This window comes from Pristis pectinata, chromosome 27, assembly GCF_009764475.1.
Source record: "Pristis pectinata isolate sPriPec2 chromosome 27, sPriPec2.1.pri, whole genome shotgun sequence".
NCBI classification, from domain to species: Eukaryota; Metazoa; Chordata; class Chondrichthyes; order Rhinopristiformes; family Pristidae; genus Pristis; species Pristis pectinata.
In genome coordinates this window covers 19537719-19641050 of record NC_067431.1, presented here as the reverse complement: position 1 = coordinate 19641050, position 103332 = coordinate 19537719, and the positions used below count along the sequence as shown (strand labels likewise).

General features: G+C 40.2%; 3 protein-coding genes across 4 annotated transcripts; 2 read left to right on the top strand and 1 right to left on the bottom strand.

Moving 5' to 3' along the window:
- Positions 1-24451: 24451 nt before the first annotated feature.
- LOC127583589 (interleukin-18-like) lies at positions 24452-36207 on the top strand. Its single transcript, XM_052039711.1, has 4 exons — positions 24452-24464; positions 28162-28314; positions 34116-34273; positions 36004-36207. Exons 1-4 carry the CDS (start codon positions 24452-24454, stop codon positions 36205-36207), a joined length of 528 nt encoding a protein of 175 aa, XP_051895671.1.
- Positions 36208-39926: 3719 nt separating this feature from the next.
- LOC127583642 (coatomer subunit delta) lies at positions 39927-73475 on the bottom strand. The gene is made up of 10 exons (XM_052039832.1): positions 73311-73475; positions 58125-58388; positions 55232-55411; positions 51992-52194; positions 49910-50068; positions 45525-45690; positions 43745-43892; positions 42240-42348; positions 41504-41708; positions 39927-40571 (listed from the first exon to the last, which is right to left on the bottom strand). The coding sequence occupies exons 1-10, from the start codon at positions 73311-73313 to the stop codon at positions 40482-40484; spliced, it is 1527 nt and encodes a 508-aa protein (XP_051895792.1). The 5' UTR covers positions 73314-73475; the 3' UTR covers positions 39927-40481.
- A 5937-nt stretch (positions 73476-79412) lies between these two features.
- On the top strand, positions 79413-101576 carry LOC127583643 (succinate dehydrogenase [ubiquinone] cytochrome b small subunit B, mitochondrial-like). 2 transcript variants are annotated; one of them, XM_052039834.1, is made up of 4 exons: positions 79413-79520; positions 81947-82057; positions 95816-95960; positions 98077-101576. In XM_052039834.1, exons 1-4 carry the CDS (start codon positions 79472-79474, stop codon positions 98240-98242), a joined length of 471 nt encoding a protein of 156 aa, XP_051895794.1. In that variant the 5' UTR covers positions 79413-79471; the 3' UTR covers positions 98243-101576. The 2 variants fall into 2 exon arrangements, with proteins under 2 accessions (XP_051895794.1, XP_051895795.1); XM_052039835.1 differs by lacking the exon at positions 79413-79520 and adding an exon at positions 81433-81578.
- Positions 101577-103332: the final 1756 nt, after the last annotated feature.

Sequence of the window (103332 nt, the reverse complement as noted above, 5' to 3'; positions counted from 1 at the left end):
TTGTCTCAAGTTGAGGATCACAGGTACCAGTTTGTGTTGTATATCACGACAGAGGGGTTCCAGGTCGGGCTAAACTCAATTCAGTAGGTCCTTTTGGGGGTTCTTCAGGGGATTTTGGGGCTCTAGGCCTCTGAATAGCTACCCCGCTGGCACCCCTGACCTGTTGCAGTTGCTAACTGCTCCCACCACTGAAAGAGGCCCAGCATTTCACCAAATCATTCATGCCCTGTTTCATTATGTTCATACATCTGTTTCCATCATGAGTGGTCATACAAAAAAATGGATGTAGGTGCTTGTTTTCGAGTTTCCTGTAATGAGACTGTAAATGGGCTGAAGCAACAAACAATCTGCTAGAAGAACTCAGTGGGTCAAGCAGATTCTGTGGGAGGAAAGGAATTGTTGACATCCAGTACTGATTCAGGGTTTCGACCCGAAACAGCAATAATTCCTTTCCTCCCGCAGATGCTGCTAGACCCACTGAGTTCTTCCAGCAGATTGTTTGTTGCTCCAGATTGCAGCATCTGCAGTCTCTTGTGTCTTCTCTGTCAGTGGGCTGCCTGGGTCCTCTGCTCTGCCTGCTTTCTCTCTGGTTCCCTATGACTAGCAATGGATTGCTGCTCTCTGGTCCAGTTCCTGACATGTTCTGAACCTTCAGTTGCATTTTACAAGACAAATGCTGAATTTCAATCACATTACACAATTGCTTCTTAGGAAACAGGAATGATTGAAATCCTGGCCGCTCATTCAAATTTTATAGGATGAAGCACTGAAATTGAATCAAACATAAGCTTTCCAAAAGAACTCAAAATCCATATGTCAAAGGTCCTGAGCGATATCTTTTAACCTTTTAAGAAAAACATTCTTGTTAAGAAAAGCAATATTTGAGATTATCCCCATTTGTTGCAAACTATTTAAAAGGCATTTGGACAGTTACATGGATAGGAAAGATTTAGAGGGATATGGGCCAAATGCAGGCAAGTGGGACTAACTCAGTTTGCCAACTTTGTCAGCATGGATGAGTTGGGCTGAAGGGCCTGTTTCCATGCTGTGTAGCTCTATGACTCTATCACCCAAAATATAGACTTCAAATTTCCAATTAAAATATATACTAATCATTAATTTCCCAAATTCTCTCCAAAATGTGGGAATCTCATAAATGGAATTTGAAACACATTTCTAACTCCTTAACTAGGATTACACATGACCAGTGGGGAATTTAGGCCTTTCTCTTTCTCATATCAAATCCAAAGGAGAGGAAAGAAATACAAGAATACAAATTTAAAACAGGGATGTGAAAGAACAAAATCCATACTTGCACTTTCCTTCACAAAATCTTTGCAAGTAACTGAAAGAAGTTCATTCCTACAGTGAAAAACCTTAACACAAATTCCAGAAGTAAAGAAAAGGAAGAGATGGGTAGGGCCTGCAGAACTCCAACGTTCACACAGCTTCTTAAAAAGCCACTGTCTCTCAAAATATAAAGGGACCTGCAAATTTATTTGACATTAAATAACAGCATCTCTCCTTTGGTCACGTCCTATGCCCTGGTGCAAAGGATTAATACTGAAATATCCTCCCAACCCAGATTTAACAAATTTCTAACAGCCTTTTCACTCACTCACTCATGCACTTTCTCTCTCTCCACATCAAAATGAACTGACAGGTTGTCACATCTCACGCAACATTTTAAAACTTAAAACCATTCACATTTTAAAACAGTTCCAAAAACAACTTATTCTCCAGGGTTAAACAGTTTAAAAGAAAACAACCTAAAATGCAATCATACAAATTTTAAGGAAACTTCATAAATCTTCCACTTTAATTCTGTAAAACCAAGGAAGTTATTAATCATACACAAGCATTCAGACATTAACATATCAACCAAAATTCCAACAAGATTTCTCATATTCCAAACTGATCTATGCTAGGAGTCGGATTATATATTCCTGAGCAATATGTCTTACTTTACAATAATTAAAATGTCTCCTTTCAGGATCGTCCTTTATTCACACCCTTGCTTCCATGTATGTCTGGGATATGTGCGTGGAGGTTCAGTTCTTTTTGCAAAGCGTCAGGCCCCAATAATGTACCTGGCAGGGTACTGAAGATCTGTGCCAACCAACTGGCTGGAGTGTTCAAGGACATCTTCAACCTCTCACTGCTGCAGTTGGAGGTTCCCACCTGCTTCAAAAGTGTATCAATCATACCGGTGCTAAAGAAGAGCCCACGGCTATCGCCCGGTAGCACTCACATCTATTGTGATGAAGTGCTTTGAGAGGTTGGTATGCTTGGTCCTTGCCTGAGCAAGGACCTGAACCTGCTGAAATTTGCCTACTGCCACAACAGGTCGACAACAGATGCAATCTCACTGGCTCTTCACTCGGCTTTGGAGCACCCAGACAACAGCAAGACATACGTCAGGCTGCTGTTTATCAATTGCAGCTCGGCGTTCAACACTATCATCCCCTCAGTACTAATCAACAAGCTCCAAAACCTGGGCATCTGTACTTCCCTCTGCAACTGGATTCTTGACTTCCTTATCAGGAGACCACAGTGAGTGTGGATCGGTAATAACATCTCCTCACTGACAATCAACACGCACCTCAAGGATGCATGCTTAGCCCACTGCTCTACTCTCTCTACACTCATGACTGTATGGCTAGGCACAGCTCAAATGCCGTCTATAACTTCGCTGATGACAACACCGTTGTTGGCAGAATCTCAAATGATGATTAGAAGCCGTACAAGAGTGAGATAGATAGCCTGGTTGAGTGGTGTCGCAACAACAACCTTGCAAGACCATGGAATTGATTGTGGACTTCAGGAAGGGGAAGTCAGGAGAACACACACCAGTCCTCGTCGACGGGTCAGTGGTGGAAAGGGTGAGCAGCTTCAAGTTCCTGGGCATCAACATCTCAGAGGATCTATCCTGGGCCCAACACAATGATGCAATCATGAAGAAGGTGCGCGAGCGGCTCTACTTCATTAGGAGTTTGAGGAGATTTTGTATGTCACCAAAGATTCTTGCAAATTTCTACAGATATACAGTGGAGAGCATTCTGACTGGTTGCATCACTGCCTGGAACAGAGGCTCCAATGCACTCAGCTAGCTCCATCAAGGGCAGAACCCTCCCCACCATCAAGGACATCTTCAAGAGGTGGTGCCTCAAGAAGGTGGCATCCATCATTAAGGACACTCACCATTCGGGACATGCCCTCTTCTCATTACTACCATTGGGGAGGAGGCACAGGAGCCTGAAGCCCACATTCACTGTTTAGGAACAGCTTCTTCCCCTCTGCCATCAGATTTCTGAATGGTCCATGAACCCATGAACACTACCTTGGAATTCCTCTTTCATATTATTTATTTATTTTGTAACATAGTGATTTTTGTCTTGTATTGTACCACTGCCACAAAACAACAAATTTCACGACATATGTCAGTGATAATAAACCTGATTCTGATTCTATACTTTCTATTTGGCTCAAAGGATGCCTCTTAATAGTGGTTACTGCTACTGCAGCCACTTCTCGACCTCTCGTTCCTCTCCTCCAGTCTGCCTCCCCAGCCCATGCAACTGTCATGGAGTAGGTGGTTCCCACTGTTATCCCCAAGCCCAAGACCTCCTGGTGAGCTGAACTCAGGCCTTCCTTGTGCATATTTGAGAGGTCGGTATCATCCTGTCTCAGATTTTCCGCCCCTGAGTATTCATCATGGGCCCAATATTTTCATTCAGCTACATCCATAGTGATCTCTTCGACCTTCTAAACAAATGACATTATCATCCTCCAATTACTCTCACCTCCCCCCAATCATTGTCTCACCTCTCCTCATTACTGACATTCCCACTAGATATCCACATACCATCCTGTACCCCCTGGGGCATGACTGTCCCACAAGTTCCTCAGGCATTTAGCTTCAACCAAAACACGTGTATCATTGGGGTGCATCTGCGAATTTCAATCATCTCTTCTAACTTATGCTAGAACTCAGCATTGCCACATACAACTCTACGTGAGGGCAGCTCAAACAGAATACTCTGCTTCTACCCTCGGTGAAGGGTTTATGGATGGTGGTGATGAGTGTGAGTGGCTGGCTGGGGTCATCAGAGTTCTAAGCCTGCCATTGCCTGGTCTCAATACACCCCATTTCTATAGACAGTGCTGGGTATAACTCAGCTGATGCATTCGCACTTACCAACTCCCTCCCCAATCTATCTCATCACCTTCCTCTTCAGCCGTTCCCATGGCTGCTACCCACTTCCTGTGCCCTTTGCGATCTATCTCTCAGTCTGCCCATGTCCCTGTCTAATTCTTCTACAGTTCTAGTTGCTCTGTCAGATCCTCAGCACATCCCTCCCTGTAGTTACTCCAGCTGTTCCTCATATCTATCCAATTCTGCTTGTACACTGTCTAACTGTTCTCTGTACTTGTCCCTTTCCTTCTGTAGCTCTTGTATTTGTGCACTTTGGTCCTCTTACTGTGCCTGACACCCATTGCCTGACACACATTCCCTCCTGCTAATTCACATGGCATAAGATGACCACTGCTTCATCTCCCTGATTCTTTGATTTCCTTTTGCACCACTGCAAATGTTCCTCTGGGCTCCAGGTCTTAACCCACCAGCTTTATCCATTCCCCATTCAACCTTATCCAGTGTATGGAATATGTACTCTGTGAGTTCTTCCCTTTGTACAACTGAGCTCATGCTGTATTTCCTTTCATGTAGAATCTTAAACATTCCTGCACTATTGTCCCTCCTGGGCCATGATTCAAAACTTTTCTTTTACTGCCACAAACACACTGCTTTGAAGGTGTCCCTCCACCACCACCCCCCGTTCCTCTCCCCTCCCTGCCAGCATCCCAAATGGTGAGTAAACATAACTTGTGACCCAGCACCATCTGATAATTGGTCCCTTTCTCATATACACAAACACACTCATACACTTTACATCTACCTTTCCAGCTCTCTGCTTTATTCTTATTCATACACCATGACCCATGGTCATTGGCCCAAACAGATCTAACTATTACATGCTACACTTGAAAATATGCACTTCCTTAGATTGATAGGGTCACTGGTCATGCAATGATTCATGGATGTATCCCACACGAGCCCCTTGAATGAGACACACTGAGATTGGAGTTGATGTATCCAGTCTACTGCAATTCGCCTACCGCCGAAACAGATCTATGGCAGACACTATCTCCCTGGCCCTACACTCACCTCTGGAGCATCTGGACAGTAAAGACACCTATGTTAGACTCTTGTTTATTGACTGTAGTTCCACTTTCAATACTACAATTCCAAGCAAACATCACCAAACTCTGAGACCTGTGACTCAACACCTCCCTTTGCAACTGGATCCTTGATTTCCTGACCAACAGAATGCAATCAGTGAAGATAGGCAGCAACACCTTTGGCTTGATTATTCTCAACACTGGTGCCCCACAAGGCTGCATTCTCAGCCCCCTACTTTACTCCCTGTGCATTCAGGTCTGTGTGGCCAGATTCTGATCTAAATCCATGTACAAGTTTGCAGATGATATCACCATAGTGGGCCGTATCTCAAATAACGATGAGTCAGAGTACAGGAAGGAGAACAAGAGCTTAGTGATGTGATGTCATGACCACAACCATTCCCCCCATGTCAGCAAAAGATCTGGTCATTGATTTCAGGAAGTGGGACGGTGCACACGCACCTGTCTACATCAACGGTGCTGAGGTCGAGAGGGTTGAGAGCTTCGTTCATAGGAGAGACCATCACCAATGGTCTGTCCTGGTCAAATCACATAGCTGCCACGGTCAAGAAAGCTCCTCTTCTTCCTCAGGAGGCTAAAGAAATTTGGTGTGTCCCCTTTGACACTCACCAATTTTTATTGATACCATAGAAAGCATCCTATCTGGATGCATCACGGCTTGGTATGGCAACTGCTCTGACGGGACCGCAAGAAACTGCAGAGAATTGTGGACACAGCCCAGCACATCACAGAAACCAGCTCCCCTCCATGGACTCTGTCTATACTTCTCACTGCCTCTGTAAAGCAGCCTGCATAATCGAGGACACCACCCACCTGGGTCATTCTCTCTTCTCCCCTCTCCCACTGGGCAGAAGATACAAAAGCCTGAAAGCACATACCACCAGGCTCAAGGACAGCTTCTGTCCCGCTGTTATAAGACTACTGAACGGTTCCCTAGTACGATAAGGTGGACTCCTGACCTCACAATCTACCTTATTATGACCTTGCACCTAATGGTCTACCCACACTGCACTTTCTCTGGAACTGTAACACTTTATTCTGTATTCTGTTGTTGTTTTTACCCTGTACTACCTCAATGCACTGTGTAATGAATTGACCTGCATGAACAGTATGCAAGACAAGTTTTTCACTATACCTCGGTACAAGTGACAATAATAAACCAATTCCAATTCTTTATTCCACAAGGTGGAAGAATCTCCCTGAACATAAGGTACAGCAAGTTTTCATTCTCTTTAAGCATAAAGATAACAGGAGGTGATTAAATATAATTTCTGCAATTACAATTGCATTTCGATATTTTGGGTGTTGACAAATTGTTCTGTAGAATTACATATTCACAATGGGAACACATCTTAACTATCAAGATCATCAAATAACTTTGTTAGGACCAGGCCATTCACAAAGATGGTCCAAAAGCTTCTGAGCACAATACCCCAGACACTCAAAATTAGTATTGAGAGGGGTGACTTTCTGGGTACACAAACACCCTAAATATTGATTGTCAGAACAAATATGCCTATGACCATGTTTGATGTGATAAGTGGAAAAATAACTAGTCTTGATCTCTGTCACAATGGTGCAAAATAGCTGAAGATATCTGATACCTGGTCTGATGTAGGCCCATAAACATTGTATGTACATTGTCTATTGTCTGTACATTTGACCAATGGAGATAAGATTGTCTCAAGTTCATTTCAGTTTCAGAAGCATATCTCTTAATTGGCTTCCCACAGTGAGCCAGTAGCCCCATGGGCTTCAGACAGAGTTGTTCTTTTAATTTCAAAATTCATTACTGTGTAAGTTACGGTTAAACTAGAAGATGGTCATTGTTTGCATTCATGGTTACTATATCTGACAATTTATATTTCCTGACTATAACTGCTTCCCCTAAGTTGGAGGATAAAAGTAGGGACAGTTCCGTAAATACTCTCAGACCAGCACCGCTATTTGAATGTTCAGAGTGGTTCTACCATTTGGGATGAGCTCTGATTGTAAATATGTTATTCTGCAAAAGTTACCTGTTTACATTCAAAATGTTAAAGGTAAGTAGGTAATTACAGCCATTGAACCTGGTGTTAGTTATTTATTGTTGTTTTTGTGTTTAAAAAGTATAAGACATCACTGTACTGTTGAGTGTGGGGTTGGGGGTGAGGAGAAATAGATTCTCCAGAAGATCTGCTGTGTTGAATAAATACGTTTCATATGTCCCAGCTGCAGTCTCCGTGTGGTATAGTTCACAGTCACACATGGAGCAGGTTTGACAGATGAATTGAACTACTCATGCTCCTATTTCTTATATTCACCTGGCTGTCTTAACTAATCTGTGGAACTGGAGTCTCGCCAGCCTACCTATGTTTACAACAGGCTGATGACTGAACTACTGCTGGCTGTTCAGGCGGCCAGAATAGGGGTTTTTAGGTGAATGACTTAGGAACCAAAACACCTTATTCTGTGGTGAAATTCCTACACTGGAAGTTGAGGGAAAGGGAATCAAATCTAGACGGCACAGGTTTAAGGTGAGAGGCGAAAGGTTTAAAAGGGACCTGAGGGACAACTTCTTCACGCAGAGGGTGGTGAGCATATGGAATGAGTTGTCAGAGGAAGTAATTGAGGCAGGTACAATGACAACATTTAAAAGACACTTGGATAGGTCCATGGATAGAAAAGGCTTAGAGGGATATGGGCCAAACATGGGCAAATTGGTGTTTTAACAGCATGGATGAGTTGGGCCAAAGGGCCTGTTTCCATGCTGTATTACTGTATGAATCATACTCTATCATGGTAATCTTAATGCAACAACTGACAATAATTTAAAGTCATAGAGTACTACACCACAGAAACAGGTCCTTCGGCTCATCTGGTCCATGCCGACTTGATCTTCTGCCTAGTCCCATCTACCTGCACCCAGACCATATCCCTCCAAACCCCTCCCCTTCATGTACCCATCCAAACTTCTCTTAAATGTTACAATTGAACCCGCATCTACCACTTCCACTGACAGCTCGTTCCACATTTGCACCATCCTCTGAGTGAAGTACTTCCCCCTCAGATTCCCCTTAAATATTTCACCTTTCTTTTCTTTTTCAATATTTTTATTAATTCCAAATAGAAAATACAAAGTACATGAAACAAAAGAAAAGACAAAATGTTACAAAATAATATTTCACCTTTCACCCTAATCCTATGTCCTTTAGTTCTAGTCTCACCCAACCTGAGGGGGAAAAGCCTGCATGCATTCACCCCTCATAATTTTGTATACCTCTATAAGATCTCCCCTCGTTCTCCTGCGCTCCAGGGAATAAAATCCTAACCTATTCAACCTTTCCCTATCACTCAGGTCCTCAAGTCCCGGCAACATCTTTGTAAATTTTCTCTGCACTCTTTTAAGCTTATTGATATCTTTCCTGTAGGTAGGTAACTAGAACCGCACACAATACTCTAAATTTGGCCTCACCAACGTCTTGTACAATTTCAACATAACATCCCAACTCCTGCACCCAATGCCCAGATTTATGAAGGCTAAAGTGCCAAAAGCTCTCTTTATGACCCTATCTACATGTGACACCACTTTCAAGGAACTGTGGATCTGTATTCCCAGGTCCCTTTGTTCTACCGCACACCTCAGTGCCCTGCCATTCACTGTGCAAGTCTTGTCCTGGTTTGCCCTCCCAAAGTGAATCACCTCACACTTGTCTACATTAAGTTCCATCTGCCATTTTGCAGCCCATTTACCTTGCTGGTCAAGATCACGCTGCAAGCTTTGATAGTCTTCCTCGCTGTCCACTATGCCCCCAATCTTGGTGTCATCTGCAAATTTGCTGATCCAATTTACCACATTATCATCTAAATCATTAACATAGATGATAAACAACAACGGACCCAGCACCGATTCCTGCTGTACACCACTAGTCACAGGTCTCCAGTCAGAGAGACAACCATCAACCACCACTCTCTGGTTTCTCCCGCTAAGCCAACGTTGAATCCAATTGACTACTTCATCCTGAATGTCAAGTGACTTAACCTTCTGGACCAGCCTCCCATGTGGGACTTTGTCAAAGGCCTTGCTAAAGTCCATGTAGACAACATCCACTGCCTTTCCTTCATCAACCTTCTTGGTAACCTCCTCGAAAAACTCTATAAGGTTGGTTAGACATGACCTGCCACGCACAAAGCCATGTTGACTATCTCTAATCAGGCCCTGTCTATCCAAATACTTATATATCCTGTCCCCTAGAATACCTTACAATAACTTACCCACGACTGACATCAGGCTCACTATTCTTTCACTTCTCAGCTTATTTTTAGAGCCTTTCTTGAATAATGGAACAACATTAGCTATCCTGTAGTCCTCTGGCACCTCACCCGTGGCTATGAATGTTTTAAATATCTTTGCCAGGCCCCATGCAATTTCTGCACCTCTCCCTCTCTATGACCCTCCCCCCTTTCCTTCTCTCCCTGCTCCCTGTCCTCCACCACAGCCACCACCTCTCCACACCTGCCCTCAAGCCCTGAAAAGTAATCATTCACAATTTTTGAAATAAAAACAGGAAATTCTGGAAGGCGAGGCGCAATCTGTGAACAGACTGACGAAGGAATGATGCAATGTTGTTGGTGGAAACCATGTTGTCCTCCCGAGAGGTGGTGGCTGTGGTGGAGGACAGGGAGCAGGGAGAGGAAGAAAAGGGGGAGGGTCATAGAGAGGGAGAGGTGCAGAAATTGCATGGGCCCTGGCAGAGATATTTAAAACATGGGGGAGACATTACTTGGAGGTGGAGGTGGCAGGGAGTCGCCGCAGAGTCTGTGGAGGGGAAGGGGTGTGTTGACCTGATACCAGAGACTGGGTTCTGGAGCACCGGACAGGTTGGTCTCCTTGATCCTCACTCCCTGCCGGTCCCATCTCCGGGAGGTTGGGAGTTTATCTCAGTTACGAGTCTGGGATAGTTTCATGTTACAGCGCAGACACCAAGTCCCCTCTCCACACCTTCGCTGGGAATACATTCATGGGGAAACCTTATCCTTTCTTCTGGACTGCAGATGAAACCCAGTGGCTGAGAATCTGCTCCGGTTCCACTCCGGGTCTGTAATCAGCATCAGGAGCGGGGCTCAGGAGCTGAGGGGCAGAAACCCCATTGGCAACAGGTTGGCGCTGAACAGGTCCCATTGAATCCCCAATGAGCCTGGAAATAAAACCGGTGTAAATATGAATGTGGGGAGAGTAAATAAACAGTTCATGTTATGTTCATGCCATGTTGAAGAAAGCTTCTTCTCCGTACAGAATAACAGAATGATTACAGCACAGAAGCAGGCCACTCAGCCCATCGAATCCGTTCCGCTCCATGTAAGAGCATCCCCGCTGGTCCCACTCTCCTGACCTCTCCCCACAGCCCTGCAAATTCTTTCCATGTAGATACTTACCCAAATCTCTCATACAGTTAAATCTCACCAAGCAGTGCATTCCAGGCCTCTGACCACCCGCTGCCAGGAAGATGTTTTTTCCTCCTGTCGCTTTTGGTTCATTTGCAAATCTCCTTCATTCTATGACCCCCTAATTCTTCAACCCTCCCATCCCTTATCGCATTGAGAATCTCAGCAGTGCTCACTGACTACAACATGGAAGGCCATTTGGCCCCTTGAGCCCATGCCAGTCCCCGGCAGGGCAATCACATGACCGGCCTCCAGAAGTTACCAAAGGGTTCCGTTTTTGCAGACGTCCAGGAGTCGATCTTCTCCATAAGTCGGAAAATACAGAAAATCATTGGATACGATAACCATACTTCCACAATATTGTACTCAATGGTGTTGATGAGGGACAATTTATATGAACATTTATTCATTGTCTTCTCCTGCCCAGTTACAATGGTGCAGAATCAACATATCCCACACTCCATAGCTCGATTCCATGGTTTTGATGTATCAGACGATGCTACATTGTTTATAGAGTATCCTTTCACAAGTAACAATAGAAGCAACTGCTTGTCAGTTTCCAAAGTAAGTCTCTTAAGTGACCTCCCACAGTGAAACTGATTTGCCACTGACATCTTCTATAAACCCAAGGACCCCCAAAGCTACCTGGACCATACCTCCTCCCATCCTGCCTCCCTTTTACTCAATATCTGTATCTACACTGCATCTGTTCTCAAGATGAGACCTTCTGCTCTGAGCCTACTCCCCTTCTTCCAGAGGTGTCTCTTCCACACCCAAACATTATATTGTGGGTAATGTGGTGGACCTTCCAGGGGCAATGAAGTGGTTGTTAAATTCTGACTGTTCCGCACCTGTCTGGGTTATGGGCAATCTCTTGCAAAATGACCTTCATGTCCGCAATTAAAACATTTCCATGTATTCATTGGAGGGGAAATATAGGCATTCCAACCGTGTCCTCTACCACCCCCTCTAAGGGGTTGCGCTGTCAAGGATAGGGTCCTGTCTCCCCTCACTCAATGTTCTGTTATAACATGACTTTCTATAATGAGAGGTTTTGTAGGAATGTAATTACCACACTAGAGCAGAACTACCTGTACTTTGTCATTAGAATTTCAATAAGGTCACTTCTCATTCTTCTAAATTCCAATGAGTGTCGGCTCAACCTATTCAATCTTTTCTCATAAGATAATCCCTCAGTCTTGGGAATCAATCAAATGAATTTTCCATGAACCAATTGTAGTCTCATCTATATCCTGTGCAGTTGCCACTAAATTTGAATGTTATTGTACTACAAAAATGTCAGTTATATTTACTTCCTAACCACTTAGCTCACTGTATGCTCTCACCGTGTTTCATGTAGATGACACCCAGAACCCTCTGTGCAGAGGCATTCTGCAGTCTCTCTGCGTTTAAACAATAACCTGCTTTCCTATCCTTCCCACCGAAGTAGATAACCTATGAGCCCACTTGCTCAAACTATTTTTATCTCTGCAAGTTCTTTGTGTCCTCACAATTTGCTTTCTCACCTTTTTTTTGTCACCAGATTTGGTCACAATGTACTTGACTTCAGCTCTACTTCATTAGGTGTTTGAGGAGATTTGGTATGTCACCAAAGACTCTTCGAAATTTCTATAGATGTATGGTGGAGAGCATTCTGACTGGTTGCATCACAGCCTGGCATGGAGCCTCCAATGCACAGTATCACAAGAGGCCGCAGAGGGTTGTAGACTCAGCCAGCTCCATCACAGGCACAACCGTCCCCACCATCAAGGGCATCTTCAAGAGGCAGTGCCTCAAGATGGCGGCATCCACCATTAAGGACCCTCACCACCCGGGACATGCCCTCTTCTCGTTACTACCATCAGGGAGGAGGTACAGGAGCCTGAAGATCCACACTCAATGATTCAGGAACAACTTTCTCTCCCCCACCATCAGATTTCTGAACAATCCATGAACCCATGAACACTACCTTATTATTCCTTTTTTTCTTGCACTATTTATTTATTTTTGTAATTTATAGATTTTTATGTCTTGCACTGTACTGCTGCTGCAAAACAACAAATTTCACATCATATGTCAGTGATAATAAATCTGATTCTTCTAAGTCATTCATATAGATTGCAAATAGTCGCTGCTCCAGTACTGATCCCTGAACCACCCCACTGGTTGGAGCTTGCCACCCTGAAAGTGACCCAATTATCCCGAATCAATGTTCTTGTTAGTTAGCCATGCTAATATATTACCCCCAGTGCAACAAGTTCTTACCTTATACTGTGGGGCCTTTTGAATTCCTTTTGGAAATCCAAATACACCACATCTACAGGGCCCATTTGTGCATCTTGTGCGCTAGTTTCTCAAATAACTAATATATTAGTCATTAGGGATATCTCATTGTTTCAGTAAGGTCACTTCTCATTCTTCTAAATTCCAGTGGGTGTTGGCTCAATCTTTTCTCATAAAACAATCTCTAAATCTCAGGAATGGATTAAATGGATTTTCTCTGAACTATCTCCAATATAGGGATAACCTTCATCTATCCCATTGTTATAAGATTCTTGACCAGTCCTCTTGTATGACAAAGGATCTCACAATGTACCTCATCGTGGCCCTTGCACCTTATTTTTCTACCTGCACTGCACTTTCTCTGTAACTGTAACAATATATTCCACATTCTGTTACTGCTTTTCCCTTTGTACTACCTCAATGAATTTATGTTCTGTATGGATGGCGTGCAAAACAAAGCTTTTCACTGTATTTCGGTACAATAATACGTGACAATAGTAAACCAATTACCAATTGTGATCTCATCCACACCCTGTGCAGCAAGATTCATTATTTATAAAACCACAATGATTCTCCTTCTGTTATGTCTTGTTACTCTTTCTTTAATAGTGGATTCCAGCATTTTCCCAATGAAAGATGTTAAGCCAATTGACTTAGTTTCCTGCTTCCAGCACACTTCCATTCTTGAATAGAAGTGTTACCCTTGTGGTTTCCCAATCCAATGGGACTCTTCTCGAATCTAAGGAAATTTGGAAGATCATGACCAGTTATCAATCTGCTTTGTAAAATCTACATTGGGAATTTCCTGTCTCATACTTTAAGGGACCAAATTCTACTCTAGCTACTCTTTGTTTTCTAAGTACTTCTAATGACGGTCACAGTCTGCTTTTATATTTCTTGCCAGCTTACAATCATAACCTATTTCTTCTCCCTGTTTTTTAACCATTCTTTGCTGGTTTCTGTGATTCTCCCAGTGATCACAGTGGTACTGCAGTTGTGGATGCTGCTGCCTCACAGTCTCAGCTCCTCGGGTTCAGTTCTTGTCTCTGGTGCTGACTGTGTGGAGTTTGCACATTCTCCCTATGATCATGTAGATTTCTCCCAGTAACTTTGGTTTCCCCAGCATCCTAAAGATGAGCAGGCTGGTAGGTTAATTGTAAATTGCCCCTCGTGGTAGTGAATGGTAGAACCTTGGTGGGGAGGGGGGGGAAGCGGTAGAACTGATGGGAATGTGGAAGGAATAGGTTACAGGAAAATTAGTGGGGGGGTGGAATGGGATTTCTCAGTGAGCTGGTATGGATTCTATGGGCTGAACTGGCCTCCTGAGGACATTTGGATATGGTAATCTTCTGGTCAACCACTAATCTTTGCAATGTTATGTGCTTTTATCTTTCTATTTGATACATACTTAATTTCTCACTGGAACATACCTTTGTTAAGATTAATGAAAGTCTCCTTAAATGCCACTGTTTACTTACCCTCATTTTTGATGTATTTTGATTGCTCAGCTGTGGCTTCACACATCTGTAATTACCCCAAGTTAAGCATAAGACATTAGTTTCAGATCCAAGTTCTTTATTCTGAAATTGAATATGAAGTTCTTTCATGTTGTGTTTGCACTTCTAATATCTCTTGTTTCTGCATTGTCAGATATCTCCCAAACAAAATTTATATGAACAAACGAAATAAAATGTGGGATGGAATGGTTGCCTGCAAACAGTAACCTCAGCTGTAATACTGTGTCTGATTCTGGCACCATAACTTGTTCGATAGGATAAGGACAGTGTAAAGCTTCACTTGAAGGACACCAGGGAAAAAAGTACTTAAGGAGAGACAAATGAACCTCAGATTGTTTCCCTTAGAGCAAAAGGAAGATTCAACAAAGGCAACCAAAATGGTGAAGGGTAACAGTTAACCCTGGCAGAAGAGTTGGTGTCACAGCAAAGTCCTCCAAACTTCAAATATAACTCTCAATTAAATGACCAGATGCCTTCATGACATTGGCCAAGAAAGAAATATTGGACAGCCTGCCGGAAATATTTGCTTCCTCATTTCCAAATGGAGCATTGGATTTACTTTACGTACACTTAAGATTTTTAAGATTTCTTCATTAGTCACATGTACATCGAAACACACAGTGAAATACATCTTTTGCGTAGAGTGTTCTGGGGGCAGCCCACAAGTGTTGCCATGCTTCCGGTGCCAACATATCATGCCCACAACTTCCTAACCCGTACATCTTTGGAATGTAGGAGGAAACCGGAGCATCCAGAGGAAACCCACACAGACATGGGGAGAACGTACAAATTCCTTACAGACAGCAGCCAGAATTGAACCTGGGTCGCTGGCGCTGTAATAGTGTCACGCTAACCGCTACACTACCGTGCTGCCCTTAAGAAGTTAGATGGGATATTTAATAAATCTTCTGTAAGTTCTAACAATGCAGCAGTTCCTGAAAGCCTGGATCATGAGTTGAAATCTTTCCCAGTGATCCACAGTCAGTTTTACTTTGTCTTCATTTTTCAGGGTTTAAATCATTATAGGAGTAAACAGCTTATGGAATCTTGTCACCAATTTTAAAGGTTAGCTAATTCAGTTTTAATTAAACCTTCCAGCATTTTCTGTTTTCATTTCAGATTTCCAGCATCTTCCATCTTTTCATTTTTACCCCTACCTATTACCTCATCAGACAGGAGGGATCCTATCCTCACCTCCAGTAACAACTAGGAATGGCTCAGGATTTATCTGTGGGGACTTTTTGAACAACTCTTTTAACCCTATGATCTTTAGTTATCCCCTTGTTCATGGGTAATCAAGCTTTCAAACACTTCCAGCAACATTCTCATCTACTTTTATTCCCTTCTTTAACGTCCTTAATGAATGATACATTTCTGACCAAGAGGCTACTTGACTCTTCCTTTACCTCCCACCATTGTAGTCTTGGAAGTCTTTCACAAGCAACTGGAAATCCAATAATTTGTGTTTCATTCATGTGGAGTTCAATGAAACAGTTTTCTCCATCAGTCTGATAAGTTCCTAAATAACAACTTAAGCAGAAACTGAGCATTTTTGTTCCTTAATTAAACTGCATAATGTAAAAAGCACATCTGTAGTTAAATACAACCCTGCAACATTAGGAATGAGTGTAAATTTCTCATGTCTATTCCACCCTTCAATAAGGTCATGAATGACCTGATTGTAAACTCAACTTCACATTCCCGTCAACCCTCAGTAACTTTTCACCCTCTTACCAATGAAATATCTATTCATCTCTGCCATAGAAATATTGAAGGGATCTTTGTCTGCTGTCCTTTGAGGAAGATCTTCTGAGAGAAAAAAAATCAGCTCCTCTTTGTCTTAAAGAGGAGAGTCCCTTATTTTCAAACAATGGACTCTCCCAGATTCTCCCACAAGAAGAAACTTCCTTGGGGTTTCAATCAAATTCCCTCTTTATAAACTTCAGATGTATTGCTGTCTGACCCACTGAATTCCTCCAGCATTTTGTGTGTTACTCCAGCAGACCCAAGTCTGACCTGTCCAAACTTTATTCATAAGACAACCTGTACACTCACCAAGTATTAATTGAGTAAATGAAATTCAAAAAACACAGATGTTGGAAAAATGAACTAAAAATAGAAATTGTTGGAAACAGTCATCAGATCAATCAGTGTCTGTGGAAAGAGAAACAGAGTTAGCATTTCAGGTCAAAGACAAAGATAGTGTGTGCCACTTGACATGGCAACATACTAACATTCTCTTTCCACACATGCTGCCTGACCTGCCGAGTGTTTCCAACATTTCCATTTTTTATTTGTCAAGTGCATTTACATCCAGTGTATTTACATCCTTCCTTCAATATGAAGACCAATATTGTACATGGTACTCCAGCTTTGATCTCCCTAATGCCTATATATCTGAAATATAACATCCCTGCATTTATATTAAGTTCCTCCAGCAATAAGCAATTATATTCTGTAAGCTCTCCAACTTTCTTGCTGCACCATTATTCTAGGATTTGTGGATCATGGACGAGCACACCCAGATCCCTCTGCACCTCAGTGCCCTGCAGTCTCTCAGCATTTAGATAATGTACTTCCTTTTACTTTCCCTCCCAAACAGGGATATTATCCCCACATTATACTGGATTTGCCATATCTTTTGCCCATTCATTTAACCTATCTCTATCCCCCTGTGAGTGTTGTGACTTTAAACGAGCCACAAGGAGACCAAAGCTGTAGATGTAACAGGTTTTATTCAGCACAAGCATACACACAAGGGGAGACGTTGTGGTGCAATCCCTTTGAACTAAATCAACTTTTTATACATTTTTATCCCTTGATCTATGTCACAATGGTGTAAAATATCTTGGTACTTCAAGATGTCTAATGTCTCTTCTTAGACCTTCATCTATTTATCACACTATTCATATATTCATCTATTTACAGTTGTGGCTGAAGTTTCAGTGTAATCCAATTAACTCAGTGTGGCGACTCACCGTCTAGTCGGGCGAACCGGCTCGGCAGTCGGGTCGCGCGGTGTCGGAGCGACGAGGCCCAAGATGGCGGCGGGCCTTGTCTTTCCGAGCGACGGGGAGAACCCGCGCGCGGGAAAGTCCTGATGACGTAGGACTTACGTCATTGCCGGTTTTTTTGGGCGGGAGTTTTCTCCCTTAAAGGGCCCGCGCAAGGCGGGAAAATAAACCAGTTCTGTTTGGCAATCCTCCGAGTGAGTCTTGTTTTATTCCGCGGTAGCAACCGCTACATCAGTCCTATTTTCCATACATTTGACCAATGCATATAAGAATATCTCATTATAATGTAAGTTCTCAAAGCATATGCTTTAAGAGAGTTACCATTGAATTACAGATGGTGAGTCATAAGGTTTAAACTGAGAACAATGTTGCCAGTGGCTGCTCAGCAGTTTTGCAGAAGTCAGCAGCAGCATCTGTGGTACTGCATACTTTGGTGCACTCCACGTCTTTTCAGGCAACTCACGTAATCTCACATGGCCACCTTCTGACTACTTCTCTCTTCCTGGTTCCCTACAGTCAGCAATTAATTGCAACTGTTTGGCTCAGCTCTTGATCTGAACTGAACTCCTCATTTGCATTTTACAAGACAAATGTTGATTTTCAGTCACATTATTCTTTGACACTTTGGAGACAAGATAATTCTGGCAGTTCATTCACATTTCACAACACTGTAATTAAGTCAAAACAAGTTTTCCAAAACAACTCTGCAATGTCAAAATCAGTAAGTCAAAAATCCTTTACAATAACCTTATGGGGAACTAAAAACATTCTAGCTAAGAAAAGCAACAGCTGAGATTACCACAACTTTGCCAAACTACCTCCAAAAATACTGAATATAGGAAATACCAAATATAAATAGCAAAAATACAAAAATATCAAAGACCAAGTTCCCAATTTAAAGAGACAATAATCACCTCTTTCCCAAAATGCCAAATTCTCTCAAAAATGAGAAAATCTCAAATCCACCAATAGAGTTATATATACATGTAGTACAGTAGCCTGGACTCTAGATGCACAGATTCAAAAAATTAAGCAAAGGAAAAAATAGGGGCCCAGACAACTCACACATCCATATAGCTTTCTTAAAGAGACATTACCTCTTAAAACATTAGTTATTTATTTCACAGTAAGTAACGGAATCCCTCCCTTGGTCATTCCTAATTTCCTTGGAACATGGCATTAATATTCAAACATCTTCTCAGCACAGATTTAATGAACATGATTTAACATTTCAGGTCAAAGACCTTTCATCAGAAAAGAGAATGTGATGTATTTATGGAGACCTTTTGAAAAACTCTTTCCAGCCCACGATCTTCAGTTGCCTTTTCACAGTTTAAAATACAAGCTTATAGATATAGAGGAGACTTTTAAACTTTAAGAGTTTAAAATAAAGGAATGCTGGAAGTTAGTAGTCACGAACAAACATTCAAACTTTTCTGGATCAACCAAATGTCCAAGCTTCCAAGATTCCTCAGACTCTAATCCCTGATCCAATGTAGGACTCAGATTACAAGGCCTAATGTTCTACGGTCCCAGGGAATGTGCTGCATTTTACAACTAAAACACTTCCTTCCTGGAATTTCAGAACTTTGCTTCCACTTATGACTGGGATATGCGTGTGGAGGTTTTGACTCTCCTATGCTTTCTGCCTTGCTTGATGGGTGGCTGTACACAATGGCTACACCTGCTGTAGCTACCATGCAACTGCTCTTCTCTCCCTTCCAGTCTATCTGCCCAGCCCATGGAGTAGGTGTATCCCACTGCTACCTCCAAACGCAAGACCTCTTGGTGGGCCTTCCTTGAGCATTTTCAGGAAGACTGGATCATCCCTCACTGGATTGTCCACCCCCAACTATTCCTCATCATAGGCCCAATAGTGAGGCTCCACGTCAGCCTCATCGGTTTAAGACACTATCGTTCCCTAATTACTCTCATTTCCTCCCAGCCACCATCTCACTTCCCTCTGAAAGCTCTCTCCTCATTCCCACAAATTGTCCATGTACCATCCGCACTCCTGGGCCATTCTTTCCCATGTATTTCTTGAGCATTTAAATTTAACCAAAATGTGTGAGTCTTTCAAGTGCATCTGTTTAACTTCAATCATCTCCTCTGCATTGTCACACACAATTCTGAGTGACGACACCTAGCTCAGTGGAAAGGGTTGATAGACAGTGGTAAAGAGTGAGTGGCTGACTGGAGCCTGCCTTTGTCTAACCTCAATAAATACAGCGGTCTCTTTCAAGTACTTCCTATATTAATATCAAAAACATCTCTCTAAGTTCTCTCCTCTGTGCCACTGAGCTCATGATACCTGTTCTTTTTAATTTATTTTTTACTTACAGCGTGGTAACAGTCCCTTCCGGCCCAACGAGTCCGCGCCGCCCATTTTAAACCCATGTTAACCTACCGGTACGTCTTTGGAATGTGGGAGGAAACCGGAGCACCCGGAGGAAACCCACGCAGACACGGGAGAACATACAAACTCCTTACAGACAGCGACGGGAATCGAACCCCGATCGCTGGCGCTGTAATAGCGTCGCGCTAACCGCTACGCTACTGTGCCACCCCCAAAAAATTGAAAATGAACTTGTCAAACTCCTGATATGAAGAGACACTGGAAATCTGAAAATACTGCAAATTCTCAGAAGGCAAGGCAGCATTCATTAAAAAATTAACCATTTCCCTTTTGCCAATGCAATCCTCCTGTTAAGGATTTTCAGCATTTTATTTAACTTGCTCTTGATTCAATTTCTCTCCCACCCGAGCTGTGTTCCCAAGTATGTAGAGTGTTAAATCTTCCTGCAGTAATGTCCCTCTTGGGCCTTGACTCAAAAGTTCTCTTTTACACACACACAAAGCACGAACATTTATAAACAAATGCACTGCTCAGAAGATCTCCCTCACAATCATATATGCTACTTCTGGCATCCCAAAGAGTCCCTCAACACCACCAGGTGTAAACAGTGGCCACGGCACACTAACACAGATGCCCACCCGCAGTTGCCTGAATGAGTTTACAAGCCCACATACCACAACCATTGAACTTGTCACACCAGACTACTTGGTGCTAACTGGTAGTTGGTCTCTCACACCTACATGCAGACACAATTACACTTTACATCAACCTCTCCAGCTCTCCACTCTCTTATTGAAATGTTGAGCCCAAACAGATCAAATAATGGGATACTGCACAAAGATACTCAACACCCTGTTCTGCTGGGGTCGCTGGCCACTTAATGGGTCACAGACATGATCTGCAGACTGAGCCAATAGTTGTGACTTTGAGTGAGTCACATGGAGACCAGAGCTGTAGGTGTAACAGGTCGAAACTCAGCACAAGCAGACACGCAGCGAATCTCCTAACTTCAAAGTACATCGAGTTTTTTTTATATCCTTTAAGCTCAGAGATAATTGCAGGTGATTAAATATGATTTCAATTCTTAGACTTGCATGGTTTACTTCAAAATTTTGGATGTGGACAAACAATTCCATAGAATTACACAATGGGAGTATGTCTTAATGACAAGACCAACTCCGAATAGTCAAACATCTTTGTTGAAATCATGAATGCATACCGAGTCAAACATCAACTGCTGGAAGATCATCAACTCAATGAAAGGTGTGTTTTGGTCTGCTTGAAAACTCTTGGTCTTCCAGTACAATGAGACTTCTGTAACTGAATGCTGTTGACTGGCACATCCCAGGCTGCGGAATTACGTGTTGAGAGATGCACTAAAACTTGGTGCAGCCACCGCAATGGCACTGCGGAGAGAGACCACAGTCTGGGGACCACAGGCCAAGCTGAACCTCCTTGACCGCCTGAGAATTTAAAGGCACTGGCATGCTTTCCTTATGATTGCAGGGCCCAGGACAGGTCATCTGATATGTTAACACCCAGGAATTTAAAGCTGCTGACTCTCCACTGCTGATCCCCCAACGTAGACTGGCACATGTTCATCCTCCTTCTCCTTCCTGAAGTCAACAATCAGTTCTTTCGTTTTCCTGACGTAACAGCTTCTCAAGTATTTTGCATGTGTATTGTTTAAAGAGGAAACATGACCATCTCTGATTTATTGTAAATAGAATGTTTTGGTTTGATGGCACAATGAATGGTTGATTTGTTGATGCTATGAATGTAAGGAAAGACATGTGCTGATTGAAATCTATTTCCTGTATATATTTTTATGAATAAAGCTTAGGTTGACATTTCAAAAATTCTAAAAGCTCCTGAGAATAAAACCCAGATACCTAAATCATTCTTCTTTTACCACAGTATTGTAAAAAGTGTCTCCAAGTATTTAGAGACAGACTAAAAATAACAGTGACCTGTCAGTTGGTTATGTGGCAATGTGGCTTTTCTGGAAGCTCTGGCAGTCTATGTAACAAAAATGAAAATACAGTAAAACCAATTACTGTCTGGTAATCCTGATAGTCTGGAACCTGAGTCACAAGCTAATGGTTGCTGCACTCCCTCTGCACTCAGTTGAGCCCCAGTTCCTGCATTCCCTTTCAACTTACTTAGTTCACTAGAAAAATTATTATATTGTAAACATCAAAAAGTGAATTAGTAGAGTTTTGAGGTATGAATAGAAATAACACCCAATAGTCTGGAAAACGTGTCACCACCAAAATCCTGAGCATGCTGGATTATCAGATTTTTACTGTATCTTGGTATTTCAAGACATCTAATGCTTACTTTCAATGCCTACCTGTTCAAACTCAGAGTCTAGTTTATTGTCAGATGCACAAGTACATGCATGCGCAGGAGCAATGAAAAACTTATTTGCAGCAGCATCACAGGAACATAGCATCAAAAGAGCAGCATCTATGGTGTAGCTGTGGCTGGGGTTTGGATCAAGTTCAATTAACATAGCCATAGTATCCAAACTTTGGCCAATGCATACTGGAATGTCTCATGGTCATGTCAGTTTCCAAACCATATCTCTTAAGTGGCATAGCTCTGTGAGCTGATATTCTGCTTCCTTCGCATAACAACCCTGTTTCTTCAGGCAGTTGTTGTTGTAATTTCAAAAAGCATTACTACCTGTAGGATACATGTGAAAATTTTGCAGGATACAGTCTGAATTAATGGCTACAATACCTTACACTTTTATACTACTGTTCCCTGATTGTAGCCTCCTTCTGTCTTCTTCCCAACTTAGCTTCCTACCTATCTCTGTGTCATCAATAAATTTTACAACCAAATCTTTCCTGTCTTCAACAAAAACAGAAGACTGGAAGAACTCATTGTGTCGAACAGCATCTGTGGAAGCAAAAGATATATGCCGATGTTTCACATTGAGAACCTGCATCAGGACTGAGAGGGAACAGGAAAGATTGCCAGTATATGGCAGTATGAGAGGGGATGGTGAGGGGGTAGGAGCTGGTAAGCGATGGGTAGGACCAGATGGGAAGGGAATAATGGAAGCAGGGGAAGTGATGAGGTGATGCATAAGTCCCCGGATAATGGGGGGAAAGCATACCCAACATTGCCCAATAGTGTCCTGATGGTGATCTTTGTGTGTGGCTGCATTAAATAGAATCAAAATATGCAAACACCAAGCGTCACTACATGTTGAGATTCTACCTGTACCTGGTGTTGTGAAGGATGAGCCTCATCTCATTGCTGTGCAATGTTCCAGTCAGATGGACATTGCCACACTACCTGTCCTTTGTGGAAAAGTTCTTTCACCCTTGACCAGAAGCTCATCAGGCAGTGGTCAGCACAGAATGTCCTGCAAGCCCTGCAGGAAAAGGACGAGGTGGATCCTGTGGGATGGCTTCCCAAGCAGTCTGTCAAAACCATATGGCAGAATGCCTCATCACCAGAGCTCACCAGCAAGGACCAAGACCTTGCTTGGGTGGCAGTGAGAGGGGCCATCCCCTTCAGATCCTTCCTGTGCTGTGGGTGTCTTGCCCAAAGTGCACACTGCCATTAGCATGGCTGCGATGAGGATGGGATGATTGCCCACCACTTTGTGGACCATGCATTTGCAAAGAAGGTCTAGAAAAGGATGTAAGCGTCCTTTTCATGGTTCATCCCAGAGAGCTGTATGACAGAGGATTCTCTGATCTGCAGGCTGTTCCCAGGGATGCATACCAAGACAGACATCAAGTGTTGCTGGAAGATCATTAACTTGGTGAAAGACGTATTTTGGTCTTTCCAAAACTTGTAGTCTTCCAGTACAACAAGATGTCCATAAGGGAACGCTGCTGACTGGCACATTCCAGGCTGCAGGAGTACGTGCTGAGGGATGAAAGGAAGCTTGGTGCAGCGAATACAGTAGTGTGGTGGGGAAGGAACACAGCGTAAGGTCCTTCTACCACTAGTCACTGAGGTGCTGGGTCCTGTGTAGAAGTTTCTCAAACACTTGAAGTTTGCATCACCCCACACAGTGGCAATGGTGCTCTACATGATGTCTGAACACTACCAATGTATAGAACCAATAACACTGTGAATGTATGGACTGACAGACACTAGGAACGTAAAGAAAGCCACGCTCTGATTTTTTTGTATTGCTTTGTAGTTTATTAAAGATTATTTTTGAAATAAAAACCAAACTGGTAAATTCAATATTCATACCATTGGGTTGCAAGCATGAATATGAGATGTAGTCCTTACAATTTGCGATTTCCAATGGTTTTTCCCCCCAGATCCCAACATCTTCAGCCTAGTTTGTCTTCCCTTCAATGATTTTGTTAACAAATGTAAAAGTTCAGCAATATTCTGCTGGTCATAACTCTGCATCTGTTCACAAACCACATTTGCCCTTTTCACCTCAGCAGTAAAAAGAAACCACCTTACCAAATTTTTCGAGCGTCCTTGATTGCTTCGAAAAAGGAAAAGAGAACTCAAAACTAAACGAGGCGGGACTAACTGCAATTTCAAAACCAACCCGGCACATGTCAAAGCAGTCACTACTGACCAGAGAAGTAATAGGTACAGCAACGATGTCGTTATGGGGTGAGTTCGAATTAAATTTCTTGACTTTATTAATTTCTTTAAGTATTTCTCGGGGACTAGAAACGTGAGCATTGCCGTCATTTCCAACGGGACAGAATTACTGCGAATGAATCCGAGAAAGCATTTCCCACCTGACTGGGGGGGAAGTGGGAAACGCTCGACTGCACGGAACGAATCCCTGAGGGTGGGCTGCGGGGGACAGTGACAGGCTGCGAATTGATGACAAGTCAGGCTGCCGTTTCGCTTCAAACGTGCGGCTTTATGGTTTGTTTCAAGAATGCATCACCAATTCTGATCACAGCTGTAGAACAAAGTACGCATCGTTCATTCTTTAAAGAACCCAGCAGTTTTGCGGAAGATCTTATTAGCAATGCTGATTCACAAAACTTCTTAAGTCCAGGAAGGAAATAAGCCCTTGTGTGTTAAACATCCTACTGGAGCGCAACATTCACAGCGTAGCTCGGAGATTTTCAAGCGGGGTCGAAAGCTGCGAGAAGAGGGTCTCATTAAAGTCCGCGAGTCCTTTACAATATTTAATGGTCCCCCCCCCTCCTCTCTCCCCCCTTTCCTTTCCCGCGGTGCCTCCGCCTGATCCCGTGCCTGTCCCTCCCTCGACATCGTCTCTTCCCACATGTTCTTCTCTCTCCTCTTCTCCATTTGTCCACTCGCCCGCATCTGATCTCCTGCTCTCAGCTTTCCGGTCTTCTCCTCACGTCAGCTTGCACGTTCTCTCTGTATTCCTGCTGTCTATCGATCCCTTCTCTATAGATTTTTTTCCGATCCCACTCCCCTCACTCCACCCCCTCCCCTCCACACTAACCTCCTCCCTTCTACCCTAACCTCCTCCCTACCCCTCCCTCCCTCCCCTCACCCCTCCACAACCTCTCCACCCATACCCCTCGCTATCCCCTCCCCACCCCTTGTCTCTTCTCCCTCCCCTCCTCCCCCTCTGAACCCATTTCCCATCCCAACGCCCTCCAAACTCCCTCCTCTCCCCACCCCTCAACTCCCCTCTGCCATCCCTCCCTCCCCTCCCCACACTCTCTCCCCATCCCCTCCCCCCTCATCCCCCTCCCCCTCCAAATGCCACCCCTCCCCACTCCCTTACCCCTCACCCCTATCCCCCCTCTCCCTCATCAACACCCTCTCCCTCTCTCCCCGCTCCCCTTCCCCCCACTCCCCCCTCCCCATCCCCTCCCCCAACATCCCCCTCCCCCTCCAACTGGGACCCCTCCCCACTCCCCACTCCCTTACCCCTCACCCCTATCCCCCTCTCTCATCAACACCCTCTCCCTCCTCTCCCCCATCTCCCCCCACCCTCCCGACCCCCTCCCCCACTCCCCCTCTCCCCCTCCCCTCCCCTCCCTCCTCCCCTCCCTACTCCCCCTCCTGCCCCTCCCCCTCCCCCTCTCCCTCCCCCCTTCTCTCCCTTCCCCCCTCTCTCTCCCTTCCCCCCCCCTCCAATGACATCCTTAGATGGGAAAATGCTGCACCCTGATGCCCCACTGGTATAACGTCTTTGGGAGGAACAAAATTCAAAACGGATTTTAAAAAGGGAAACTGCGTGTTTGAGGCCGTCTGTCAGCCAAGATATGGGTTAGCAGATAAGCAGAAGAGACTTGATAAAGTACAATGCATGAACTTTCTTTTCTGCAAAATTTGGATATTAGACCAAAAGTAGAGTTGGTTGTGTCTGAATTTCCCTGTGTGTGAGAGAGGAGGAGAGTCTATCCCACTGCCTGAACATCTCCCCCCTGCCTCCCACCCATGTCCTCCACTTCCCTCCCAGCTCTGTTTTTCCCGTAGCTCACCACAGACCTCTGCCCTCCCACAGCCTGCTCTGAAGGACTCACTCGCACAGACTTCTTCCCCCTCAGCTCCCTCCACTTCGCTCCCCCTCAGACCTGTGCCCCTCCTACTCCTCCACCCCAGGCCCCTCTTCCTCTCCCCCTCCCACAGATCCAGAGACCCCCCCCACAGCCATTTCCACAGAACTCCCTCCCATTCTCCTATCGTCCCAACCTCTCCAATCCCATAGACTCACCTCTCATTGACCTGTCCTACAGACACCCCTCCCCCTCACTGACACTCCCAGTTGCCCTCTCAGTTCCCCCTTCTATAGACACTCTCCACCTCTTATCCCTCTCTCTTCCCCTCCTACAGACACTCCTCTTTCACCTCCCTCTTCCTTCCCCTCCCTCCCATTGACACCATTCCCCTCCTTCCCCTCCCCTCCCTTCCCACAGACCCCACCCCCTCAATTGTCCCCTTCCCTCCTCTCCTACCTACCACTCCGCCTCACTTCCCTTCCCATCCATCTCACATCCCCTCCCAAAGGACCCCTCCCATTCCCCCTCACCTCCCCTACCCTCCCAGAGACCCCATCTTTACCTCCACTTCCACAGACCACTCTCCCCTCCTTTTACCCTTTACACCCCCACCTCTCTGCCCACAATCAGGTCCAAACTCCAGGCCTTAGCTCCCTATAACACAGCTGCCTCTATTCCCCACTGTGTATTTGGCTCCATTCCTGGCCATACACCAGTGCCACATCTGCCCACCTTCTAGCCACCTGCCAGTCTCGGTTCCTGTGGAAGCCACACGCAGAGTCCTTGGGAGACGTTGGTATTGGTATTGGTATTGGTTTATTATTGTCACTTGTACCAAGGTACAGTGAAAAACTTTTGCATACCAATTGTACAGGTCAATTCATTACAAAGTGCAGTTACATTGAGTCAGTACAAAGTGCATTGAGGTAGTACAGGTAAAAACAATAACAGTATAAAGTGTCACAGCTACAGAGGAAGTGCAGTGCAATAAGGTGCAAGGTCACAACAAGGTAGATCGTGAGGTCATAGTCCATCTCGTTGTATAAGGGAACCGTTCAATAGTCTTATCACAGTGAGGTAGAAGCTGTCCTTAAGTCTGGTGGTACGTGCCCTCAGCCACATTAGTTCTGAGAGAAGGAATTATTGCTTGAATGTATATGAACAAACCAGACTTGAGAATGAATCATCTGCAGCAAAGCATTTCGATTGCTTAGTCATAAATCTGGAGAATAGAATTTTCCTGAGGAAAAAACAAGCAACGTTTCTTTAGGTTTTTGTGCCATGGCTTAATCCACAGATCCGGAGACCTTCCTGGCCACTTCCACAGAACTCCCTCCCACACTCTCCCATCATCCTGAAAAAGAAAACAAGCAATGTTTCTTTAGGTCTTTGTCATGGTTTAATACACAATACAGAAGATTACATATGTTTCTCCCCCAGTGAGGCACCTTATTGGGAATAATACCCTTGCATGAACAGATGACTAGATTGTGCAAGTGATCCAGATTCTAGCAGTTCTCAGGAGCGCAGGAGAAGGTTTCTCAGACAGATTCAATGCCCATTCTCTATTTTATCCCCCCTGTTACTGCATTTGCATGACTAACATTGAGCCACTCACCACCATCATCCTGAGACCGACTAATTAAAGGTAATATCTTGACTCATGCAGTTACGGAGACACAAGAGATTCTGCAGATGCTGGACTCTGGAGCAACACACACAAAGTGCTGGAGGAACTCAGCAGGTCAGGCAGCATCTATGACACACAAAATTTTGTGTGTGTTGCTCCATGCAGTTAAGGGCTTGTTTTCCTGATATTGACCACAACTAATGCTAGGTCTTGTCATTGTTTTGTCTTTTCTTACTAGGGGATGAGACTGATTGCTTCAGGATGTATAGCAAAAGAAACCACTTGCTGATTATCAAAAATATAAATGATGAGATTCTCAAAGTTCATATTGATGGAAGGACAGGACCTGTGGCAGTCTTTGAACATTATCTATCTCCTCAATCAGAAACAGGTTTGTATAACCTCTTATCATATTTAAACCAGTTGAATATGAACTCGCTCTGTAGAATGAAACAGAAGGAAGCCTTTTTGGACATCCTACCAGTGCCAGCTATTTAGAACATAAAACAGTGCAGCACAGGAACAGGCCCTTCGGCCCACAATGTTATGCCAAACTAATTAAGCTAATGACACCTAATCCCTTTTGGTCCATTCCCTCCATTCTCTGCATATTCATGTGCCTAGCTAAGAGCCTCTTCAGCACCTGTTGTATCTGCCTCCACTACCACCCCTGGCAACGCATTCCAGGCACCCACCACTCTCCGTGTAAAAAAAACTTGCCCTGCACATCTCCTTTGAAATTATCCACTCTCATGCCCTCTGCATGCCCTCTGGTATTAGACATTTCGACACTGGGAATAAGGTACAGGCTGTCTATCTAGGCCTCTCATTAACATAATTTTATAAAGTATTTTGGAAAGATCTATCCAATTAGTCCAACTTCACTTTTCTTTTCTGATGATACCAAAAATGAAAAAAATCAAGCATTTATCGAATTTCATTTTGAAAGTTATTACTGCATCTGACTGCAACTTTCTTTCAGGCAAAGACTTCCAAATCACATTGGGGTATAAGAACACTTCTCCTCAAGTGTTCTTTTGTTTTGACTGTGTTGCCAATTAAATACAATACACGATAAAAACACACCAGATAGTGACGTTACCTAACAGTTAACTTCTTTATTAATCACGATAGATTCAAATAATTCAAAGGTTAACCATGTGGTTTCAAACAATCACTTAACTCTTTAGTTTCATACCCACTACCTGTATTCAGATATTATCCACTCTTGCTGAGCCTGACCGGGGTTTGATCCTGGTGAGTTCTCTGAGGTCATCTTCTTCAGTGGTTGGTCTCTGGAGTCATTGCTGCTGGTCATCTTGTAAGGCAACCTTTTATACATTTCTTCACATACCTCCCAAACATTGCTTAATTCTTTATTGCCTTTATACTGCCTTAATTCTGATCCTTATCCGTACGAGTATGTGTTTCTTTAACTTCTTCAAATTGCTGCTGGTACTATCCTACAATTATTTTAACCATTTGTTTCCTAAGTTTATCAGAATGGTTATTTGAGCTTTGCAATCTGCCATATGTCCTTTTCCACAGGACGTCAGGTCCCAAACACCATTAGCTACTTATCCCGTAAGCTCACAGTGAGCTGTTTACAATGGGATAGTCCGCAGGGCTGTAAAGCTCTCTCAGTTAGCTCTGTTCTCAATTGAGACTGACCAGGCATCGATTACATGACCTTCCTTCACTGTTCCCCTTTGTTCTCTGGCTTCCAACATCTCTTCCTAGGCAGCAGAGTATCCTCCCAAAGTCTGGTTGCTACAATTGTATCCCTCAGACCCCATCAGCTGATTGCAGTGTCCATCTCTATATCCAACTTACCTTTATGTAGTTTGAATGTACTGAATCATGTGAGATTTTAACTAAATTATTATCTTCACCATGGACATTCCTTGTAATCAACCAACATCCTATAGCCACAGTCTGAACCAAAATCATTCACAGAGGAACCAAAGGAATCAAAAATCCTTCATTGATTTCAGTTCCCCTTTTCACTTCATCCTCTCTTGCCTCTGTTACCTCTCACAACCCTGTAATTCTTTTGTAATCTCATGACCTTCCCATTCCTGAGCCAACCAAGAGGCAACACAAAGGGTGGTGAAGAAGGCATATGGCATTATTCCCTTCATAGGTTGGGACATAGAATACAAGACTTGGGATGCTATGTTGCGATTTTACAAAACTCCGTCAGGCTGCACTTATCAGAGTACTGTGTGAATTTCTTGTCACACTGTGTGGTTGTGATTTCACTGGAGAGAATGCAGAGGAAATTCATCACAAGATTGCCTAGATTGGAGGACTTTATTTATGGGGAAGGATTAGGTAGGCTGGGTATGTTTTCCCTGCAGTGAAGGCAGTGATGCGTGATATGATAGAAGTGTATACGAATATAAGAGACGTAGGATATATAGTCAAAACCTTTTTCCCATGATAAAGGGTAACAAAAACAAGAGGGCATAGGTTTAAAGTGAGAGGAAGGAATTTTAAAGTGGATCGGAAAGTTGTTACACAGGTGGTTGATATCTGGAACGTGCTGCCAGAGGGGGTGGTGGAATCAAATCCAATTACTGCTTTTAAAGGCATTTAGACAGACACTTCAATAGGCAAGGCACAGAAGGGTACCGTCCTAATGCGGCTAATGGGATGAGTGTAGAAGGACAAAAAGGTCAGCACAGACATGGTGAGCAGAAGGGGCTGTTTCTGAGCCACACAATCTATGACTCAATATCACAGGTTCCCACTAGTCTTGCAGAGAGGGAAGTCTGTTAATATTTGTGAACTTCTAGTTAAAAGGATTGGCAGTCACTTCTGGTTTCCTGGGATTCACTTTTTACAATATGTAACAGAGCTCTGCATTTAGATAACTGCACACCTGCCCAGTAGAGTACAACAAAAACAACAAACGAAAGTAATTTCAGAGAGAAAAGTACTTGCCTTCAGCAGAGCAGCATTGCAGCAAGTGGAGGCAGCGTATTGCTTGATAGACTCTGGAGCTTCATGTGGTCAGGGTGCCAGGTTTGATGTTTATTCTGATCATGGTAGGATTTTTACTTCAAGACCAAATTTGTTCATGGCATGTGACATGTTTTAAGATGGAAGATCTTGAAAAGGTAGTTTAGGCAGTCACTTTACATGCATAGGGCTTCTTTTGGGAAAACCAATGATGACAATGACATGCTGTCACTCAGAATATATCTTTTCTCTCTGAAATACTGTTTATTCTCTGTTATCATAGCCTTGTACTCTACGCCCATCCCTATCCATAACCTCTACCAGTCTTAAAATTCATCAGCAGCTCTGCATTCATACTTAATTCCTGCATCCCTTGATTCTCTTAGAATTCAAAATTTACTTCTTTCTGCCTTAAATATATTCAGTGACTGGACATCTGTGGACCTCTCTAGTGGAGAACTCCAAAGATTTACTACCTTCTTTGTAAATAATGTGGCTAATATATTATGTAACTCTTTAAGAATTGTACCATCTCACCAAGTGCTCCGAGTGTTGTTTCAATGGATGTTTGCATTGCAACTTGTGCCAAGGACAATAAACTCGACGTTGACGTTGTTGATAAATTGTTCCAATGTGAAATTTGTCAAAGTCTGTCTGCCTCTGTAGAGAAGGTCAATCTAAAAATGTTACTTTACACAATGTATGTTCCTTTTTAAATGAGGTGCCTTTGTTAATATAAATTACTGACTTTACTCCGGTATCTTAGGCAGTCTCTCTGGATTGGGGATGACTTGTTTGTGGGTTCTGAGGTGACTGATGAGGCCAATGTGCACCCTCTTCCACAACTGGTGCAGGAGGTGCCTGATGGACTGGGCTGGTGGGCAGTTTGTGAAGTGGTGAAATCCTTCTGCCATTCTGTGTGTTCCCAATGCATGTATTTGAGGTTCTCAATACCATCCTCAACACTGCTTCTCCACTTTGAGTGGTCATGGACAAGAGATTCCTTGGAGTCAGTGGGAATGTTGCATTTCTTCAAAGAGGCTTTGAACAATTCCTTGAAACCTTTTCCCTGTCTCCCTGGTAACCTCTTCCTGTGACCAAGGTGGGAATAGAGTGTCTGCTTCAGGAGTCTGGTGCTGGGCATTGGAATGTCAATGATCTGCCCAATGGAGTTCAGTGAATGAAATTAAAGCCTCAATGCTATGGATACTGGCCTCAGAGGGGACGCAGACATTGGTTTGCTGATGCTTCCAGTGAATATGGAGGATTTTGCGAGTTAATGTTGGTGTCTTTTTCCAGTGCCTTGAAATATCTGCTATTGTCGTTCAGGTCTCAGAACCATATGGGAGGACAGGGATCACTGGTGCCCGAGTTTTGTGCTAAGACTGAGATCTCGATTTTCAAACACTTTTTTTTACAATTGATCAAAAACTCTACTGGGCAATGAAGTCAGGCTGAATTTCTCCATCGATTTGCCTTTGCAGAGAGGTGGATCCCGAGATATGAGAAGTGGTCCACATTTTCTGGAGTCTCGTTGTGAATTTTTATTGTAGGAGGGCAGCATGGTGAAATGAGGTCAGGTTAGTAGAGGACCCTTCTCTTGAGTACAAGATTCTTCCTCTCATGTGATTAAATGAACGAGTTGACGACGGTGTGAAGCTCAGCCTCAAACATAATCTGCACATTGCAAATCAACAGCTGAGGTTCCACATTGGATCTGGTGTGTAGTCACCATAAGTTTCCCACTAGTTTTGAAGATTAGCTTCACTCTCACAGGAAACTTGTGGGAGGTGAGATGTGGAGAGAAAGATTGAAAGGAAGCATCAGGGCAATGATATGGTCTTGCTGGACTCCAGTCTGCACCAACATTACCTCTGTCATTGAGCCCTTGGTTAGGATTGTGGCTTGCATGCTATCATGGAATAAAGGTAAAATGGAGATGAATTTTTATAGGCAAACAATTTGAGGAAAGCAATACACGGTCCAACCCAGTTGATAGTGGTTTATTAATGTCACGTGTATAGAGATATGGTGAAAAGCTTTGATTCGCATGCCATTCAGATAGATCATTCTAAACATAAGTACATTGAGGTAGTGGAGAAAGAAAAACAATAATAGAATGCAGAATATAGTCAGTACAGTGGTTGGCTGCATTTTTCTTGCAGTTCTCACATGTTGAAGATCATGATCACTGTGCCACAAGGTGGATGGAATCCCCAATGCAATTCAGAGAGCAGATCTTTGGCCACTGGGTGGAGGCAGTTGAGGACCTTGGCAATAGCTTTCCCTGTGGCAAAAGTTAGGAGCCCCTCTGCAGTTACCATAGTCAGACTTGTCTCCTTTCTGAAGATGAACATGACAATGACAACATGCGTTCCCCTGTTATAACTTTCTCATCTTAGGGCTGGGTCAGATGAGGAGATATGACAAGATTATTCAACAAGAGTTGTCATTCATTTGATGGGCTGAATATCTACTTTCAGTTACAATTCTATGATTCAATAGTTGACTGAGACTAATTCTGGCATCACACATTAGGGGCCAAAATCTTGTCAAGGCCTTGGAGGCAAGATGTACAAAACCATGAATAAGGATGAAGGATTTTAGTCAAAGAAGCTGGGATTGTTCTTCACAGAGCAGAGTCGGTTAAGGAGAGAGTTATTGGAGGCACTATGAAGGACCTTATGGAGTAAGAGTAGCATAGCAGGAGGGATAGTAACCAGATAATACAAATTCAAGGTTATGGAGAAAAGAATCGAACAAAGATTTTTGTTTACATGGTGAATTACTATGATTTTGTGTACTACCTGAAGAGGTGGTACCTACAAATTCTTTCATAACTTTCAAAAGGGAATGAGTTAGATGCTAGAAAAGTGCATGGTTCAGGAAACAACAGGTTGTGAAGTTCTAAGATATTTCTTCCAAAGAGCTAATTCAGCTACACTGGGTTCCTTGTGTGTACTGTATGATTCTATAAACTGCTATTTCAACAAAGAACCACTGTCAATTATATATACGTATGTAGCTTTCCACAACACACAATAGTTAGAGAGTGACAGTGCTGGAGTGAGGGGGAAATTTAGAAAGTAGAAAAGCAGTTTTATTGCCATAAACTTTGGAAAAGAAAAATAATCACTTTAGTCAAATGTTCTAAATTATAAAGCAGTGTCTATGCCTTATGGTGACTCTACACAATTCTAACAGCTGTTGCACTGATTTTTTTAACAGATCATGATGGCATAAACTTTTGTGTGGTGCGCTACAAAACACGGGTGTATAATGAAATGCCAAAAGGGATCCCAATTGTGTTCCAGATTACAGTCAATGGATTGGTCTATCACATGTACAGTACTGAGGAAGGAAACAGAAAAGTCTTGAAATTTAAGGTAAAAACAACCTGCATTTATTTAGCAGACCTAATAGTGAAATGTCCATGGGTACTTCAGAGCAATGTTATCAAGGAAAAATTAACTGTCGGAAGAGTAGATAAGTTACCGTGTTCGAGGGCTTAGGATCTAAGCAGCTGAATAACGAGCTAATAGTGGGGAAAGACTACACAAGAGTACAGAATTAGAAGTTTCAGATTGAAGGATGTTACACAACAAGACATCACTCATCCAAAGTACCTCTGCAATCACCTGTATTGACTGAAGATGTTTCTAAGCCATAGCTTTCTACCATCCATCATGCAAGCCCAAATGTCAGTGATTTAGTCTGCTGCCGATAGAGCTGGAAATTTAACCAGTTTGCATATTATTGGGTGTGGAAAACAGAGATTTAAAGTAACTTTCATTTTAAAAAAAAGATTGGGACTATTTCAAGAAAATATTACTCAAAACATTAAGTAATACCTGCAATGGACTTTACAATGGGCTGGTTAGAGTTAAGATAGTGTAAGATCTGGTTATAAGTGAAACCAGGAGGAAAATCTGTGAATATTTTTAAGGAACACGTAGATAGATTCAGTTAGAGGTAAGATGGTGAAAGGCTACGTTGAATAAACTGGAATGCCAAATTGAACTTACAATCATATCAGCCAAAATCTTGTTAAACAACAGAGCAGATGTGAGAGATCTTGTGCTTTGCATTGGAAATCATAGTTTACTTTATCCTATTTCAAACAATGCATGTATATGATGTAATTTTCTGTTATAAGTTTTTGTTCACATTGATTATGGAAACTAGCCAAGTAAGGTTGTCATACAGTGGTAACACCTATCTCCTGCACTGAAGGAACTATATAGGATATAACTGGAACATTTAATGTTCCATTATAATGCAGGAATTCAATAATGGAAATGTAAAATGGGTAAAGTATGTGATTTTATACTTGAGTATAAATTGCACTGGTGTTCCTTTATTCTCTGAAATTGCAGAATTTACTGTTGGGCCACACAAGTTCAACTAGTAATACATTCAATTTGCTATGGATGGTGCACATTTTATTTGGGTATTATTATTCCCTCATATCTTCAGCTTGACTTCCTCCTAAAAATGAAATTAGGTGTGCAGTTTAACACTTCTACCAGTAGACAGAAATTGTAAGTTCCAGATCCTCATCTGGTGTCATCGATGCACCAAGGAAACATAATGGGGTGGATCTTTGTGGAGAAATTGTAGGGATTACAGCATTCATGCACATAAATATAAAAATTGTCATTGTATTTTCAGTTTGTCTTTTCTCTTTTTGTCCTTTTTATTTCTTTACCTTTATCTGATTTGACTTTAATTCACAATATTTACATTAACAACATTTAAAAGGCACATGGATAGGAAAGGTTTAGAGGTATATGGGCCAAACAGGGGAAAATGAGACGAGCTTAGATGGGAATTTGGTCAGCGTGGACCAGAGGGCCTGTTTCCATGCTGTATGACACTATGATTCTATTTCCTTCTCCGTTCTTTGTTTCTTTCACAATCCCTAAACTGTTGCAGAGATGGACTTGATTCTATTATTTACCAAGACCTTGATGCACTACTGCACAAAGGGGTTGAGGTCAGAATACAGTTCTGACAAGTTACAATATATAAATATAACCTTAACTCAAAACCACTCAGGACAAGTGAGCAATTTGCTTTGCGAAGTGATTCTAAACAAAAATTCTCTTGCTTTTAGGAAGGCAATGCTCCAATTAGCGTGGAAGGGAGTATGAAGAACATAATCTTTTTCCAGCAGTATTTTGATGAACAATATTACAAATTTGAATCTGCATCAGCACGTGGCTGGTTCTTGTGTACTGCAAACGATAACACGGTTTCTTTGAAGGAAGTTGAGCGGAATGACGATGAAATGATAGCTGTCTGCTTGGATAAAGTATAAGATTCCTATCCTGTATTGATATCCAAACTCTGCCTGCTTTAGTAATCAGCCATTTAAGATGTTGCTTAGATTATTGCTCCCAGTGGAATTATAAAGAATGCTGCACTGTCAGAGATGCCGTCTTTCAAATGATATATTAAGTAAACTGTATAACTCGTCAAGGACTGATGATACATATCCTAAGCTGCTAAAATCACAGACTCTGACCATCATTTTTGTGTCAGTGCTTAGAAGTGATCCCAGAGGTATGCTAACATTTTAAACAATGGTACAATGTTGGAAGGGATAAACTAAGTAATTACAGCTCAGCTAATTTAAATATGGAGATTGGTAAATCAATTGAATTAATTGAGGGGTAGTATAAACCATTTAGAGTATATGTATACTTAAGTACATAATAATCATTGAAATTGAGAATGGATTTAAGAGATGGTGTCTATCTGCCTTAACTGAATCTTTTCAGGAGGTAACTAGATGATTTGATGGGGGCAGGGCATTCAAGATGGTGAACCTAGATTTGAGCATATCTTTTGATGAGATCCTGTAATGACAAGTGAGTCTGAGTAAAAGTAAATGAGATCCGAGGACAAGAGCAAATTAGATGCAAATCTGGCACAGAGGCAGGAAACAATGGTTGACAGGTGTGTTTTATGGCTTGAAGATTTACCAGTAGGATCCCAAAGGCCTCAATCCCTTTCCTTATATAATAGAAATAGAAATATTGGGGGCATGATAGAGTTTACAGATAGACAAAAATTGGTTGTACGGTTGGCCACAAGGAGGAAATCTTAGGACTGCAAAAAGATGGAGATAGTCTAACCAGTTGTGCAGAAAAGTGGCAAATAGAATTTAATCTGGAGAAGTGGGAGGTAATTCAGTTGGGAAGGTGCAACAAGGCAAGGGAATACACAGCAAATAGGAGGATATCAAACAGTATGAAGGAACTAAGAGGTCAATGAAAAGGCATACAGGAACACTTTCCCTCAGGATGGTTATGCTGGAACTTTGTACAACACTAGTTAAACCACAACTCAAGTACAGCACCTAGTTCTGTTCACCACATTACAAAGAGGGGGCTTCTCTGGAAAGGATGCCAATGAGACTTGAGGATGTTGCCAGGGCAGGAAAAATTCATGAACAAAGACTGGATAGGATGGGATTTCCTTTGGAACAGAGGCAGGTGGGGATCTTTATTAAAACCTGCCATAACATGGGGAGGGACCAGTATTCTCTCTAATGCTCTGTGCAATGTTTGTCTTTCTACCAATGTGGTTACTGACCAAATTATCTGATTGTTTATAACACTCCGGGTTGTGAGAACTTGCCTTCCTACATCAGCCAGTATTATTCAAACATTGCCCTGAGAAACTTAAAATGTACATCATTGAAAAATACAAAGCCAGTGTATCCAAGTTCTTGAATTACACTTTGCTTTCCTGACATCTAAAAATGGCTTACATTTTGATAATCAAATCCTTCAGTAGATAGGTTTTGGAGTTGAATTGCAGTCAATATTATAACACAGTGTTATTTTCTGCATTTGTTCTTCACCCAACATTTTTATTAAAATGTGTCTGTGAAACCTTGCCTTATGTCAATTTGTGTACCTCAATATGAATAAAAATGCTTGGAACAGCAAGTCAGTCACGTGTGAAGAGCCAATACTTCAGGTACCCGTCCCTAGTCAGAGCTGAACAAACAAACAAGAATTGAACACAGGAGGGAAACAAGCAAGTATCAGCTCTCTGAAGTACCTTCAACGGTACCTGCAGAAAGAAACAAATTTACAAGCACATCAGGTCAATGATATTTCACCATATGTCAAGAGACGAACAGCTTTAAAGCAACTGCAGCGCTGGGGGAGAAAAATAAAATTCATGATCTATTATATAGGTGGAGCTCAGCAAGAACCAAGAAGGTGCAAAGAAAATTGATTAAGTACAGAAAGCACTGGATCTAGAAGACACAAGGTTCTAATCAAATAAGGCACACTATACTTAAATTTGCTTTCCAAGTGCTCTTTTAAACACTGCCAACATATTATATCAGCTCATTTCCATGCATAGAACACAGATTTCTTTCCTCTCCTGTAAATTGACAGTACTTGGAGCCATGGGGACAGTCCATCCAGGATGTTAGCTATTCAGAATATTAACAGAGAATCATGTTTCAGGCCAATAAATTCTCAGAACCATTAAATGCAATTATTCTAATTTTAAAACTTCTGCAAGGAGTATTGAAACTCAGGTGCATGGCTTAAATCTGACAAGTTTCCTCTCATGATAGTTAGCAGTACTTACTAGTCATAAAAGTCCTTCTGGAAACTTGCAAAATCTGAATGACACCCTATAAAATTCCCCTGGGTACAATTTAAAATGCAGGTAAATCCCACAGCCCTTCATGTCCTGAAGGGGTCTAAATATGCACAAGAGCCTCAAGTGATGAAGGAAACCAAATGTCAAAGAGATGATTGGGAAGGTCCAGGTAATACTGAATGCTTACGTTAAATGCCCAACTCTGCAACATTTTGGCATCAAGATTGACAGTTGTTATACAATTCAAAGAATACTTGTGGATTTTGACTTGCTGCCAAAATACTGATTCAATGGAATGTGATTATCTAAACATTCTATGAATTGTGTGGGAAAAATGCTTGACCAAACCTAGTTTAACAAAAGGATGAAATTAAGGAAAGCTAATCCATGCAGTCAGTCAGTCAGTCTTTTTTTGGACAGACCTTTCAATTTTTTCATCTTGCCTTACCTTAAAGTCTGTAGTCCTTTAGTTCATTTCTTCCCCCCTTCCACCCCACCCCATAACTTTTGGCTTAGAGCTGTTGAGGGGATATTCCAGAAGCCTGTTTCCAGTACAACAATGCACTACAAGATGGTACAGCAGCTGTTGTTCCAGTTGTTTTGCTCAGTTCTTTCTCACCACCACCCCCCCCCCATACTTTCTACAGGTTGGTACACTACTGCTTCTCAGGATCACTTGGAATGACTCCAGTCAAGAAATAACTTGTTTAATTTGGATATTAATGTTGTTGGCAAGAACAGAATTTAATATCCATTACTAATCCCTCTTGAACCAAATGGCTTATGGAGGACAATTAGTAGCCAATCACCTTGCTGTGAGTACAGAGTCACAGACTTACCCAGACTTGGTAAAATCAGATTTCCTTCTCCAAAGTGAACCAGTGGATTTTATTTGCCAGTCTGGTAGTTTCATAATTCTGGAGTAAAAAGTAATGAAAATTTAAACTCCCTGGCTGTCACAACATTGACCAGATCATGTCCAATTCACCCCCACCACCTACTGCACCCCAGTTTAGAGGCAATTTTCAGGTATGCGCACTACACCTAATCACACTTCCCTCCATCCTCAAGCAGGCACGGTAGTGTAGGGGTTAGGGTAACGTCATTACAGCGCCAGCAACCCGGGTTCAATTCCTACTGTTGTCTGTAAGGAGTTTGTAGGTTCTCCCCGTGTCTGTGTGGGTTTCCTCCCACATTCCAAAGACGTATGGGTTAGGAAGCTGTGAGCATGCTATGTTGGCGCCGGACGCATGGCGACACTTGCGGCTGCCCCCAGAACACTCTACGTAAAAGATGCATTTCACTGTGTTTCGATGTACATGTGACTAATAAAGATATCTTATGAATATTTCAGTTATAGTTACGACTAGCCCTGTGTCCACAGAGAAACAAAGCGACATCACATTGTTTTACAATATACTTTTAATCATCTTAAAGATTACATTTTTTTTTAAGTCTTTTTACATTGGAATGTTGTCATATTCCCTCATACATTTTACAGGGTTACAAAATTTGTTTCGATCATTTTTTCATCCAAATCAAGGAACAAAAAGGAAAAGGAAAAAAAATTCACTTCACCTTAGAAACTAATTCAACAAAAAAAGGCCTAAAATGATAATTACAGCCAACGAGGCAATACAATAGGGAATAAAGGGTGCTGTGGTTGACATACAAGATGCTGTAGATGCTACCAAATGTCATTCCTCCCACCCCCTCCTTCCAAAACAAAGACGTATTTACTTGTTGGTTAATTAAAGTATTAATATCAAACTCCTTTTGTGATCTGAGAATAGTCAGCATGTTTGGACAACAGATAATAAACCACATTGCTGTTAAAGCAGTCAGAAACTTTCCCCTATACACTGTGCAATTTTATTTTTGAAGTTTATGGTCTCGTTCTTGTATGCAGCTCAGTGATATCTGCTCTCGTGTTCTCTGGATGTTTCTTGCGTGTTGATTTTACAGTATTTCATATCTGTCAACCAAAAACATGGTTTCCAGGGAGAACCTCACTGGACTGTTGCTGTCAACATGATTTATTCCGCTCACCTGTGGATGAAGAGGATAAAAACTTTCATTTCCAATATTGCACTACTTTTCGCCAAAACACAGTAGACACGTGCCCATCAGATGGCTTCTGGTTACTTCAGCTATGGCTCTTTAACTTCAGTGCCTAAGCAGCAAATCTCAACACAGGTAGCAAGGACAATCACCGTTACCCACACACAAAAGGGCACCACTGGTTAGTAACACCAAGTGAAAATAGCAGGTTTTACACTTGCTCAGATAACTTTTATTGGGGAGAGTTCAATTTATTCCTTAGATTCCAGAAATGGACACTAATCTTAAACTTGCAACGTTACACTGAATCTTTGGTTTTACGGTCATGTTGTTGCAGCAGCAGCATAAGGCTCAATTTAATGCTTCCTAAATATCAGCTGCATGAGATGTAGGCGTCACTGGCATAGGCAGCATTTATTGCCCATTCCCATGTGCTGGGTCAGACTGTATTTGAGCCTATCATGTTACTGTGGGACCGAAGTCATGAAGGGTGACGGGACAAGGATGGTTAACTTCTTCCTCTAAAAGTTAGTGAACTCGGTGGGGTTTTGCAATAATCATCATCACCACTGAGATAATTTAAACTCCCCAGCTACTTTGGCGATATTTGAAATTGCTTCTCTGGGTTACGAGCCCAAATGCCTGGGCTGCTGGTCTAATAAACTTAACCATGCATAAGAAATCCAGAATATACAGTAGCATTATCTTTACATGTACTTGATCAATACATGTTGAGAATTAGGAAAATTGCCCGATTTATATTAATCTTTTTGAAGGTCCAATAGCTTCTCCACTAAACCTAATCAGTTGAATTCTAAAAACTCCTTCAGCACAAATTCTACACAACTTATGTTCTATACAAGACATACCCAAAGAAGTCTTCCCGAATTGGTAAGGCATTTTAATATCAGAGTTCGTACCTGTATATTGCAGTAGTTCTTTTTGGACACAAAGGACACATGGATTGGGAAGAAATCATTGGGCTGTCCTGCAAAACTGAACTCCATGCTGCCAGATTTGTTTTTGGCATCGATGACTGGCAGGCACCACTCGAGTATGTTTTTCCGGCTGTCATGGCGATACTCGCCTTCCAGTTCGCTAATTAACAGAGTTCCAGGACCAGCCCTAGGTACAACAGAAGTGAACTTTCAGTGGAGTGGGACTAGGGAAACAGTTATTTCACTTATACTGTTGCTTGAATGTCAGGGATACCTTCACTGTAACATCAATAACATTAACAAAACAACTTAAATAATAAGATGGAAAACTAAGATATTGCAAATTGGAAAGACAGTGCTGACACATTCAGCAGGTAATGAAGCATCTGGGAAGAGAATTTCCAGTTCAAGACAAAAGGTCATCAGCATGAAAAATTACCTCGTTCATTCTCCGCCAAATATACTGCCTCACCCGCTGAGTGTTTGCAGTTTTTCCAATACGGAGGCACCAAAATGTACAGTCACCACTAGCCATCTGACTGGTTTGAAGTTTAGAAAGCATTACAAAATATCTTCACCTTCTCTAAAATGTCCTAAAACCAGACAACGCACTTTCATTGGTGAAACTGAAGTAACAGGAATGCTGTTTCTTGAGGTATCACCAGGAGAACAATCAGAAGAAACAAAAAAGATATTTGCAGTCACACAAAAAACTTACGGAAGTGGAATGGCGATGACCACATCATTTAGTTCCAGACTGCTCTCCTGCAACTCATACTCAATATTTACATCACAGCCGGTAGCACTCTCTGAAGGCCAACAGTTAACTAATTCAGAAAGAGAAAGCAATGAAAATACCTTGAAGACAATGGCAATCCCTTAACTTTTTGAACATGCCTTTCAAAACAATGCTGAAACAGAAGCTGTCCAAGCCTGTCCACCCAATTGGGTCAATTAATTCTTCAGAGCATTTATAGAAAACAAGTAGATCTGAATCATCACCTCCATTGAAAGTGTACCTTTACTGTTGTACTGATTAGTCAATAATCAGAAAACCAACATTGATTAAACCCTGAGAAGTGAACAATTTGGGATCACTTTTCATTTTTTGGGATAGTATTTCATTAAGTGTCTGAAATAAAACAGGACTCAGAGCCAAAGAAGTGATATTAAAAGAATACCAGAAACAGGTTTAAAGAGGACTGTAAAAGGGCAGGTGGATATCAAGTGGGATTTAGGCAACTAAGTGCATAATTAAAGTGGAATTATTGGATGATTGAGAATGTAAGTGAGATTCATGAAGTCAGTCAGAGATTTGGTGATTGCTGGAACTGCAAGGAAATGTTGCATTGTCTTTTGTCTCAATTTATGCATTTAGGGACCAATATTTTCTTCTCAAATCTGATACAATAAAACTTTTAAAATTTAATTGTTAGATTTTGTTTTCTCTCCTGCAAATAAATATGTTGATTATAACTTCTTCTAAACATGTAAAAATAGTAAATTGCATGTTTGGATAAAGTAAAATTAGTTTTCACTATTCCTGGGCAAGTTATAACAAACTGCCAGAAACTGCACAGGTTTCTACACTTAACACTTGTTGATGGATTTATTATTATCGCAATTTTGTATCAAGAGGCAAAAGAAAAGGCTACCAGTTTTTAGCAATTTGTAGTAAATCACACTACAGGGCCCTCTTTGGGTTACCCAAGGGTTCTGTTCCTGGGAACTGTCTGTAAGCTGATTTCTCCCAAAGGCAGAAACGTCCATTTGCTATAGTAACTCGCAATATATTGTTAAAATTGTATGGGAGTATGTGTGTAAAATTGGACTTCCATAAGTCAGGTCATTCCGAACCTGGGCAGCCCCTGTAGTTATAAATCAGCCACTGGAAGACTAAGTGACCTCTTCAAATTCTGCTTCCCAGAACAATAGTGTTTAGTTTACCTCATGATAACTTGCATTTATATAGCATCTTAAATACAGAATATCTTAGGTACTCTCAAACACAATTTGACACCTTGGCACAAAAGGAGGAATAAGGCTAGGTGAATAGAAGCTCTATCAAAAAGTGAGATGCCAGAGGGGAGAAGTATGGAACCAAAGGAATTCTACAGTTAAAAGGCAAAAAGATGATAATTTCTGGAAATGCTTAGAACATTTTCTTCTGCTAGATAGGAAGGTGCCCATGCAGTCATTGCTATTACAGACTTCAAAACTTACTGGCGAGGGGAATAAAGGCATCATCAGTAGTTTGCAATCTCCACTTCAGGACGCCAACATCATTATTCAGAGGGAACGATTTCTCAGGGTTCTTTAAACCAATCAACGATTCTGTAGTGAAAAGCTTCTTATCCACATTTGGATGAGTCTGGATGTGAAAAAAAAGAGCTGAAAACCAAATATCCTGACCATAATGCAATTTGGCATTCTGGTAAAGGATCGCTCAACCAGGAGTCAGGGAGAAGAATGTTTAATACAGGCCCAGAAAATCCAGTCTATTCACTACCTTGTGTCATGTTTGCTCTTTTGCATCAGAACCAATTTCAAAAAAAGATGCTATCGCCCTTTTTGAAAAACATTTGACACCTCTACCCTGCAAACAAACATCCTGCTTCCAACTTCTCTTTCCAAAGCCTCAAGTCTTTGCTCATCATTCCCAACTTTCCAGCAGTTCCATAACCAAATTTCTCCTAATCGTGTTTCTTCTTCAACCAGTATGGAAAAAAAATCTTATAAATTCATTAGCAACATTGTGCAAGTCTGGCAGAGGTAAAATATCCCCCCACACCTGCCCATAGCTGCTGCTGTGGCTTACCACGTGTTCCTCCACTGCTGCATTACTGACCAGCCAAATGGAATGGCTTGGTTCTATTCTCAACTACCCAGTTGTAGCCAGAAAGATCACCTACATTGGAAATACCAGATACAGTTGGAGCTATGAATCCTAGGCTCCCACTTCTCAACAACATGCCACGTTGTGAAGCCTTCAATCAACACAGCTTCAGTTTCCACATGTACCCTTATGCAACCATCCCTCTTCATCCTTACACAAGCTCCAAACTGCCAGTCCTCTTGTCTGACATCTCATTCTGACCAAAGGATTTTCCATGTGACTAAAAGATTCTTCATGCAACTAAATTTGGGAAGATCAAACCCAAAGTCCTGAGGTCATTTCAGAAAACTATTCCCTGGATATATATTTTGTCCCCAATAAACCAATGCCCTTTTGCCACTGTCTGATTGAGAGTGAAGAAAATTGCTTGCAAACTTGCTGATGTTTCTGACTCAAAGGTGAGCTTCAACAACTTATCTGCTCCATAATTTTCTATTCCTACCCCTACCAGTTTACTTGACTTTGCTCTTTTCCTCTGTTCATCTGCTACTCGTCCTCACGCATACTAAGATTCAACAATCCCAACACTCTCAATCTGCTGTCCTCAAACATGACTTCTGTCATTCGAAATAGTGCCATCCATGCCCTAATTTCCATTTCTATCTAACCACCAGGTCTGTGCTCTTAAACCTACCATGGCTCCCAGCAACAACCCAACTTTAAAAATTTGCATCATAATTTTCAAATCCCTCCATTTCAACCAATCTCCTCTAGTCCTCCAATCTCAAGAATTGCCTGCAATCCGATTTTGGTCTTGAGCCCAGAGTAATTTTAATTGCTCTGTTGTGTGTGACTGTGCCCTCAGCTGCAAAGGCCCCAAGCCCTGGAGTTCTTCCCCCTTTAACCTGGTTGCCTCTGTGCCACAAAGACACTGATTAAGATCTACCCCAGACTAAAATGTAGAGTATCAACACATCCTTTTAAGCTTGATGCCAAATTGCTTGTCCAAATGTAAGATTGTGATATACAAATATGAAAAGCAGCTACTTTGGATGACTTAACAGTTAACTCCATAAGGGATCAAATGACAGTCAAACTGACCTGGACACCAACCCTATAGCCACAAATGATTAAAAGATGCTTTGTCATATATATTATTACTTTTACCTGTAGCTGAATTCCTTTTTTATCGTCATTCTCCACTTGAAGGCGAATTCTTCCCTGCTTTTCATCAGTAACTCGCAGCATGATCATACCATGTACCTCCATGTTTTGCAAGCCACCATCCCGGCCACAAACCAATGATATCTTCTCTTCAATCTTCAGATGTACACTGTATAGGTTGCAAGAAAAATACACCAGTTATGAAGATCTTATACTGTTATGATGGTAACTTCAGTTATGATTAGAGAAGACTAATTTACAGCATTAGAGGCAAAAAAAAACTTACCTTTATGTAGCATCTCAGCACAAACTAAATGTAACCGAAGTATAGAAAATAGTGGTGATCCTGGAATTCTTGACCCTAGATTACTGTGGATTTTCTTCCTTAACCGTGACTTTCCTTCTATCATAGTGACCATATTCATCTCCTATACCTCTGCTCGCAACAGAGCAAGAACAGAATGCTCCTGGTTCTCACCTTCCACCCCACCTGCCTCTGCATTCAACAGATCATCCTTAACAATTTTTGCCAGCTCTAACAAGATTCAACGAAACACTTATTTCCCTCCTTTCAAAAGGGTCACTTCTTTCACAACTCCAATCCTAGCATCCATTCCACATCTATGACACTTTCCCAAGCAACTACAGTTGTCTTTTCACCTTTTCTTTTCCCACTGTACAGGGAGCCAAACAATCTTTCCAGGAGAAACAGCAATTCACTTGCACTTCTTCCAATCTAGTGTACTGCTTTCGGTGTTTATAATGTGATCTCCATTTTACTGGAGAAAGCAATACAGATGGGCTGATCACCTTGTGGAGCACCTACATTCAGTCTGAAGGAGTGACCCAAGCTTCCAGTTGCCTACCACTTTAATTGACCATCCAACTCTAATCCAGCCATAACTTTCTGCACTGTCACAAGAGGCCCAACGCAAGCTTGATGAACAGCACCTCATCATCCATTGGACAAATTCCAAACTATCAAATTCTCCAACTATTCATTGAAGCTTGAGCTGTTGTCAACACCCTTTTTTTGCACTACCTGATGCTTGTCATTGTATTTATTGTTGCATTTACTATTACCATGCATATTGTTTACTTTGTGAGCTTTATGTGAACAAGGAATTTCCTTGTACTCTGGTGTATATGACAAAGAAAAAAAAACTCTTTCTGCCTGTATCAGGACCAGTTATTCCTGCCAGTCAACATTTTGGCTCAGTTTTTCATTTTTTATTAGCATAGACCAGCCCACTAGGTATGTCCCACAGCCTTGCAATTAAGAACACATTATACAGTGGAAGAAGCATGCTGCTTCTAACTGGTACATTTGGTCTCACCCTACCAGTGATATCCCTTTTACTCTACCCATCTCCCTCACCTTCTGTTACTGAAAAACTTATTTCCTCTTTCCCACTTCTTGCAAAGAATCTGGGATCTGAAATGTTAAATACTTCTCTTTTCACAGATGCTGCACGACATGCTGAGTTGTCTCCTGCATTTTCTGTTTTTATTACTGTGGATGCTCAGTTACTAGCCAAAAAAAAATCACTTTCTTGAAAGAGACTCCAGAGATGTGGCAATCAAGTGATAAAGATGGACAAGGTAGAGGATCTCCAGTGAACTTACAGAACAACAGTTAAGGCTTGAGTGGCCATTTGACTAATTCTAGTTTCAATTTCAGGACCTATTTCACATTCACAGTCAATTTCCACACAGGAAGAATCCACATGTAGGAAATGCAAGTGATAGATTATTAGTTGGTTTTGGTTGGAGGAATACATATTCATAGACAGAATTTTCCACTCTTTATTAATCATACAGGCTGAATCTATGCTCAGCAAAAACATTATTGACACATGACAGATCAAACAATAGTCTTGCAATATAGCACTGGATGGAGTATTCAAAGTTGGGCTTGAACTCAGTCTTTTAACTTGCTTCATTCTGTTGGTGAGATTCTCTTCTGATACAAGAGCCATATTTGAATTTTTAGCAAAATGACAACTGTTTGCGCACACAAGATGAAGGCTCAAATTCCATGACCCAATGAGACAGGACAGGTACGGTGGAGACACAAGAGACTGCAAATGCTGGAATCTGGAGCAACAAACAACCTGCTGGAGGAACTCAGCAAGTCAAGTAGCATTTGAGGGAGGAAAGGAATTGTCAATGTTTCAGGTTGAAACCCTACATCAGGACAGAGACCAGAGAGGGGAGATGACTAGTACAAAAAAAAGGGGAGTGGTGAGACAGGAGTCCGAGGTGATTGGTGGACTGAGGGGTGAAAGGTGACAGGCAGTTTATGCCAGGTAGGGAGGGGAGCAGGGTAGAGTTGGGAGACAGCAGCAAGTGAATGCTAGATGGATGCAGACAGAGAAAAATAATGAAAGCAGATGGAGCAAGGTGGGGAGCTACCGGTGCTGGAACCTGATGAGTAAGGAAGGTGGTAATGGGAACCATTAGGGGAGAAATGAAGAGCAGATAAAACTGGTTGTGGAAGGGGGCCAAAAATAGGTGATGGGAGTAAATGAGGAAGGGAACAAAAATGGGAGGACCAGGGGTGGATCAGAAGGAGTGAGAGAGGGGAAGAAAAGGAGATAAGGGTTACACGAATATGGAAAATTCAGATGTTCACATCATTGGGTTGTAGACTACCCAGATGGTAGACAAGGTGTTGTTCTTTTAAAATATAGGTGCTTATCCTATTCCAGCTACCAACAGTTTGCTAACATTCCTTAAGGTAGGTGTATGGAAAAACAAATGGATAAAGCACAAAACTCCAATAGCATAATCATCAAGCAACAGGGCCTTCAAATAAGGGGAAAAAAGGAACCTTACCGTAACATCATTACCATTTAAACAAATTGCAGAAAACAAGTGACATGATACAAAAAGTTCATATATATTGAAATGTGTATTGGTAGCAACCAAATGACTTACTAAAAACTTTTTGATCATCAGGCAAAGAAACTAGTGCTAGGAACCCAAAGCATTAGATCCATTCTGTGTTGACAGTAAACAATGCCAACTAAGCTGACAGAGTGGAGTATCATCCATTCAATTTATTATTGGAGGCTTTGCTCTTGCAACAAGTTGATAAGGCTGCACAAATCATATTGAAATGCAGAGGAGGCACACAGATTTATCCTCCAGGGTGCTACGTACTTGGTTTCAAAACTCTGCAACCTCAAATCCATTTAAACCCACTTGGCTAATATACTGCTGCAATAATCTGCTGGAAACTGTGCCTTATCAGGTACAAAGATAACAGAGGGGGATTTTAAGGTAGTATTTAATGACTTCAAAGCATTTCCTCTATTCAGCATAATGAAACCTAATCTGTAGCATTCTACAGAAAACAGCTTTGAGAATACCATGATCAGTCATGCAAGCAATGCATGTAAGCCACAGCAACAAGGCCTTTTTGATCTCTGTGCTCAAGGACATCAGTGCTTGGCAAGCTGTCTTTTCATTTGGCACCTGTGATGCAGCAACGACAGAGATGGAAACAGCTATATTGCTTGATAAAGTGGCAAAAGTAGATCCAGAATTTCAGTCCTATGTCATTATTAGATGCAAATAAAGTTAGTCCTGCTTGACTCCCTTTGCACATCAAGCTCCCCTTTAGCATAACAGCGAAGAGAGCCAACAAATCATGACCAACTCAGAATAACTGAAAATGTATAACCAATCCTGGTATCTTACTCTCAAAACTAATAAGAATCACCTTCTCAGGCACTCTCCCTGAAGATGACCAACTTCTGCTCTGGTTTTGTGGGTTACAAGGTGACTAATGCCATAGATGGAGCAGGTGGTAGCGAGGTGGTTTGCACCTTCCATCACTTAGTCATAGAATAATACATCATGGAAACAGAACCTTCAGCCCCACTCGTCCATACCAACCATTGTGCCCACCAAGCTAGTCCTATTTGCCCACATTTGGCCAATACCCCTCTAAACCCTTACTGAAGGATGTAGTCAATGACTTTAAATGTTAAAAAACAAGCCAGGTATAGTGCTGCTTCTTGCCTTTCTCTTAGAGTTGGTGCATGAAGGGCATATCCACTATCCATTTAATGCACAGAGTCCAGGAAAAGCTCTTCAGCCACTGACTTAGCGACAAGCATGGGTGGCAATGACTTTACTTGCAGCAGTCAACAGGGAAACACTTCTGCAGTTACCACAGTCAGGATTGTCTTTCTTGAAAACGGTCATGATTAAAGTATCTGAGGTGCCCTGGAATAACATCTCTTCCCAGATGTGGATGATGAGATTGTGTGTGATTGATAAGAGCAGCTTGACAGTGACAAGAAACTGTATTTATTAAAATGCATCACCTGTGGAGGTAAAAAAAAATCACAATTGGATAAACAAAGACCAAAACCCACCTTTCTACATTAATGGGAGGTGACAGCACTTTAGCCGCTTCTGACGAACGTTTTGTTGAGGAACTGATTTGTTCTCCTTCTAATTTCAGCTTATCTACGAAATTCTCCACATCTTTTCCTTTTGCTCCAAGTTTTAAGGCTTTGCTTGGACCAGAAGGTCTGAGGAAACAAATGGAGATGCATACATTTTAGAGTTGGAGAATTAAACCCTGGATTTAACAATGAACTCAATCAGCTTACCACATGACATGCCAATACTTTCATATTTTCCTATTAATTCTACCAGTTTTCCCAAACAACAGAACATGTTAACTTTTATAATAATGCAGTACTTTCCCCAAAAGTTTGCTTGGTTCAGTACAAAACTATACAGCTGTACCAATGTATATCTGTAAACATTTTAGTCTACTATGCACACAGTGACACCACAATCAAGCCAAAGTAAGCAGAAGCAATCTGAATAATGAAAACAAAAAGGGCCTTCAACTCAATAGGCTACCGTGTACTGGGTGTTGCAGGAAGGGCCCCCTTCCCATGCATTACTGAGAGCAATTGAAGCACACCGTACCTGATTATATATAAACCAGCTTCACACGCAAGACCTGCTGCATCAGCCCTTAATCCACAAGAGAACACAAGTGATAATGGGTTTAAAATGGCACAGGTTTGATCCATAGTATATAATCACAACTAACATTTTTTCTACAAACTGAAACAGGCCAAGGAATGAAACAGGCTACCCCACAATAATAAATTTAACAGCATCTCAGCTGGCAGGCAAGGAAAGCTGCAGAGACAAAACACCATTATCTCTTTACTCAAGTGATTTCAGACACATTCAATTAAGTGTCAGTCACAGACACTTTAAAATATTTTGTTTTTAAAAACCACTGTTGCCAATGTGCCTGCAGTCACAGACCAGAATTTCAAGATACATTTGCTTGACCTATAGGTTTATGAACAACAGTTCACAAATAACTCAAAGTTAAATCTCTTAAAGTCAAAGGAATTGAACAGAAAGGAAATAGAGGTAAAATAGTCCTTAACCTGATGACGCACATGCCATGGGAGATCATTGCTACATCAGTGCCAATTACGTACCTACTCACAATTTGACTTCTCAATAAATTAGAAATGAGGAAGACAAATCAACCACTAAAAGCAGCCCTGCTAAGCAAAAGCTAAAAATATAAGCAAAACCTAAATAGGTAACCATCACTATTCAAGCAAACATACCAGAGCATCGAAACACGCACACCCTAAATATCAAATGCAAATCATGTGCAAGTACATTAATTACCTGTAAACCGATGGGATGAGGGAAGAAGAAATAAGGTATGCATTTCTGCATCAGACTTAAAAAATTTAAAGTAGTAAAATAAATGACTCTGCTTTCGTCATTAGAAATCACTACATGGTGACAGTGACAATGACAATTGTTTAATGTCAAAAATTGGAATGTCAGAATTTTGTTAACCCTGAAGACCTACAGCCTTTATCTGACTCTTCACACCATCAATTATGGAAAGTGAAACTAAAGGGTAGTGTGGTTGAAATGTTTTAGCATTCCGTTTAACAGTCAAAATGCCCATCTGGCAGAGGCCACTTCTGTTCTAAATCCTAACGTTTGAAATTAACACAAACGGAATCATCTTTCAAGTTACCACCTTACGGTATAATCAAAATGGAACTTCTATCGTTCAAGTCTCCTGTTACTTCAAGATTTTTGAAGCCCAAGCCTGGCACACTTCTCCAGTGTTTCCATTCTATCTTGGAGCAGCAGATAGGCATGAAAATAGCAAACTAATTTATTATAAAATTAGTGGTCACTATCACCATCATTGAAATTAAAAATTGCAATTAATAAATCAAAAGTGCACAATGCATGACTTAAGTATAGAAGCACACACCAATGATGGTGCGAGTACCCTCATACTCTCACATATTACTGATACAAAAAAAAGCAAGAATCAGTCACGTCCATGCAACAGACTCATGACAGACATTCTTAAAATACAATCAGCTTCTTAATGGAAAGGAAGTTTTCTGTAATAGTAGACCACATGAACACCAGAAACCCACCTCATTACTGTTGGTGTCACCTTTGGTTTCTCTGGTTCAATGATGGTGTCTGTTATCATGGAAGCCGCAGAGCTGCTCGAGATTCCTCCACTGCCAAACCCAAAGCTAGAAGTTTTCTTGCCTTGTCTCTCTGCATCTCTGCGAGCTTGCTGTAATTCCTTTGCCTTTCGGCGCATCTCTGCTTTTGCTTCACGTTCTTGTGTCTTAAAAGGAAGTGGGGGAGAAAACAATTAACAGCCCATTTTTGAAAGGTTTGAGAAGGCTACAAAGAATATGACCATAAATATGGATTTCATTTTTAAATATGGTGTTCAGAATGTAGTTCTTCTGACAAGGGTACTCTCAGTGCCATTGGCAAGAGTGTTCCAGGATTTAGACCCAGTAATGATTAAGGACATTGACAATTCCAAGTCAGGATGGTATGCCACTTGGTGGCAAACTTACAGGCGAAGGTGTTAACAATTCCCTTGTCCTTTTTGGTGGTAGTGGCTGCAGGTTTGATAGGTACTGTCAGATTAACCTACACAAGTAACTGCAGTTCATTTTGTACAGGGTACACACTGCAGCCATGGTATGCACGTGGTACAGGGAATAAAAGTTCAAAATGGTGGAAGAACTACCAATCAAATGAGTATTATGTCCTCTAGGGTGCCAAGTTTCTTGGGTCATTGTTGAGTGGTATTCATCTAGGCAAACAGAATAATCATAGGCTTGTACAACACAGAAATGGAGCCTTTTGTCCACCATATCCATGCCAACCTTCTTACATGGGAGATCTTTCTCATGGGAAAAAGATTTTGACTACATACCGCATCTATGCCTTTCATTATCTTATATACTTCTATCAGGTCACCCCTCAGTGTCCTTTGCTCCAGGGAAAAGCCCAGCCTATCCAACCTCTCCCCATAACTGAAGTCTTCCAATCCAAGCAACATCCTGGTGAACCTTCTCTGCACTCTCTCATCCTTCCTAATGTTTTCTTTTGAGGTCACAAGAAAGAAATTTCGTGACGTGCCCTGTTGATGGTAGTAAGGCTTTAGGGTGTCAGAAGAATAGAGACTTGCTGCAGCATTCCCAACCTCAAGCCTATCTTGCAGCCACATTAATGTACGTGGCTGGTCCAGTAGAGTTTCTGGTCAATACCGAGCCTCAGGATGCTGCTGGTGGGGAAACTGCAGAAGGTAATGTCATTGAATATCAAGGTGAGGTGGCTACACTTTCACTTGCTGGAGATGGTCATTGCATAGCATTTGCGTGTTGCGAATGTTACTTGTCACTTAACAACCTATGCCCGAGTTAAGACTCGTTGCTTTCAGAGGTCGATTGCTTCATTTGCTGAGTTGCACAATGTCCAATTGTTTGCAATCAGTGAGCACTTGCAATCATTGAATATCCTGATTTCTGATCTTATGATGGAATGAAAATCGAAGTAGTAGCTGGACATGATTGGGCAAAAGGTCAAAGCCCTGTTGAACTCCCACAGTGACGTCCCAGGGATGGAATGAATAACCCCAACAAACGCCACCATTCTTTGTGCAAGGTACGACTCCAACCAACTACTAGAATGCTGTTATCTCCTTGATGCCCATTGACTTCAGTTTAGGTCACCTGGAAGTCACACTTGTCAAATACTGTCATGATGTGGAGGGCACTCACCCTCACCCCGAATTCAACTTTTTTTCGTCTCTGTTTGGACTAAGACTATGATGAATCTGAACCAAGTAGCCCTGGCAAAAAGCAAAGTGATCATTGATAAGCAGATAATTGATGAATAAATGCTACTTGGATTACAGTATTGATGATACCTTCCACCACTTTGCTGACAATTGAGCCTAGATTGAATGAGTGGTAATTAGCTGGATTGGGTCTGCCCTGCTCTTTATGAACAGGATCTATCAAAGCAATTTTGCACGATTGGGTAGATTCTAGTATTGTAACTGTACTAGAATAGCTTGGCTAGAGGTGCATCTAGTTCTGGAGCAGAATCAGAATTATTATCACTGATATATTACATGAAATTTGTTGTTTTGCAGTAGCAGTACAATGCAAAGACAAATCTATAAATTACAACAATAAAGAAATAACAAGGTAGGGTTCATGGGCATGGATCTTCAGTGCTATCACTGCAATGTTGCCTGGGCCCACAATCTTTTTGCTGCATTTAGTGCTCTCTGCCATTTCTTAATATTTGTGACTATGGGGATCCCAGGAGAAAGTTAGGTAATTCTTTATTACGGCCGAGGCAGGTTCAGTAACATCGTACCACATCAGTGACCATGATCTCCATTCCTTTGTTGTTAATGAGCAAGAATTTTACACTCCCTACCATCACTAACTAGAGACCACTAGATTCTCAGGATGAGGAAGCCAAGTGGCCTTTCCAGCAACATTTAGCATCCAAGGAAAAAATACAACAGTCAGCTGGGTTCACACTCAATCAATGTGTATAGATTGCCTTAACCCAATTGTAAATTTTACAGAGAAAAATGTGGATGAAATTCAGCTCTTCAAATCTGCTGGATTTTAAAGGGTACAAGAAGCAAAACACCACTAAGTAACCAACTAATAACTCCTTCCAGATTTTATACTAAATAATATTTCGATGTTATCTCACAAAATGAGACGTCCAAGGCCTCAATTTACATATATAGAGATCTTCCTTTACATAGTATGAAACACTAAAAGTACATTTTTAATAGCTTGTTCCATTGAAACACAAGTGTTACATAGGTTTTGAAAAGGACCATTTCCAGTAACCAAAATAATTTCAAAGCTAGTGCCACACTTCTTGTTCAATTCGTTTTACCACTGACAAACACAGCAAGTTCCTAGACATAGTAGGTGAATGGGAGCTAATCCTTTTAGCAATGTATTGAAAGATTAATGTTGGCTGGGATACAAGGACAGCTCCACTGCTCTTATAATGATCTGCCAATTAGAAAATGCAAGTTTATCTGAACAAACCAACCACAAGACAGAACAACAACGGTGTAATGGGAGTGACACTGGCATTGGTGTGGATTAATTGCCCAAACATCCAGATGAAGACTGGAACAATTTATCAACTGAGGCAAGATTATTCTATCCACTGAGACACATTGAATCATTGCATTAAAATACAAGTTAGTAAATACTACAATAAAGTTGATCGAAAGAGTTTGATACCAAATCTTTTCCTACTTCGTTTTTTTAAATAATTTGACTGAATCCCTGGATATTATTCATTTTCATCTCAGTTACCTCTCGAACAGCACGGAAAACTTTCTCTTCATGGGAATCCATTTCTGTGAATGTTCTGATCTGGGCTAGATTGACATTCTCACGGTAACCCAGTGCCACAATCTCATCAAAGGCAAAGATGAGATCAAAACAATGTTCTGATATCTCGCTCTCTTCCAGAACTCTACAATACTCTGGAATCTACAAAACAAAAAGCATTTTAAACAAGCAAACGCCTGCAAGGCAAACAAGAAACAGAATTTAGTCACAATATTATTATGCCCATGATATTCAGGAAATACTATACAGGAAATAGAAACCCACTTCTTCAATGTACAGAAGTTTTAAAAACTTCAAATCAGTATTACTAAATGATACAAATGAGAAGGCTCCCAGTATACCTCATTATTTGTTGTTGGTTCCCAAAAATCGCCAATACTACAAAAATCATAGGTGGGACAGGAGTGGTAAGGGTAGAAATTGTGATTCCAGTATTATTTGCTTTAAAAAAAACTTGTATATGATCAAGCAAGACAAGAGGATTCCAAACACTAGTTAAACTATACGCTTACATCAATTATTACAAGAGAAAATTGGAGATAACACCAGGCAAAAAAGGAGTATTGCAGCTCATCCACCTAAACTATAACAATATAAAGATTCCAATATTGAACATAAAATACCTAATATTACTCAATCATCCCTAAAACAATTCCAAATCCCACTCACACACGTTCTTCCCAACATGCATCTTAAACTTTCCTTTTAGAAGCTTTAAGTAACAATATCTCTTATTCAAGAACCATAGCACATCTTATACATGTTCTTCAAATCAAATATGTTCAAATATTTTTCACACAGTCCCTTCCCAGTTACCTTTCAGAGTAAACACACCTTGGTTTCCTGAGTATTTGCTTACTGCTCCATCCAGGGATTCTAGGGATCAGTCATAAGGATTATTTTTACCCACCTCCAATGAATACCTATCCTCTATATACCTTGTGATAAATTTTGGCCACTATGATACTCTGACCAGAGGAGTAACTCGCAATCAATTGACCCAATTAGTGCTCTTTCATGTCAAATTTTAGTTGATTTGACATTTCTGTTGTCGAGTACATCACTTGTGTTTACTAACTAAAAGATTTAAGAAAGGAAAATTAATTGGGAAACAGAATGGAGGTGAATTCTGAGTTATACAATGTTCTGAATTTGCTACTGAAGTTTTCACTACATAAGTAAACACATAAATAATCAGGAACAGAGCAAGACACATACAGAAACAAAATATTAAAATTTTAAAAAGGTAATATTTGAGAAGTAGGCAAGCAGAAAACCCTTTTTAAATGTTAAATACCTACACAAAGTGTTGAATCACACTACAGATATTTGATGGCATAGAAAAAATATTTGTAAAGAAGAATCCTTGTATTGTAACATAAAATCTTATAAATCCTTCGTCAAAAGAAGTAAATAGGTAGTAAGAAAACCATATAGACCACTTTTACTTTCCCATGCTGCCAACTTTTAAGGGGTAATACCTCAAGTTCAGCTAATTAGCGATAGTACTAACCCAAGTATATCCAGCAATAGACATGAGATAGATACCATAAAATAGGATGTACTCCTTTACAAGCTAAAATCACCATTGGGAAAATTCTGTGGCCAGAATTTGATCATTGGAGAAAAAAATAACGGTAGAAGAATGTTATCCATGATATGAGGAGAACTCTCATGCAGTTCAATAAATAGTACTGCTGGATTTTTCACCTCCACCTGACAGATAGAGCCTAGTTAAAGCTACTTCCCAAAGATAGCATGCTCCCATCAGTGCAATATTCCCTCAGTCTGCCACTGAAGTGTCAACATTTACGATGTGCTCAAATCTCCTGAGTAGGCTGAACTCATAGCCTGCCGATTCTGAAGGGTCAAAGTTATCCAAAATCTCAAAATACACATACACTAATAGGACAGCATAGCTTAGACAGCTATCCTTAAATTTACTGAAGAGTTCCATCTTAATTCTAGTATTTTTCCCAATACATATTTATCTTAAAATCCACCTGCCTGCCCCCAGCTCAAATGGTTGGTCCAGGTATCGAACAGTACAAACTATCTTCCATTTGTCACCAGGCTGGAGTTGTACAACATCAAATACAGTGCACCACTCTTTAGGACAGTAATCAGCGTCTCTAACTTTTATAATGTGCATTAAGATATTCCAAAGGACACATTTATTTACAAAATAAATCTCACTGCTCTAGTAGCTCATGAATGACCAAACGTCATGGTAAAAAGTGGTCCAACTTGCAAATTACCTTCTTCATCTGTGCATTTACAGTAATGGCAAGATGGCCAATATAATCCATTTGTTCAGTGTTATATGTGAAGGAGGCAAATCTATTCAACACTCTCATTGTCATCTCTCTACATGTCCCCTATTGCACCTTACCCACCCCTCTCAACTGAGAATCGCTCCATTTCCTAAAACTTTTGACCAGGCCTGTTATAAACAAAGAAAATTTTTTTTTCCTTGATACGCGAGGAGATGCATCATTCTACAAAATCCTCTGAACCTCTCATATGTAGCACAACAACAAAAGTAATGACATGGATGAAGGAATTGTTGGTTTCTGGCTGGATTTGTTACAAATTCATTTATACAGGTCGTCCCCAAGTTACAGCAGGGTTCCGTTCCTGAGAACTGTTTGTAACCCAAACAGTTTGAGTCAGAAATGCAGCTTTGATCTGAGCTCCCAGGTGGCAGAAGATGCCTGCAGCAGCTGGCAAATCTATCCTGCTGGTCTCCTAATCGCTGGAGATGACCTGTACCAATTAATGCAGTGCTGTACTTTGAAATTCAATTCACCGCATTCAAGTTTGTGCACATCCATAGCTTGCTTATTGCTCTTACCACTCGGGAGAATAGACGGAGTGTTTCCAAATCTTCCAGGATGTTACTATTTTTGGTTGTGATCAACACCATGTAGAGTTTTTCTAGTGGCTGGTAAACGTACCGCACACTCTCCGTCTCCACAAATGTGTGCTGTTTCCCAGTGTTCATTAGTTTAGGGAATGCTGCCAGCAAGCCTTCAATTCGGGTCCTTGTCATTTCCACAAACTGGCGTGACACAATTGCCTTCCCAGCCTTGGTGCAAACAGCTGTAGCCAACAGCACCTAGAGTGGAGGGCGGGGAGCAAGAAAAAAGTAGGAGAAAAATTAAAACATGAAGTAAACTCAGCAAAGTGGCACTGATTAGATAAATTTTTTCTCCAACTCAGATATAACATACGTAATGTATCCAGGGAAAGAGAAAGCTTGTGACATGACAGATGGAAGCAATACAACCTGAAGTTCTTCCCAATGGAGCTGCAAATACTCCCTTGGAACAAGGATTTCAGTATGGACTGTCATTTTGTTTAGTTCTAGTACTAAAGCAGCGTTGTAATTTTGTAACATACCCTTGTGCACACATCTTGAGTGCAACTATTCAATATTATGAAAAGTATGCCACCATGCAAATTGCCTCCACACAAGCTTAACACAAAACTGTTCTAAGATTACGTTGTCAGTTTATATCTAGTTGAGAGAAAGAGAGGATAAGGTGCTTATAAGTTTCACACCAATAGCATGTTAATAATTGCTAGGCCTGAACAAAAAAAAATATTTAGCACTTTTCTGTCCCTAAGTTTTAAAACCCATTAACTCTAATCACCAAAAGTTAGGAAATGCACATTGCAAAACAAAACGCATAGAATGATCAAGAGAAAGAACACAGGGCAATTCCCAGCTCTCTCAGTGCAAGAGTGCAAGCCTCTATTTCCTGCCATGGTCTTTTGAGCTGTTGTAGAAGGGATATCAAAGTGATAGCACTTCTACAATAACAATGAAGGAATGTCCTGGCAGGTAACCAATAACACAAGTAAATAGAAAGTAGTGAATGAAACAAAAATACTTGTATAGTTGAAATGTTTGAAAACATATGTACTTCAAATATGAAAATGTACAAGTACATTCATTGAGAAAAGTTATTGATAAAATTTCACAGGCAAGCTTTTACAATTGGCTCAAAGAAATTGACATTCTAAACAACAAAAAGTTGTGGTTATAAATAAAGATGCACACAAAATACAAGAATAATTTTCTCTGACCTTGCTAATCTGCACAATGGCCATCATATACAGGCAATCCAGATCCAGTCTCCACTCAATCCCTTGTATACACAAAGGCCACAATGTAACATTGAACGTGAATCCAAGCTAATTTTTCTGATTGCAATGGGTTACTGTTACCTTGCATGTACCTTTAAGCTTTTAAGAATATGCCTCCATAAATAATTACCCCCAATTTTACAAACCAAGAAAAAACATTCTTCTCCTTTCTCCCTCAAGTCCTTATTGAGCTTTCCCCTAGATTCATCTATGCCTCATCTTAGTAAACCCAGCAACTGTGGAATCGCCATTAACAAGAAAACACCTGTGCCCTTGAGAACCTTGTAGGTAAGCAGAAAGAACTAGATTTTGATACGATACTGGATTTAAACAGGGTGTTACAGAACTGGGAGCGAGTTCCAATGAAGGACTTTGGACCTGAAACTTTAATCAGTTTGTCTTTCCACAGATGCTGCCCAACCTGCTGAGTATTTCCAGCATTTTCTGTTTTTATTTCAGAGTTCCAGCACCTGCAGTTTTTCTATACCCTTCATTACTTTGGACAATTCCAAATACTGGGCCAATTCTGCAACAAAGTGGAAAAATTCCAAGCACTAAAATACAGGCAATCCTTTGAGAAATAACTGAACCTTGTGACATACAAGCCATGCTGAGATTGTTCAGCTCTAAACAGAGTGGAAAGGCGAATATTTATTTATTGATCATTACTATGAATTTACAAAATCTGAACATTTATTGCCCATTGTTAATTGCCCAATGGTGGTGGTGGTTGTGGTGAGTCACTTTCTTTGATGCTAAAGTCTTTCTGGTGAAGGTACTCTCAGTACAATTGGATGGGGACTATCAGGTGTGTCCAGGAAGGATTCCTGACACAGTATGTGGACAGACTGACCAGAGAAGAGGCTATATTGGATCTAGCACTAGACAATGAACCTGGTCAGGTGACAGACCCCTCAGTGGGCAAGCATTTCGGAGATTGTTACCACAGCTCCCTGACCTTTAGCATAGCCATGGACAAGGATAGGAACAGGTGATTTTTTTTGGAAAGTTTTTAATTGGGGGAGGGCTCATTACACTGGTATTAGGCAGGAACTTTAGTAAGGCATTTCACAAGGGTCCCTAGTGGTAAGCCTCATCCAGAAAGTCATGAGATCCATGCAGACTTGGCTGCGTGGATTTGGCAATGGCTTGCCCACAGAAGGCAGAGGGTGGTTCTAGATGGAAAGTATTCTGTCTGGAGGTCAGTGACTAGTGGTGTTCTGCAGGGATTTGTTCTGGGACCCCTGCTCTTTGTGATTTTTGTAAATGACTTGGATGAGGAAGTGGAGGGATAGGTTAGCAAGTTTGCAGATGACATGAAGATTGGATGTATTGTGGATAGTGTAGAAGGTTGTCGTAGGTTACAATGGGGTATAGACAAAATGCAGAGTTGGGCGGAGAAGTGGCAGATGGCATTCAATCCGGAAAAGTGTGAAGTGATACACTTTGGAAGAACGAATTTGAAGGCAGGGTACAAGGTTAATGGTAGGATTCTTAGCAGTGTGGAGGAACAGAGAGATCTTGGGGTCCAAGTCCATAGATCCCTCAAAGTTGCCCCACAAGTTGATAGGGTGGTTAAGGCAGCGTATGGTGTGCTGGCCTTCATTCGTCAGGGGATAGAGTTCAAGAGCCGCGATGTAATGTTTCAGCTTGAGAAAACTCTGGTTTGACCACACTTGGAGTAGTGTGTTCAGTTCTGGTCACCTCATTATAGGAAGGACGTGGAAGCTTTAGAGGGTGCAGAGGAGATTTACCAGGATGCTGCCTGGATTAGAGAACATGTCTTATGTGGAAAAGTTGAGCAAACCAGGGCTTTTCTCTTGGGAGCGACAGAGGATGAGAGGTGACTTGATAAAGGTGTATAAAATTTTGAGGGGCATAGATAGAGTGGACAACTGATACAACAGGGAAATTTAAAGGACTCATCAATAGGCACATGGTTAGAAAAAAACGGAGGGTTATGGGCTGGTAGGTTGGGGGGGGGTGGGGGGGGGGGAAGGGTTAGATTGATCAAAGAGTAGGTATTTATATAGGTCGGCACAACACTGTGGGCCAAAGGCCCCATACTGTGCTGTACTGTTCTATGTCGCTGGAATAAACTGGATTTTAAAGTAGATGACAAGACGTGTACATCGTGGGTGAGGTTAATTTGATATTTTTAAGTCTTGTGTAGTAGTATACTGTACATGACCTCTATTGAAGCAAGTTCAGGGTTAAACAAGCTACTCATCTAAAACAACAAATTGCTAATAATTTCATTCAGCTGCAAGTTTAAATTAGTTCACAATATTCTGACTTCACGTAGATGTGAGTACCATGGTACAACAATGGTAGTGTTACGGATTAGGTTGCTATTTGGTGAATGTCCCTTTAAGGGATAGTACCTTAAAGGGTGTGTGTGTGGGGCATCATTACGACAACAGCTGAAGATAACGACGTGCTGACGTTTTGGTTCAGTCAGAAAAGAGAGAAGAGACAGAGACTGCCTGCTGGTCTCTATATTGATGAATGAAAACCAATAACTGTGTCTGTCACTACAATCCACGTATGGATTTTTGGAATAATCCAGTGGAGTCCACTTTGTTGTTAACCTGTAGAAGGAAACAGGTATTTGTGTGGACAGCCACGTCTCAAATGCCTTTCAGGGTGGCAGATACTTTGGAACAAAGCAGTGGAGATCATCAGTGACTGAGGTGTCGTATGGATTCCATCGTGGAACATTTGGATTTCATAATTTCTCTCTATTTTCTCTCTGCATTGTCTCTTCAGTCAATGGTGGTTTTGCAAAAGCCTTTGCTCATGTTTCACCTTCTGGCTTGCTGAACTGAACTTTGAGAACTATTCCTGGACTTGGAGTTTGGGAATTTGCCACACACACTTTGGGTTTAGTTCTGGGGGTTAATGTTTAATATCTAACATTTTTATTTTTTTTCTTTTCCTTTCTTATTATCATAAGTAGTTATTAACAAAATAGTTTCTAACACTTATACATGACTCGGTGTGTTTTTGTTGCTGGTACGTAACAGTAACAGTTATTTGTATAACTTGGAAAGTCAAATTCGTCATGTTTCAGTGGTATAGCAGAAATGTTTTTCAGTTTGACTTAAAAAAGCACTCTTTTCAGGCACAGGAGGAACTTAATCTTGCAATCGATCTGATCTGGAACAATGACAATTCTGAGAAGGGTGATAATATTTAATCTTCAGAAATCACATCTATGATCTTTGAAAAAGATTCTTTTCCATTGATGTTGATTAATTTTTGATCAGATGCAAGTAGGCTTTTTGCAACAGTTGGTTTTTAGCTTCCCCTGTTCATAGCTATAAAACCTGATGCTTTATAAATTACTTGAATGATTAATTCAAATTTATACAAGTGAAAATATCATGGTCATTGCACTACTAATTCAACCTGAACTTCAATATCTGATATTTGTTTTCCAACAGCAGGTTGACTTTTTTTATGCCTTGTCCATGATAAGTCAAACTCGTGTACTTTGGAGTGAAAATGAAGGCAATAGGTGTGACTGAGTGGTGGCCAATTTGACATTGATTGCATGCATTTTGTTACAATTAAATATTGGCATCATTCGCCTCTTGTGGGGGAGGGGAAGACATTATTCAAGCACCATGATAACTAATGTTGGTTTTTAGTATGGTGCCATTTTCGTCTGATGTTACCTCTACTACATTCTAATGGGGAATGTGTACTTCCAGTCATTGAATAAAGGATTGGCTGCCTTGGTCTTGATTTGAAACAAAGTTTGATGCTGCAGACAACTTAGATAACTTCCAATTTTCCTCAAAGGGAATGCCTTCATATAGCATTAATCATCAGCGTGTAAAGTGGAGTCGTCAAATACAGGCCACAATCAAGAACAAGGGAAGTCCACTACCTGCAGATTCCCTTCCAAGTGTCTCACTATCTTGACTTGGAAATATATTGCCGGTCCTTTATTGCTGGGACTTGATTCTGAAGATTCCCCATCCAATTATTCTGTGAGAGTACCTTCACCAGAAAGACTACAAGAGTAAAGAAGGTAACTCATCACCACAGGGGCAATTAACAATGGGCAGTAAATGCTCAGATCCAGGAAGCGAATAGTAACAGGAGAAATAACACAGGAGATCAGCAGCGTATGAAAGAACATGAGAGCTGCCAAATTAAGCTGCTTCTTAATTATATCCTACAAAACAAATCATGCATTTTAAATAAGATTCACATACAAAAAAAACATTGAAAATAAGTTTGCTCTCACCCCTAATAACAGCACCAGTTTGAGAAAAACCAGAAGGTCTCAGTCAAATTCATATAACCATGCAGCACAGAAACAGGCCCTTCAGCCCATCATGTCTATGCTGCCCTTTATACTTATCTACACTAATCCCATTTGAGTATATTAGGTGCATAGCCTTCTATGCCCTGATAACTACTTATCCAAATACTACTTAAACGTTTTGAGGGTAGCTGCCTCACCACATCTTCAGGCAGTGTAATCCAGACTCCAACCACTATCTGTTGGGGGGGGGGGGGGGAAATTCCCCCATCAGTTCCCCTCCAAACCTCCTATTGTCTTACCTTAGACACCCCTACCATGGGAAAAAGATTACTACTATCTATCCCCGTCATAATTTTTTTTTCTACACCTCTATCAGCCTCTTCCATTCCAGGGAAAACCAACCCAGCCTATCCAGTCTCCCTTAAGTTACTTTTGCTCCAGTATCTGGAAGGCCTGTATAACAAGCAATTAGACAGATCATGTTTCTTTGACTTTCTCATCACCAAACCAAATCATTTCTCCTGATTTCCCCCTCTAGGTACATTTTTAAAAACATATTAGGCAGTTTATTTAACAGAACAATTTGCAGTTTAGCAGCACTTTTAAGTGGAAGAAAGCTAAATTAGAGCTGGCCCTTTACAAATAGTGCTAGTTCAGTTTTCAATACTGAACAACTTCAGCCATTCCACTACATGGAACCAGTCAAACCCTCTCTAAATTGTTCACAACAGTTCAGTCAATCCTCACTGTTGAAATACATCCCTTTTAGTACAGGCAACCCACATGTTTGGAAAGGGGGGGGGGGGGTGGTTTGTGTTCCTCGAACATGGTCCATACTGGGATTTTCTGTAACGCAAAGCAATGTCATTTGCATGTGTCAAAAAAAGTTGAAAAAAAATAAAGTGTTTCTATTTTTACTTTTCCCCCACAAATTCCCTGAAAGCAAATTTAATTCTCTCAAATTTTAGGGTAGTGATTTGTGAATTCTTTAATGGTAGATTTCTGTTACCTGAATGGCCATGATGTGGGGGTCTCCTTTAATATGAAGATGTAAAAATATTCTTATGCATGCCTTTTTATTGTTCATTAGTTCAAATTTTACAACTACACTGACAGAATTTAATAGCCTACTCAAGCTAAGTAGATATCTAAAATAAGCAAAAAAAAAAGGGAGAGTCAGGGCTGGTGCTATATTGAGTGATTACTTGATTTTCCTGCAGGTGCAATAAAAGCACAAATTTACTACTACAAAATGATTGTTCATGTAGTCAGTTTCAATGCACAGGTCACTGGATTTAACCACCAGCCGAAATATACAATGCAATTGAAACAAAAATGATAATCCATCAAAATAACAATCTATTTGAAGAGAAACAGATTTTTAAAAAAATGGGAAACAAAAAGGTGGCAATGTGCACAGAAATGCGAACACAAGGGAACATAAAAACAGAAAACAAGAACAGATGTGTTTATGATCAAAGTGCAGTAGCATAAGGTGAAACCTGAAACAACTGCACAAAGCTCTGGTCAGACTGCTACCAGAGTACTTCATAAAATTCAGGGATTACAATCAAAACCCAGGAAAAAAACTGGCACTGATTTATCAAAAAGATAACAAGCCAAAGGTGTGAAATGAGGGCTTGTTGTTTAGACTGGGCTTGTATTAACTTGAATGCAAAAGGATAATTAAAATGAAGTATTTTAAATAATAATGGAAAAATAACTTCCATTGATAGATAAATTCAGAATAATGGATTATAACCTTAATTAGATCATAACCATTTATTTTGAGGTGATGTCAGAGAAAGCAGTTCTTCAACCAAAGGGCAGATCGAGTAGAAATTTCAAAATGTAGTTTGGAAAGATTTCTACATCCTTCACCAAACAAAGCAAAAAGTTCATGTGAAGGTAGGTAGATATACAATATATATCAGCCATGACCAAATGAGATCGTACAACAGCCGAAGATTTAGTGGCCATTTGTTAAATCATACGTCACAAAGGAGCCATTTTCAAGCAATGATATTCTTTTTGAAAATTACTATTGAAGTGACATTGAACACACTCAACCCCTTTTCAACAAATGCATTCCAAATAAGAACTTTTTTTTGTGTATGTATATGAAAAAATTCTTTATCCCCATCTTCCTTCCTATTTTTGGGAAATAGCTTTCTTGTCAATGGAAACAAATGTGCTAAAACCCTCTGACTTTAAGCACCTCTTAAATTGTTCCTTACTGATCTCTACTCTGCAAAGAATATGTTGATCCAGAGAATGACCTCCTTTCATTTGTCATACGCTTGATTATAAAGAGTGATGTAGCCTAACCAATCCAGAGAGAATCTGGAGCTTCACTCCACGAATGAATGGCCAAGATTAGGAAAGAGCACAAATCCATCTTTCAGCATGTTGCATGTTAACACCACAATATTGAAGCCAAGTCTAAACAATACTAAATAGTAAATCACTGAATTGTATGGTCAGTCTAGGTCATGCAAAAGGTATACTAAAAAAAACTTTAGTTTTATTAAGTACTTTGAAGAAATGATGTGAACTGCTTCATTTCAAATCACTGTCAACTTGTCTCATTGACAGTAAACTTGAAGACAAAAGATTGGGGGGAGGGGGGTTCAAGTCATATTCCAACCTTCTAACATATAAATGAGAAAAATAAAATCACCTGTCAGTGAATGGAATATTAATGTGACAGGAGGCACTTGTATTTGAATTCTTAAACATAGGTGGATATAAATGTTCCTCTATGGGGGTGGGAATCTTGTTTCCCACTCAACGTTTATCCTTCAACTAGCACCCTTATGATCTTTCAATTGGGGATATGCCCACGTGCATACATTGCTGTATAGTCAAAACCTCCGCATTCTGGCCACAGAGCAAATACTACCTAATTTATTACTATTTGCTACACTAGTGGAACATATTCCATTAAATGAGCATATTTCAGAGCCTTCATATGGCTCATCCACAGAATGTCACTGTTCAATCAGTCACTGTTCAACCACTCACATCAAGGAGGGTTGCAAGTACTTGATATTAAGGTCACCCAAAACAATCTCAATTTACTAGCCAACCAAGTTTGGTACCCAATGCTCTAGGTGATGAAATTGGGTTGTCAAAAGATTAGATACTGGATACCATTGTTGTAGTTTTATCACCTGACATCTGCGCTTTTGTGAAAAATCTACCAGCAACAACAGGTAACAATAAAAAATAGATTTAACAGATAACTGCATCGAAATGTCACCCAATTCCCAACACAAAACACTATACCCATGACCCGAAGTTGTGTTAGTTTCAATTACAGCCCACACCAAGGTAAGACTCTTAAATTGGTAAACCCAGAGAATTCAGTACATACAAATTATTTAAGAACTGTGAATAACAGAACTATGAATAATAGTGTGCCACAATGACCAAATCTGGTATCAACTTAAATCAAAACTGTCTACCAATAATCCTCAATCTGTAGTGGTAGGTCTTTTTTCAGTAGACTTCACCAGGCAGGTGATTGGTTCTTACATGCCTTATGCATGGACCTCCATGGTTATTTAGTTCTCCACAAGTGGAACTGTTCTCTACATCGGGTTATACAACAGGGAAACAGGCCCTCTGTCCCAACTCGTCCATGCTGACCAAGATGTCTATCCAAGCTAGCCACATTTACCTGTGTTTGACCTATATCCGTCTCAACTTTTGCTATTCACATACTTATTTAAACGTCTTTTAAACATTCTTGTTGCATCCTCCTCCACAGCTTCCTCTAGCAGCTTGTTCCATATACCCACCAGCCTCTGTGTGAAGTTGCCGCCACTGAGGTCCCTTTTAAATCTTTCCCCTCTCACTTTAAATCTTTGTCCCCTAGTTTTAGACTCCCCTACCCTGGGAAAAAGACCGTGGGTATCCACCTTATTGATGTCCCACATAATTCTATATACCTCTTTAAGGTCACTCCTCAGCCTCCTACACTCCAGGGGAAAAAAAAATCCCAGTCCATCCAACTTCTCCATACAACTCAAGCCCTCCAGTCCCGGTAACATCCTCGTGAATCTTTTCTGCACTCTTTCCAGCTTAATGGCATCTTTCCTATAGCAGGGCAACCAGAATTGTGCACAATACTCCAAGTGTGGTCTCACCACACTTGTACAGTTACAACATAACATCCCAACTCCTGTACTCAATGCCCTGACTGATGAAGCCAAGTGTGCCAAATGCCTTCTTCACTTGTGGCGCCACTGTCAGAGACCAATCGATGTACCTGTATCCTTAGGTCTCTGTTCTCCAGAACTCTCCGGTACCCTACCATTTACTGTGCAAGTCCTGCCCTGGTTTAACTGACCAAAATGCAATACATCACACGTGACCAAGTTAAATTCCATCTGCCCTATTAAATACTTTCATTATGTTGAAGACCACTATCAAGTCAGCAGACCTTGCCCACCCCACCCCCTGCATTCTCTTTACCCAAGAAAAGGGTTTCATCTGAAAGAATTTATTTGCTCTGAAACACCTTGAAAATGTAGATTTTTTTTCCTGACTAGTCAAACACAAGAGAGTAGTTCATGTATGGATAATGGAAATTCACCCAAACAGAATTCACAAGTCGCCACAAAAAGTATGGGATACAGAATAAAAAAATTCACGTGTATGAAACACGAAAATAAATAAACTTTTTTTTAAGCCCACTCACATTTCTTGACGCATGCGCAGATGATGCAGCTTTGGGTTATGGAAAAAATATCACAATACAGACCATTTTCTAGGAATGCAAACCCCCTCCCACCCCCCCACCGTAATGCTGGGGTCACCTATATCACATGCTCCTCTGGATATCTGGCAGTTTATTTTGGTATTATTTTGTATATGCTTAGATTTTTCCATTTGTAGCTTTGTGAAAGTTAATTAAGATTGCCAGACAAATTCAGAGTCACACCATAATGATCTTTTAGCATTCATCATCTAACATATGCAAAGCAAAATATGTAAACTCAGATAGCTGTCCACATGTCACATTAATAAGAAACCAAGAGATCTGCACTGACTAATGATGACTTGAGGCTCACAGTCCTTATATAATTTTTGTGAAACACTATCAGGCTCTTTGTTAGTTACTATACATCTCCTCCTGATATTGTGGCATGACAGGAATAGATAAATAGTCACTGTCACTTTCTCTTCAAGCCTGACCTGCAATTCCATAACTTCAGGACTATCAGTTATCTCGAATGCACTTTGCTGCCCGTGTGACCATATCCAAATTCCCAATATTCAACCAAGCTCAATCATAAAAACTAACAAAGCACTTTACAATTGACACAAATAAAATTGTGCTTTCCCACCCTCATTTTCTTCTCTTTTCCAAAATAAAGTAACTTTTGCTTCCCCCATATTGACTGAGTCCAGATGAAGGGTCTGAACCCAAAACATTGACTTTCCATTTCCCTCTACAAATGCTGCCTGACCCACTGAGTTCCTGCAGTGTTTTTTGCTTCAGATTCTAGCATCTGCAGTCTCCTGTGTCTCCGACAACAGGGACTCCCTTAGTGCCAGAGGCTCAGATAGGGCAGAATTTGTTTGGTGCATATAGGAGAGTTTCTTGAAACAATATGTAGATAGTCCACTTAGGGGAGGAGCTGTACAAGAGCTAGTACTGGGGCCTGGCCAAGTGATTACAAGTTTCAGTGGGGGAGCATTTTGGCAACTGTGATTATAATTCCACAAGTTTTAAGATAGTTATGGATAAGGATAAGACTGGTCCTCCAGTGAAAGTGGTGAATTGGGGGAAGGCTAATTACAACAGTATTAGGTAGGAATTGGAGAAAGTTCATTGGGAGAGGCGGTTTGGGGGTAAATCCACATATGGGAGTCCTTTAAAGGCCAGCTGGTTAGAGTTCAAGACCAGCATGCACCGTGACGATGAAAGATAAGGATGACAAGGCTTGGGAACCCTGGATAACAAGAGATATTGCAAGTTTAGTAAATAAAAGGGAATAACATGCAAGGGTTTAGGCAGCTGAAATCGGACAAGGCCCTTAAGAATACAAAGGAAGCACAAAAGAACTTAGACAAGGAATTAGGAGGGCTAAAAGGGGCCATGAAATGTCCTTGGCAAGTCAGATTAATGAGAATCTCAAGGCACTTTACACATGTTAGGAGCAAGAGGGTAGCTGGGGATAGGTCCAGTCAAGGACAAAAGAAGGAATTTATATGTGGAGCAAAAGAAGTGCATGAAGTTCCAAAAGAGTATTTTGCATCAGTACTGACCAAGGAAAAGGAAATAGATGATGGTGAAATCAGGGAGGGGTACATTGATACATTAGGGCATGTCGATATTAAGGTGGTGGTGGTTTTGAGTATCTTGAAAAACATTAAGGTGGATAAGTTTCCGGGACCTAATGGAATTGATCCCTCGATATGAAGAGAGGCAAGGGCAGAATGTGCTGGGGCCTTGACAGAGACATTTGTATTCCAGGAGCTTGGAGGATAGCCAAGGTTGTTCCTATGTTTAAGAACAGCAACAGAGATAATCCAGACAATTGTAGGCTGGTGAGCAGTAGCGAAATTATTGGAAATTCTTAGAGATAGGATTTACTTGCATTTTGCTGCGCGTGTCGTGCGTATGTGTGGCGGGAAGATCCTAGCTCATCCCTTCATCTTTCGCCCCACCTCGATCCACCAATAACCTATGGCTCCTTTCTCACCTCTCTTTATACTGGCCAACTCCCCTTACACACTCAGTCCTGATTCGAGGTTTTGACCCAAAACATCGACAATTCCTTTCACCCCACAGATGCTGCTCAACCCACAGAGTTCCTCCAGGAAATAGTTTGTTTTTTCTGTCTCACAAATTTGATTGAGTTTTTTTGAAGAAGCAAAGATAATTGATGAAGGTAGGGCAGTGAATTTTGTCTACATGGACTTTAGTAAACAAATTGACAGTCATTTATGATAGGCTGGCCCAAAAGATTAAGACATATGAAATCCATAGGGAGTTGGTAAGTTGAATACAAAATTGGCTTCGTCATAGAAGTCAGAGTAGCAATGGAGAGGTGTTTTTCTGACTGGAGGTATATTACCAGAGGTGTTCTGCAAAGATCAATCTTTGGTCAAATTAGTAAATTTGCAGACAACACGAAAATTGATCGAGATGTGGATGGTGAGGAAGGTCAAAGGTTAGAGCAGGATGCAGATTAGTTGGAAATACAGGCAGAAATGGCAGTTTAATCCAGACAAGTGTAAACTGATGCATACTGGGAGATCAAATGCAAGCAGACGGTATACAGTAAATGGCAAAATGGCAGGATCTTTGAGAACTTTTATATACAGAGGGTGCAAGTCCATAACTAGCCGAAAATAGCAACACAAGCGTATGGGGTGATAAAGAAGGTGTATGGCATGCTTGCCTTCATCGACCAGGGCACCGAGTATCAACAGCACGAAGTCACATTGCAGCTGTACAAAACTTTGGTTGGGCCACAGTTGGAACATTGTGCACTGTTCTGGTCGCCACACTATAGGGAGGATGTGGAAGCTATGGAGAGGGTGTGGAAGAGGTTCACCATGATGCTGCCTGGATTAGAGTATGTGAGCTACAAGGATAGGTTAGACAAAGTTGGATTGTTTACTATGGAGCATTAGAGGCTAAGGGATGACCAGGTAGAAGTATATAAAATTATGAGAGACACAGATAGGGTACATGGTCTTTTGCCCAAGATCAAAATGTCAAATACCAAATAGCATACGTTTAAGATGGGGGGGGGGGGGGGGCGCAGGGTGGTGGAGGAAAGAGGAGGAGTTTGAAGGAGATGTGTGAGGAATTTTTTTTTAAAACCACACACACAGTGGTAGGTACCTGGAATGTGCTGCCAGAGGTGGTGGTAGGAACAGATACAGTAGCATTCAGACAGACACATAAGTAGGCAGGAAATAGAGGGATACGGACCACATGTATGCAGATTGGATTAGATTGATGTGGTGGGCTGAAGGGCCTCTTCCTGTGCTCTACTGTTCTATGTTCCATGGTGGCAGCAACCCTTCAGTACTGCACTCAAGTGACATCTTTCTCAGTGGATCCCTTTAGCAGCAATTGGCTATTCAAAAACTGTAGGAAGCACAGTGGTAGAATATCACTGCTAAGTCAACTACATTTAGAAACATATACCAAGAATGGCACACAGTCCAGATGCATGCTTTTGTTTTTAAAATGAAAACAAATGGAAAATTTGACAAAGAGCAATTGCTTGAAAATATTAATTTACAGTAGCAAAAGGAAGCTCTTTTTCACCTTTTAAAGGACAACTAGAGATGAACAGTAAATGTTAACTTGAAAACATACATAATCAACAACTGCTGTCATGGAGCCATCCAAAGAGCCCCAAATTCACCACCAGGGATAGGAAACAAAATGAGTATTAAAAGAAAACATGCAACTATTCATCACGGTCTGCTTAAAATCATTTGTATTTTAGCACTCCAAACACAACCAATATTTTGATCATTTAAGTTTAAAGATGAAAATCTTGGTCTGCATCCTTTTAAAGTTTCAAATTGTGGCTTTTCATTAATCTAGACACAAATTCCAGTATCTGTAATGTATTAACAAACATGTTTTCTGTATCACTACTATACATAGTATTTCAGGTGTCAAATGGGTAGGATTTAATCATCTACATACACTTTTATTCCAAAAATCAAGTTGTGACAGAAAATATCAATGCCATTTTCTTTAAAATTAGATAAATTGCCTTTATCAAAACATAAATGGAATTTCAATTTCACTTCTCTTCAGTACCACGATTAGATCCACTTTTACACAATACGTTGTATGATGATGTGTCATATCCACACAAGCAAAAGAAAACTGACAGTCCTCTTGCTATATCAACACTTAGTCTATGCTGAAAGGGGATGAGGAGAGAAAGGAATCTTTTGTAATAACCTAAACCAAAAAGGCACAAACATCTAAAGTTAAAAAAAACAACAGTAGTTGAAATACAGCAACAGCTGCAAACATTTCAGAATATTCACCTCTGGCAAAGAGTGTGCTGTTACAGCATTTACCCCTGGCTTACCTAAAGAAAAAAATATTCCTACTGCAGTCCAACTTAACGTCACATCATTTCAGTAATTTCTTCTCAGCGCCGGGAAAATGTGAAGGAAGCAAATAATCAAAGGGGGAAAGCCTTATGCAACCTAACCCTTACAGCAGGCTGGCTTTAGAAGTGAAGAGTCCAATTCTACTTAAGTGGAGATAAAAAGGGCATTAAACAAAAACAATTTAACAAAAGCGCCTCCTTCCCTAAAAGGGGGAAGAGCCCGGGATCGGTTCCATATTTCGCACAATTCTTCAGACAAGCACAAATCACATCCTCTCTAACCCACTGTTTAAAACTCAACAGGCAGAACAAAAATAGTTGAAATAATAATCATCATCAACCATTTAGCAGGACAGAAGCGGGTGTGGGGAGGTAATGGTCAGGAAAGTGGCGAATTCAACTCTTTGTGGCGAGTGCGGCCTAGCAGAGGCTGAGCCCCGATTCCATTTTCTCGGCCAACAGCGCTAACCCAATAAAAGCAGCCTCTTCGTCCCCTTACCATCTTCGCAACGTCTGGGGGCCTCTTTTCGGGTGTGAAGATATCACTCTCAACACCTGACAGCCGCGAACGCTCCCGGTTAATCACCGTGCACCGGAGCCCAGGAACTCCGCGGCGTTACCGAGCGCCCGGAATATGGCAGCGGCGGCCACGTCTCCAACCGGAAGCGCGCACCCCGCCGGGTCAGAGGGCGCAAGCACATCCCCACTCATTGCCCACGTAGAGCAGAAGGGCTGCGAGCAGAGAGCGTTGCTCAATGGTCGTTAAATAAAATCATTTAACAAAAAAAAACCTTTGCAATATATGGGTTATTTGTGTTTTTATTTAAAAATTGCACCTTTCCCTCCAATATTTGCAATTTTATAAAATTGCACCCTTTTCCAATACTTGAAATTGTACCTTATGAAGTTAAACGATACAATTTGCAATGTATATATTTGAGGGTTTTTTAAAGAAGGAAAGATAAAATGAAGTCCCTTGCCAATGCTAGAAACACAAAAGCAAAAAAACATAGTTGAGTCAAAAACATTGGAACGTAAAATAACATAAAATGATAACACGTTTGTAACGTGTACTTTATTTGTAGTTGAAATAGAAATGAAACCCCTATTATGCTCAAAAGAAAAAAAAGTATGTCAGATCAAAACCAGTAAAAATGCTAAAAGGATCAAGAATTTGTTATGTAAAATCTGCCATATAAACAAAAAAATTACAAATATAAACACAAAATGTCAATCTGAATCTGAAAGTGAAAGTTTGAGATTAACTTTGAGATTTACCTAAATTTAAAGGCACCAGAACATTAACCATCTTTGGTTGGTGTTGGCTAGCTCAGCCAAACAGCCCAGCAACAGTGGCGGAATCCATACCAACCACCAAGCAGCCTTTACACTAATTTTGTTTTATTCTCCTCACATTCCCATCAACTCCCCCAAGATCCTACTCCTCACACGCACATCTTTGCACACTACAGGCAATTTACAGTATAAGGATTGAAAAAGAGTTAATGGAGCTTCCATAAATTGCTGATAGGTGATTGAAGGGACAATATAAAGGCATGTGGGAAAAGGATAAGCACTCGGGTTTATGTCCACGGCTTCCGCAACATTAATATTAACCGAGACAAGTTATGCTAAGTGACCTGTTTCTGCATTGTAAATTACTTAAACCTCTGCCCACTCTCAGTATTGTATTGTCAACTAACATTACAGAGGAGCTTGAACACATGAATCATTACAGAGTTGCAAGTGGTTCCACAAAGCTAAGATGAAACCAGGAGACGTAAGTGTCTCATAAATGACCAGGAGGAGAGGTAGACTTGGGAGAAGATGCACTATAATCCTTAGAGAGCATGAGTGCAGGGAAATAAAAAAAATAAGTTTTCATTTACATCTTGTGGCTGTTGTATGCTTAATTTGTACATTAATAGAACATAGAACACTACAGCACAGCACAGGCCCCTCAGCCCACAATCTTTTATCTAGGATTGCTTTCAGCACTAAATCATATTTCTGACCTTGAGGAGTGAATTAAAACAGAAAATACTAGAAATAAATTGGTAAATTGGTTTACTATGGTCACATGTACCGAGATACAGTGAAAAACTTTGTTTTGCATGCCATCTAGACAGATCATTTCATCACAACAGTACATTAATGTAATTCAAGGGAACAGCAATAACTGAATGCAGAATAAAGTGTTACAGTTACAGAGAAAGTGCAGTACAGGCAGACAATAAGGTGCAAGGCCATAACGAGGTAGATTGTGAGGTCAAGAGTCCATTTTATCATACTAAATCAATAGTCTTATAACACCAGGATAGAAGCTGTCCTTGAGCCTGGTGGTACGTGCTTCCAGTCTTTTGAATCTTCCGCCCGATGGGAAGGGGGAGAAGTGAGGATGTCTGGGGTGGGTGGGGTCTTTGATTATGTTGGCTGCTTTACCAAGGCAGCGAGAAGTGTAGACAGAGCCCATGAAGGGGAGGCTGGTTTCTGTGATGTGCTGAGCTGTGTCCACAACTCTCTGCAGTTTCTTGTGGTCTCAGGCAGAACAATTGCCATCCAGATAGGATGTTTTCTATGGTATATCTATAAAAATTGGTGAAGGTCAGCAGGGATGTGCCAAATTTCTTTAGCCTCCTGCAGAAGTAGAGGTGCTGGTGCACTTTCTTGGCCATGGCATCATAGTTGGACCAGGACAGGCTATTCATTATGACAGAAACAGATCAATAAATCTTCCTCAAGCAGGTTTTCAACCTGAAATTTTAACTCTGTATCTCTCTCCACAAATGCTGCCTGACCTGCTGAGTGTTCCCAGCAAAGTCTGTTTTTATTCCAGATTTCCTGCATCTGCAGATTTTTGATTTTCATTTACTCTCCAGGAATGACTATTGATTTGTAGGAGTGCACTTTGCTTGAGTCCAGAAGGATGGCTGAATAGTGAATGTAAAAACTTCTTCAATGTTTCAAGGACTGTAGAAATTGCGGATGCCCATGATCACTGCAGTTCCTCAGCTTGAGGAATTTCTCAATCACTTTTACCACGTTTTTCCTGTATTGATTCCTTTTTAAGCAGAACTAAGATTTGTTACAAAGGGATATCTTTGTTTATTTAACTTAAGATAAAGAATCTATGTAAGGCTCGGGGAGACAAGTAGATGATGTACTATGAAGTGCATCCTTATGATTATAGTTGATAATGTCCATGCTCAAACATGCTTTTATGCCCAGAGATATCCTGTAGTCATGCTATCCACAGGCCAACTTATGTTTAGAGTCACTGTGCTGTTAGGAAGACTAGCTCTACCATAAACTGTAATCAGACTTACATGGTTCCACCTTAGCATGTTAAATTTTTTTAAGCTGTATTCATGCATACATGAAACAGAATTTCATTAAATTGGGCTCCATATTTATTTGAAATTTCAGATAGTTACCATACTTTGAGTATAACACTCTCCTTATCATCCAAAGCAAAAGTTCCAACCTCATTGACAACAAAAACTGTTGTTCCTGCTTCCACATCAGTTGTTCTGAAGATGTGTTTACACAGATGATTCTTTTACATGGCAGCTCCTTGTTCATTTCATATGTGATATATTTTGCCAAAAGCTGGACACAGTTCTCTCTTGTGGAACTTGTTGCAATACCCTCAGGCCCTTGGATTTTCTTTATCCCTAGCTCGCAGCTTTTTCCTGTCAGCCTTGCAGATTTCCTTAGGTGTATGTCCTGCATTCAATTGCTTTGTGTTGAAACACCAGGCTTTCTTTTAAATGACATATCTCATATTTCCTCTAAGGTTAGGTACAATTCTGGTGACTTTTCAGTCTGTGGGATATATTTAGACATAGGAATCTGCTTGCAATCTCATGCTGCAGATGTGGTATTTCTTCCAGTGTCCTCTGTTGGATTACTCCCGCAGACAGATTACAACCCTAAAGATCCTGCTTTTCAACTCTCAGCCTGGCTCCCTAAATTCTCTTTGCAGGACCTCATCTCTCTTCCTGCCAATGTTGTTTGCACCAATATGGACAACATTCTCTGGCTGCTTACCCTCCCCTTTCAGAATGTTCTGTGGCCGCTCAGTGACATCCTTGACCCTGGCACCAAGGAGACAACACACCATCCTGGAGGTTCGCTCGCAGTTACCGAAATGACTGTCTGTGCCCCTGACTAAACAGTCCCCTTTCACAATTGCTCACTTAGTCTTTGACTTACACTGCTGTACAATAGAATCAGTCATGGTCTGGCTGCTGCTGTCATTTTCCCCTGAGAGGCCATCTCCTTCCCTCCCCAACAGTATCCAAAGTGGTATACCGTGGTATTACCTCCGCAGCACTCTCCTGCACTACCCCCATGTATCTTGCCCATATATATGGGTAGGCACGGTAGTGTAGCGATTAGCATAATGCTATTACAGCGCCAGTGACCCAGGTTCAATTCCTGCCACTGTCTGTAAGGAGTTTGTACGTTCTCCCAGTGTCTGCGTGGGTTTCCTCCGGGTACTCTGGTTTCCTCCCACACTCCAAAGACGTACGGGTTAAGAAGCTGTGGGTATGTTATGTTGGCGCCGGAAGTGTGGCGGCACTTGTGGGCTGCCCCCAGAACACTCTATGCAAAGATGTATTTCACTGTGTGTTTCGATGTACATGTGACTAATAAAGATATCTCTATCTCTTGATTCCCTTAATAAACAAAAATGTCAAGCTCTGTCTGCTTCCTCAGCTCTCTTGGGGAGAGGGATGAAGAAATTTATTTCCATTCGATCCTAAAGGACCCTCCCCTTTTGTCCCCACATTACTCCTTGGTTCCATATACCCTTCTTCAAGGGAAACACCATCCCTGCATCTAACCTGTCAAGTCCTGTAAGAATTTTGTACGTTTCAATGAAATCATCACTCATTCTTTGTTTGTTATTAATACAGATTTTTTTTGGAGAACTTGGGCATGGCTGGATTTAATTGCAAATCCCTAACTGCCCTTGAGAAGGTGCTGGTGAATCATCTTCTTAACCACTGCAGTCTTTCTGCTGAAGGTAGCATTAAGGACAGCTAGCATATGATGTGCAAAGAGATTCAGTCCTCACATTGAAGGAGATTTAATGCAGTTCTGAACATTTTCATGGATATATAGATACAAATGGCATTGGGGATCATCCATAACAAATATCCTCATGGGTTATTTGTTCTCATATATCATCCATTCCTGGTGCCCAACAAGACTGATGGTTTAACCCTTATGCCAAAGTCTATTCCACATCAATACCATCAAGGGATGATTACCATATGTTAGAACAACATAGAATTTTCATTTTAATATACAACAAGGTCTGCAACATAAAATGTATGGCAGCACAGTATAACTGAAATTTGTAGTTGATATTAGTGAAAAAATTATTTGTAACACGCTATATTATTGACAAACACTCTTGAAAGTACTTCACATGTGACAAGCTTACCACACATTCCTTTATTCTTGTGCCAGATTTTTATATCAGCTACTCAAAAATTAAATTTTGTGTGTTCCTTTCATGTCATAACTCTGCAATTCCTCTACATCAAAGTGCTTTGAGTGTTCTAAAGCTAGGACTGTAAGTGAAATTCATTGCTGTTATTCAGACAGAAAGCTTATACAAGCATTACAGTAAAACTCTGATACTCTGGCATCCAATTGTTCAGTAATTCTGACTGTGCGGCATCAGGCTCAACTCAGTCTGGAATGTGATCCGAAAGTCCAGTGCAGCCAGAGTCAGGGATCTGGAGTGTGGCTGGGATCAGGATCCGGATTGTGGGCTGGTTGTGTGGCTGGAAACCGAAGTTGGTCCCAGAACACTGTGTGGGTAGGTTTGCAGCTGGAGCTGAGGTCTGGAATGCTTGTATATTTTCACTCCCTGGGTCCACTGGAAAAGTTATTATACATCTGTGCAATATGTAAAAAAAAGTAAAGTAAAAGCGTGTTTGGGTATTAATGAGAGGAACATCCAATTGTCTGGAAAATCTGCTGAGCTGGCACGACCAAAGTCTCAAGGGTGCCAGTTATTAGAATTTTACTGTAATGATCAATTTGTTTTGGTGCTATCTGCCAAAATTTCCAAAAGAAATCTAAGACTTCAAACAATTAACTGTCTCCATCAGAATCACTGGAACAAAATAGTTTATTTAACTTTTCATCCACTGTGCTATTCCCTCAGTGATGCCACAGTGAATATGATCTTTAGCTGAAATTGATTTGTACCGAGAAGTCTTTCAAAGACATTTGCATGAGGCTGAACTGAACCGAGATTCCTTCATCAAATCTGATTTCTGACAGAACAGGTAAATAATTTACACCGAGGATCCTTGCCCAAAGTTGCCTCAACTTCCCTTTGATTTCACCTTCACCACTGAACAAGTTTTCACCCTCAGAAATGTTTCCTAAAGTTGCAAAATCTAGTTTCAAAAAACACTCACTTAGTAGCAACATGATTATGACGTCGGGAGTAGTGAATCCAAAAGAAAAACTAAAGTAAAAAACCACATAAAAGTAATGGTGAACTTAAAACAAAGGTCAACGCACCAAAACTACAGCACCCACAAACCTCAGCATGGTGGAGCATGCGCATTGCCTTGTTCCCATGCCCTTACAATTATTTCCGGAAGGGTGACCTTGGGTGGAGTATCCGACATGGCTGCTGCTGCAAGGTTGAGTGTGATGTGCAGACGTGGTATTAAATGTGAGTGATCGTTCCTTGTGATTTGGGGGGAGGGAACTGTTTCATCGAATTACATTTAAAGTACGCTAGCTGTTGTTAGTGTGAGATGACTGACGAGTGAACTGTAATCTAAACTATAATCCCCTTCAGCGGGCAGTGGAAACGTGAGCCGAGCCCAGCCCGCCCAGGCACGGTTGCTGTGGCAACGGGAATCCTGCTCCCGCTTTGACTCTGTACAGCACGTAACCACAATTAGTGGATTTAACCCCAGTTGAGCACCTGGGATTGAGTAGTTACTGTGGAGCAGAAGTTTCGAGGAGATTTTGCAGAGGTGGTCAAAATCCATGGAAGGGTTTATCGGAGGGTAGTTAACATAAAACTGTCCAATGGCCTGAACGTCGGTAACTATGTAAACGCTGGGTAACGTCAACTAGTGTTAATTCCAGCTGAACTAAACAAAATAATGAGTGCTGTGAACAAATTTATTTGGAGGTTGTCACTAGTGTAACACTTGGTGCAGCGAAGTGATCGGATGAGAGGAGTTTAACTTAAAAGAAAAATGAGTACAATTAATATAAACTTATGGTCGAGAAGCTGGGGTGTTTTAGTGATAATGTCCAGAAGGGAATTGGTTAAATGCAACTGGATAAATTGGGAAGTACTAAGGTTAGGCCACGCCTGGAGAGGGAAACAATGGTAACCTTCCAGGCTGGTGACCTTTCATTGGATCTTATCATTAACTGTTGAGAGATGTCCACCATTTGGTATTAATATTTTGGAATTCTGATGTCTGCTGCATCTTTGATTACTTCCTAACTTTTACTTGGTGGACATTCTTTTTCTTGTCCACTCAATGTCTTGAGACCTTTTACTTCATTAAAAATGCTATTTATATCCAAGTTGAGATTAGCTCTCCAAGTTTTAAAGTTCTAGGCCCCAGTCCTAATACACGGCTGACTTTATCTGGATTTAAACAAAGTGACTTGTATTTACTTGACACATTGCATTTTTTTCAGGGCATTTGATGTTGAACAAGATTTGATTTGTAACAGGATATTCAGATTCATACTTCTTTTTAAACAAATTCTCAAGAATTTCATATCATGATATGTAAAAACACTTTTTGCAAGATAGACAAAGGCAGAAGCAAGTTTCAAAATTTGTTATCATTTATTTTCTTCATTCATTCAGATTGGAGCTTAACTCATGGAGCTCCAAATGCAAAAGAGACAACAAGCACATGTCCCTGGAGCTTTTAATGCAGAAAGTATCACCAAACACTTTACGTGGTGAGGTAGGGAGGGATCAGAAAAGCAATTTAGCAGAGCTTTGGGCAAATGTTTCATTGAAAAATTTAAATTTTCATGTACATTTACCTCTGTTTACCAATTCTCTCTACCTTCCATCTTCAAAAACATCAGAGAAATGGGGGGAGGGAGGTAAATTTGCATGAAAAAAATAAAAGACACTTTGAATAAAAGAATCTGTAGTAGTATTATTAATGTTTTGGGCCTTTTAAGAGAATGTTAATTCTGTGTTTTGCTCCACAAGTGTTTGCTTGTTTACTTATAATATGAAAGAGGCCATTTCAGACCATTGGGTTCATAATGGCTCCCAGCAGTCTATCAGTCCCACTTCCCCTTCCTTATTTCCTTGTGGCTGTGCAGTTTATTCTCACTCAGATGCCATCAATTTTTAAAAAAAATTTGCCATATATCTATGCTAAGAGTAATTTCAAGTAGCCAATTGACTTCACAGCACATCTTTGGGGTGTAGAAGGAAACTGCAGCCACAGAATCATGGAAGAACATGTAAACCCTCACAGACACCATACAAGGTCTGGATCAAATCCTCATCCCATGGAGACATGAGGCTGCCTGATCTCCTGAGCATTTCCAGAATTTTCCTTTTTTTTTCCCTTTCAGATTTCCAGCATTCACATCATTTTGCTTTCATACTAAAATAAGAGCTGGTCCATTTAGCTGTGATATCAGTATGCAGTTCTCTATTCAGAGGATGATGGAAATCTGTAACTCTTCCAGAAAGGAATTTCTCCAATGGAATGAAGACATCTGGCAGGTGGGATAAGGTTATGTGGCTCTGTAATTTGTTGTGGTTCTGGCATACTGGGATGTGTCCAGCAGGCCAGACGATACATAGAGAAAAATGATGAGAGGCAGAAATGGTTCTTGTATAGCAAGAAGCAGCAGCATGTTATCTAAATTTACAGAATTTGATATTAATTCCACAAAACTGCATTGGATCTTGTTGTAACAACGCCTACACCAATTCCTACATTGCACAAACAAACATTTTCCAAACATCTTTGTTATAAACTTTATTTACTGGGAATCAGTAACAGGGTAAGTAAGTCTTAGGGTGTCTTGTAATTTGTATGTATTATTGAGAATTAAGTTTAATGCCTATTTCTTCCTCCTTATCTTTAGCACCATTCTTATGCAAGTCAATGGTGGCTGGGCCTCTTGTTGCTTCAAGGAAGACTCAGGAACCCCATGTGCTACACGTATCTCAGATTCACACATCTCCTAGCCATTTTGGTAAGTGTTGTATCATGAGATTTTGTTACTGCTTGCAAGGCCAAGAATTTTTTTTCTCTGTTGAATGCTTAGGAGAGAGTTCTGTGGAGCATGAAGTGTGGATAAAGTTTAAATCAATGCATGTGTTCCAAACTGGTGATACCATATCTTGGTATTCTTCCTGACTAGCACTGATGCAGCGATGTTGCAGGTATATCTTTACAAACTTGCCTTGAGAAGCTCAATCAGTTTGTGCTGAAGGAGAAGAACTGTCTGTGGTTTTAGCTTGGCTATTTCTAAATTAGGCATTTAGCTAGTAATCATGGTTGGGGAAGGATAAATGTGGTCAAAGAGAGTTTGTTCTCTAATCCAGGGCTCCACAGTTCTAAACATTTTATTCATATATTGAAGCCTTATTGTGTTGGGTACAGAATGAGAGGAGCAGGGAGCCTTGTTCATAACCCTACCATGTGACATCCTGTGTTAAAGGAGCTGAAATTGAAATACATTGACAGCGGCTTGGTTACTTGCCACCATTTGAAATGAAGGATTTTTATCTGAAATCGTATAGCTGATTACAAATAAACTGTAATAGTTATCTGAGAAGATGTATTGAAGAGGAAAGAAAATATTCTTCAGTAAAATATAGAGCTTGGTGAACTAAAATACTTGTGCACATACATATGTCGTGCTAGTGGCAGGCACAGCTGAGATTCAGACATGCAAGTCTTGATGTGAGGGATGCAGATCAGCTGGTTAGTTATTCCAACTTTTTAGAATCAATTTGGAAGCACAGTATCAACATATATTTAGAAAGGTGCAGATTAATCAATCAAGGGCACTCACTGCGGCTTTGTTAAAGGAAAGATTTTCTCTGACTAGCTTAATTGAATTCTTTGACGCGATGATAAGGAGGGCCAGTATATTTAGTGTAAACCATGTGGATTTCAGCAGGGCCTTGCCGAACTGGTCGTAAAGAGCACAGGAGAGTGGCAAAATAGATCGAAACTTGACTCTGACGGGAAGCAATAGTTGATGGGTATTGTTGCAACTGGAAGCCTAGTAGAGTTGATTTTTGTACAATGTATTATTGATTTAGATTTAAGTGTAAGGAGCAAAAGTAAAGAAATTTATACATGGAAAAATTGAGTGTATGGTTGACAGTGAGGAGGAGCTTTGAGCTGCAGGATGTAATAGAAGCTTAGTTAGTTGGGCAGAGAAGTGGTAAAGACTTCTCAATCTGGAGAAACATGAGGTATGGGAATATTATAATAAATGAAAGTATATAGAGGGGTTTGAATGAACAAAAGGGCCTTGGAATGAATACCCACAAATCTTTAAAGGTAGCAGAATAGATACATAATATGGATAAAAGGTATATGGGTTACTATCTTTAATTTACTAATTCATAGAATACGAGAGCAGGGACATGAATTGTCTATAATGCTAGTTACATGATGAGTATTCCATACAGTTCTGATCATCTGTGATGTATTTCTAAAATGTTTATGTATTTTACTTAATGTTTCTTGATCCCTTTTGAATCTGAAATTATTAGTTTATTATCCAAAACTATTCATGGATCAACCATCAGGTGGCAATGTCTGTGGAAATATTTCTCAACTTCATTGTTTCAAGGTCTGCTTTATTTTTTTGGGCTCTCGTTCTCTCTCTCGCTCTCTCTCGAGCACTTTTGTTTTTCTCTATTTGGAATATGCACTCTTCATCTAGAGTTGATGATCTCGCATTGGTCTACACTCAAATCCAGTTCCACAAATTTGCCCAATCACTTGCTCAGTGAATATCTTTCTGCAATTTAATGGTTCCATCTATAAGCTTGCACATCTTTGTGTTATCAACAAGCTTGGATATTTGCCTTTCTATTCCCTTTATCAGCATTTATAAATGCACTGAATAGTTAAAATAAAAACAGAAAATGGTGGAAACATTCAGCAGGTCTGGCAACATCTGTGGAAAGAAAGAGTTTACATTTCAGTTCAGAGACCCTTCATCAGACCTGGGATGCTGAATCGTTGGGCTTCACAAACACATCCTTGCAGGATCTCTCTCATCATTGTCTGCCCATCGTCCATATTCTCTGACAGTCAGCTAATTTCCAACCAGGTCAATAATTTGCCTTCATTTCAGTGTAAATTAAATCTTGAAAATGGATTTGCATTTTCCATATACTCCTTTTTGTGTATGGTTAAGGGCATTGCATCTGGGGAATCATAGGTCTCAAAGAGTGCAATGCAGTTTTATCCAAAGTGGGGGAGAAAAATAAAATTGAAGATGCTGGAATACGAAGCAAAAAAAACACATTCTGGAAGAATTCAGCCAGTCAAGCAGCATTTATGGGAAGTGGGATCCATCCTTGGATCTGGGGGAAGCGTGGAGGGGACAGAGCAGTTTACCTGAGGTACTCCTTGTTTACTGTAACATTGCTTGTGTCCCTTTCTCACCCTGTCTCTTTAAAATCTTGCTATCTGTCAGTATTCATGCTCATCAGCTGATCTGTCTTAACCTTTCATGTAGTCTTTTTTTGTCTTACACCTCCTCCCACGTTCTGCTTTGAAAATTGACAGCTCTCCACTCTCTCCATTCCCACGCCCTAAATCTGAAGAGGAATGGGAATGCCTGATTCAAAACATTAATTTTTTTTCAACGGATAGTGCTTTGACTGGCTGAATTCTTCTAGCATTTCTAATATTGTTGCAGTTTTATCCAATTTTGGTGAAAGGATTAAATGCAGAGTGGTTTGAATAGACTATGTTTGTATTCAGTGAGGTATAGAATGTGAAAAAATTGATCTAATTGAGTTGTTAAGAAATTTCAGGATTTGCAAGAGTAGAAACTTTCTGGTGTGGGGCAGTGGTCGCATGATGTTATGAGGTGATGGGGCAGTGATCTCCAGAACAACTAAAGGCTGAATGGCCAACCTCTGTTCCTAGGACTTGGAAATTTAAAAAAAAGATGGAAATGCACTCCAGCAAAAATTAAGAACATAACTGAAAACTGAATTTAACATTTTTCCTACATAAATGAATTCCCTTGTTTTGGAAACCATTTGTACTATAAGAGGAACCAAATCCAAGGTATCACAAACTATATGCAGCAGTTTGTTCTACTTTCAGTTATTGGTTGTTCTATGCTCATTGTAGAACCGTGTACCAGTTCTGTTAACTTGTTCTGCAGATTTACAGCTTGGGTTATTTCAGTAAATTGTGTTGCAAATAGATGGCAGTGAAGGTATTGAAAGCTGTATAGTTCTACAATGCATTGATGTATTACATGTCACCAGTGCCATTGATCAAGTAATCTAGATACCACATGGAAATCAAAAATGGATAAAGTTTGAAATGAGGCTAATTGATAAAAGTGAAGCATTTTGTCAAAACCTTTTGATGCAGAGGACAATCTGTTTAAAAAGGGAGTTCCACAGAATGGGGGGTACTGAATGTGAGCTGACAATAGATGAAGAAAATATTCTTTTATAATTGTGCCCACTTATTATTAAAGCATTCTTTCTCCTTTCTGCTAGCCTGCTGTTGTCTTCTTATTATTCTCACTGTTTACCAGACTTCAATTTTTTAAATTATCTGCAAACCTGGGCATTTTTCCTTCTCAGCCATATCAAAGACATTAACATAGATAAATAAAAAAACAATGGTCACAGCATTGACCCCTGGTGCACTCCATTGGCCACTAGACTTGCTTAAAAAGCTGATCACTCGCTCCTACTGTTTTTTGCGTTTAAGACAATTGCAGCACCTACAGGAAATTAACTGTTTAATGCTATGGACTTCAATTTTGCTAACCAGTTTTTCGTGAGATTTTATCAAATGCCTTCTGAAAATTCAAGTAAACAACCTCTTTAAAAAAAATCCCCCATTTCTAGAGTATGTATCTTTCTTAAACAGCACTATCACCCCACCCCCTTTTTCCTCTTGCCAATCCTTTTAAAACACCTTGTATGCAGGGATACCAAATGTTCATTCCTCTTTTTCTGAGCCATGTTTTAGTTATCATTGCTGCATCATAATCCCTCAATGCTACTTGTGCTTATAGCTCACTAATCTTAAAATACCAAATTTTGTACATTCTGCAGATGCCTTCTAAATATGCTTTTGTATCCTTCAGGTCTCTCTATTTATTAATATTCCACTGCTTCCTTTTCTAGTATTGTGTAGCATTTCCATTTCTTTTGCATCATATTCCCTTCTACACTACTGTAACTGGGGTGCAGGGAGAATCAGCTAATGTTCCCAATCACTAAGCATTGATTTCCCCTACCAGTAAGGCAGGGTATGTGATTACTCAGTAAGGACATAACCAGGCTTCTCTCTGGTATCCTTCCAAGCCTCATTGTTAATCGCCCTTTGTCACTCAGCGTCTTGGCTTGCATGTAAAGTAACTGGTGTCTATCAAAATCTGTCCCAACCAGAATAGAAGGAAATCAGCAAAATAAGAACTCCTTTTGTAGAAAGCAGATGCACTAATAATCCAGTGTGAAGTATTAAGTTGTAGGTCTGTACTCACGAGTGAGTTGAATACCTAATCTCCATGTTGCATTGTGCCTACAGAATGCATTGGCTCTCTGGTTTACTCTAGCATTTTGGCTCCATATGAGCCTCACTTACTCTCATTCATCAAATCGTACGAGCTTATCTTTCATTTCTTTTCACCTTTGTACTCATTTAACTCCTCCTCAAATATATCAGTGTTATTTGCCTCAATCGTTCCATGTTGTATCATATTCCATATTCTTATCAGTGTTTTTGTAAAGTGATTTATCCTGAGTTATCTACAGATTCATTCATGGTTGTTTTATATTGGTCAGTAGTCGCGAGATGGTAGCCCCTAGTTTGGAGTGTCCCACAGTTGGAAATGTATTTTATGTCAATCCCATGAAACCCTTCCTATCTTAGGAGGGGCACAGGTAGTAGAGCTGTTGCCTCACAGCTCCTGCAATGCAGGTTCAATCCCGACCTCTGCTGTCTGTGTGGAATTTACATGCTCTTCTTGTGACTGCATGGGTTTCCTCTGGGTGCTCCGGTTTTCTCCTGCACCCCAAAGACAGTCGGGTTGGTAGGTTGCTGTAAGTTTCCCCTAGTGAAGGTGGGTGGTAAAATCAGTGGCAGGAGGAGGGGTTGTTGAGAAACTGGGGAGAATGAAGCAGGTTTGGATAGGATTAAAAATGGGTGCTTGATGGTTGGCACTGATTTAGTGGATTGAAGGCTGGTTTCTGTGCTGAATTCTTCAATAACAATCAAGTTGCCACACAACCTTCTGGTGATGATAACTGAAAATATTTAGGCTATGCAAAGAGTGGCTTAATGTAGGTCACATGTCTCCTTATCGAAGGAGGAAATTCAAGCAGTCAAGTTGCCATTGGCAATTAACGAACAACCAGTGGACCTCAGCAAAACAATATTACTGGAAGACTGTTTTCCAACCCCATCCACTGAGTTGTTATCCTTGTGCTATATTCTTATGTTTTGATTTTTTTTCCCTCTGTGATTTGATTTGCTGGGCCAGTTGTAAGTATGTAACATGATTCAATCACCAGTGACAAAGCAAAGATACAATTCTTGTAGCGGCGCTACCCTTGTAATGCACTAAGTGGAAAGCCCAGATCCTCAAAGTCATACAGTACAGCCCATCATATCCAATTTGCCCATCAAGTATTTATCTATACTAATCTTACTTGCCAACATTTGGTCCATAGTTGCCTGTACGTTGGTGATTAAAGTGCTTATCTGGATACTTATTAAATTATGAAAAGTACCTGCGCCCACCATGAACTCAGGCAGTATATTCCAGATTCCTACCATCCTCTGGGTGGAAAAAGTTCTCCCTTAAACTCCTATAAACATCCCTTACCCTAAACCTATGTCCTGTAGTTTTAGATGCCTCTGCTATAGGGAGAAGTTTCCTACTTACTACCTTATCTATGCCCCTGAAAATTTTGTGCACCATTATCAGTTCCCCCCGGGTCTCTGCTCCAAGGAAAACCCAGCCCATCCTGGTGAATCTCCTCTGCACCCTCTCCTGTGCAATTATCTCCTCCCTATAGTGTAGCAACTAGAACTGTATAAAATAATCCACTGATGTTTTATAAAGTTTTACCACAACCTCCCTGGTCTTTTATTCTGTGCCCTGCTAATGAAGGCAAGTATCCTATTCGCCTTTCTCACCACTTTCATGTACACCAAGGCTTCTCTGTTTCTCAATACTACAGTTCATTGTGTACGTCCTACCCTTGTTAGACCTCCCAAATGCATCACCTTGCATTTATGAGGATTAAATTCCATCTGCCATCACTCTGCTCATCTTACCAACTCATCGATCCTATTGTTTCATAACTTATGCTCATGAGATAGCTTCGTCTGATTCCCTGAAAAGGAACATGGAATACCACCAATGAGGAGTATTGAGTTGCATATTTGTAAATACCGCGGCTGTATGCGTGAGTTTGTATTTGATTTGTTTCTTTATTTGCCGACAGATTAATATCATGATTTTTCTGGAATGGTACAGTATTACGTTTCCTATGATGCTAATTAATACTTTTGATGTGGTATGTGTGGGTGGCTTCTTAGGTCTGAATTGATGTAGGAAATGTAGAAATCAATGATGAAGATCTGCACAAGTCCCTGGAAAATGTACCTTGGGAGATACCACTCAAAAAGCAAACAGTTACGATGAACTTTTTCGTCATTTCCAGGGTGACAGCTTGACCTTCAGGCATCTTAAAAAAAATAGTGATTGCTGATCAAACCTTAAGATATGAGGAGTAATAGCTGTGTGGGTAGGTTGTTGGAGTAGTAGCCAGAATTCTGGTCCTTGGACCCAGAGATTTGAGATCAGATTATACCATAATGGCTGAGGATTTAAAATGTAAGTAATTTTATCGATCTGGAATTTAAAAGGAGGAAAAAGTTAGTTTACTGTTAATAACTGGGAATTTGCTGGCTTACTTGTGAAAATACTTATCTGGTTCACTAACGACCTTATTTCTCTTTACAATATTATTATTAAATCCATGAAAAAAAATATACGGAGTACATGCATCAAGAAAGAGTAAAAATACTACTAAATACGTTGTGTTAAATCATACTTAAGATTACAATACTCTAAATCAATAATCACATATAGTAGTTAGTTAATAAAGGAAGAAAAATTTGAAATATTTTATTGTAAAAAAAAATCTTCTCCCACTACCAAAACCCGAAGCTGTTAGAGGGAAAAAAAACAAGGAAAAACCTTTTAAAAACGTAAGTGTCAGCCAATATCTGCGTTTTAGTCCCCAAATCAGAGGTTTCGAAAATAATTCAAAAAAGGTCCCCACAGGGTTTGAAAGTCTACGTTAGATTCAAAAACTGAGCAGCAAATCTTCTCTAGATTCAGGTATGACATAACATCCCATAACCATTGAGCATGCATAGGCAGAGTAACTTCCTTCCATTTAAGGAATACAGCTCTCCTGGCTATAAGAGAAATAAAAGCCAGAATATGTAAATCAGAAGCCTTCAAAGTTGTATCTTTTCCTCCAACGATCCCAAATAGTGCAAATAGCAGTCAAAGGATTAAGTTTAAAATTTATTTTGAAGAGTACAGAATAAGTATGAAGGACCTCTGTCCAATTTTTTTGAAGACTCTGACATGTCCAAAACATGTGAATTAAGGAAGCCACTCTGTTATTGCATTTGTCACAGTAAGGAGATATATCACAATAAAAATGGGTTAGTTTATCTTTAGACAAGTGAGCTCTGTGGACCACTTTAAATTGAAGGAGAGAGTGACGAGCACATAATGATGAAGTATTAACCAACTTGAAAATTTCATTCCAAGTTTCCTCAGAAATTGACATCTGCAAATCTTGTTCCCAAGTGTTTTTAATTTTATCTAGTGGCACCTTGCTCATTCCTAGTAATCTGTCATAAATATTAGATATTGAGCCATCCTGAAAGGGTTCCAAATTAAAAATTACATCTAGTAAATTCTTATCAGGACTCAAAGGAAAAGAATGTAATTGAGATGAAGAAAATCTCTAATTTGTAAATATCTAAAAAAAAGAGTTTTTGGTAAATTATACTTGGTAGACAATTGTTCAAACGAAGAAAGGTTTCCTCCAACAAACAGATCTTGAAAACAAGTAATACCTAATTAGTCCCACTCTTTAAAAACTACATCAGTCATAGAAGGTTTAAAAAAGTAATTAGAGAAAATGGGACTGGACAAAGAAAAACTCAATAAACCAAAATATTTTCTAAATTGTAACCAAATTCTCAAAGTATGTTCAACTACTAAATTATCTGTTAGTTTATTTAATGATATTGGAAGTGAAGAACCAAGCAAAGAGATAATAGAAAATTTTTTAACAGTTAATTTCCAAACAGACCCATACTGGACGAGCCTCTTGATTAATGTAATGTAACCAAAACGTAAGATTTCGTATATTGACTGCCCAGTAATAAAATCTAAAATTAGGTAAGGCTAAACCGCTATTCTTTTTAACCTTCTGAAGGTGAACTTTATTTAGTCTAGGATGTATATTATTCCATATATAAGAAGATATAATTGACTCGAGAGTCAAAAAAGGATTTAGGAATAAAAACAAGTAAAGCCTGAAATAAATATATAAATTTAGGTAAAATATTCATTTTAATAACATTAATTTGGCCAATTAATGATATGGAAAGGGGAGACCAACTTGATAAAACCCTTTTCACATAGTGCAGTAAGGTGAAAAAATTTTCTTTAAATGCTTATAATTTTTAGTAATTGACACCCCCAGATAGGTAAAATGATTTCTTACAATTTTAAAAGGAATGTTAATATCAAATGGTACCAAGTTATTCGGAGGAAGAAATTCACTCTTGTATAAGTTCATTTTGTAGCCTGAAAAATGACTAAAGCAAGAAAGTAAAGAAAGCATAGGAGGTAACGAGGCTTCAACATTAGATATAAAAAGTAATAAATCATCAGCATATAAAGAAACTTTATGGTTAATACCTCTTCTGGAGATACCGAGGATGTCTCTAGATTCTCAAAGAGAAATAGCTAAAGGTTCTAAGGCCAAATCAAAGAGCAAAGGGCTCAAAGGACATCCCTGTCTGGTTCCACGTTGAAGTTAATTTAGAAATTTGAACGTTAGTAGGAACTCGAACAGAAGGGGATAAATAAAGTAATTTAATCCATTGGATAAAATCAGGCCCAAAATTAAATTTCTCTAAGGTTTTAAATAAGTAATTCCATTCAATCTGATCAAAGGCCTTCTCAGCATCTAGAGATATCACACATTCCGATATTTCCTTAGAGGGAGAATAGATAATATTCAATAGATGAAGAATATTAAAACGAGAATATCGATTTTTAATAAAACCAGTCTGAATATCGGATACAATTGAAGGTAAAATATTTTCCAATCTACGAGCTAGAACTTTAGATAAAATTATAACATTCACATTAAGTAGCGAAATTGGTCTATACGAAGCACATTCTGTTGGGTTCTTATTTTTCTTAAGAATAAGTGAAATAGAAGCTTCATAAAAGGATTGTGGTAGTCTACCCAATTTAAAAGAATCCGAAAAGACAGCACATAAGTGAGGTATAAGCAAAGAGGAAAAGGCCTTAGAATTCTCCAGGAAATCCATTAGGACCAGAAGTCTTTCCAGAATGTAAAGATCGCACAGCCTCAGCGATTTCCTCGTATGTAATAGATTGATCCAACTGTTTTTGATTTTCAGTGGAAAATGTAGGAACATTTAATTGGTCAAAGAAATTATCCATTACAGTATTTAGGAAAATTAGAACTGTAAAGTTTACAATAGAATTCTCTAAAAGTATCATTTATTTCTAAAAGATCAATTGTCCTCTCGCCATTGGCTTTCGAAATTTCTTTAATTTGCCGTCTAGCTCTGGAAATTTTTAATTGGTTAGCCAGTAATTTACCTGTTTTACCTCCATGAATATAAAATTGACTTTTATCTTTTAGTAGTTGACTTTCAATTGGATAAGTTAAAAGAAGATCATACTTAGTTTTAATTTCAACTTGCCTTTTATATAAAGCCGAATCTGGATCCAAAGCATATTTTTGATCTAATAGTTTCAGTTGGTCAACTAGATCAGCTTTTTTCCTAATGCTTGCCGTATGAGATAATTTGACCTCTAATAAAGGCTTTGAAAGTATCCCAAATGATAAGACTAGAAATGTCTTCCGACAGATTCTTTTTTTTAAAAAAAAGAGTAATTTGTTTCTCCATAAATTTGAAAAATTTTTTTATCAGATAACAAGGTTAGGTTAAAACGCCAAAGTCTATTTGTCTGAGGGAGCCCAGGGAGATTTAAAGAGAGAAGCACGGGAGCATGATCTGAAAGAGCAATCCCTTTATAGTCACAGGATCGAACTGATGAAATCATTTGATTATCAGTTAAAAAAAAAGTAATCAATCCTGGAATATGTATGGTGAACATGAGAGAAAAAGGAATATTCCTTATCCCCCGGATGCAAAAAAAAAAGTCAGGCGTCAATAACCCCAGTTTTCATTAAAAACGATTGAAGAAATAAAGCTGATTTATTAGGAGCAGCTAATTTAGTGGATGACCTATCTAATTTGGGATCTAACCAGAGATTAAAATCTCCTCCCAAGACCAAAGAGTAAAAGTTCAAATCTGGTAGGAATGACAAAAATTGTTCAAAAAATCCTGGGTCATCCGTACTTGGGGCATAAATATTAGCCAATACCATTGGTCTATTATTTATTTTCCCTGATATTATAACGAAATGACCATTAGTATCAGTTATGACCTTATGTTGGTCACGACCTTCTTTCAAGGAAGGAAATCCTTATCTGGTTTTGGATCACATGACTCTAAACTCGCTTATATGGTTGCCTTAACTCCCTTCTCAGTTCAGGAGCAATAAGGGATTGAAAATAAATACTGGTATCATCGTTAATGTGCACATCCTTTGGTAAATTTTTAAAAAAGCGCAAAGCTTATTGTCTACTAGGCCTCCAGTACATTTCAGAGTCATGAACTATCAAAACATTGGAGCGGTTCCAACTCCAAAAAAAAAAATTCCTCCATATCTACTAGTAGATGTTAGCATCCAACATCCCCAGCACCAAGGCTCTGTTTATACTGAACTGGCTCCATTGGGTAGGCTGCATCGATTGCGTGCCTGACAGCATACTCCTAAAGCAGGCACTCTGCTCCAAGCTCCATTGAAGTGAAGGACTACAGGAAAGAATGTTCTCAAGGATACCTTGGAAAAAAATTTGACATCCTGCAACCCCATGAAAATGTCTGGCCCACAACCACACAAATTGGAAAAGGACCTGGCATTGAGAACATCATCTCTTTGGGAGGATGTGAAAGCCAAATAGAAATGGGGGAAGGAATGAACTGCTTTCCTTGCAATCCATCCATCAGTACTGTCAAGTACTTCCTGTCCATGTCTGTCAGGTCTGGAGATCACGTACTGGTTTCATCTGCCGCCATGATTCATAAAACTGGGAGTGGAAACAAGACATCCTCAACTCTGAGGTACTGCTGAAGAAGAAAAAGTGCACTTTGTTAATTATATGATTTTATATAACTCACATTAAAAAGTATAGTTTTTAATAATATTTGAGCTTGTGTTAATTGCAAATCTTTCTATCTTGAGTTCTGTATCTTTCCTTTTCCTCACTCTGGAACACTGTCTGAGGGAATGGTGGAGACATAGACTCTCACACATTTAAGAAATATCTAGATGAGTACTTGAAACAGCATTAATCAATGACATTCTATCCTATCATTTGTACCCTTTCCTAGGTAATCCTGTACACTGCTTTCCACTTTTTCATCTCCCTTTCAAAATCAGCTCAACTTTTCTTGGAAAATATTTTTGACTCCAGCCTATTTTGTCATCTATCTCCCTATCACCCTGTTGCTCGGTAATCATTGTCTTGGTTCATGTGTGTAAAAAGAGAAAGATGCATTTTACAAGTAATGAGCTCTACAGAAATTGAAGCATTCACAGTTCAGATGTAACACTTTGAGGCAAAACTATTACATTTTTAGGAAAAGAGGAAATTAATTTTTTGATATCATTTCTCAGGACCAGAGAGAAGCTATTGAGGATCACTGTGAAAGATTATAAAGAATTTGTACTTCTGGTATTTTCCATATTAATCTTAGAATCTGCCCATAAGTATATTGACCATGGGCAACTAAAATTTGCAGTCTTCAAAGAGCACATTGGGTTATGCGGGCACACAGTCATGGCAGAATAATATGTACTTTGTGAGATAACATCATACATATTTCAACAATACCTTAGGTTTGGTGTGCACCATTTTGCCTCTGTTTATTTATGTTACAAAAAGAATTTCCTCTAAATCGCATTAAAAGCAAAAGATTAGAAGCATATTTTTAGAAGAGAAACTGATGTGAATGGTCCATGGAGAATGGAGGCATTTCCATTTCATTATACGTGCTCTCTTCTGAACTCATTTTTTATATGTTATTAATGGCCAACATAAATATCTGAAATTTGATCTGAATTTTAATCAAAAAGTAACCCAACAAGCAACCTCATGGAGGAAGTAATAGTTTCAGCCTGATGAATTATCATTTAAGGTGCAAGGAAAAGAGTAAGGGGAAGAAAAAGAGGGAAAGGTCTCTGATAGGAGAGGGAATTTAAATGACAAATTTTAAATGTTGTGTAATTTCTAAACAACAGCGTCTTTTCTTGAATTAGAATATCATTGAATTAACTTCAGTTAATTCAACCTTTTTTGTTTTGAAGTTATCAGTAGACTATTTCTAACACCTCCCTGTTCACCCACTGACCTTAGAGAATTTACAAAGTCTAATCATATACCCATGTTTATGGACTGTTGTACAAATACAGATCAATAAAAATTCATAGTTATACATCATGGAAACAGGCCCTTTGAAACTCATTCATGCTGACCAGATGCGTATCTACGCTTATCCCAATTGCCTGCATTTAGCCTGTATTGCTCTAAACCTTTCCTGTCCAAATGTCTTTTAAATGTTGTAATTGTACCTTCCTCTACCACTTCCTTTGGCAGCTTGTTCCATATACCAACTACTCTATGTGAAAATCTTGCCCCTCAGATCCCCTTTAAATCTTTCCCCTCTCACCTTAAACCTATGCTGTCTAGTTTTAGACTCCCCTACACCCTGGGAAAAAGACTGTGACTATATCTATGAGACTATCTATGCCCCTCATACTCTTATAAACTTCTATAAGGTCACCCCTCAACCATCTTTGCTCCAGGGGAAACAATCCCATCTTATTCCAAACTCTCCTTGTAACCCAAGCTCTTCAGTCCAGGCAACATTCCTGTGAATCTTTTCTGCACCCTCTCTAGTTTAATCGCATTGTAATTATAAGATGGTGACCAGAACTACATGCAATAGTCCAACTGCAGCCGAACCAATGATTTGTACAACTGTAACATGACATCCCAACTCCAATACTCAATGCCTCAGTCAATAAGGGCAAACATACCATACACCACCTTCACCACTCTGTCTACCTGTGTTGCCAGTTTCAGGGAAATAAGTATTTGTACCTCACCCCCCCCCCCCACCCACAAGGTCTCACTGTTCAATAACACTCCCCAGAGCCCTGCTATTCACTGTGCATGTCCTGCCCTGGTTAAACTACACAATGATTATTACTGAAATTGGAGAACCCTGTGCTTTGTTACTAACGTTATGATATACAATGATCACGTTTTGTCTTATCTATCTCAGCTGGTTCAAAAGCTGCTTCTCTGCACTGGACTGGTGAACGGATATTGAGTGTAGTCTTACTTGGCCTTTTTCCTGCTGCCTATGCCTACCCTGGATCTATCATGGATTACTCACTGGCTGCAGCTCTCACTCTCCATGGCCACTGGTAAGATTTTTTTAAAACTCATCTGGTAAGCTGTCTTCTATTTAATTTTTTTAATTTTAGCAATATTCCCATCCTCCCTTCTTCCTGTTTTTCTATATTTCTATGATGGGGTGGAGGGCAGAAGTCAGACTTCTGTCAATAAAAATCGCCAGGAGGACTTCCTTGAATCACTTGAGTGCTCCTCTATTCTCTAGCAAAGTCAAATTGTTTTCCTTTTTGAAATTGCATTGTGCCTGGGATCTGATGTTCCTTAGTCTGCCTTCCTCCCCTCTTGCAATAATCCTTATTTCCCCCTCTAAAACAAAATCATAGAAACATACAGCATAGAAATGGGCTTTTTCAGCCCACCTTGTGCATGATTAGAATATTTTTTTTCATCTCTGCCTTAAATAAGCATAAGGACTCTGCCCCCAAGCTCTCTGTGGTCAGGAATTTCAACAAAATTAACTATTTTTCATTTCAGTCTTAAATGGGTACCCCCTTATTCTGAGACCATGCTCATTGGTCTTAAATGATCCCATAGGAGGAAACGTTCTCTTAAGCTATTACCCTATCAAGCCTCCGAAGAAACATCTTTAATAAGATTGCCTCTCATCTAAACGCCAATGAGTAGAGTCCCAACCCTGTTTAACCTTTCCGCATAGGACTATTCTTCCATATCTGGGTCCATCCTAGTGAACGTTCTTTGAATCAACTCCAGTGAAATATCTTTCCTTAAATAGGGAGACCAAAACTGTTCACAATACTGTAAATATGGTCTTACTAGTGCCTTGACCAGCTGCAATAAGATTTGCCTACTTTTGTACAGTAACCCACTTGAAATAAGGGCCAACATTCCACCAGCCTTCCCTATTTTTTTGCTGCAGATAAGGTTTCTGTGTTTATAAAGATTCCCCAAGCTGTTTGTACAGGAGCTTTATGTAGTTTTTCTTCATTTAAATAATATTCTATTCTTTTGTTCTTTAATGAACAACATGCTTTCCCACATTATAATTTTTGCTCACTCATTTAACCTAAGAATATCTCTGTAAGTTCCTTGTATCCTCTTTGCAACTTGCTTTCCCACTAATTTTTGTGTTGCCTGCAAATCTGGCTACCAAACAGTCACTTCCTTCCCCCAGGTTGTCATTAATATGCATTGTAATCAGTTGCAGTCCCAGTACTGATCCCTGTGACTGGCCTGCCTGTTAACTAATCTTCATTACATTACCTTCAACACTGAGTTCTAACCTTTTATGAGTTTACCTTTTGTGAGGGACTTGTTGAATATGTGGATATCCAAATACACATACAAGTTTTTCTCCCTATTTTGGTTGAGACTGCCTCAAAAATAAAACAATACTAAATTTGTCAAGACACAATTTCTTCATGAAACCATGCTGACTCTGCTTGTTTTGGATTATGATTTTCCAAATGTGCTGCTATAACTTCTGAAATAATTTGATTTTAACATTTTTCCAACAATAGACATTAGGCTAATTGGCTTTTAGCCACTCTTTTTGAATAAGGGTATCATATTGGCAGTTTTCCAATCCACAGGTACTTCTTTGGAATCTAAAGATATTTGGAAGATTACAACCAATACTTCCACTATCTTGGTAGCCACTTCTTTTAGGATCCGAGGATGCAGGTCAACCTGTTGGGGACTTTAGCCCCATTGTTTTGTCTATCCCTATTTCTGAATAGGGAAGATCACTCCTGATCGTTCCTTTTGTATCTCTTGATGTTGTACCTTTTTTGTATTTGTTCTTGCTGGTCTGTGCTTTATTCAGAACAGAAAATCTTTCCAAATATGTCACTAAGCTGCTGCTCTTATGACTTTTTCTCTGGTTTATGGTTTAATTAGTCTTTCCAATGTTATGAAGATTGCTCAAAATACACTCTGATTATTAACTTATGGGTTGAAAATGGTATGATTTTAACATCACAGTATTGACACCACAGTAGGCTGGAATTGTGACCTATTATTCAAATATCCCTGTATGGGAAAACAGGCTGATTCATTGTATAATACAAAAATGGATGCACTGAGCAATGGTTTGATCACTTTGTGCAAGTTCAATGCCTGCTTATTTCCCACATTAACCCATTTTATAACTCCTCTGTTCTCTTTCAGGGGCCTTGGGCAAATAGTCACAGATTACGTACATGGAGAGGCAAAAGTGAAGCTGGCCAAGACAGGCCTCCAGATATTGTCAGCCTTCACTTTCGCCGGACTATGCTACTTCAATTATCACGATGTGGGGATCTGCAAAGCAGTGGCAATGCTTTGGAGCCTCTAATTGATTATGGCATTATCCATTCAGTTAAAAAACTTCTGGGGTTGCTTTAATTTTTAAAAAAAAATTTGACAAATCACAACAGCAATTTTTTTTTAGAAAGATCTGACTAAAGGGACAGAAATTTTGGAATGTAATTTTGAAGCCATGTTTACATTGATTGTAGATGTTGCCTTATGTCATCCATTTGTACCATCAGTCTTTCGAATATCTTGCACTTGTGCTTCACTTTCATTCCTCTTCCCACCATGCATGTTGGTCATGACTGATATAACAGAGATGGGGCTTGCTTTGCATATTGGTCAAAATTTGAAACCATATATAAAACCATGCATTAATGATCATTTCAAATTTGTTTTACATTTTCTACAGGAGAGGAGCAGGCCATTTTATTCAACTTTTTTTTGTGTGTGTTTGATCTGAACCACCACCTATCCTACTTTATTTCACCTGATTTGCATAATCTTTTATTCCTTTCTTCCTCATCAATTTTTCCTCTCAAATGCATCAGTCCTAATCATCTTAATTGCACCACACAGAAAGAAATCTCAATCTCGCCGGTCTCTGGATAATAAAAGTTGAGTAGTAATTAAGTTTGTCTGTATTCATTTAACCCTCCTGTTTCTTTTTGTTTAAAAACTGTAGAGACTTGCCTTCTCTTCTGAACTCATTATTGAAGAATAAAACCTACAATTTACATTTTTATTATCGATTGTGTTACAAAACAGCAGAATCTGGATGCCGTGGAAGGCTGTGTGCTAATATTAAGCCATGACCCGCTCTTTGAAGTGAAAACTCCTGTTGTCCATTGTAATCAAAGATGTTCATTGTAAGATGGGGATACACCAAATCAGCATTTGTTCTTTGTCCGAAGTCTGGGTTCCAAACTAAATTACTCTAGTGGAAAGAAAATATTCCCTGTTTGCAGTGCATCAAATGTGATGTGATTTTGGATGGATCTACACAACAAAATTGACTGTAATTCAGTACTATTAAAACAACTAACTTTCTAATTGCTAGATGACTTAACAAATTGTTAATGTGTGCCATGGAAAGATATATAATTTTGTGTCATGGCATTGTGCTGTCTGGAATAGAGGGTGGTACTGTGTTCAGGGACAAATTTATTTGGACAATGAAGGGAATCTCAGTTGTCATGTGGAATCATTGTGTTTGCAGGAGTGTTTCACTGCAGTTGGGCTCCAGGAGTAGAAAGACTTCATTTACTTGACACAATGATTTCCACCTTGCCTAAGCACAAAACCTGTTTGACAAAAGGAAGTTTATTAATTTTAGTTTTTTTTTTACTTTACTTTAATGCACACTACAGTTTACCTTCAATAAAGCAAATTGTACAGGGTTGAAGTTATTGCTATTTTGGTACGTGCAGTTTGTGCTGCAGTATTTTGTCCAGTGACCAGATTTAGTGCCTGGAAGTTACTCTGGAGCATCCTGAAGGTGCCAGCTAAGTGCAAGTCTCGAAGGAGTGTTGAAGACATGATGTCCAAATGTATGCCAGATCGACTCTTTCTTCCACAATGTTGTTCAAGAATGAGATTTTGTTCAGCTGTGATAATTCTCCCAACCTGTGCCACCAGTTGGCCTTCCTTTTCCAGGGTTGTATGAACAACATAGACACTTGGATCCTAAAACCAAATGACAGCAGGCAGGAAGTGTAAAGGGGGAAGAAAAAAGCATAGTATTGCATTGTTTTTGACAAAGCAACCAGCAGTGATGTTCTTTGGGGGTCAGACAGTGGTTAATTGTACAATTGCAATTTTTTTCATGACCTTCAATTGGAAATATACTTCTATCAGTTATTCTATTAGATAAAGCCATTATCACTTAAGTTTAAAGCAGTAGGATATCTCTTGTATATTATTTGTGTGATTAGTGTTGTTACCTGTAGTACCAAAAGGTCTTGAGAAGTGGACGAAGCCATCTTACTATGTATGTGTGTAACCAAAAAAAAACACATTGGATTTGATCTCAACATTGTGAGGTAGGATTAACACATTGATGTTGTGGTTTAGATGTCATTCCATCTACAGCAGTACAGTTCTATAACGCAATGTAACCTGATAAGGTCCAAGTGTAAAGTACCATCCTTAATGTGGAAGATGATCCCAACTTCCTGTTGTTGAGATTAAACTAAGTGCACACATAGTTCTCCTGAATTCTTCTTAAGTTTTTTTGTTTAACATAGTTCATTCCAATAACAGAATTGGTGACTACTGGGTAATTTTCTGTGGTGAGTAGTAATAGAGGGAATCAAAACTATGAAGTTCAGAATTAGGAGATAACCTTAAGAGATTTATGTGACTGCGCGTATGTGGGGGGAACACATGCAAGGAGAGGAAGGAAGGTTGATCCCAGTGATATGACTTGTTTGCATAAGAATCTTGTGTCCAAAAATTTTAGCAGTGATATTTTCTCCCTAGTGGGTACAAAGAAAAACTTGCTGTTTATTGCTGCTAAATCTGTTCATACAAGGTTCAAGTTGAATGAAATTTTGAATACTTGATTTTAAAGGAATCTTGCTCAGTTCTCAGCATGTTAGAGAAAGTGCTTTATAAGAACATAATCTTATGTTCAATGTAATATGCTGCAGCAAAACCGTAGTGTGCAGTCATGTCCACAAGATTTTAGTGCCTGTAAATAGGTTGTTACAATGCAATTAGAAGTTTGCTGTGGATGTTAGTTTTTGACTTGTCTTGCTCTTTTTAAAATTTGCAAATTTTCTTGTGCAAGCCCATGATATGGAACAGCTCTATCTCAAAACTTTCCAACAGGAAAGCACCAGTCCATCAGTACAGAAAATAGTCATTGAAGAGCTTGAACTTGGTGGTGAAGTTGCATACTGCATTGAATCACAAAAACTTTTGCAGTGCAGTGACGCAGGTGAAATAGCAATAATCATCTTTCTGTTCTCATTGTTACTTCTACAGATGCGTACAAGGTACATCTTGTAGTCATTGCAGACTTCAAGGGAAATTGTTCAGCTTCAGAGTTAATGTCATGACTGCGGGTGGGGGAAAGCATTTATGTGCTATGCAGTTGATCAATGAATAGTCAGTATCTTGACCAAGGTAAATGTGTAATATTTACCTTTTTAAAACTTTGACACTTGTTTTCAGTAACTGTAAAATTTGCAATCCTGGAGATGAAAAATATTGGATTATGTCAAATATGTGCAAATTATTACCAGAATCTGCTGCATTGTACAAATAGTTGATTTTTATGTACATAATTGTAAACAATTGCTCTGAGCTATTACTTTATGCTCCAGTGGCAGTTGAGAGCAAGTTGCAATAAAGCTATGCTCAATTTATTAAAAGACTTGTTATTCTTACACACCAACCACTGTGCTCTGCTTCAGAACAGGTCTTCACTCAAGTCTCAGTTAAGATTCCAGAGCCAATTACCATGCAAGACTAGTTTTGTTTAAATAGCTTTCTAAGTTTTAATTAACAGAGGATATCTTTGATTAAGGATAGGGAGTCCTGTCCTCCTGCTATACTCAGTTGGGGTCAGGATGCTTGTATGATTAGCTTCACATAGTAGTATCCTTGTGTTCAGAGCTGGCACTCTGCACTTAATCATGCTCTTCTGCCTCAGGTGGAAGTATATTGTTGATCTAGTCATCACTCCAATCAGAGACGTAACCAATGCATTCACCACTTTTTGGACACTATAGTATGCTTGCTAGGACTGTAAATGAAGTCAGGATTGAACCCATTACCTACTGAAGTGCAAGAGAACCACCACTAAGTTAAAGTTTCTAAATTACAGAGTCCTCTCTTGAAAATGCTTAGAGCAAAATCTTTAGAGCAAATGATACTTTAAAATAAAAAGTGCATAATTTTGAACACCCTTCCACCAGTTCATTCCAATGTTGATCTTACAAGCACAATGGAGCTAAGGTCAATTGACCTTGGGAGTTGACCATGATCTAAGGTTCTAACAACCCCTTCCATGTTGGAGGAGGGGTGATGTTGCCCTGAAGAATCTGTTAAGTAGTTTATTTCTTAAATAAGAAAATGCTGATCAAGCTTTGACTCCTTTCCATAGATGCTGTTGTCCCAACTCAGTGATTCCAGCATTATCTGTTTTTATTTCAGATTGCTGGGATCTGTTTTATTAATTTTCATATCTTAAATATCAACCTGAAAGAATAAGACCCTGGTTTAAGATTTTGTGTGAAAAACAGCACCTCCAGCAGTAAAACGCTGCCTCTGTACTGAACTTGTAGATTAAATACAGAAATCTCTATCATAGGACTTGGATTCAATTCAAGGGCCTCAGCAAAGGAGGATAAATAGCGCTACAGCCCTTCAATAATCATTAAGGACATTAAGTGCATATTATACAAATATATTTATACATAATGTACTTTAGAACTGGTTACATTTAATCCATGAGCATGTCCCTGTAACAACGGTGTGGATTAGAGTTTGAGCAAATGAGCTGAGGCAGAAGTGGCATCGGGTGTTTTAGGGATAGAGTAGAGAGTTTTAGTGATGGTGCTGATGTATTCAAAATTCAACTTGGGGTACGAAATAAATAGGTTGCGAACAGTGTGATTCATTTTGGGACATTTGGCAGGAAGGGATGCAGAGAAACACTACAGATGCTGGAAATCCAAAATGAAAATGCTGGAAATACTCAGCAGCTCAGGCCACAGCTGTGGGTAGAGAAATGGCTAACACTTCAGGTCAAAGACCTTCAGAATGGGAAGGAGAGAAGAAAGCTTGTGAAGCTGGGGGTGGGGGGGGGGTGGTGCGTGGGCTGTCTCTGATAGGGTAAAACCAGGTTCTGGTCAGTGAATGAATAGGAGCAGTTAGAGAATAGGAACGTAGACAAAAGAATGTAGGAGTTGTGACATGCAGAGCAGGACGGCGTGACTGCCAAGTCAGGCTAGGTATGTCCTCCACTTTGAAGGGAACAAAATAACAAACTGAGCCAACATCACAGATGAATGAGAGTTGTTGGCTCGGGAGTGGAGTTTGTGAAGTAATCTGAAGGAGATAACAAAGTTCTTGGTGTAATGTTACGTTCTAGTTCAAAAATGATTGTATCCCAGTCAGTTTAAC

Bases quoted from the DNA above. Each gene is read 5' to 3' on its own strand.
- LOC127583643 (XM_052039834.1), top strand. From the start codon at position 79,472: ATGGCTGCTGCTGCAAGGTTGAGTGTGATGTGCAGACGTGGTATTAAA. The intron at 79,521-81,946 runs GTGAGTGATCGT...CCTTATCTTTAG, and splicing joins GTGCAGACGTGGTATTAAAT to CACCATTCTTATGCAAGTCA. The intron at 82,058-95,815 runs GTAAGTGTTGTA...TATCTATCTCAG, and splicing joins CACATCTCCTAGCCATTTTG to CTGGTTCAAAAGCTGCTTCT.
- LOC127583589 (XM_052039711.1), top strand. The intron at 28,315-34,115 runs GTTTGTATAACC...TTTTTTTAACAG, and splicing joins ATCTCCTCAATCAGAAACAG to ATCATGATGGCATAAACTTT. The intron at 34,274-36,003 runs GTAAAAACAACC...TCTTGCTTTTAG, and splicing joins GAAAAGTCTTGAAATTTAAG to GAAGGCAATGCTCCAATTAG.
- LOC127583642 (XM_052039832.1), bottom strand. The intron at 50,069-51,991 runs GTGGGTTTCTGG...TTGTTTCCTCAG, and splicing joins GTGACACCAACAGTAATGAG to ACCTTCTGGTCCAAGCAAAG. The intron at 45,691-49,909 runs GTGGGTTTTGGT...CAACCTATACAG, and splicing joins CCTCCCATTAATGTAGAAAG to TGTACATCTGAAGATTGAAG.